The sequence below is a fragment of the Aricia agestis genome, chromosome 8, assembly GCF_905147365.1.
Source record: "Aricia agestis chromosome 8, ilAriAges1.1, whole genome shotgun sequence".
In the NCBI taxonomy this organism is placed as follows: domain Eukaryota; kingdom Metazoa; phylum Arthropoda; class Insecta; order Lepidoptera; family Lycaenidae; genus Aricia; species Aricia agestis.
In genome coordinates, this window is record NC_056413.1 from 7,101,634 (window position 1) to 7,208,936 (window position 107,303).

At 36.9% G+C, this 107,303-nt stretch overlaps 11 protein-coding genes and 1 long non-coding RNA gene across 23 annotated transcripts; 5 read left to right on the forward strand and 7 right to left on the reverse strand.

Annotated features, from left to right (window-relative positions):
- Positions 1 to 2,889: 2,889 nt before the first annotated feature.
- LOC121729888 lies at positions 2,890 to 17,267 on the forward strand. Of its 5 annotated transcripts, XR_006036034.1 has the most exons (18): positions 2,890 to 3,517; positions 9,214 to 9,345; positions 10,412 to 10,608; positions 11,168 to 11,309; positions 11,401 to 11,494; positions 11,696 to 11,875; positions 12,179 to 12,346; positions 12,465 to 12,630; positions 12,744 to 12,890; positions 13,142 to 13,357; positions 13,498 to 13,732; positions 13,966 to 14,103; positions 14,246 to 14,365; positions 14,907 to 15,093; positions 15,297 to 15,515; positions 16,029 to 16,217; positions 16,410 to 17,073; positions 17,118 to 17,267. XR_006036034.1 is itself a non-coding variant. In XM_042118571.1 (17 exons), the coding sequence occupies exons 2-17, from the start codon at positions 9,215 to 9,217 to the stop codon at positions 16,578 to 16,580; spliced, it is 2,700 nt and encodes an 899-aa protein (XP_041974505.1). In that variant the 5' UTR covers positions 2,890 to 3,517; position 9,214; the 3' UTR covers positions 16,581 to 17,267. The 5 variants fall into 5 exon arrangements, 4 of the variants coding, with proteins under 4 accessions (XP_041974505.1, XP_041974506.1, XP_041974507.1 ...); XM_042118571.1 differs by having other exon boundaries at positions 16,410 to 17,267; XM_042118572.1 differs by having other exon boundaries at positions 2,890 to 3,242; positions 16,410 to 17,267.
- LOC121729895 lies at positions 5,394 to 23,997 on the reverse strand. The gene is made up of 3 exons (XR_006036035.1): positions 23,984 to 23,997; positions 18,057 to 18,067; positions 5,394 to 5,637 (listed from the first exon to the last, which is right to left on the reverse strand). It is a non-coding gene; the product is annotated as an uncharacterized LOC121729895 (long non-coding RNA).
- LOC121729893 (GTP:AMP phosphotransferase AK3, mitochondrial) lies at positions 5,651 to 6,849 on the reverse strand. The gene has a single exon (XM_042118583.1). The coding sequence runs from the start codon at positions 6,472 to 6,474 to the stop codon at positions 5,818 to 5,820; it is 657 nt and encodes a 218-aa protein (XP_041974517.1). The 5' UTR covers positions 6,475 to 6,849; the 3' UTR covers positions 5,651 to 5,817.
- LOC121729890 (COP9 signalosome complex subunit 6) lies at positions 19,098 to 22,631 on the reverse strand. Its single transcript, XM_042118578.1, has 6 exons — positions 22,323 to 22,631; positions 21,874 to 22,005; positions 21,610 to 21,761; positions 20,188 to 20,353; positions 19,492 to 19,685; positions 19,098 to 19,323 (listed from the first exon to the last, which is right to left on the reverse strand). The coding sequence occupies exons 1-6, from the start codon at positions 22,564 to 22,566 to the stop codon at positions 19,183 to 19,185; spliced, it is 1,029 nt and encodes a 342-aa protein (XP_041974512.1). The 5' UTR covers positions 22,567 to 22,631; the 3' UTR covers positions 19,098 to 19,182.
- On the forward strand, positions 22,760 to 27,925 carry LOC121729889 (GPALPP motifs-containing protein 1). Of its 3 annotated transcripts, none has more exons than XM_042118575.1 (6): positions 22,760 to 22,885; positions 24,071 to 25,215; positions 25,490 to 25,802; positions 25,947 to 26,090; positions 26,707 to 26,782; positions 27,694 to 27,925. In XM_042118575.1, the coding sequence occupies exons 2-6, from the start codon at positions 24,081 to 24,083 to the stop codon at positions 27,850 to 27,852; spliced, it is 1,827 nt and encodes a 608-aa protein (XP_041974509.1). In that variant the 5' UTR covers positions 22,760 to 22,885; positions 24,071 to 24,080; the 3' UTR covers positions 27,853 to 27,925. The 3 variants fall into 3 exon arrangements, with proteins under 3 accessions (XP_041974509.1, XP_041974510.1, XP_041974511.1); XM_042118576.1 differs by having other exon boundaries at positions 27,700 to 27,925; XM_042118577.1 differs by having other exon boundaries at positions 27,703 to 27,925.
- On the forward strand, positions 22,881 to 23,942 carry LOC121729891 (phosphatidate cytidylyltransferase, mitochondrial). The gene has a single exon (XM_042118580.1). It carries the CDS (start codon positions 22,917 to 22,919, stop codon positions 23,925 to 23,927), a length of 1,011 nt encoding a protein of 336 aa, XP_041974514.1. The 5' UTR covers positions 22,881 to 22,916; the 3' UTR covers positions 23,928 to 23,942.
- A 2,959-nt stretch (positions 27,926 to 30,884) lies between the features above and the next one.
- On the reverse strand, positions 30,885 to 33,075 carry LOC121729425. The gene is made up of 3 exons (XM_042117942.1): positions 32,904 to 33,075; positions 32,322 to 32,550; positions 30,885 to 31,077 (listed from the first exon to the last, which is right to left on the reverse strand). The coding sequence occupies exons 1-3, from the start codon at positions 32,981 to 32,983 to the stop codon at positions 30,931 to 30,933; spliced, it is 456 nt and encodes a 151-aa protein (XP_041973876.1). The 5' UTR covers positions 32,984 to 33,075; the 3' UTR covers positions 30,885 to 30,930.
- Positions 33,076 to 35,078: 2,003 nt separating this feature from the next.
- Positions 35,079 to 36,671, reverse strand: LOC121729317 (cyclin-C). The gene is made up of 3 exons (XM_042117790.1): positions 35,923 to 36,671; positions 35,650 to 35,742; positions 35,079 to 35,247 (listed from the first exon to the last, which is right to left on the reverse strand). Exons 1-3 carry the CDS (start codon positions 36,553 to 36,555, stop codon positions 35,125 to 35,127), a joined length of 849 nt encoding a protein of 282 aa, XP_041973724.1. The 5' UTR covers positions 36,556 to 36,671; the 3' UTR covers positions 35,079 to 35,124.
- Positions 36,672 to 37,064: 393 nt separating this feature from the next.
- Positions 37,065 to 38,721, forward strand: LOC121729733 (lethal(2)neighbour of Tid protein). Its single transcript, XM_042118341.1, has one exon. The coding sequence runs from the start codon at positions 37,178 to 37,180 to the stop codon at positions 38,651 to 38,653; it is 1,476 nt and encodes a 491-aa protein (XP_041974275.1). The 5' UTR covers positions 37,065 to 37,177; the 3' UTR covers positions 38,654 to 38,721.
- A 112-nt stretch (positions 38,722 to 38,833) lies between these two features.
- Positions 38,834 to 74,841, reverse strand: LOC121729663 (E3 ubiquitin-protein ligase hyd). Of its 6 annotated transcripts, none has more exons than XM_042118248.1 (50): positions 74,579 to 74,841; positions 71,237 to 71,586; positions 68,443 to 68,600; positions 67,912 to 68,135; positions 67,030 to 67,196; positions 66,390 to 66,580; positions 66,063 to 66,207; positions 65,805 to 65,940; positions 65,424 to 65,584; positions 63,964 to 64,106; positions 63,674 to 63,836; positions 63,164 to 63,546; positions 62,019 to 62,192; positions 61,410 to 61,598; positions 60,787 to 60,898; positions 60,555 to 60,662; positions 60,297 to 60,444; positions 60,012 to 60,155; positions 59,477 to 59,702; positions 59,272 to 59,337; positions 59,022 to 59,194; positions 58,473 to 58,663; positions 57,989 to 58,125; positions 57,574 to 57,740; positions 57,240 to 57,485; positions 56,801 to 57,031; positions 56,146 to 56,324; positions 55,110 to 55,311; positions 54,675 to 54,856; positions 54,255 to 54,438; positions 53,953 to 54,110; positions 53,467 to 53,669; positions 52,964 to 53,129; positions 46,777 to 46,926; positions 45,829 to 45,947; positions 45,588 to 45,706; positions 45,224 to 45,363; positions 44,963 to 45,045; positions 44,544 to 44,671; positions 43,611 to 43,833; positions 43,133 to 43,321; positions 42,675 to 42,808; positions 42,426 to 42,555; positions 42,194 to 42,304; positions 41,746 to 41,908; positions 41,346 to 41,562; positions 40,867 to 41,073; positions 40,462 to 40,609; positions 40,065 to 40,295; positions 38,834 to 39,878 (listed from the first exon to the last, which is right to left on the reverse strand). In XM_042118248.1, exons 1-50 carry the CDS (start codon positions 74,638 to 74,640, stop codon positions 39,666 to 39,668), a joined length of 8,574 nt encoding a protein of 2,857 aa, XP_041974182.1. In that variant the 5' UTR covers positions 74,641 to 74,841; the 3' UTR covers positions 38,834 to 39,665. The 6 variants fall into 6 exon arrangements, with proteins under 6 accessions (XP_041974182.1, XP_041974178.1, XP_041974179.1 ...); XM_042118244.1 differs by having other exon boundaries at positions 60,297 to 60,441; positions 67,030 to 67,211; XM_042118245.1 differs by having other exon boundaries at positions 55,110 to 55,305; positions 67,030 to 67,211.
- A 3,095-nt stretch (positions 74,842 to 77,936) lies between these two features.
- On the forward strand, positions 77,937 to 81,847 carry LOC121729666 (E3 ubiquitin-protein ligase RNF169-like). The gene is made up of 7 exons (XM_042118250.1): positions 77,937 to 78,282; positions 78,363 to 78,492; positions 78,579 to 78,797; positions 79,458 to 79,623; positions 80,330 to 80,547; positions 80,869 to 81,064; positions 81,337 to 81,847. Exons 1-7 carry the CDS (start codon positions 77,940 to 77,942, stop codon positions 81,829 to 81,831), a joined length of 1,767 nt encoding a protein of 588 aa, XP_041974184.1. The 5' UTR covers positions 77,937 to 77,939; the 3' UTR covers positions 81,832 to 81,847.
- Positions 81,848 to 90,737: 8,890 nt separating this feature from the next.
- On the reverse strand, positions 90,738 to 92,429 carry LOC121729665 (TAR DNA-binding protein 43-like). Its single transcript, XM_042118249.1, has one exon. The coding sequence runs from the start codon at positions 92,298 to 92,300 to the stop codon at positions 90,975 to 90,977; it is 1,326 nt and encodes a 441-aa protein (XP_041974183.1). The 5' UTR covers positions 92,301 to 92,429; the 3' UTR covers positions 90,738 to 90,974.
- Positions 92,430 to 107,303: the final 14,874 nt, after the last annotated feature.

Consider the following 107,303-nt stretch of genomic DNA (forward strand, 5'->3'; position numbering starts at 1 on the left):
TTTAGGAGTGATCCTGGCCGTGAACAGGGAGAGCGGCCGCTCGGAGGTCGATTGTACTAGGATGTTATAAGCCCCAGGAGATTGAATTCGATATTTGCAAAATATAGGTAAAATAATATTATACACCTGTAACCTACTAGTGCCGAGTTTTGCACAAAGTATCTGAGAAGCCTTTTAAACTACCCTTAAAGTTTTACGGAACTGCCGATCACCCTAAAAGTGTTTTAACCTACTCACAGTTTTAACTTTTAATGCAAACTATAAAGTATTTAGTAGGTTTTCGTAATAACTTTTTGTATAACCAAAATATTATGTACGATAGTACGAAATGTTACCCACAGCCTACGAATAATAAAAACTAAGGAAAAGTAACTCCGTCAAAAAACATGCCCCACAATACTTGTCAAAAAAGTGTACCTTAGGGACACATTTCAATACATTTGCAATATTTAGGTGACCTTGAGCGGTACTACTTAGCGGTACGGCTGACGTTACATAACAGATCAAAAGGAACCAAATTTAAAACGGTAATAGTATGGGAGTTACGATTCCTTAGTTTCCACAGACCGAACTAAAAACGTTTTATTTTATTTTATTTTTTATTTTTCTATTATTCGTAGCCCACAGCCCACAACTTCATTCTTTATGTATCATGCGAGAGCCTTTTTTTTTCCACAAAAGTCTCCTATGTTCTTTAACGAAAATTAATCAGTATTTTTGGGTGATGAAGTAATTAGACAGACTTTCGTATACTGTATAACATTAGTATTTACTCGTATGTTTCACACTCATAAGGGAGATCGCACAAAAAGTCTGTCGTCTGCGAACTCCCTAAGTCATACTCGTAACATATAGTACGGGAGCCCTAGAACATTTTTATTTGATTACTTACTATCAAGCAAAGTTTTTATGAGTAGCTTCCTTTTGATAAGGCGAACAACATTTTTATCTGCGAAAAATCTTGAAAGTGGTAGCTAACAGAAATAGAAAGGATTTCATACTTTGACTTGATGGTCCTAAAATATGGATTGTTTGTAGGACAATGTTACTCTTAAATTATATAAGTTCCGTTCTAGGGTTCAGTAGTCAACCAAGTTGTGTTGATTACAAAACCCTATAACGGAACCCTAACGAGCAAACTTTTCGTATATTGATAGATTAATAATCATATAATTTAAGAGTACTTAATCAAAATAAAATGTTCTAGGGCTCCCGTACTAATAAGTATAGAAAGAGCAAAAAAAATCAATGAATTCAGGTTAGTCACCTTTTAACATTCTGATAAAGTTTGTCGCGACACAAAGTTCGTTCAGCACCCCGCAACGCCGCGCCGCCATTAATTTATTACATTTTTATTTATAAATAAGCTCTTATTTGAAACAATTGAGCTATTCCTCAATATAAGTTATTATTGTATTTAAAAAATCTGATGAAAAGTTTAAACTGCAAAGGCTAATCTGTGTCAAAGTGAAAGTTCGCGAAAATTTTTCATTATTGCTTCTCCTTAGATAATAATAATGATTATTATAATTATTATTATTTTAAGCCTAAACTGTCCCACTGCTGGGCAAAGACCTCCCCCAAAGACTTCCATCTGTCTCTCTCCTGCGCCACCGCTGGCCAGCCTGGCTGGTTATATGTCTCCAACTCATCACGCCAATAATGATTAGTGAAAATATAATATAAGATTCTTGGATTACACCAAGCAAAAATGTAGTAAAATGTTAAAAACTTTATAGATCATATTTTTTTCTTTCGGTTTTTACTTTTTAGCAATCGCCTTAGCAGCATCTACGCTAATCTCATAGGGAGTTGTCCGCTCCGCCCTAGCCCGCCCAAAAGCTCTCTGAAGGGCGGCAACAATTTTCCATGGGCGTCCGAACTCGTCGGAGAGCAGAAGTGGTAAGGAGTTAGCCGAAGCACGCAGTGATAACCGAAGCCTCGCGCATGCGCAGTCCACCTGCCGGCCTATCAATGGTGCGAAAACTTTGACTCGACCATGCCGATACGTAGGTATATGTCTACCAGAATCTGATGGCAAATTTTGATAACAGATTTTTAAAAAATATCCTTGATTATTGGATATTTTTTTATATTTGCATGTTTGACACACAGAATAAGCCGCTATAAAGAAAAAAAGAATCAAAATGTTTTATTCCAATTACCCCCGTATTGCTAGTCAATTTATTTTCTCACTTTTTGCCATCAGATTCTGGTAGACCTATAATAATATGTAACAGTATGAACTTTAAGGTAGTTCATGCTAGTGGAGATTATTTTAAATTCAATGCTGTATATTCACGTAGGGAAACGTTGTCTCACCGTTGTCTACATTCTCTATTCAAAATTGAAGGGTTAACTCTGCATACCTACATATAAACACGTATTTATTTATTGTAATTATTTTGATGTAATCTAATTCAACAAAACAGCTTGGTGATATTATTATTAGATATATTATGCAGTTATGTATTTGGAACAGGTCATATGATAGTATTTAGCTGAATACATGAAAGTTATACGCGAAAGCTGTTTCTGTTTTCAATTTAGTACAGTTCGAACATGAAACTTGGAGCGTTTCAGGGATTTCGTGAAACCTTTGTCTGCTAAACAATAAAGCCTCAAAGCCGACACGCGAGTAATGAGATTAAAGCCTCCGCACGCGAGAGCCGACTAATTAAAAAATACACACGAGGCGATGACGCCGCTGACGTAGATCCCACTTGCATACTTTATTTTACGAAATGTGTCAGGTGGGGGCGCGGGGATGGGGTATCGAGCGTCGGAGTACGTCGTAGGTCGTGACGCGACGCCGATGACGTCATGGGGGGAGCCGGCGAGGGTAGACACCCCCCGAGTCTCCGTCAGCGCCAGTTCGGCCAGCACCGACCGCCGGGCCGCACGTCGCGCGCCCTCGCCTCCATCTACGACACTATCTCCAAACTAAATGAAGCTCCTCTCCTGTAATCCAAAGAAACCCCCAAATTACGCTTTCTCTAAAGTCTATCCCGCGAAATCATTTCAAAACATAAACCGCACGCGAAACTTTGCATAGTAAGTTCAAGTATTCGTAATAGAAACTTGCTTATAATTTGTGCATTTACAGTTTCGGTCGGCGACTATCCCCCAAATTAAATCGAATTGTTTACGAGAAACTGCAATTTTTGTTACTCCGACATGCTGCGAGATGAATAATGACCTACTGGGCGAACAACGGGGACTACGACTCGTGTTAACCCAAGGTTTTTATTTACAATCTAATTCGAGCTGAAATGCACGAAAGCTGCTAAAAATAGGCTGGGTTCGCGCGCTCGCGTCGCCCACTGCCGGCTCCGCTGCTACTCACACTATTTCGGTCTATCGACGAGATAACCTATGGGAAACAAAACGATAGAGTGCCGTTTGGACAATGAGAAAAGTGCGAAAAAAATACGATAGTCGCTAGACGACACTGAGTTCGGTGTTCGAGTGCTAAACACATATTGTGCTTCCAAATACGTCGTGCACCCTCTCTGAAGTAAGTTGACGTTGAAGTCTAAACTCTTTTTTCTGTTCTAAACTTTATTAGGTCTTGTCAGCTTAAATACTTAGTAATTGCACACTCCTAATATAAGGATGACTTCAGCATCGTGCAGTTTCACGCACAATCACAACGTCATAATATCTATGTTCTGACTTCTGATTTAAATAGGCTCATAATCATACTCGTAGGTAATCAGCGAAGTAAACTATGCCATTAGCTGTTATCACGTATCTAATTATTGTCGTTTGTAAAAACTAATAAGCAATAACTGATAAATAAGAAAAGTGAACGCATTGAAATGTTCGGTTTCGGCTATAATACCCACTTTGGGTTTATTTTTTAACAATAAAAATTAAAAACTGTACCCAGCGACTATGAAAATTGCATACTCTAGACCGGGACCACTACTATGAATTGACACCGTATTATTCGAATCGGGTAATTCGCTTAGGCGTTACGAATCATCAAACACACATACACAGACCGTTAAGATTGCCTTTCCTTCACCACCGCCAAACCACTGGTAAACCGCTGATAAATGATATAGGAAGCCGAAAAAATTCATTAAGCAGTTTTGAGTTAATTGAATTAACATGGTTGTTATATTAAGATTTATTATTATTTAATTATTATTAGCTAAGTAGATGACGCCCGTAACTCCGTTGCGTTAAAACTCGTTTATCTGGGATTACACATTTTTCTGGGATGAAGAGTATCCTATCGGTTTTACGCAGAAAAGTAATCGGATGATAAACTTTATACATAATACTCAGATAGGCTGAAGTGTTATTACAAACAATCACCTAATGTTATACTATCACTACTGCCAATGGGTTAGCAAAATTTGACTAGAGTAAATTAGTGTGCCATTTGTATTTTTATTGAGATCGCTTCCAGCGTTATAGAGGCCTATACTGAGCGTTTCCATTCAGATAAAAATTATATAGAACAGAATATTTAAAACATGTAAAATGAATATTCCTAAAAACCGGCAACTCTCGAGGCATTTTGGCTACTGTCAGCTTTGTTGAGAGTTATATGAATAATAAATATTGTAAACTATAAAACTGTTCACGGAGCACACCATGTATTGTTTAGAAATTGCTAATTATACATATTATTATAGATCTCCATTATTGAATAAAATGTGGCCAGTGTAAGAAATACAACTATGTCACTACCAAACATTTATTTAAATAATTCAACCGGAAAATATAACATACACACATCAAAATCAATATCAATTATATAAAATAATAAATTATGCAACTATCCCATACTTTTGTGCATCTTAAGATGTATACTTTGTTAAAAAACTTTTTGGAAGTAAGTAAATGATAACTTTTTCAATTACAAGTAATATTTTTGCTTACTAGCTAGATACAAGCACCATTATAAATAAATAATAATTATTTCATCAAAAAAACTCAAAAAGAACAATATAAAATATAACTAAAGTTAAGAAATTATTAACAGTTATTTACTTTAACGCTGCGTCACCTTAAACCATGTAGTCCAACACACTAAGTTGTCAATATAATCCCTACAGCTATTCCTTAGAGTCTATAATATAGACTATTGATCTAAGAAATATGATACAAGTTAGATCAAAATGATTTGATTTTGTGTTGTAACACATACAGTAAGTATGCAATTTCTGCCTACAATCTAATTACTAATACAACAATAAATTGTATTCTACCTATTCTACTGCATTTAAGGCACTTTTTATAATGTTTTAACTGTACACAGAACACATTTTTTTGATTATTTGATAATTTTAAAGCATTTTTATAAGGTAACAATTTTGTTAAACTATAATATGAAAACATATTTTTACATTTGAAAACAAATATAATAAACATAGACTTATGAATATTAAAATGAATAAAAATTAACACTTGTATACCTAATGTCTTTTGTGTTTGATTAATTTTACATTGCTGGGTTTTAAAAAAATCTTAAAAATATTTAAAAAGTTTTCTTCATCTTTCTGTTAACATTCTATTATAGTATCTTTGGAAGACTTTATATTGGATGTAAATAATATTAGCTGCAATACATTTTTTGTGCTATTTTGTAATTTGCATGCTACCATAAGATACACTACATTTCTATTTATTTTTAGATTTAATCTTTAGAATAATAATTTTTAAACACAATATAACACCATTTCTACACTACTATCATGCTTGATGGCATATTCAAAGATAGCCTATATCTTTCTTAAAATAACAGCTTTTGTTATTTTCCTTGTCATAAATTCTTTGTGCATATTAAAAAAACAGATTTCCCTACTTCTTTTCAAAAATTGGGTCTAAATGTGCAATAACTTTAGGCCATATTTCATCTGAGGTGCGACCCTCAAAATGTGTAAGAATACCTTTCTCCTTGTAGAAATCTATCACCGGTCTGGTGATACTCTCGTAGATTTCCAATCTTTTCTGAACTACTTCAGGCTTATCGTCGGGTCTTTGAGTCAGATTTTCTCCAGTAACGTCATCCTTACCCATCACCTTAGGTGTGTTGAAACCGATGTTATAAACTCTTCCCGATGGTAAATGAACCCAACGATTCTTTACCCTATCAATGATTACTTCAAAAGGTACATTCAGATTCAGAACTATATTGACGGGCTCAACTTTCCAGATAGCTTGTGCTTGTGCAACAGTTCTCGGAAAACCATCTAGAAGCCATGACTTGTCTTGTACTTTTTTCAATTCTGACACCATAAATTTTATCATTACGTCATCGGGTACCAGTTTGCCTTGACTGAGGTAGCTTTTAACTTCTTTGCCTAGTTCAGTTTGTTTTTGAATATGGTCCCGCAATTTATCACCACTGGATACATGTTCAATGTTGTACCTTTTAACGATCCTCGATGAAATAGTGCCCTTTCCGGACGCCGGAGCACCCAAAATTAGTGCTTTCAGTATCTTTTGTACGGTCATTGTGAATTTTCTGTGAAGTTGACCTTTGTATCCGTGCCTCGCTAGTGCACGCAATGTCTGTCCTCAGTACAACACACGATCACACTGCTGATATATTTATTTGATATGACGTATAGGACGACAAACGAGGAAAAATTTTGGGTTTCTAGCACTTTTAGAGATAACGGAACACACCGGCTTCATTGCACTTAGTTTTTATACAGTAATACGGGTCAAGTTACATAACGCAACCGCATTCTTTTACGTTTTTAGGTTACCACTTCACTCGTAATTTTTTTAATGCCCTTTTCTTTTTAGTTTCTATTTATTAGACTATAATAAACACATTTCACATTTCAATGTTTACGATTTTTTGTGCGAATTTAATCATTTGACATATGCCATATTTAGGATCTTCTTCTTCTTTAAAAATGGCCCCGTAGTGAGTTATATTTACGACTAGCTGTTACCCGCGACTTCGTCCGCGTCGACAAAATGTGATAAGTTAGATACCAAAGACAGAAAATTTTCTACTCTATAACAAAGACAGTAGCAGCATGTCTGTATGTCCGTCTCAAGGCTGTATCTCAAGAACCGCGCTAGCTAGATAGTTGGCATTTTCTTAAACTACGTTTTCTATTGCCACTAAAACTTCATTATACAGAAAGTAACGTAAATATTTGAAGAAAGCTTCCATACAATCAATGCCTTTATTCACGGATTTTTATGCACTTTTCACAATTTCACTTTTAAACGTGGGAGAGTCATGCTTCGGCACGAATGGGTCGGCTCGACCGGAGAAATACCACGTTCTCACAGAAAACCGGCGTGAAACAGCGCTTGCGCTGTGTTTCGCCGAGTGAGTGAGTTTACCGGAGGCCCAATTCCCTTCCCTATCCTCCCCTATTCCCTTCCCTTCCCATCCCTACCCTCCCCTATTACCCTATTCCCTCTTAAAAGGCCGGCAACGCACCTGCAGCTCTTCTGATGCTGTGAGTGTCCATGGGCGACGGAAGTTGCTTTCCATCAGGTGACCCGTTTGCTCGTTTGCCCCCTTATTTCATAAAAAAAAGTCGACATGATGATTCCTAGGGAGGTTCAGGCATATAATTTGTCAAGTTTCTAATGTGCATTTTAGTAAAAAATATTAACATTTGTCAGAGGTGTTGGAAAAATTAAGCCATCTTTTGACGAAAACGCTGCCTAAGCCCTATGAGATGTGACATAACAAAATAATATAGGGAGGAAATATTCCCCTTTTCTAGATCTACAAAAAAAACATTCGTTATAGAATATTATTTCTTTCCTTGTAGATGAACTTGCTATGCTTATTATAGATTTCAGAAAATTGGTTATTGCATTAATGCAGTAAATTGCACATAGAACTTACGCTGCCGTTGAACTTAGCTGGTACCGACTAAAAAAATATGAAGATTGATAAGACATAGTTGAGGTATCTATGTGTGTATCCCAAAAAAGATCCTGGACTCAGGAGTTCCAATCAGATCACCACTTTCGTAAGCATGGTACCAAATTCAGGTTATACCCCATATTACAGCAACAATTTAACAAAAGAATTTTAAAAATCAGTCAACAAACGGAGGAATAATAATAAAAGCACGCGTTTTGAAGTAAAAGACTATGAGAAATACCGTTAATAAGGTCATAATGTGACGATGCATGTCATAATTATAGTGATGATGATGATGAACAGTATAATTGAAACATCATATTAGGTAATATGCTTTTAGTTGTTGAAACAACACCGAAATTATCGAACATATTATATCAGTCTATAAGTATTCAATAGTTTTAAACAGCACCTTTGGAACCAGGGTATACTTCAGTGCAAATTCCTATTTTTTGGTAGTGTATGCTTGAAGTCCTTCTGAAAAAATTCAAATCACGCTATGTTTCCATATAAATTTCAAGGAGTCCCCTCGATTTCTCATGGATTACATCATCAGATCACCACTTTTATGAACATGGTATCTAATTTGGACCATATCTTATGCAACAACAGAATAATTTTGAAAATCGGTCCACAAACGGCGGAGTAAAATACATAGGTAAAACATAAAAAAAGAAAAAATATCCTCCTCCTTTTTGGAAGTCGGTAAAAAGTAGCCTAAGTTACTCCTTGTTACATCAGCTATCTGCCAATAAAAGTCCCGTTTAAATCGGTCCAGCCATTTCGGAGATTAGCGGGAATAAACAGACAGACATACAGACAGACAAAAATTCTAAAAATTGTTATTTTGGTGTACCGTCTAAATATTCATATGCATGTAGTAAAAAACGGTTATTTCAATATTACAAACAGACACTCCAATTTTATTTATATGTGTATAGTAATATGACATTTCTACATTGACATCTGTCAAACAGGAAGACATATTTTTTTAAATCGCTCGAAGCAAACGTATAGTAATCACGATTCCAGAAATAAAATAATTTCTAATTTTAAAGATTATTAATGTAGATGATGATGATTTTACGTAATTTAATTCATCAAGCCCTATACGACACAATAGAAATTCTATTGTGTCTCGTTTTTCCACGATCGACATTCGACGTATTAAAAAACTTCTATTACAAATAAATTATTGGCATTGAAATCGCACAATACGTTTTATTGCCTGTGTTGTTACTGGCTACTAGAACTGTTAAAACTTTTTATTTTTAAACTTGTAATATATTTTTAACAAGAATTTAGACAAACATATCGTAACTGACGAGGTAACATTAATTCGTTTTCAGAATGGCGCTTGTAATGCTGCCATGCGACCTTCCCTGGTGGACTTCAGTTCAGCGCCACCTGAAGCATTTACTGGTAGCGTCTGCGCCCGGCAAACTGACTGGAAGCATGTTAAAAATTCATGACATGTGCAAGTAAGTGTACTTAAAATATAAATGAATCAAGATACAAGAGACTGTACTTAAGGAGGCTGAAAGAGAGCTGGTAGCTGTAGAGTTATTTTGGAAGGTTCTAGAACTTCCTAATCAGTCTAGACTCTAGAGCAGTAGTCACCAATTAGGTTCGCTCGGGGTCCATTTTAAGAAATTAAGAATTACAAAGGTAGATAATATTTATTTACATATTTATCAATGAGAAAAGTGACAATTTTCGTTGCTAATTATCTATTTGAAGTAGAGTGAAATTGGTACCTAAGTTATTTTTAACGAAGTTCATATTATTATTCGAAAATGCTAGGTCCGCACACAATGGGTCGGCGGTCCGGATGCGGACCGCGGTCCGCTATTTGGTGACACCGCTCCAGAGTTTTATTGAATAAAGAGGCCCTCAGATTCGGAAATTTACCGTGCGCGGTAATTGGTCGATACTCGACGTTGACTAACGAGTTAACGAATAACGACTTATTAAGCATTGAATACCTAATAATTAGCGGCCTGAAATATATTATTATAGGGGCCAACCAAGTTAGACTGACCGCTGCCATGGGGGTTTCTTCGTCCACATTATAAGCTTCTTAATGCCCGTGCATATTTTTTGTGTAGCAAGTAGCAACTAACGACAGCAACATGGAAGAAACAAAAAAGAGTGATATTTAGAAGCCTAACCAAATAAACGACCTATCAACCAAAATCCATGTGTTAAATGATTAAATAAAAACATTATTAAGACATTCGCTTATTTATTTACGAGCAGCGGCGCCGAAAAGTAATCAACGATTCAATCCACTGACAATCACTAGGATGCCTGTACAGTTTAACTTTACAAAAATTTATTATTAGGTACGGCTCCTACTACGGCTCACACAAAATAAACTCCGACATCGTATAAAACTAGACTATAGACAAAGATAATCTTAAGGGTTAAGTCACTAAAATTTAGTATGTATTTTAAAGAATATACAAAGTTATTCATGGGCGTACCGAGGGGGGGGGCAGCTGTGCCTGGATGGTATGGATTTGATGTATTCGAATATGTTTTCAGTATGGGAATAGATCCAGATGATGATATTAAGGATCCAGAACTTCTGAAGGGTCTAGAACAGTTTCTGCTGGAAGAAATGGCGGAGGAGGAGCGAAGAAACTTCATCGACAACACAATCCGGATTATGGTCAACAGAGCGTTGTCGTTGAAGAAGTGGCGACCGCCGAAAGGACTTATTTTTAGCTTACAGCAACAAAGTAAATATTACTTCTCCAGACTTCTTGAAAAAAAAATACCATTATAGATTTCCAGAAAATGCACGCTATTGGAAAAATGTGGATATACCTTCCTCTAAAACTAGGTTTAGTGTCATATACAGCATGACTGGTGAGACATGACCGATACTAAGGAGAGTATTCGGTACTCGATTCTCATTATGATTTTGTAATAAAATTAGGTACTTAATTTTTGACCAAATTTCCCTTTTAACAAATGAATCACGGGCACTTAGTAAATTACTACCCTTCCCGCGCGCGGCGTCCATGCGTTGGGTAAATAATTATTAAACTATAAGCTACATTTACTCAGTGATCAATAATTGATTTTTTAAACTAATATATTAATAGCCAAATATCACGTCCTCGAGTATTGAACAATATGTCTCACCAGTCATATTGTAGAGCGCATCCTATAATTCCTATAAAGCAGTTTATTCATTTCGTAGCTAAAGTATTAATACTTTTTGGAGACTTTTATGAACTTTTGAGTCTGGAAAACGAATGATATATTAATAATAATTTGTTTTGTATGTTTCAGGTGACGTGACCGAACTCAACTACAACTTTTTATCCTCCCTAATCGCCCACGCGTTTTTCTCTACTTTCCCAAAAAGAACTTTGAAAACTCACCCAACTTTGCAGGATTTCAATTTTTCGCATTTTTTTAAGAATTTACATAGGTTGGTTCAATACCGAAATTTACTGGAAATATGTTTGAGTTAATTTATCTCATTGTTTAAATTTCACTAACGCGAAAACATTTTCTTGCAGAAAGTCACAAAGAAATAAGTTAAAAAGTTTACTCCATTATTTCGAATGGCTAGATAAAAATAATATTGAAGGAAATGTTAAATTAAGTAGACAAGTAAGTTACATTTCGTTTTGTTTGTATTAACATACAACCAGAATAAATAAATACATTTATAATATTAAAGATATCAATTTATATGCATCTCCAATATTTCTTTAAGTCCAGTCCAGGCGTTAGGTACTGTTCTTTACTGCCGGGATGAGTGCGTAATGTGAAAGAAAACCAACTTAACATAAATGACCAATACGCTTACAGGTAATGACCTCCAAACAGTGGTTGACAATAGAGGACTGGCTAGAGTGCACACTTCCGTTATGTAAGCTGATGGTCCGACACGAGGGCCGGCCTGAGAGGTGCGAGAACGACGACGCCATTAGGATCTGCTTCGCATCGAGTCGGCTCGGCGGCGAGACACTCGTTGATGGAGATTCACAAGTAATTATCTCTACTGGAGTTGAGCATTTCACGTAGAATTTAGGAAATTGATATATCGTTGCACATCAGTTCTTTCGCATCTTTAAAGACTAAAGGCGCACCAGCAATAACGATTTAGGTAGGTATATAATATACGCCAATGAAAGAGATATGAAGCTATGCCTCAATGTACGAATTCTACGTGATTTGCGAAACAGTAATCTAACAATTTTAACTTAAACAACAATTTGTATAATTGTTAGCTAGCTTGTATAGCTGGACCAAAATGAGCGGGATTTATAATATTATTTAAAATTTCCTCAGGAATCGTTAACAATGTTCATGATGCCAGAACTGTTGCCAGTGATGCTCTCCGTAGAAGCTTTAGAAGACAACGAAGTATTAAAAGTGGAAGGTGTTAGAATGTTCAGTAGAATTAACGATAGAAAGCAGAAGACTAATACTATAGAATTACTCCAGGAGCCAAAAACGGTATGTAACAGTTACGTAACGTAAAAAAAGAATGTAGACAGAAAATAATCCCTACACCACCCCTAAACCAACATCGTCGGTCCAAAGTTAAGGAAAATAAGACGTTATATTTTTACAGGTCACAGTATGTCTTATGGATGCAGAAGACTATAGTCGACTACCACTAAGCCAATGGGAAGAGGACAATGTTCTGCGAGAATTGAACAAATGCCTCCTCGCTTTCCAACAGACGCCTATGAAAAGTCACGAAAACCAAAAGTTGGAGAGGCGGCTATCACCAATAGGTAAGAAAATCCAAGAAAGTAGAATATTCAAATTCCAATTCAAGCCCTGAAACACTTGAGGAGAAAAAATGTATGCTAAAAATTAAAAGAATCTTTGTAACTGTGGCTTACAGGTGAGTCCTTCAGTCAGAATTCGCCAGAAGTAGAAGCAACGGTGATGATAAAGCAAGCGTCCTCGTGCAGTACCATCAACAGCTACAACAGCCGAAGCCCTTCCCCTCATCACTACAGCGCCGCTGCGTTGAACTTAAATGACCCTAGTAAGCATCTCTTCACTTTAAAGCCTCCTAATTCGCACTGAAAAATTTGACTGGGATTCGACAACTTCTCTGCGCAACAGCCATAAGCCAATAAGCGCTCGCTGCGTCTAGCGTTAACCAATTACAATTCCTTAATTTCAGAATCCAATTCAAATGTAAATGTTAACCCCGCTGGATGCCTGGAAATATTAAGAGCTTTCCACCTACAAATTTCTATAGCCTATACATAATGTCGCATTTTCGAATTGTAGGTTTGGAATTACAAAAGAAGAAGTGTTGGTTGTCGCCCGGAGCGGGGATGCTCAACAATCGTCGGGGAAAGTTTATCGTATTGGGCTCGTCCGGGGAATGTCTTCCAGTAACGCGGGTCTCCGGACTCACAAACTTGGACCAGGAGGACAGCCTCTACTCCAGCTGCAACTCTAGCGACGACGAATACCACAGCGCCAACGACAGCTTTGACTATGGTAAGTTAAAAATTTTCTTTACTCTAAATAAACTTCGTTTCCCACAAAATTCGCTAAATTGTTGATAAAACCTATTCTATGTTCTTCCCACACTTTCGCGAAGACGGTAAATATATACAGAACAAATTTCCAAATTCCAGGTAGTGAAGATGAAGGCAGAGGGGAGAGTGGGCGACCGAATTCATTCCAATACTCAAAAGAGTTGTCAACAGAAGAGAGAAGACTAAGCTTTGCCGATAGACTAAAAGAGGCACTAAGAAGAGAAGCAGAAAACTCATGCTCGACAAGCACCACGGGGGACTGGTCCACTGACAGCTCCAGCTACGCCGTCGGCATCAGCATTTCTGGAGCCGGTGTTAACGATAACGATATAAGGTATTTGAGATCAATTTTTATCGATCCGCAAGAGAATCCCATCAAATTGAGGATTGCGCCATGCATGCATGAGGCCAAAGCAGCATGGCCCAAATGCGACAAAATATAACACGTCCTTTCTATAGTGGCCTATATGCTTATCAATAATATCATGTAGGAGCCCTGTCAGCGGCCGGCAATGACGATGAACCTCATGTTTTGGTGTAACACTGACTCTAACTTATCTCTTACAGGGTCAAGCGAGGTGGTTCCGTCGGGTTCGTGCTCACCGAAAAGGAAAACATGGAAAATGGGAACTTAAGTCCAAAACGAACTTTAGCCAGGAAGGAAACCGGAAATAGTTCCAAATACAGCTTCAGCACTGAATATACGTGAGTTGAGATTTTTTACACAAGTTTTGTAAAATTAATCAATTGCAATTCATGCAAAAATAAAGAAAACGTGTAACAAAGAAATCACCAAAATATGATATTCAGTAAGACATTAGCATCAAAAATTTTGGATTTTGTTTAGGTCGGAGCTAGAAGAAGTATACGAGCAATTCAACAACTGGTTAAACGAACCCATACAAGACAGCGACGCCAATGAGAACAAAACCAAGGAGTTGGATTCCCGCGACCTAGCTGTGATAAGGTAAGATTTTTAAGACAAAACATTAAAAACAGTAGTAATCCTACTTGTAACAAAACACAGAAAAAAAAAAGAAGATTTATAAGAAAAGATAGATATAGACATTATAATGCTAGCATTATAAACCTTATGTTATACCACATTCACATACATAGATAAAGATAGATACTGCATGTGTATGTACTTCGCGAATCGCGTGCCATATCGCGTTCCCAAACGACGAGCAATGCTCGTCTATCGAAAGTCTGTTCTTTAGGCTGCCTTCACTTCACTTCACTGCCATTAGTATAGCAGTCGCGACTTAATGTGAAGGCAGCCTTAGTCGGCGCTCCACCGTTATCGGAATCAGACGTCAATCGGATTGAAAAAATGCCTAATTGTGCCGTATTGAGCTGTAGAAATTCGAATAGAAACGTTGGCCTAGATAATGGTCACGTTTCTTATCATCGGTACGTCACAACTCTCAGTAGGTAGGACATGCCGCATGCGGTATCTATCTTGATCTATGTAAGTGTGCTATACGAACTTGTTCCTTCCTTAACAGGTTCGCAGGATCCCTCCTAAAACGAACCTTGAGCGAGTCCATGGCGAGCGGGACGCCGGGCGTGGAGGCCGCGGAGCTATACGGGCGAGACTCCAGGGAGCGGATCGCGCCGCGCCGGCTCGCGCTCGCCGCCCGCTCGCTGTCCCTCGAGCTCGCCCGCCACAGGCACCGCCTCGCCGCCCACCTGGTACGCACCGCATGACGTCACACGCACGACAGTCGTGTACTAACATTAACACTCTGTAGCTATTAGAGAAGCTGTAAAAAAGCTTACACCGACACACACACATGAGGGTATATTGAGGAATTTTAGTCTTAAATGCGTTATGGTCCACCTGTGGTAAAATTGAGACCCAGGAAAGGAAACTTATCGATTGACATTTTTGACAGAAACATAAAGTAAAAGAGTCGATTCCGGAGGAGGTGCTCAGAGGCGGCAGTGAAGGCACTGCCGAGTCGCTCGACTCCTCGACCGGGACTCGCTCCACTCAGCTAACGAACCCCGCCGTTAGAAAGAAAAAGCTCAATTGGGTTGTAAATATGATCGTAGAGACTATCGAGGAGACGATTGAGTGCGAGCCCGTCACGCTTAAAATAAAGAAACCGAAGGTCAGCCGGTATTGATAACTTCACTGTAACACGCCTAATACTCGGCCCGCTCTGTGTAGCATGCGTAACGATCATCCCGACATTGTAAGCTAAAGTATGCTAGAATGAAACTAATAACAGATTAAATTTTCTACTAAAATCTTGCAAATTGCTGTCCTTCTGTATAATGTGCTCTATGTCTACTCTTTGTTGACCTTTTATTGAAATGACACAGATTTTGATAAACATGAGGAAAGGGATATAAAATTTTGCATTCGCTAGTATATAATAAGATAGAGAGGTATAAATGAGTCGATATGAACTTACGATTCATAATTTGTTACGAAGATGCTACATTTTATGTTAAATACTAGGCAAAATCAATTTTTTTATCTCCTCTACATTTCGTCATACGCTTGCACGACGTAACAATCCATTTCAAGCGGTATTCCCTTGCTAATTTCAACTCGTGTCCTAAAATTAGATTACCAACAAAAAAGAATAAACAACAAATAATATTATCAAAACTTGCAGCTGAATCAACTGGCCCACAAGATAGTATCTGGCGGTTCGTGTCGGCCTGTCGCTACCGGCAACTGGGGTTGCGGCAGTCGGCTGAAGGGTCATCCCCAACTGAAGCTGCTGCTGCAGTGGCTGGCCGCCAGCGTCGCCGGCGTCCCCGCGCTCATATACTACACGTATGGTAACGAGAAACTGTTCAAGGTGAGAAAATGACATAGAGCTTTAATATCGACATTAGGGCCTTTTAGTCTCATGCGGATTTGCTTACGCACACATGGACTTTATCGCATGAAATTGTGAAAAAAAAATAAGTTACGTAGCGTAGTAGATATACAAGATTGGTTAGATCACAGATTAATAAATTCGCTGAATTAACCACCTTAATTTTATCAGCTGGACACACTGGTGCGAGTTTTAGTAGACAGAAAATGGACGGTGGGTCAGCTCGCGCGAGCCATGTTGAAGTTCGCGCGGCAGAAACTGCACGAGCCCCAAGTGTTACACGACAACCAGAGCCTTTTCGACGAACTCATCGGCATTGAGAAGATACCAGATGATGATTAGACGACTGAGACTATAGATGGGTAAACGCCTGGGCATTTTGGACGCTTATGGACTTTTATCCATCCATATATATGGGAAAATGCCCAGGCGCTGTGGGCATTAATGGACATTTCGCACGAGTCCAGTTGAGGCACAGTTGAGACGTTTTAAGTTTCTTTGAGAGCTATTTTCTCTGTGATTTTAAATCTGCAATCCGATGTTATTAAATGCAGTCGTCTCGTTCTATTTTAAAAAGCCGATAATATTATTGGTAATAATTGGCAAATATTTAAAAGCAAAATCATTTTAAAAATCTGTTAAGGACTATTTAATTGCAAGTTAAGACGATCATAACTATTTGTTTCGTTTTTTGAATGGACCTCATTGTCTTCTGTATTGAAGAAAATCAGTGCCTGGAATTGTTCAAAACAAGTGGATATAAAATATCAATACACTAGTCGCAACAAAGCTTTGTTTATACGCTTTAGTGCGGGTGCGACTTAATATTATGTATGTACTTTGTAGAATTTTATAAAATTACCCCCACTTAAGGAGTAGGGTACTTTATGATTTAGTCATTGGCTGTGTTTGGCAGAAAAATGCACCTTTGAATAAGCACTTATAAGCTCTCAGAATTCAGGAGTCAGTAGGCCTACAACGAAACCATTTTGAGACTCAAACAATCGAACGAGAATGCCGCGTCCTACTCTAACAAACGTGAAACAACGTTGTTAGAGTAGGACGCGGCGTTCTCGTTCGATTGTTTGGAGTCTCAAAGCGGTTTCGTGGTACGGCCCCAGGAGTTCTAAATTTTGAGTCGGGACTCAGGACGCGTTTACTGACTTCATTGGCGCCGGCGATCCGCCATTTTGAAAAGCATTAGAAAGTGCTTAGCGATCGCCATTTTGCTAAGCGCATCCGAGCACTTTTTTCCGTCAAGCACAGTCAAACCTAGTAAATAAGTTAAACGATATACCGATACTATATTGTAAGACATTTATAAACCATTTGATAAATACATTTAATTAATCCATATATATTTAAGTGTTTAGCTCAATAGCACGACATCTTTTGATGCATTTACTTAATACATACTGTAGTCTGTAAACGATTTTGTGATCGCGGCAGCTGTGGCTTATTTGATAAAGTTTGTGCAATTTTGATAGTTGTAAAAACTTAAAAGCAATATTACTCGACATAAGGATATTTTTGTACAAAATTAGTGATACCAACCGACAAGTAATTATACCGTTATCATTAAAGTTTACAGTTTTATGACTTTAATATTTAGTACAGTAATGTGAGTTACCGAGTTAGTATAGCCTCGACTTATTCAACATTGGCTCTATAATTAATAGTTACTATCAGTATAAACATTCATTTTGTAAGTAGTGTTAGGATTAATGTCATCTTTATTTTCTACTTTCATTACCTGATTTATTATTTGAATTATATTGTATGTTTTGCGAGTAAAATTATCACTTATTTACTATTTACCTATTTCTTTGCTTCTTGTACACCAAAATGTGTTACAAATAAAATATCAATAATCTTTTATGTGGATTAACTTATATACTTAACTCTTTTGTTAAGAAAACAATTGTAGTGTTGCCAAGAGAAATACTGACATTTTTATTTGGCATCCCTAATTATCGGTTATGTAATCGACACATGCGACCAGTCTTCCATAGCATGAATCTCAATGTGTCCAAAATTTGTTACTTTGTTAAATGATCACATCATCGTGACGATGCGAATAAAGAATACCATCACTATTGGTTTTTAATTTACCCTAAAGTACTAATACATATTACATTCTGCGATTCCTTTAAAATTTCATGGTAATATGTAAGGTATATAATAGTTGTTACTGTGGTATTTGAAAACAGTCAGGGAATAAGTGGTTTGAGAAGTGAATGTTTATCATTTATTACTCTTATTAGCAGCAGTGCCGAATTTATATTTTTTATGAGTGTAGGCCACTTTATTTCCGCCGCCACATGACCGAATTCTGTCGGCCTAGTACATTGGCACCTCTAGACCGCGGCCTATACGGCTAATATATAAAACCGAGGCTGGTTAGCAGCTGCGTTAGTTTTAAAAGAAAGTTATTTTGAATAGATAATCATTTTTATTTCTTTATATTCCTTACATTCTATTAATCCATAAAAATAATTACAAAAACGCCATTGCATAAACAATATGATTTTTGTTGGCTATCCAAATGTGTATTATTTCTACCATTATAATTTTGGTCTGTTTTACCGTAGACTAAGGAAAATATAGTATATTTTCCGTAGTCTATGGTTTTACTGACCTTAAGTGGCCCATTCACTATCCTGCATACCTGACCTTAAGTGGCTCATTCACTATCCTGCATTACAGTCCGCCCTGCAGTCCGCCGTCTTATACAGGATTGTGAATGGTGTCGCAGGCCGGCCGCCATGCAGGCCTGCGACACCATTCACAATCCTGTATAAGCCGGCGGACTGCCGTGAATGGGCCTTTTAACGTTTGGTTCTAAGGAAAAACGCCATCTAGTGTCAGGCCTGACAGCATATTTTAATAATGCAGATCAGCAATTGAGTGTAGAACGATACATAAAAATAAAAACTACTTAGGTTTAAAAGAACAGTCCTCTCATCCGTCGCCCCATTCCTTGTCTGTCGTACAGCACGTTGAATCTGTTCACTAGCTGGTTGATGGCATTGCAGCTCTTTGTGATTGTTCCCAAATACGTCATCAGGGCCACATCATTGCATTGCTGAAACAAGATATTTTTTTAATAAAAGTTGGTGAAAGACAGGCCTAGAACTTAGAAGTGACGAAAGACAGGCCATGTCTTATAAGACTAGCAAAAACGCAATGTGTTATATTTTTAATTCACGTTGTTTTTACCCATACAATTGTTTAATATTATGTTTAAACTTACATGATAAAACTGTGTCCTGAACTGTTGTGAAGTGATGAGAGGCAGCCTGTTGGCGAGGGATCTCGCTTCCCTGAGTGTCTCCGGTTGCGGCGGCAGCACTCCGTCCCGTATCGCCCGCACTGTAGCCAGCACTGCCCTAACTCGACACACTAGCATCTTTATAGCGGACCGCTGTGCTGTGAGGTTCTCGGCCACTGAAATTTTATAATATATTAATTCTAATATCCAAAAGCTCATTCATATTAAAACATTATATGTATATTACCTACGTAAAATGAAAACTAAGGAAACGTAACTCCCATTACCGTTTTAAATTTGGTTCCTTTCGAAATGTCATGTAACATAGAGCATATTTTTTGACGGAGTTACTTTTTATTATTCGTAGTTATTTGCCTTTATTGGAATACTAGATGACGCCCGCAACTCCGTTGCGGTAAAATTCGTTTATCGCGCGGGAACCGTACATTTTTCCGGGATCAAAACTATCCTTTGTCCTTTCCTGGGACTCAAAGTATCTCCATACCAAATTTCAGTCAAATCAGTTCAGCGGTTTGGCCGTGAATATTTAATAGACAGACAGACACACTTTCGCATTTATATTATTAGTATGCATTATTATTAATGATTTTTATTTTAAGTTTGAAAATATTAAACAGTTTATAGACTCTATGCTCAAAGTGGAATTATTTAAATTACCTAAACTATTAAGAGCTGCCTCTCCAGAGGAGACCCTTGCCACATGGTCCACTCCAATTCTTTCCGCTTCTTCTGCTGCCAATGTGTATGTCAACGGCGCCAGAAGCATCGTTGCACGACCATTCACTACATCTATTACTGATTCATAGAGGGTTACAGGCAATTGCTGAAACAATATAATAATTGAATGTCTACAAAATTATATGTATCCATTGTATAGTAAAAGTTTAGCAAGTAAAGCAATTTATATAAACTAGCTATTTGACCGAGCTTTGCTCGGTATTCGATAAAGCACGAATAAAATGACATTTTCTAAAAATGATTCCTAGCTAGATCGATTTATCACCCCTGAAACCCCCTATATACTAAATTTCATGAAAATCGTTGGAGCCGATTCCGAGATTCTAATTATATACATATATATATATATATATACAAGAATTGCTCGTTTAAAGATATAAGATATAGAAATTGTAAGTCATCTGCCACAATAAAACATTTTGCATAATATTCAATAATCTGCTCTTTGTCGAAATCAGGGGTTCCCAAACTTATTTTGTCTACTGCCCACTTTGAGAAAAGATTATTTTAACACCCTCCTTATTTTAATTTAAAATGCATCCAGATGAAATAAATCACCCCCCAAGCCTCTACACCAGTGGTTCCCAATTAGTTTTTGCTGCGTAAAACTTCAAAAAAGACCTCAAACCTGCGTACCCCTTATTGTAGCAATCACACTAATAATATTAAAAATGCGAAAGTTTGTGAGTGTGTGTATGTTCGTTATTTTTTCATTCTCAAACGCCTGGACCAATTTTGATGAAATTACCAATACAGGTAGTAAGTTGACACCCTGGATTAACATCCGGAAATTGTTCTTGTTTTTACTGATAGCCGCACGTACACCTTGATGCAATTTCATGTACCCCTGGGGGTACGCGTACCACTAATTGGGAAACACTGCTCTACACAATGCCCCCATTTTTTTCTGGGACCCCCCTTTAGACCTTCAGCGCCCACAAGGGGGCGTTATTGCTCACTTTGGGAAAGGCTGGTCTAAATCAATACAGTTGTTTTGGGACCATTTCATTGCTTCAAATCCTTTGACTTTTATAATATCAGTGTAGATACAACAATTTAAGTTATGAGTGGAAGAACAACATAGCACTACATAACACAGCAAAATTTTATAAATTAAGTACTCATTTTTTTCCTTATAATTTGAACAAACCTTGTAACTTTTCTACTTCATCTGGCTACACATAAAATCCAGTTTTTTCTTAATTTAAATCATTTTTCTGGCCCTAAAGCCCCCATTTATGCAAAAAAACAGCAATTTTTAAATTGTTACTTACATGGTTCTTCCACTCATGTCTTCAATTATGAATAGTAATAATTATTATATACCAGTTTTATACTTACGTCTCCTTTCCTTCCTGCTGGGTTCAGCATCAACATGACTGGACACTCATTGATGGCACATATCTGGCTGTGAGCCGCAATATCAAGCTCAGTGGGTGACTCCCCTGTTGTGTACCAACCTAAGAAGTCCATGTCGGAGAAAACTTGCTTGACTGAAAAACATTAAAAAAGTTTCATTGACATTGACATATACATAAATTTTTGAAAAATTTCAATTAATGTGTTATGCTGAATATTATAGCATACAAATTATTCAATACTTACATTGTTCCTCCTTTAAGTTATAATAATCTCTGTCTATAATAATATCATTTTCTATGATTGCAAACACTAGTTCAAATGAATTCATAACTTCAACATTCCGACCCTTTTGCTTGCCAATGAGAGCTCCAATAACTGTAAAATATTTGAAAGACTAAAATATAATTTAACTGACTTTCTTGTTAATAATTAAATATAAAAATATTTTCCTAGATACCTAGAATACCAAAATAGTGCTTAACCTATGAGATCTAAAGCCACTTCAGATGCATAAAACTATACAACTTCTCATTATTGTATATATTCATTGTATGGTCAACTGGCCATGCAGTAGCTTATGTTTAACTTACACATAAATGTAAAACTGGCCTCACTTTATAGTGCGTAGCTTTGTCTGTACTTTTAGTTCGTTTTAAGAGTGTTTTGTGAACATTGTGTTCCAAGCGACTTACCAGTTTGTGGTGCACCTTCCTGTGCTTTTACTCTCGTCCAGTGCTCGGAGACATTCATTATAACTAGCGGGTGAAGTGATACAGTAACTGAACCCGATGTAGCCGTCGTTACCACCACGCTCTTCGTATTGCCTGCAGCTGGAGGCGCGGGAGAAGTTGGGTTCGGAAGTTCCACCGGTGGTCCAGATGACGCACTTTCAACCTCAACTTCCATTTCGAAATCGATCCGGTCAGCGCTAGACATTATATTTTCTCAAAGACCTTCGTTTATTTAAAAGATATTAATACAATACAAAATAAATAATTTCGCCAGATGTCAGATGACAAATGACAATTATTGACAAAATCAGAAGGGAAGGGTGACAGCTGATTGTCTGTTCTCTTTGGAAAACGACCATCGCCAACAATTTGACATTTGTTCATGACGTCCTCTTCATTCGTTGTCTATGAAAATGTGTTTGTGTAATGTGGAGTGTGTAAATTACAAAGATTGGAATTAAATTATCTGAAATTGAATATAAAATAAGAAAGACACAAGTTTTTCTACCTATTAATATTCACAGGTTAGCATTATATATTATCATCTCCTCGAATATGGCATCTACTGTAACAAAGGTGGCTAACGTCGCTAAGGATATTTCCCCAATATACTACAGAATTTTATCAAAATTTCCCCAAAACTTTACCTTCTGTTTCGCATATGGCTCGGCTGTGAAACCGCAAATCGGTAATCAGAAGAAACAGAACATGATCGATCTCATATATTGCGTGGACAACTCTCATCGTTGGCATGGTTCTAATATCGAAATGAATCCAACACACTACTCCGCCCTCCGCTACCTCGGCAAAGGATTTGTTGCAAGATTCCAGGAGAAATGGGGCGCTAAGGTATACTTTAATACGTTGGTGGACATCAAAGAAGAGAATGTCACAATAAAGTATGGTGTGGTCTCACAGAAAGATTTGATTTCTGATCTTCTAGACTGGGAAAATTTGTATCTCGCGGGCCGTTTACATAAACCAGTCGAGATCATTAAGCAGACTAACAGTTCCCATCTCCAGAATGCTCTTCAATGCAATTTAAGGTCTGCTGTACACACTGCTCTGCTGATATTACCAGAAACCTTTTCTGAATATGATTTCTACTTTGCCATATCGAACCTAAGCTACGCGGGTGACTTTAGAATGACTTTTGGTGAGAATAAGAACAAAGTTAGAAACATTGTTCAACCGCAACTCTTAAACTTCAGAGAACTTTATAAGCCCATCTTGCAACAATTCCATGCCTACGTAGATTTTCCTACCGGTGAATCACAGTGTCACCAGGATTTACATCCGGAGACTAAGCTTCACCATTTGATGCAGCTACCAATGGTACCACAACAGAGGCTAGTAAAGTTTTGGAATCATGGTGGTATACAGCAGGACATGGAGGATGTCCTGAGAGCAGTTGCTTACGACATAGACTGTGCTGTGATATTAAGACAAATTCTTAAAGATTTAGTATGGCAATCTAGTGTAAGACAATCTTTAAAGGGAATTGCCACTGCTGGACTTTTAAAATCAGTAAGATACAGTGCTAAAAAGATAGCAAAAATGTTTTAAAAGTTATTTGTGGCTATATTTTTTTTGCTGTATGTTATATCATAGTGGTGCTGTACACATTGTAAAAAATAAATTTAATAGTTTGTAAGTAAGTAGTTTTTTTATTTCCATTTCTTTTAAAACCTTTTATTTTCTATTTTTAGGTCTTAAAATATGCTATCTGATGAGTCCAGTAGCGATTCTGAGACTGGAAGGTTTAAGAGTACAACAAAAAGCCGTAACGATTCAGCTAATACGAGCAGAAGAGAAGATAGCTCAAAGTTCAGTAGGAGACCGAGACCCTCTGACGATAGAAGCTATAGAGACCTAAGTAGGAGAAATGAAGACAGAGATAAATTCAGTAGACGCTCCAGAGAACGAGACAGATCAAGGTACTCTAGGTACTCACCTGTCCGTAGAAGATCACCGGACAGGCAAAGGCATAGACGATCTGCTGAGAGGCATAGATACTCTAGAACATCCAGAGAAAAGTCAAAACCCAGGGAGCACCGCAGCTCTAGCAAGGACAAAAGGTCTAGGTCACAAAAATCACCAGTAAAAAACAGGAACATCAAGGATGAAATAAAAGAAATAATAACTAGTAGAGAAAAAAGTGTAGAAAAAGTTGAACGCAAAAAATCATCCTCTCCTGATAATACTCCAAAGATGTCAGTTGTTCTTAAACCTAACAAGCCAGAGAAACAAAAGCAAAAGAGTGAGAGTCCCATTCTTGTGGAAGAACATGAAAGTGACAACCAAGAAGTCGTACAACCAGGTTCATATTATAGTATGATACCAGCTGTTGTCAAGGAGAAGTCTGAAGAGTCAAGTGAAATTGATTCTTCTGATGATGAAAAACTGAGAGCTAAACTGTTAAATTTAGAAAAACAACTACAGAAAACCAAAAAGAAAAAACACAAGAGAAAACATAAAAAGAAAAGCTCTAAAGAAAGAAGTGACAATTCAGTGGAAGTGAGCAGTACGACTGATATACATCAAGCCAAAATGGACAATACAGTCAGCTCGACAGGGACTCCGGAAGTTACGTCCACACAGAAAAGTAATCAAAAAGATAGCAGCGAGGAAGGTGAAATATCCAGTGATGATTCACAATCGAGGCTAGACATTGATCCAGACGATTTGAGACACAAGTTGAAGAGGTCTAAAGCCACAGAGGACAATGTGCAATCGAAGCTTGATGTTTGTGGGCCAGCATTGCCGCCACATTTAGAGAAGCGGTTCAAAAAAAGTCCATCGCCTTCATCTAAATCATCCCAAGCACACACTCCACCAGCTAGATCCAATATAGGTATTTTTTTTTTAACATTACTTACTTATTATGCATGTATGGAAGCATGCAATTGATTAAGAAATGTGACTTAAGAATTAAGATACTAGATGAGGAATCACATTAATAAAATAGATGTTTTCTATAATGTTTTCTGTTATATAGTGTGATATAGAACATAATATAACAGCAGAATTTAATAAGTTTCATACTGATATTATTTACAGTCCTACTATCAAAATTGGGTGTAATAATATCTTATTTTGTAAAATATTAAGAAAGTATGTTTTTACAGGTCCATCAATTCCCGACGACATACGTAAGGTTTTAGCCGAAAAAAGCAACGACGTAGTGTATGCCAGTTCTGAAGACGAGGGCATTGGACCTCTACCAGCCGGATTAGAAGAAAAATGGTCTGAGGCTCACCAACTTCTAGAGCAGAGAGCTGTCGAGTTAAAAATCAAGAAGCTCGACGGAAGTTCAGTGAACAGTTCGAATGTTAAGTCTCGTGAGCAGTGGATGCTGGAGTTGCCGGAGGGAAAAGCTAAATTCATTGGCCTTGAGGCCCGAACCTTCAGAGCTAAGGAAGGTCCTGACATGTCTGACAGGTGAGATTTTTTAAATAATGAGATGATGTATGTCACTTCTTTAAGAAATTATGGGAAATAAATGATTCTAATTCACAAAGAGAAGTTCTAAGTCCAGATTTGAGATGATTGATCCGCCCATTATTTTCGTGGAAATAATTGCAGGTCAGCATGGACGGACACTCCGGAAGAGAAGGCGCGCAAGGCGGCGGGCGTCGCGAAGGAGGAGGACTCGAGCACCGCGCTGCAGCGGGAAGCGCGCGAGAGACACATCGCCTCCAGAGACGAGGAACAAGAGAAGGCTGTGAGGTTAGCATTTAAATGCATACTTTAAACGAGCAGAGGTTTCGCGTATTAGAAACGCGCGTTTAAGGTTATCGCACATTTGTCCGCACCACAAGCACAAAGAACGCTATATTGACGCGTAAGTAAGCACTTTAACCAAGATTCGAAATGTTTAATTGAAACGTAACTATTTTAGCTACTGTTGTTTTATTTTTGGTTTTTAATATACATACTACCATTCAGACGCATGTGTGAAGGTGATAGCACATTTGTCCGTGCACCGCACCATACGCGCTGTATTTTGTCATTTCATTCAACGAATTCTAAAATGCGGGGCATACGGTGCGGACAAATGTGCGATCACCTTTACACGTGCGTCTTAATAATTGTAGTATTTTAAAAAACAAATATAAAATAACAGCAGCAAAAAAGTAAATAATCTCTCGAATCTTGGTTAAAGTACTAATATGTACCTACGCGTCAATATAGAGTTCCTTATGCTTTCTATAACGTAACGTATAACATACGATAAAGAGTAAATACTTATTAAAATATTGTAAATTCAATATTGTAAGTTTAAATTTTAACGATTTTGTTAGTAAATTGTATGTTAATTAAGTCCTTATGTTTTTGTTTACAGGAAACACAAAAAGAAACACAAGCGTGAAGAAAGTCTACTAGAGATTCATCAGAAAAAAATTAAAAAGAAGAAAAAGGTTAAATATATTTATCTAGATTTTTCTCGCATCTTCTTGTAGCAAATTGTTTACCGCATTGACATTTTCGGCGAAGGCGAAGAAAAGCATAAAATTTTCTTACGTTCCAATCCACCTTATAAATCAAAATTGGTTTATCTGTTTGACCGTAGAATGCTACCTAATATATGTCAAAGACTTTTAGAGCTCATAGTATTTTTAGATATAGATTTGTAAACACTGGATTTTACTATAAGAATTAAATTCATAGTTCATTAGTATTGCACGCAAATTCTTCATTTTCTTAATTGCTTAGGTTGGGTTGCACCAACTAACTTTAACTACAATGCAAAATGTCAAACCTTTGGTTAAAGTTAAAAATGGACGCCATCAAGACGCCATATTTAACCACAACCATAGATATATTTTCAAAAAGAAAAGTGATAATCATAATGTAAATACTAGAAATAAGAACAAGTTAGCAATACCAATGTTCAGACTAGCCAAAATAAGCAAATCCTTTAAAGGCCAATGTATACGCCTATACAATAAAATCCCAGAAAATGTTCAAAATCTACCTTTAAACAAATTTTAAAAAGCAGTTAAAGAACGTTTGTGTGCTAAAGCGTATTATAAAGTCAATGATTTCTTCGAGGACAGCACACCTTGGGAATAGGGTGGCTCCATGCAGGTTACTTTTCTTTTAATTTTGTTACATAGCTGTAAGCCATAACATTGTAATTTTCCATTTTTTTTCGTTCATTTATAACCTTCTTCGACCAGCTGTCATCTGTCAATTTCTCCGGTCAAAGTTAAGGTTAAAGTTAAAGTTAAAATTGCCTTAACTATAACCATAACTTTAACTTTAACCACGTCTCTGGTGCAACCCAACCTTAGTGAAACATGTAATCAACATGTAATTATTATTCTAGAAGGAGGAGAAAGACGACGATAAGAAGGAGCGTCGCCCGTTCAGCCGCGACATCGACCTTCAAGTCAACCGCTTTGATGAAGCACAGAAAAAGTCCATCATCAAGAAGGCACAGGGTCTCAATACCAGATTCTCTAGTGGTGAAGCGAAATACTTGTGAGGTGTTTTACATGTGTACAGATTCAGAACTTAATGAAATAATATTATGTAAGTACCTAAATATATGGGTACAATCATATTATGGTTATATCTCTTGGCCCGGGAGCTGTCAATCTCAAAAGTGCCCTCATAGCGTGCATGAATTTTTTGGATGAAAATAGATAGTTTAGAACTATAGCTACACGAAACGCTTGGTTTGCGTGGATTTGCAAAGCACGTAAAAAAAAATTGATTTTTTTTTTTGAAAAATGTTTTGCCCTCACCTTTTCTGAAAGGTAAAGAAATTTTCTATTGAATACACTTTAGGCAAACCAGTGCACATGGTGAGGGCAAAACATTTAAAAAAAAAAATTTTTACGTACTTCCGGTTTTGTAAATCCACGCAAACCGAGCGTTTCGTGTAGCTATAGTTCTAAACTATCTATTTTCATCAAACAATTTCATGCACACTATGAGGGCACTTTTGAGATTGACAGCTCTTGGGCCATCTACTTTTTTTTCCTATGGCAGTGTCTCTGACCATGTGTATAAAACTACCATTTGTGAAATCTTGTTGCATAAAGCAATCTGATTATTTAAGCAATGAGTTTCATACTAAATCGCAACACGAAATCTAAAGTATTCTTTTTGTTAAAATATATCGAGTATTATTTAGAGTGGCCTAAGAGGCTGTTGGGTAAAGGGGTGAGCACATTGAGTCGGGCTGTGCCGGGGCTCAGCGTGCCGGGGCGCATCGCAAAAATCCGCCTCCATTCAATTTGTATGGAAGCGGATGCGCGTATCGTTCACTGTGTCGGGGCGCGGCGGATTTGAGTCAATGCGACAAGGCCCGGCAAGTCCCGACAAACCCGCTGCGCCCCGGCAACAGTGTGACGACACTTCACATAGATTTCCACTTTTTGGTAGATTTAAGGTCAAATGAATTGACGATTGAGTATCCCAAAATTTTTTGTAAATTTTAATAGATCGATATTACATGAGAAATAATATAAAAATTTAAAATGGTTAATGAAGACAGGCCATTTAAACATTTTAGTTTTATTTTAGTTTCAACCACGTAGAATACATTGATTAATAAAGGTAGATTTTCGGTAGAATATAGCAACGTTATTGATATATCGAGTCACGAGTGATTTAAGAGTAGTCACACTGGAGCTATCCAAAGTACTCAAAATCCGTCAATGCGATGCGACCCGACCCGACAATATCCGCCCCAACACGCCCCGGCACGCGTCGACAAAGTGTGCGCGTACCTTAACTATGAAGATGCTGCAACTTAATTTTATTTGGAAGTAATATTATTTGATTAAATGTTCCACGAATTTGATAACGTCGCGCTTTTTTTACATTAATTTTAATCTTGTTTTAATTTTCTGATTTAAAAATGAAATTTTACAACCCAGTCTGTTACATATAAGTTTAAGTACCGTACCACCATATTATGACATAAGTTGCGCTGCCATGACGTGTTGTGTACAACATTATTTTATTTGAAGTAAAGATACACATGCTTATTTCAATCGAGCATATGCTGATTACGAGCATGTGTGTCCATGCATTGCTCAAAATAAGATTGCTTATTTCAAGCATGCTCAAAAATCGACATACGTGTTCGGGTGGCGTAATAGATCGATATTACATGAGAAATAATATAAAAATTTAAAATGGTTAATGAAGACAGGCCATTTAAACATTTTAGTTTTATTTTAGTTTCAACCACGTAGAATACATTGATTAATAAAGGTAGATTTTCGGTAGAATATAGCAACGTTATTGATATATCGAGTCACGAGTGATTTAAGAGTAGTCACACTGGAGCTATCCAAAGTACTCAAAATCCGTCAATGCGATGCGACCCGACCCGACAATATCCGCCCCAACACGCCCCGGCACGCGTCGACAAAGTGTGCGCGTACCTTAACTATGAAGATGCTGCAACTTAATTTTATTTGGAAGTAATATTATTTGATTAAATGTTCCACGAATTTGATAACGTCGCGCTTTTTTTACATTAATTTTAATCTTGTTTTAATTTTCTGATTTAAAAATGAAATTTTACAACCCAGTCTGTTACATATAAGTTTAAGTACCGTACCACCATATTATGACATAAGTTGCGCTGCCATGACGTGTTGTGTACAACATTATTTTATTTGAAGTAAAGATACACATGCTTATTTCAATCGAGCATATGCTGATTACGAGCATGTGTGTCCATGCATTGCTCAAAATAAGATTGCTTATTTCAAGCATGCTCAAAAATCGACATACGTGTTCGGGTGGCGGGGGGTGTGGTTTAAGTACGTGCAGGTTTGTGGTAGTATCGATCAGTTTTTCTCTTATAATAAGCATGCTTAATAGAAGCAAATGTATAGAGTTCGAATAGCATGCTTGTTTTAAGCATGCTAATAAGTAATAAGCATGCTAGTTTTGAGCATGTGTAACTGTACCTTTAGTTCTGAATCGTATACTTTTTTTTCTGGGGTCCCTTTTAACATGATTCATGTTATAAAAAAAAGGAATAAATAATAATCAATTACTGTTCCTTTTGTAAATATAGGTAGATATTCCTTACTTACTAGTTTTTTTTTGTTTTAACCACAGATCCTATATTTCTCTTCATACAAACAACATTTATATCGTTTTCGGCATGTGAACTGCCCTGGGGCAGGGTGGGCCGACAGGATACGAAAACACCCGAAATTTAAATTAAGAACATAACTATGATGATCCACGAAGCACGTGGACTTAGTACTATACATAGTTTATGTTCTTAATTTAAACTTCGCTTATATCCTTATCCGAACTGCCCCGGGGCAGTTCAGATGCCGACAACGACATTAGTCATTGAACTAGATTATTAATATCGATTTTGTTTTTATATTTTGTTATTCTATTTTTTGCAGCAATGTAATACTAACCAGGATTAAAGCTTAACTTGAAACAGCTCTTTGCTATACTTATATAAAATAATTTATTAACATATTGTTCGGGAAAGTCAATGAGAGGATACTAAAACACAATGTTAATAAAATACATTTATTACAGGTAATATATTCCTGTTTATATAAAAAATATATTAAACGGTAACATTGGTAACGTTTACGATATCTGTGGTGGGAGTGGGACAGCTAACGGCTTTGCTCTTCTCACAACACAGGGCTTCTTCCGAAGTCATGTTGGCATATACCCATGGCTTGACGCATACTTTGTAAAACGCTGACAACTGAAAACAGAATAATGATCTTTGCCAGTTGCTGTTTAAGTTATTTAAGTTTATATTTTGTAAGGGCTTTTTGTAGAATATAGCAGCTCCTGCTTCCTATCGCAGAGTAAATACAGATGTAATCCAAGGAAAGGAAAAACTTCGATACGCGTTTAAGTTAAACGCGACATGTTACAATGCTATTTCGAATATAACAAAATCGGCCAAGTGCGAGTCGGACTCGCGCATGAAGGGTTCCGTACCGTTATAGACCAAAAATTGTGCTTTTTGTATGGGAGCCCCCTTAATTTTTTATTTTATTTCAATATTATTAAGTATTAAAGTATATATTATAAGGGCTTTTCGATTATCGAGCAAAAAAGGCCAAAAAATCACGTTTGTTGTATGAGAGCCCCCTGAAATATTAATTTTATTTTGTTTTTAGTATTTGTTATTATAGCGGCAACAGATAATATACACACATTACACAATCTGTGAAAATTTCATAAGTCTAGCTATATCGGTTCTTGAGTTACAGACTGGAGACATACAGACAGACGGACAGACATCAACGTCTTAGTAATAGGGTCCCGTTTTTACCCTTTGGGTACGGAACCCTAAAAATAAATTATTGGCCAAGACCCACAGAATGAGCACACGAAACATCACAATCGGTTCCAGCCTTTTCAAAGGAGTTTGGCAACTAACACACGACACGAGAATTGTATACAGATTACAGGGTACCTACAAAACTAAGTGATAATACTTTAGTTTAAGGTGTGTATGTGTCCCCTACACAGAGTTCGATATGAAAGTAGCAGCGCTGAAAGAGCAACTTTTTTTTAACTTTTGTATGGGATATCCAGCTGCTACTTTCACAGTGAACTCTATACAAGGGACACATTACACATACATACCCTAAAGCAGCGGTCGGCAACCTTTTGGTAGGCAAGGGCCACAAGGTGGCAAAACAAACTAAAGGCGGGCCGCAGGCCTCATACTCGTATTACCCCTAGAAGCTCAGTATACCTATACATAATGAGGGTTTAGTGTTTGTTATAAAATGACACAAACAGCTACGTTCTTAAGAGGCAATTACTACTGGCAATATAAAGAAAACACTGTTTTTGATATTATGTCATATAACTTATTCATAACACATTCACGGGCCGCGTGTTGCCGACCGCTGCCCTAAAGTATTAAATTAAATCACTATGTTTTGTTACACCTCGTATACAAGATATGAAAATTCAAAAACATCCCACCTTCAGCTCCTTAGCGTCAACAATTTTAGCGCACAGGATCTCCGGTCCCTTAGCTCTGGTGGCGGTAGCTAGTGCCAGGCAGAACTCCTTGCAGGTGCCCTCTCCCGCTTCGTCGCAGGGCACCACCAGGCCAGGAGCGTGGGATATCAGCGGCGCGGAGCCTGCCTCAGGCGTGGGCGACGAGAAACCGCCACATGAGCAATCGCCTTTCGCCACAGGCGTTGATACACTGGAAATATGTTAAGTATATGAGTAGTTTTAAAGCCTGTACCTACTTGTGTATGTAGGTACACTAGAGTGCCTGCAAAAAGCCAAAAATCAGCCACACCTGCGCTCCATAATTAGAGATAAATTACTATTATTACAAATGAAGTTAACGTATTTTTTGTGCGTAATCAATGTAGAATGAACTTTAGTCAGGGGTATTTTCGGACCACTAGAACAGAGCGTCCTGCATCCTCTTGGCAAAACACTTGCAATACCCCAGATGTTACGTATGTCCAACCTTTGACACTTATCGCTTGCCATCAGGTAATCCGTTAATATCGTTTGTCCACAACTACAAAAAAAACAAGTACATACCTCTCAGAAACTTCGCAAAGGCTTAGTGTAACTGTTGTGAGTACAACAAAGCAATAAATGATTTCTTTTACGGCGGACATAATTTTATTATTCTGGTTGTTCTGCCGATCGTATAGGTTGATACTTATCAAGGTGATTGACTGTCTCACACTGGCCGATGAAACAATTAAGGAAATCAGGTATTTAATCAGTGTTTAAATACTCTGATCCTAGCCGTCATTGTAGGAATAGCATAATTTATAAATATCTGGGACAATACTATACAACGACGAACGAACGCGGGACTACTTTTACTCACTAATAAAATATTTGGACAGCGAATAATTACAAAGGTATTTCTCTGTCACATTGAGAAGGTTCTAAACAAAGATAGCGGATATAATATTATAATTCCTCAAATATCAGTCGCGAAGAATGAGTACTTCACTATTTCAAGCTGTTAAATACTTTTTAGGCAAGAATAATAACATTTGAGTAACGTATCAGTCTCTGGCAAAATATTATTAATTACGATGAGTTATAGTAGTATACCTACTCTCTCTAATTATTGCCTATCAATTGTAAAAGCATGAAGGAATAGAGTCGCTTTGCGCGACACTCTTTTTGATCTTATGCTTCTGAGTAAAAGTTTAAAAAATCAATCATAGCCAAGCAGCACTTTGAATCCTGCTAATAATCCTAAGAATAGCCACCCTAGTGAAATTATGAAATCAAAGTCGATGTTTTGGCAAATCTAACTGTACTACAGTTTGGTTCTATACAAGCGAATTGTTATGAACTTTTCACTGTTCTTTTATACAATGGACCATTCGTTTAATGATTCAAAGAAAGAAATAACATTGAGGAAGCTACATAATATGGCTTCGTGAATATTTGCACTGAAACAAGTATAAGTACAATATTACTTTGCTTAGAAAATATGTAAAAAAAATCTTAAATTATCCAATCTATGGCTTTTTTTATTAATAAGATTTATTCTAAAATTGTAGCATACGTTATATGGAAGTTTCAAGGAGAGTTTATTAATTATACCAATTTTTTTTATAGTGTGGCAAAGCGCGTTATCCCGGCATGTGCGCCATATAGCTATATTTCTATACAGCTAATTGGACTTTTGTCATACTCACAATACATATACGTGCAATAATGATGTACTAACTTTATACAAGTTAAAAAAGCAATACTAATACTATTAATGTTTTAGGAAAACTGTAATTATTATTTTTTGGGCTGATTAAAATAAAAATAAAAAAAGATATTATGGTTAAAATCTTTTAATATTTTGGTTTATAAAACTTATTACATTCTATACTAAAATTAATAGTTCATATCTTATTAGGAAACATGAAACTAATGTCAAACTCCCTAGTTTTTCAATAAATATTCCAAATACATTATGAGACAAAATAATTTACTAGTAAATTAATTTAAAAAATTTGAATAAGTGCAAGGAAAGTGTATAATTATTTGATTAAAGATGAATTTCCACCAAGACTCACCGAGGCGGCCATTTTTAAAAGAAGAAGAAGAAGAAGAAGTGACAGTACATTCAATATCATAATTTTAAAAAATCTGAATTTAAATGTTGGGTGAATGTTGCGAAAAAAGGAACTAACGCCGCCATCATACAAAAACGCCATTTTTGACAGGTCTCCTTTACCTGCAGCGCCCCTGCCCAATGTAGCTTTGAATTTGTAATAATGTATTAAAAATCAAATAGGAAATATTATGCAAAGGGTCGAAGCAGGAGGCGCTAAAAGCATATTATATAGTAAACGATCCGACATGTTGCACCCGTTGTATCAGAATAATGACAGAAATGTTGTCAAACATGGAACCAAACATTTTGTTTACTGTATGTGCTGTTTAGTGTAAAAATATTGCAGTATATATTACTGCTATGTTTTACATTTTCTGTAAGGGTTGTCACTAAAAAATGCATTATAATAAAGGTGCCGATTGGCAGTGGACAACCTGAAGCAACCGCAGAGGTTTGTATGTATTTCTATGAAATATCCTGCGCAGCTAACGATACGAAGCTAGCAACACATTCATAGAAATACAAAGAAATTATGTGTCGCAACGACAGGTCGTCTCCTGCAACTTCATGTAGTCGGCTTCCAACTTATACCTTAAAACATAATGACGTTACAATGTTACTAACACATAGACATATATAATACTTAATTTTTAAATTATTCTTCCAAGTGCTGGTTGTGTATTATCTTTGGGGTGCTGGACTTGGTTTGGGCATTTTCCCTAAAAGGGCTTGTATTTCTTTTTTCTCATCATAGCTCTTCCACATCTCATAGAGGTTAATGATAGCTCTTACTATCTCCTGAATCTGAAAAGACAGTTTTTACGGTTAGTGATAATACAGGTACAATCTAAATTCAAAAAGTAATAAAAAATATATCTACAGCTATAACAGAACATCCTCCTTTTCAGATGTTGGTTACCATATTTTATTGTTTATTAAATAATAACAATTTGTTGCCACCTTTCTCTAAAAAGATTAATCATCATTGCACGATATATTATGGGATGGTGCGTGTGGCCACAAAGGAAAATCTTCCGACCGAACAAGGTATTATGCTCGGTCAGGCCGAAGCCCACGTGATACATTTCAGTTATCGTATATATACGCCATCGGTATACCGACGCGCTTAGAAATCTTTGATAGTGCGATGCAGGAATGTTAGGCTAATGATTATGGGTACCGTGAGTACTGCTACATTATACTTACTTTATCCATATCAACATTTAGTTCTGCAAACCAAGGTTTCAAATTTTCTTTGCCCAGCATAACGCAAGCAATGTTCAGAGCTGCTATTGCAATCTGAAAATAACAAAAAAATATTTTCAAAAGATCTTCTAGTAACAAAATGCAGGGGACGAAAATAGATAAGATTTCATACGATTTTGTTGTTTAAATTGTAAATACATATTAACAAAAAATCTGGTAAAATGTTCAAAAACAAACTATTCACAATGTAACAAGATTCATAACAATACATACCTGATAAGGTGGATACAACAGACTGACATCAGTTCTGAGCGAATCGTTTACAACTCTCCAAGCACATGTGAGAAGCTGATCATCCTGCCCAATGTCTTGCACAAACAGCAGTAGAGGTCTGTACGGTTGGAACACAATAAGGCAACAATCCAAATTTTCTAATAAGTAAAACTCGCATTCCAATATGTGGTTAGTTCTATATGGAAACTCCTGCTGTCCATAAGCATAACTGAATTTATTTTTTATTACAGTCTGACAGGTGGTGATGAGTCTCGAATTTGAGATAACACCAAACTCTTCTACTTTAGATGCTAGAAAGACACACGTAGGCGCCAACAGTAAAGGATCTATGCACTTTAAAGAATTTCTTGCATAAAATCTCTTGAAATAAACTGTTGCTGTAGCGATAACTTGCTGACGTAATTTCAATTGCTCGCCAAGAATTTGTATGATGCTAGCAAAGAAATTAAATATTTTTTGGTATTCTTCTTCTGATAGTTTGGCCAAATCGTGTTGTCTGTCTCTAACGAGATCTTGTTTGTCTAGAATCCACTGCTGATGATGTGAGCTTTGCCAAAAGTTCCCAGCCATGTTATTGTTTTTTAACACAAAGTGAAAATAAAGCAATTTCATAAATTATTCATGATAATATAGAAGATAGATTATATAGAGTTCTACAAAATAGTGATTTAAGTTTACAAAAATATAATTATTATTTATTATTTTTTCAATCTGCTATTTTTGCCACAATTTTTGGAAAACTAGTGGCATCAATTGTCAAGTGTCAACCGTCAATGACGCTGTCATTTGTCAAACGGCAAACCATAGAGCATAAACTTGACAAGTATTTTTTCTGATTTTTATTGTTTCTCTGCCATGATTTTTGCAAATAAAGTTTGATATAATCAATGCATCCTTGATTCTGATGCCTGGCAACTGGCAAGTGGCAGCTGGCGGCCCGCGGCTGGTGAGTGATGACTGGTGACTGGCACCTGCAATCTGCATGTCTGCATAGTGTATACTGTATAGCGCTGAGTGGCGAGAGCATCCATTTTCAAAATTCAATAGCAAGCTGGCAAAATTAGGAAGTTCAGAAATTCAATGGAGATGGCGAAGGATATTTTTGACACAAATGTCAAATACCCGGATGGCCCGGAAAGAAAGGGCTTGTTGTAAATATAGCTAATAAAATGTATTGAAAAGCCTGGGAAATAGGTCAGGATTTATAAAACACTACAAAACAGAGACCTCTAAAATGAGAGGCGAATATCTTCGACAATCCACTATGGCAAATATTTTTAAGAAAATACTTAATTGGAACTTTATAAAAGGTTTGGTTGTGAATCCAAAACAGCTAACATTTGTAGCATTTCTGATCGTGGTAGCGGAATTGGTGCTCAATATATTTATAGTCGAAAAGGTCCCCTACACAGAAATCGACTGGAAAGCGTATATGCAGGAATGTGAAGGATTTCTAAATGGAACTCTGGATTACAGTAAGTTGCGAGGAGACACCGGGCCACTAGTGTACCCAGCTGGTTTTGTTTACATTTATTCATTGTTCTATTTTATAACAAGTCGCGGAGAAAACATTAGATTGGCGCAATACATATTTATATTCATATATTTACTTCTACTAGTCTTGGTGTTACGAATCTATGTTAAAACTAAAAAGGTCCCACCTTATGTACTTGTTATTACCATTCTGACTTCTTATAGGATTCATTCAATTCACGTTTTGAGGTTGTTCAATGATCCCATTGCTGTTCTATTTCTATATGCTTCCTTAAATTTCTTCCTAGACTCTAAATGGTATTTGGGAAGTATTTTCTACAGTTTAGCAGTGTCAATAAAAATGAACATTTTATTGTTTGCACCTGCTCTTTTCTTCTTTTATCTTGTAAATTTAGGATTAAAAGAGACTGTCAAACATTTATCTTTATGTGGGATTATACAAGTTCTTCTAGGTTTACCGTTTTTACTTAATTCTCCAAAAGCATATTTAAAGGGAAGCTTTGATGTAGGAAGAGTATTTAATCATACTTGGACTGTTAACTACAGATTTCTAAACATCACAACATTTGAGAGTGCATATTTTCACATTGCTTTGTTGTGTGTACATGTTATGCTATTATTAATTTGTCTGCCGATGTGTATAAAATACTTCCAAAGTTATTGTCGTCTAAAATATGTCCAGAGCCAATTCCAGCCTCAAATTGATGCAAAAAATTCGGAACTTGCTAGGAAATCTAAAATTAAAAAGCAAGCTAAAAACAAGTCTTCGGAACCAGATGAAAAACTTTCAAAAGATCAAAAAGATTTTTTAAACTCTTTTGAAAATCTATTGAAAAAAAATTCAAGTAGCTCAGGTCAAAAGACACAAAAAAAAGCTAATGATCAAGATACACAATTCAGCATTGACTTTGATATTCTAGCGCAACTCTTTATTCTTCCAATGTTTCTTATAAATTTTATTGGAATTGTTTGTGCACGAAGCCTACATTATCAATTTTATTCTTGGTATTTCCACTCTCTACCATATTTGCTTTGGTCAACGAGCTACTCTGTTATATTTAGGTTTTTGATCTTAGCTCTAATAGAATTTTGCTGGAATACATATCCGAGTACCGACTTAACTAGTGCCTTGTTACATGTCTGTCATCTATTTGTTTTATATGGAGTTTGTAGGAAAATGTCGATTGAGCTGAGTGTAGCGGCTAAAGTGCAATGAACATTTAGTGATAATTTAAATAATAAATTTTGTTGTCTTTTTGTAATAAATGAACCTTTTGCAAGAAATTATTTGTTTCATTACTATCCTATGAAATAAAAAATATTATGTACATATTATTGTTATTTGCTGCTCTACATCTTCTAAAAGCAAAAAAATTGTGTCAATGAAACAAATATGAAGCGTTTTGGGAAATATTTATTATGAACCTTAATAAATACAACTAATTAGAGGATATCTAGTATAATCCTTATTTAGAGATGAGAGGTGCATAATACTTCCTCTTTTATCACAATGACCACCGTAAACTGAAATTGTTATCTCTGGCAATCAAGTCAAAGAAATCAGTGTAGCCCCAAACCGACATAATATACATGAGTATATGCTTTTAAAATGACATTGTTACAACAGAATTACTGAAACCCAAATAATAAGTGTGAAAAAAATGCATTAAAACAGAACAATATTGCAAAGTAAAATGTTTATTTATATAACTATGTAAAGAATTTACAAAAATGAAAGCTCTATATCTAAGTCTCAGCATTTATAGTTAAACATAGGTATGATTTTTTCTAAATGTGCATTGATACACCTTTACAAGACCACTTGACTAAGCTTTAAATACCATTACAAGACTTGCATGCTACGGTCAGTTTTCCTGTTGACTGTCATCTAACTGAAACATCTCAATTTTCTTACCTAACGCGATTATAAGAACCAGAGGTAAAGGAGTGTCAAGTATTTCAATTATACGTCGATATATACGGAAATATTGTTTAAATATATTAACTATTCAGTCAGATATAATTTTCAGTCATATTCGTCAAAAACACATCATACTGTATAAGTATGTAATAGAATCTAAATTTAAAATGTAGTAGTATCGCTTTATAGTGTTTATCGATAAAAGTTCTATAGTCTCGTAGTACTAACAATGATAGCTTGTAACGGCAGTCTCAAAATGACCGGTCTTACAACTAAATACACATAGTCAATAGTGGCAGAAAGGCGACTAAACGAAGCCGAAATTTTTTGTTTTAATTGCTAATAATAATTTATGCTTTAGTACATGTCTCGAAGAATATAACGGTATGTAGAGCCGCGATATACAAGTGTTGGCCGTGGGCAAGTGAGCGTCGTCGGCGGGCCGTATCGTCACCGACGGCATCGGCTGGAAGCCCTCCTCCGACGCCGGTAAAGCGGGTGACCCAGTCCAGAAATAAACCTGAAAGAAGAGACAAAGTTTAAGTATTTACAAAAATTGGAAATAAATTGAGTTAATGAGGACATTTAAAATTCATAACATTTATATGGGCACAAAAATAATTATTTTTTAAAGTAATCTAGCTATTACATTTGTATACACATTGTGGTGCATCTTGTAAGGTGATAAAAATAGAGAAATACTTACTAAGTCTTGTCTCTCTAAATGAGTCATCTTGTCTACAATAGCCCAGAGCCACCGTTTAAACCTCGCAAGCCGCTCCGGAGGCTCGCCACTTTCGTCATTGAAACTTGTATAAGATACTAGAGCGGCCACATTAATGTCACCGACGCCATTCAACAGCAACCTCAGGTCTTCCGCTGTTAGACCTTCTAGTGCAGATTCGGGTAGAACATCTAATACACCTACTCTCATCGCCTGTAGGGAAAATAAATAATATATTTTGTAATCTTATAAAAAGTTTGAGTATCTTAAATAAAGACAGGAATGGTTTGAAAACATTATTATTTCAGTTAAAAATTGTTTTTTAATTTTATACATTTTATGTAATATAAATTGATAGTTGAAAATGAAATCCATTTACCTCTAACGCTTTCTCTTGAGCAATAAGCATTCGATGCTGTGCGTATTTCCGTACATAGTCATACACATTGAGCGCCGTGACTTCTATTTCCCGACCACCGGGCACGAGCTCCACACAACCGCCACCTTCTTCCTCGCACATTTCCAAACTAAAAAGAACAAAATATAAAGATGTAGGCTGGTCAGTCAAAATTTTAAAAGCTCTATATATTGCTGCAAGTTTACTGCCTAACATATTTTATCGTTTGAGGCAATAGACGTGTTACGTAGCGGCTCTTACAATGAAACAACCTAAAAGCAAGTTCAGACACATTAGAAATGTAACACAATGCTTTTGTAACAAGTTGTGTACCACAACTTGTTACACTTCTGTTGTCTATACTACATAGTTCTTGATGATAATTACCTAAAGTTGAGATCTAGGGCAACGAAAAGGGAATGGGAATCTCCCGTCTCCGCGTCGACGACGAGCTGTCGCAGGCTCTCGTACACGACGGGATCGAAGAACGCCAGGTCGTGGAACCTCACAGGCCGGCCCAGAATGTATTTCAGCACGTGCCGGTTTAGGAACATAGGACATAGCTCGTTTTGTAGGAGACACAAGCCGACGATCCTGTAATGTCAGTAATTTTGTCAATTTATATATGTAATATTTTAAATCATTTACAATGTAGCGGAACTTTTGTACTCAAGGCAGTTTTAAGTTAATAATGAACCTTTGCAGTTGTGTAGTTTTTACAATCTATAGCTGTGAGCTATGTACGAGTTTCTTGCTAAAAATTGCGGTCAATTTATAATTTTATGACCTATTGTATATATATAATACAAATTATTTTATTTGTATATTAATACGTCTCACAAGCTATAAAAACTTGGAAGCCGTACCTGCCGACATTTCTAAAGGCGTTGATCCTCTCCGGCGTGGGGCGTCCCTGCCTGGGCGAGTAGTAGCCGCGCTTGCCGGGCGAGTAGAACAGCGGTGCGACGTCGTCGGGCGCGGGAGCGGCGCTGCCGGGCGCCGCGCCGCCCGCCCCGCCCGCGCCGCTGCCGCTGCCTGCGCCGCTCGTGCCGCCGCGCTCCGACAGCGAGAACACATCTAAATCTATATAACTCTCATGTAAGCCATGTATTGTCACCTTAAACTAACAACCAACTTTATAATTTAAGTAATAAACAAAGCTTTGAGATAAGCTACTTTATATAATATACTTATTGGCAGGCTATAAAATACGCGTGTAACTAATTGACATTTAAAATTTATTTGATACTCTAGTATTCTATTTACCTAATATTGCTTCTGAAGGGTGCATAACAATCAAATCCATCGCTTCTCGAACTTTCTGCCTTAACGCATCTTCATTTGCTAGTAGCACTAGGAGCTGGGCAGGAGTTAGTTCTAGAAGCATTCCCGTAATCTTTCCAGCGAACGTGGGGTGAAGAGAATGAACCTGAAACATATTAATAAATCATCAACATTTTGTTAACTTTTGTAACAGCGCCCGCACCGCTACTTAGTTTTGGAGTTTAGGCTAATCAAAACGCTTTCGACATTTAATCAGAATTCCATTTTGTAGTTTCATTATATTGAGATTGTATCTAAACCATATCAAAAATTAGATGTTTCGATTTTATAATAGTTTTTTTTTTTTATTTTTAGTAGAATCGACCTACTGTTGTAAATCGCTTTTTTCAACAGTAAGTCGATTGTGGAAAGATGAAACAATATAGCATACCTTTGGGTATAATCTTTCTCCTAGTTGCGCCTGGTGTAGGGTGAGATGTTCATTGTGGCCTCCCGGCCGGTCCCCGCCGAGCCAGCCAGCGCCCTCCGTTCCCGGTGCAGCCTATACGACAGCATAACATTACATTTAATTACATTTATTCTGCCTGCTTTTATTTCAACAAAACCGAAAAACAGTTTGGCAGCTATCTATTATATTATAAGCTAATAGCTCTAGCAAGTACCTGAGGTGAGTATGGTCGCGCGTCGACGCTCAGCACGCGACGGGGCTCACGCGCGGCCGGCGGACGCGGCGCGGGGCGACCTGGACCGCGCCGCGCGCTGTCTTTCGCCCGCGCTCGACCCGCTCCACCCCTGAAATAAATGTTTACCTCTTTATTTGCTTACTGATGCTATCTTTTTTTAAAATCTATCAATCAAGGCAAACTACTATATAATAAAAAATAAAAGAGCAAATATAAGTAGCTACATACCGCGTGCCGCTGTTACTGCTAGCTCCATTCGCAGCGGTCCCAGCCGACCCCGACGTACCGTTGGTGCTGCTACTGTTATTGCTACTGCCCGTGGTTGACTCTAGTGGTGGAAGTTTCTCGTTTGCGAGTAACGCCTGGAATAATTTATAACAATATTTTTTAAGACTCAAGATTTAAAAAATACCATAGACGGTATTTCTAAAAAAAGACAGGTATTTTAATATGAAACATAAACAATAATACATTGTCATGCCCGATGTAACGTCAATGTATTAATGTTTGTGACCATAATTTTGTATCAATCCATCATTGAAATAAAATATAAGAAACGCCCGTTTCCAACATTTAGAAATCTCCTAAAACTAACATGTTAGGAGCGTCATCGACGATCTTAACATTATCGTATGGGTCTATTGACTGAAATAAACGAAAAAAAAATGTCGTGTCTTGATCCTCACCTCGGCGACACTGGTGTAGAAGGAGCGGGCGACGCCACTGCCCTCTCCCGGCTCGTCTCGGAACGTGACCTTGACGCGGTTTACGGCCAGCGGCGGTTGCGCACTATGCGCGCGCCGGTTCTGCCCCGCGAATGCGCTGTTCAGCTCAGAGAACGTCTGCTGCAGTAACTTCGCACGGTCCCGCTCCATCTACCAAAGAAACACGAAATAAGTGTCAGTGTTCTTACTTTCATACAGCGTAAAAAGCACGAGGCTTCTAGCTAAATTTCATAGAAATTACATGTTATTTTATGTTTTGTGACTCATCTCGTGATTTATGAATTTGGCCTTTGCTCAGAAGTATGTTACGTGTTTTACGAAAATAAAATTGTGAAATGTGTAACCCAACGGCTGCAATACAAGTATCGGATTAGTTTGAAGAAGTATTTAACAAACTGAAATATAACAGCTGTACAATGCGTGTATCGTGAAAACATACCTTATGCAAGGTGAGGTCGCGCTGCTGCGAGTTTCTCAACTTTTCCATGTCTCGCCGGAACTTGACCTCCTTGACGGGGAAGCCGCCGAGCTCGGCGACGACGGAGCCCGGCTCCAGTCCTACGTCTTCCGTGAACACGCGCCCGAACAGATCCAGCGACAACCGCCAGCGACCGAGCAGCAGATCGTGCGATACCGACGCGCCCAGCGATGGACACGCGCGACTAATGACACAAAAACATTTCATGTAAAAAGTTATAAACTTTACAACATAAACTTTACAAACAATAAAGTATCTTAACATTTTAAACTTTCGCGTTGCATTATAATTAAAACTTTTTAATTGGGACTTAACGCTTAAGTATGTACTCGTAGTAGCATTACTACTTGAATAAGTCGCGTTAAGTCCCGATTAAAAAGTTTTAAATAAAATATCTTTATTTGCATAAAGCATTTTACAAAAGACGTTGTTTAGAATTGGTCTTTAGAACTATGTTTCGCCGTTTTATTGTTATGCAATTATTACAAACAAATATTATGGTGCTCCGTCACCGCGAGCATTCACGTGTCACGTGTTCGACTTTGAGCATTATATAGCAAGTTGACTTCACTGTCACGTAGCATTGATGTTACAAGTTGTATCAAGATATTACACATTGCTTCATTACAAGGTGCGAATTGTAATGCTCGGTTCTCCTCCCTCATTGATGTAATGCTCGACTCTGTAACGTTACATTACAAGAGAATGCTCCCAGTTAGGGAGCATTCTCTTGTAATGTAGCAAAAGAAGTAAAAATACATAATATTATAAATTATTCTTGTCATGTGAAATCCAAATTTTTCTGTACATATAAATACGAGCTAGCTAATGAGAGATATTATACAAAAGTAGAGAAACATAGACTATACTTCATCTGGATATATTAACACTTACGGTGGCGCGGGTGCGGTGAGTACTTGCGGTGGCAGCAGCGGCGGTGGCGGGAGGCCAGTGGTCTCCACAGTCACGTGCGCCGAGATCTCCTGAGATTCCAATGGATCTGCCGCACTTAGCAGCTCACCCTGTCGTTGTAATTTTTATGAACAACGTATATTTGTATGATATAAGAGATCGAAGTACTTATTGTACTTGTATTAACTTACATATTTTAGTTTTCATAAATTACAATATACTTATTTGAATGAAAGTATAAAATATGTTATTTTTTACAAAAAAAAAATCGTACAAAAAATAACACGATAAATTTTACTTTCCGAATGCAATTATAAAGATATCAAAAATTTAATGCCAATTGCGTGTGTAGGGAATAATTTTGATAAGAAAAAGTCCCCCAAATAAGTGGAGTGACTTACAGCACGTACAATAACGGTCTTGCCCGGGCTGCGAGACGACGACGCGCGGGGCTCTTGGGTCGCCGCGCTGGAAGTGCTGGGGCCTAAAAATTACATGGCATTAGTAAAAATACACTAGTTGTGGCTCTTGAGCGTATACTCTCAATAACTTTTATGCCTAGTTTCATAAATTGGCACAGTAGTTTTGGACCTAAGTTCTATAAGAATAGAATCATCAAATATAGGACAAACAAAAAATATTCTACTGCTCACTAAACTCACCAGAACTAGGCAATACAGTGATGGTCTGTTGTTGAGGTGCCTCCATGATGGAGCAAGCTGTGTCTACCAGCGTGTGGAACTCGGACGATGACGCATTGGGCTCCTGGTGGCTGCTGCTTGTTGATGCTAAGTGAGGATGCCTGAAATTACATTTTATTAAATAGATAATGATTTATTGTTATATAAACCGGCCAAATGTAAGTCATTCTCTTCATATGGGAGAGCCCTACTTAATTATGCATATATATTTATTTAATTCATAGATTATTAATTTGTAAACATTGCTACTTTATGACTATTATAGAGTTAAAGTTTAGCCTGTTTACCTAATTAACTAAAATATTACATGCGTTAATCTTCTTACCTATGATGTTTCTTTCTGGGTATTTGTTGTCTCGCTTCATTAGAATCTGAGTCTGACAAATATTCTCCATCAGTGTCAATATCCATTTTCGTAACATTATCCTTTGCACATGACAGATCCTAAAAATATAAAATTGAAATTTAAAAAATGGTTTACGCAGTGTTTGTAATGTATAAGCAATGTTACAAAATGTCATTAATATAGGAATGTATTTTAAAGCATTCTAAAAAACAAAACATACCTGTGGCTCGTCTCTAGGTACCGTGTGCGAATGTGCGGGTGGAGCGGAGGCGGGGCGCGCGGGCGGCGACCAGCCTCGCTCGGTGCCTCTGCACGATAGACCAAGCCGGCGAGGTACCACTGAGCAACATATTGATATAGTTAATGAAAATAGTAAGACGTATCATTCTTATTTTAATTTCGGATAAGACAGCTTAAACTTATGCCGCGTTGACTAATAACCGAGCGGCAACATTTCTAACTCTAGACGAATAAGAATTGTGAATCAATCGGCATAATTATCTAACTAGAAAACACGTATAGGTCATATTCCCGCAAGTTTTAAGGTGGCTCGCCGATTCAGGCGGTACACAACCGTGACTGGCAAAAATTCAAACAAAATACCACCATGAACTAGGCTACATGTTTCATTTTCTACCGAAATTGGTCTAGCCACAAGACCACCGCGCACAAGAGTTTTCCGCGCGTCGAGATTCAATAATGTCGAATCTATTATACTGTTACGCGCTAGGGTATTTGGGGAGGAAGACCTGCTGACTCTCTTGAAGACTTTATTCACAAGCACAAAGTCCAACACTAAGCACTACATCCAATTCACTGAGCACATTCACTGTCCTAGATCGTAGCCAAGTTGTAGGTTCCGCTAGAATCACTTTTTGATTACTTGTTTCTCACTTCGAAGTCGCTTTGATGATAGCTCGTATCGAACTGAATTACCGGCCCGTCTGCCTGCGACTATTTATAAGGCCGAGACGAATTCTAGAAAGTTCCATTCTAGATCGTACTCATTTCGCGTAAACAAGTGTGGAATGTTTCTATATAATATGCGAATATTGTGATCGTACACTATTACAATATGCGCGTATTTTATTGTCTGTGTTCCCTCGATAACTTTCGCTGGTTTGACACTAGATGGCACTACGTGTCCGTATCAGTAACAATACTATACCTTCTAGCGGATTATTGACGCCGGGTGGAGCGTCGCCGGTAGCGGGCACGGTGACAGGCTGCCGCGGCATACCAAACAGCTCCTCGCGGCGAGCGTTAGGCTGCAGCAGCTGGGGCTGGTCAGCCAACGGCAGAGCGTCTTGCATCGTCACTAAATCATACAAAGTTATAGTTCACCTAACTGTGAATTATTATAATATTAGATAGATCAAGTAACATTAAATGAGATCGAAGGTAAGTTACATAAAAAATATGTATATTGCATAGTCCACACGATATATTAGCATCTTAAAGATTGAGTGTAGAGTATGTAAGCCAGCGGTAGGCAACAGGCGGACCGCGGTCCGTTTGCGAAACGCGAAAAGTCTAATCTCGGACCGCGAAATATTGTTATAATTAAGTTAAAATATTGTTATGTATTTTATACCAAGTATTAATTAAAACATAGGGTATATGTGTATTTTATTAATTAAAATAATATTTTTAAGCTACCTTATTTTTTTTTTTTTTTTTTTTTAATCTTTTTATTTTACAGAGGCTTTTAACACTCAGTGTTAATGTCAGCCTCATAGGTGAATACAGTGTTTCCTACATAAGGGACAGATCCAAAAAACTATATAATTTTATTGCCTCTGGGGACAACGGCTCCGAAAGTTAAATTACACGAAATAAACCAAGGCTCCCATACTGGTTTATTCTGGATGGTTCCGTACCAAACTCCAACACCTCTTTGTAATTCCTCGCCGAAATGGTATTCCCATTTCTCGAGCGCCTTTTCCTTAATGTGATGACGAAGCTCATTTACAAAAGGTTTAGAACAGACCACGGGACCATCCATAACTGCACTCTTGGCAAGCGCATCCGCAGTTTCGTTTCCAATCAAACCGACATGGGCAGGAACCCATTGCAGCTTAATTGAAACTTTTCCAGAAACATGCCGGAGTAAATCCAAAGCTTCGAAGGCTATCGGAGAGCCACGTTGCTTCGTGGCGCACCGACGAAGGTGTTGGAGAGCACTTCTCGAGTCTGATAAAATAACTATACTGTTATTGTTGTTCAAGTTATTAACATAAGTTAGTGATTCCTTAATAGCAAGAAGTTCAGCAGTCATTATATTATTATCTCTATGTAATTTAAACTTCTGTGAAACGTCTAATTGGGGATCGAAGAAGGCAGCTCCGACACCTTGAGTACATTTAGAGCCATCCGTATATAACTTATAACAATCAGAATAATTATCAGATTGATGAATTGCAAAAAATAATTTTTAAGTTCACAATCAGATAAGCTCCGTTTTGGAGCCATGTCGCCAACTTTATGTACAATGAGTTCTTCGACATCTATTGAAGACACCCATGTGTTTAACGAATACGCCTCTAACTTTTCACTTACATATACATTAATATTACTCCATTCAGAGTTAATTTGTGCTAGAATTGGGAGATTAGTATTCCTAAAATAATTTCGTACTAAATTTAACTGATCTAAAGAATATAACAAATCGTTGCCTAGTCTAGACTTAAATTTAAGCAAGAACCTACTCGCCAACACGTACCTACGTATATGTAAGGGAGGAATGGAGAGTTCACTCTGCATAACAAACACTGGAGTGCTACGTATAAAAGAGCCACATATTCTCAACGCTCTGTTTTGTAGAATATCGAGCTTTTTAAGATGTGTTTTAGCACAACTACCATATATAAAACTAGCATAGTCAAGTCGGCTCCTTACAAGAGAAATATAAAGACGGCGAATATATTGAGGGTGAACTCCCCACGACCTACCCGATAGAACTTTTAAGACGTTCAAACATTTATAGTTTTTAGCACACAATTCATTTACATGAAGACTCCATCTTAAGGACGAGTCCAGCCATAAACCTAAGTATTTAACTTTATCCACCACGTTAAGAGATGAACCGTTAATCTCAATATCAATATTAAAACTTCTTCTAGTTCTATTAAATACACAAATATTAGATTTAGATACGGATAATTGGAGACCAATACTATCTAAATAGTTAATCACGGCCTTTATAGCTAACTTAAGAGAGCAAACTGCTTCTAGAGTATTACCATTTACAACTGTTTTGTATAACACGAAATCATCAGCGTATTGGGAGTTATAAACATTATTATTTACAATAATTCTAGAAATACCTCTAGTTGCAATATTAAATAAACTAGGAGAAAGGGGGTCCCCTTGAGCTAGTCCCTGGTTTGTACATCTAATTAATAATGCTACTACTTTACTTAGATCATCTAAAACAATTGTACAACGACGATTAGACAAAAAATTAAATAAATATTTACAAATAAAATTACCGATTCCAATTTCCTGCAAGATATGAATTAATGCAGTTATATTTAAATTGTTGTAGGCATTCTCAATGTCTATGAAGCAAGCGATTGTTGGCTCTCTTCTGGCAAAACCTAATTGTATATGAGATGTAAGTAAAGCTAGGTTATCAACACAAGATTGTCCACGTCTAAAACCAGTCGACGTGCCGGGAAGGAGGCCCTGGCTTTCAATAAACCACTCCAATCTTCTTAATAGAATCAAATGGAATATCTTACACGGACAAGACATTAATGAGATAGGACGTAATGAGGAGGCAAGAGTGGGATCCCTTCCCGGTTTAAGAATAGGGACTATTTGTATGTCTCTCCACTGATCAGGTATATTACTTGACATTAAAATTAAATTGAAAATTTTTAAAAGCATACACTTAGCATTATTTGGAAGATAATAGATCATAGTATATGATATATTATCCATTCCTGGAGATGTATCTTTCTTTTTTAAACAGTTACGAAGCTCCGCGAGAGTAATGGGTGATTCTATAATGGAAGGTTGTCTTTCTGGCAAAGTTGGCTCCTGCTCGGCAACATAATCAGGGGTCAAGGAATGCAATAGCTTTTCAGCATTAAGAGGATCTACAGTATCTCTGCGTCCAGTGTTGCCTTTGATCCATCGCATCTTTCTCCACATAACGGATGCTGATGTTTCGTGGTTGATACTGGAACAAAATTCTCTCCACGACTTAGATTTTTCTTTTCTTATAAGTAATTTGGCTTGGGATACTTTGTTTTTCCATAGAAGCAAATTAGAAGGTGTAGGATTACGCCGTAACTGCGCCAATGCAAGACGCCGTTCAGCAACTGCCTTTGAAAGATCCTTATTCCAATAAATTTTGGGTTTGAAGTTTGATGTGGGGTCTTGACAAATTTTAATCCAAGGGATGTGCTTATCAGCCAAATATTTAATTTGATTTGTAAAACTATCATAGCTCGTTTGGACATCATTCACCTCTTCATGAATAAACATTGTCGTTCCTTCTTTAGTATATTCTACCCAGTTAGCTGCTTTATAATTTCTTTTTTTAATGTATCTGTTCGTTTTATAAAAACCACAACTTAACTTTAACACTAGATGATCACTGCCTAAGGATTCATTTGTAACCTGCCAACTCATATTGATAGCAATGTCTGTGGAAGCAAATGATATATCAGGCGAGGTTTTTTGAAGGCTACCGTTAACCCACTTCACTCTAGTAGGCGCACCGTCATTAAGACATATAAAAACATTTTCAAACATAGCTTTATAAACAGCTTCACCTCTTCTATCGGACTTGCAAGACCATAGAGTGTGATGCGCATTAAAATCTCCGATTATAAGACAACCTGTTTTGAATGTATTGAAAATCGCATCCCAATCCTGTTGACTTGTAGAAATTGAAGGCGGACAATACACAGCAATCACGTGCTTTAATGTAGGTACGTTAAAAATTTCAATATTGATTATCTGGATATCAGAGTTAGAAATATTAGAAACTCGTTCAGAATAGTTTATTGATGTATGTATTATGGCGCACAAACCACCATATGAATCGTCTCTGTCTGCTCTCACTATATTATAACCAGAAAATTTCAGGCTTACACTAGATGAAAGCCACGTTTCACTCACAAAAGCCATATGTATTTTGTCTTGTGACATCAAAAGTTCAAAGTCACTGGCCTTACGTTTTAAACTGTTAGCATTCCATTGAAAAATGTTGATACCGCTGTGTAAAGAATTGATATTACTGGCCATTATTGTTTCTTCCCATAAACTTAAGCACCGTCTCAAAATTCAAATATTCTTGTAAAACATCTACTACTTCGGACCAGAAAAATTCAATCAGCATTTTAAACTTATCTTTTAAACTTCCTTCTGCTACAAAAACTTCTCTTATTTTATCTAAAATCCTTTCTAGCAAACGTTTCCTTTCCTTACGATTAGTACTAGAGCTAGACTTTTCAACTTGCTTATTTTCAGTATGAATTTCAGCACTAGTTATCTGAAATGTATGAAAAACATCCTCGTCATCGCGTCTGACGTCTAGACTTTTTTTCCTTGATTTATTTTTGTTCTTTTTCTTGAACTCAGTTGTGGTAGACGACTCTTGATTAGGCATCGAAGAAACACACTCATCTAATTCCATAATGTCATCATCACTATCGTGTAAAGTTTCAACGGCTGCATAGTCGCCAACAGTAACATCTCTATAAGTGGGAGCCGAAGCCCCGTCGGTCCTGGCGTGGGAAATAATAGGTTTAACAAAAAGCATCTCGGGTTCCAATCTGGTCGTAGTCTTATTCAGTGTCTCTTCCTTCAACTTATTTAATGCAAACTTATAAGAGCACATATGATTTCCCATATACATCCGAATATTTCTTTCTTTCTTAAATACAGGACAAGCAGATTTCATAAAAGATAAGTGATTCCCTTTGCAGTTAACACATCTATAACTTTTCGTTTCGCAGTTTTCATGTTTCCCGCTACACTTAGGACAAATTGGGGTCTTAGATGGACAAATCTGATTGACGTGACCGTATCGCCAACATTTAGAGCATTGAGTCACAGGATACATGTAAGAATCTACGGCCATTCGACACCCATAAGCTTTTATAAATTCTGGAAGATTTGAACCTTCGAACCCTATTCGAACGGTTTCAGACTTTATCCATTTACCATCCGAATCTTTCCGTAACAACCTCTTAATGGATAAAATCTTCGTGTCACATTCGAAAATCTCTTTCAATTCCTTATCTTCTATATCAATGTCAATATCCCGGACCACGCCATAACAGTAATGCAACTCATTAGTATTTCTACAAACCCACTCATAATCCTGTGTAATCTTATTATTCAGAAAATTGTTTGCGTCTAGCTCGGATTTAAATTTAATTAAAAGTTTGAAAGGACTTTTATATTTGATAGTTTCTATGCCCTGAATATTGTATTTAGCCAATAGTTTTGCAAACGCTAACTGCTTCGGTAGAAAATCGGTCTTGGCGGTTATAGAAACTTCAAAATTATTATGTAAATTAGCTGGCGGATTAGGTGATGCAGATGGAGGGGTTCTCTGCAGGTTCCTGCGCTTATATCTCGTGACCAGTGTAAAGCCATCATCAGCTAGCGGCTCTGGAGAACTACCTGCTAGTCGCCTTTTGTTGCCTGGCTGCAACATCGCTTCACTTCCAACATCGTCGAGATTATTATGACCTACTGACATACCTGCATCATCCCACTCTAAGTCTACCTCTCCTTCATATTCTCCAGATTCCAGCACTATTATGTTAACAGCCTCCGCAGCCATCTCATTGAGTGCAGGCTCCATCGTACCTTCTTCCTCAGGTTCGCTCATAATTACAACACAATGCGGGTAGATCGAAAAAAATAATAATACGAAAGTTTGTTAAAGAAAGAAAACTATTCACATAAGTTCACTTTTAATTTGATAATTATTAATAATTATAAACGAAATAATCATACTTCAGAATATTTAAACTCGGAAACAAAAAAAAACTCGCAAATATGAAATGAAAATTGACGTCACAGAGATCGTAACACGGAGCGCGTCCGAACGTGACGGGCGCAAACCCAGACTCAAGCTACCTTATTAGACTTCGTTAAAATTTTCCCATAGTATCCGGACCCCACCTAAAATTACTTGCCGACCCCTGATGTAAGCTATAATTGATTTGTACGGAAACATGCCCTTTGAACATGAGAGCCAAGTTAATTGTAATCGCTATAGTGTAGGCAACATAATATGGGCTGGCCACGGGTTAAAAGCATTAAAATTTGAAAGAGTGAGATTGTCGCGGTGATTGCTATTTGCGTTACAATATAATCGGACTTACTGTTGAAGGGGTCAGGCGGCGGGCACCCTAGACACAGCGTGGACTCTGACCGCTGGAAGAACGCATGAGCTCGGCCGCGCACGCCGTCACTCTCCCCGTCAGACTCGGCGGCCGCACCACCGCCCACCACCATTTCCTCCTCGCCCTCCTCGTTCTCGTTCTCATCCTATACATTACAAAGCAATTAGCAACAAATATTTAGGAGTCAGGCCTTACTCCTGAAATTACTACGATTGCGGTATCAATTTTAATTCAGCTTAAACTTGAATTAACAACCGCTGCACGACTGTGCGCTAATGTAAATATTGGGAGTAGCAAAAACTACTGAGATGGAGTTTATTCGATTCTCGATTGTATCGTGAATAAGGGTGTTTTCACACATAAACGTACAGCGCCTATGTTTAAATTAGCCAATCAAAATTGATCTTTATTAATACATACAACAACCCTACAAAATTCAACTTTAAAATAAAATAAAAACATTAAAGCTGCACCAAACTCACCGAAGTCCAAAGATGATGGTGATGGTGCGGCTGGGGCTGCGCGGCCCGCATGTAGTACACTAGCGCGTCGAGCACGTACGCGACGTGTTTGAGCGCCGCCACGTCGAGCACGGGCAGTTGCTCCGCGTGCTCGGCGCTGTGCGCGCGCAGCAGCGACAGGCAGTACGCCAGGAACTCGCGACGCGCGCTGCCCGCTTCCACGCCTGAGGATCAGGACACGTTATTTGTGAAGACGAATTTCTGCGCTTGTTATAGTTCAATGTGTAGCAGTATAAAATACAGGTAATATAATATTGTGACCAATAGGTAATTACAGGATTCCTGGGACACAATCGAAAGTTTAGTAATATGCACGCGCAAGCAAAGAGCCATGTATAAATTTACATTTACTAACATTTCTTTGAAACTGTCATTGGTAACCATGATACATAATATGCCTATTATAATATTACAAGATCAATATTACATACAGATGCTATAAATTACCTTGTTCTCTGTCTCTAGCACGTGGTCCTTCAGTAAATCCGATAATTCGAGTAGTGGGCGAGGTCAGTGATATAGTGCGTCGCGCCGCCGGCACTGCGGAGCGTCCGGCGTCAGAGCTAGATGATCCGGCGTTGTTTGAAGTCAATGACGCACCGAATCTTCAAAAAAATTGCAATTATTGTAACATTTATTGCGATGTTGGACTAGACAAATACAAATAAAAAGTTTGAAATGCAGTTCTGCAAGTCCTGTCATGAAATGTTGGAATTAAAGAAAGATGTATGTTTATTTCAGTATGTTACCTTAGTTGGGCTTCCGTGGCATCCATGACAGTGACGAGCCAGTCCCATGTCTGTTTCAGTTGTCTTTCCAAGTAGCACTGCAGCCGAAGTGCTTCGCGAATAGCCAGCGGTAACATCCGCGGCAGTGGAAGGGTTACGCGCTCGTAATCCCATAGAAGATCGGCAATTTGGCGTATAACGATACCTAAAGGAATAAAAATAAAAATCTGTCATTATATTCAGTCAGTCAGTCCTACATTCAGCTTTCTTCTGGTTCAATAGTTTCATACTTTTAATGTCCTTAAATTTGACCTTTTTTGTTATTATATTTGTTTAAAATTTTTATAATCGGTTCAGTTTGGCAGTATAATTTTGTTTTTCGGAAAAAACAAAATTATATCATTATAATATTAGTATAGATGTTAAGCATGTCTAGCTCACCAAACGCTCTCGCCAGGAAGGACGCAGTAGTGGAAGTAGAGTGGGGGTCGTGCGCGCCCGCAGCGGCGGCGGTGGAGCGGCGCAGCGAGCTCGGGTCTATGAACACGAGCGACGACGCGCCCGTCAGCCGCACGCCGCCTGTTGTCCCCGCCGTGCTAATGCGCGCGGTCTCGCGCGAACTCCTGCAATGTTGCAGGACAACGTGATATTTCGTTAAGTGCTGTCTTTTGACTACTAACAGTTTGTCACGGTTTTTAAAACATTAAAAACCGTCAGGAAAAAGGTGAGAATGGTTTTCGTTAAATAAGTGAGCCATTAGTTGTCATAATCTTTTAAGTCAACAATAATTTACAAGAGCTTTGTAGCTTTTTAAGTTTTAAACAAATAATATTTTTCTATTCACTCAATACATAAAAGTTAGGCAAAATAACCTACCGTATCGCCCACTGCATGGAATGTGGCGCCAGATTGGGTCGGGAGGGCGGGGCAGAGCGTCGCTCGAGCGTCTCGCCGTCGTGTAGCGGCGGTTCAGCCTCCGCGTCCTGCTCGTCCGTCTCGCCCGCCTCAGAGTCCTCGTCCTCGGGCTGCGTCGAGTCGCCGCTCTCGTCCTCGGGGTACAACAACAGCGACGCTATGCCTGCCGCGGTGAACCAGGTAATTTCAATAATATAAGGCTCTATTGTCTAACGATAAGACTAAAATAGTATTTAGCAGCTACACATTGTCAGAAAAAGGCACCGATAAACGCTTAAAAGCGAATTGCAATTGCTAAGCTGCAAACGCTACGAATTAATACGGATATCGATGCTATATGCATGTCCTGTTCGATCCTGTGTTTTAGCAGCCGCTAAAGGGCGCCTGTTTCTGCTAAGCCCTGGCACGCGCTGTTAAGAGGATACAACAGCGGCTAGAGAAATGAAAAAAAATTACGTGTAATATCTATAGCTGTCTCCCTTACCTCAAGCCTATACCGCAGAACGCGATAGAGACAACTGCAGAAAATCCAGAAAATCAACGATTCGTTGTCCCCTGATTCCTTCTCCAAAACTTAACCGATTTAAGTACTTTTTTCATTAAAGATTAAAAAAAGGCTTGAGCTGTGTTCCTATGTTTTGCTTTTTTTTGTATAGTCTAGCCAAATCTGTTTTCTGGACGTTTGAACACAGTGGAAAATCTGGCCATTTTTTTGGGTTTTTGAACGTTCATATCTTATTTAATAATTAAATTATGAAAAAAAACAAAACATAGGGACATTGTATTAGTGGCCGTAGATATTCAGGAAAAAAATTATAACTCTACTAGCATTATCCAGGGAGGAAACAGGGGACAACGTTTGTATGGAAAAAAGGGCGGTGTGGAATCCTCTTAAACCTACAGCAGCCACAATGCTAACATTATTTATATTTTTGTTAAAATGGAGTATAATATCAAAATTATCTGGGATTTCTAGTTAAATAGTGTGTTGACTCACCAGCGTCGGAGCCCTGCGTGGCGCCGGTCTGCACGCTGCGCTGCGCGGACTCGGCGTTATCCTGGTCGTCGGAGTCGCTCTCCGTCTCCACTTCGGCGAGCAGGTCGAGCTCGCTCTCGCTCTCGCCGCCCTCCGCGCGCTCCGTGCCGTTCTCGACTACCACGTGCTGCTCTTGGCCCCTACATGATACGTTTTTAATGATCATTCCGATGAAACAATGCTGTATATTCTATTGGTATAGCAACAAATACTCAATTGCTTAGTCTTTTTAAGTAAGGTTATCCTAGATACGGAGTAAAATTTTGAGGTAGCACACGACAACAGTTCTAGAGTACTGAGTTAAATTCCATTAGATAGTTTCAAAGCGATGTTATATATAAAAATGTATGAAATTTATCGTTAGGCATTGCAAGCGCCATGCCTAAGCGTTATGTCAAAAGCTATAATTTCGATATCTTACTTCAATGTTCAAAATTAATAAGAAAATTAAAATTAATAAGAAAATTAAAAGTACCCAAGAATGCAGCCTCACGATTTTGAATTTTAAATATAGACCGAAATCCCTTATTGTAAAATAATCAAGATGGTATTTTATTGCATTTGATATTGCAGCTGTAATTTAAAGTTAAATGTACGATTTATTTACTCTACATACCTATCACCCATAGGATCATCAGTGTGCTGCGCATCCGGCTGCGGCACGGGCGCGGGTATATTGGGCTCGTCGGTTTCAGACGCATCGTCGTCCGCGCCCATCGGCTCCCCGGCCACGTCATCCGGGTACTCAGTGGCCACGGGCGTGGACGTGCGGTCGGGCACTAGGGTGGAACTACCCATGGACGTACCACCCGCCGCCGCGCCCCGACTGCCGCCCGCATTCGACTCCCTATAAGTTGCAATTAAAATGTAAATAGGGGAGAGACGCATATAAATTATAAATACAGTCAGTTTGTATGGAGTAATAAAAAAAAATCATTTTTTTTATTACAGTGATCTTTTCTAATATGAAATTAATATAATTCAAGCCGTAATAAAAATACTGCATCTTCTTCATTTCCGCACTACCTAAAATAAATAAACTTTTGTAGTAGTACCTTCGCGCGTGAGTATGACGCGAGTGCCCCGTGGACAAGGGCTCAACGCCGAACAGATCTTCGCTGTCGTTCACAAGATCCACGTAAGTAGTAGCGAGAGGGAAGGGCGCAGTGGGCCGCACTACTCCGAGACGCACGGGAGCCAGCAGCGCATCTGCGGCTTCTACTAGTTCCTCCACTGCTAAAGCCACGAGCGCCGCGAATACTCTTCGACAGCGCACCAGCGACGAAGTTATTGATAATGGTCTAAAATAAAGATAACGACTCAATATTTTCAGTTAATTTGACATATAAAAATAACACTGAAAGGTTCACATTATAAAAATGAACATACCCTTTTTTCTTAGCTGCACCGGGCACCATTTCGACGCTAAATATGACAAATATTCTCGCCACAGAGCGTACAAATCTACGCGTAACTTCTCTGGCACGCTCGGCGCGATTCGGTATCGTGTCGTTTTGTTGTTCTCTTATGAGCGTATGTAAAAGGGTGTCCAACATCTATAAAAATATGTTGCTGTTATAGGAAGAACAAAATGTGTACTATAAAATACATTTATTTATAAAATAAAACATTAGTAACTTATTCAACGTGACGAATACTTCAAAAATACTCGGCGCTCGAGGTCTGAGAAATTATAAGAAATGTTTTACAGAGGAAGTGCTGGGTATTATTTGAACATGAACACGTCCCAGCAACTCTTCGGAGCTCGGAGTATATTAAGTATATTTTAAGTAATGCAACTTACCTCATTAGTACACTTGACAATAAGCGCATGAGTGAACTTGTCGAGGAGTGTCGTGCCGGACTGCTGTGACGCCGACGCCGGCTCGTCGCCGCTGCTGGCGCCGCACATCACGGCCGCCTCCACCGCCGCCCAGTCACCTAATATGACAGATTGTTATCGCGTAACTGATTATGGAGCTATGCATTTAACAGAGAAGAGAGCGTTCAAGCATTACGTAACATGTTTGGAGGCTATTGAAACGTTACTATATTTTCGGAAGGGGTAATCTAGAATATTTTTAAGAAACCATGAAGAAACGCAATGGTATGACAATAATAGCGTTACAGAAGAGGGTGAGAGGATCTAACATCTTGAAAAACATTTCTTGAGAAAATATATTATGAAAGCAAATGAAAATTGACTTTAATCAAAGTAATAATATACTGGACCAAAAAAAGAAACGGAACGACAAAAACTCGCTTATATCTCAATAAAAAAAGCTCACCTAGCAAATGCACTAGGGCTCGTCTCGCGAACCTCGGCGGCTCGAGATCATGGTCGGGCACGTCGAGCTCGGCGTCGGAGCCGGGCTGCTTCCGAGGCGCCCGCCCGCGCCCGCCGCCCGCGCGGAACTGACGCTGCTCCACCGCCTGACGGCCCACCGTCTGCACCAGGAACAGCAGGATCGACTCGCCTCTGTACATTGCGTTAAGGTATAAATGTGATGTTTATTTAATACCTCGATCGTGGGAATCGTAGACACAATAGATTTTAAATTGTTATGCGACAGTCAGGTGCCGCTTGGGGATTGATGGGTTATACTAGTAAAACAAATATCTTCATTATAAACTGCTATGTATGTTATTATGATTAAGAACCTGGGGCTGTATAACAAAACCGTTTTGACTCAAACGAACGAATCGGAATGCCACATCCTACTCTAACAAACGTGATAATATGACGTTGTATTAGAGCAGGACGCGGCATTCTCGTTCGATTGGTTGTGTCTCAAAACGGTTTCGTAGTAAGTCCTGTTACATAAGACGATGATTACCTGGAGTTGAAGTGAGTAGCGAGTTGCGTGTCTCTGGCGAGTCTTGCGAGTAAATCGCAGCGCGCGGCCCAGTTGCCGCCGACCAGCGCCTTGCAACGGCACTTCTCCCAGCAGTCGCAGTAAGCGGTCGGGGACGTTCGTTTTAATTTGCAGTCGTGTCCTTTGTGGCATACCTATGTAAAATATTGACTTAGTTATACCATTTTGTCATAAATCGCATTGTATTATTATTTCTTTAAAAAATGCCTACCTTGGCACACTCAGTGCAACAGCATAACGATCCAGTTAGACCGCATGTTTTACATTCAAATATATCCTGAAACAAATGTTATGCCATTAATTAAATTTAAAAATTCGTTTAAATTCTTACTAACATAAAATATTAATATTGCTGGATGCTTTTGACATAATATACAATATTTAACTTTTAATATAATTTATATTTGACATATTACCTGATTAATATGATCTTGGCCAGTCCATGTGAAACTGCAGGTGTCGTTACAGCACAGCACAAGCAGCGGGGAGTGGTCGGGGTGGGCGTTGGGCGGAAATATGGCGGCGGATCGTTGCACCTCGTCCGCGTCGGGACACGCGCGAATCGCGTCCAGAATCACGAGCGCTGCACGGTACGCGCGCTCAGCTACTGCTGCCATCAACGGCGTCTGTCCCATGCCATCCCTGCGAGAGATGAATTGATATTATAAACGTCAGAGCGAGGCCGAACTATCTGATTGAGTCTTAGCTTCTCCGCTGCGGTGATGTGCCACAACGCATGGGTTTGCTCTGGTATTATAGCTTTAGACATTTTTTATTCAAATTCGAAGATATTTTTTTTTAATTAAAACTTGACACTATATATTTTAGTTTCAATATTAAGGTTACATAGCTACATTACATAATATAAATATAATGATAGTCGAATAACGACGATTTAACTTGACAAGATTTTCTGCTTGTATATTATAGGTCATTGTGGAAGTAACTTACTTGGCGGTAAGTAGCTGCATTAGGTAGGGTTGCAGAGCAGTGCTCTCGCACAGTGCACGCAGAGCGGACAATGCGTTACCCCTCCTCTCAGCGGGGTCAGCGCTCACCGCGCCCGTCCCACTGTTCGTGCCACTCGGGATTTTACTACAAAGAGAAACAATACAATAATTGTAATTAGATAATTTAAAAATATATTTTGTATAAAAGAACACGTAAAATAAAGCAAAGATTAAAAACTTTCGTAACTCGCTTGGGCAAAAGCCCTAACAATAAAACGTAATGTACCCATTATTTGTTAGTCCCATCAAACTGTCTTCATCGCCGGACGCCTCGAAAGTTTCCGGTGGCCATGATAGCGCTGGAACCGCCTCCTCCGCGCTGGCACCATTCCCGCTTGTACCGGTCGGTATATTAGGCATGGACTGGCTTTCTACTGAAAACAGGCAAATATTAACAACTTGCGTCAAATCTCTTCATCTTTTGTTTTGATATAATTTTACTAATGACATGAATTGCCATAAAAACAAATTATAATGTGGTTACCAATATCAGGTTCTTTGTTGGATGTCGGTGCACACATATGCACACAGGCGTGCAAAATGTTGCGATTTCCGTCACAACGCTCTTGCAGAATCGAAAGTATTTGTTGCTCTGTGAAAAATCAAATTAAAAAAAAAAACATGTTAATAATAATGTTATTCCTTTTGTAAATATTTATGGAATTTTAGACCATTAAAGTAATGTAAATAATTATGTGATTTATACAATTACTCACTGTTGGGATCAGTTTCCAATTGATGGAGCAACTGTCGCACGCCGTCGAGATCGCAGCGTAGAACACGTGGCATCATTAGTTGCGGCTCCGGTACAATTATTATAAGAGCCACCTACAAAATAAAACACAATATGTATTAGCTTGATAGATCTTATAAAGATATAAAAATCTTATTTAGATAATTATCTTATCTTATAAAGATCTTATTATTAAGCTCGACAAAGTTTTCCGTTTAACAATTAGCTAGTTTTAGTCTACGGTCACTAATCACGTCGAAATTAACAAGTCTCCTTTTAGTACAAGATATAAGGTAAAACATAAATATTTTGGCACTTTAAGCCGGCCCCGAGACGATCAATTATTGTATTTTGCAATATCACTCTTCAGTTTTATTGATCAGTTTATTTGACAATTAAATTGAGGGCGCGTGATGTGAAATATCAACCCTAGACGGTCGGTATAATATTACGCAATACGTGATATTGCGCAATAAAATTGCTCATCTAGGGGCCCGCTAAGGATTCATACTATAGAAAAGTCTATCATAAGCAATCATGATATTTTCTAACAAAAGTTTAAGGACCAATAATAATGACTGCCAACGATGGGGTAGTTTTCCTTACCTGTGATTTGAGCGCTGCATGGTGTGGATGGGAGGCGCCGTGCGGCTGCAGCGGCAGTGCGTGCGCAGAGAGCGCGCGCGCCGGCGGCAGGTTGAGCGGCGGCGGCTCGCGGACGGTGCCCACGCAGTCGCGAGCCACAGGGTACAGGGCGCCGTTACCGTCCACTAGCACCACGACCGGCTCGCTGCCCTGTACACGAATAGTATCGGTTAAGTTTTGTGTTTATATATTTTAGCAATATGCTATCTTCCTCGATAGGAATATAGTTTAAGTAGAAGTTGCCCGCATCTTAGCTGAGCAGAAATTTTATGCTAAAAAACTGTTTAAAAATGTATTTATTGTCCTTTCTCATGTCAGTACTCAAAGTATCTCTTTACAAATTTCATAAAAATATGTCCAGCGGTTTGAGCCTCAAGATGTAAGGGGCAAAAAGACATAATATAGATTCACTTTTTAAAATTATATTAATCGCCATTATAATATTATTATGTATTGTTTAACCCTGCCTATGCATATCTATTGTATACTTTGTAATTAAAATGAAATCCGTAAAAATTTTATTGCGTAAACATTTCCAATGTGAGGCACTACAATTCGAACCATATTTACCTCTGCTGCCGTGGCCAAATGGATGGCCTGGCCGTTGGAGTGTCCCAGCAGGGCGCTGTTGTCAGTGGGGAAGGTGCTGTCGGTGAGCGCGCGTGTGGTGCCAACAGCGTACACTGCGTACGCGAGCGCGCCGCCCGGACGACGCACCACGGCGTGTACGCCGCGATTGTCCACCTGAAATGTTTTTAGTCGGTAAAAAAATGTTAAATGTTTAGGACATTTAACATTTTTTTAACGACCCAGTTTCATCGAGCAACGTTAAATAAATAATGGCATGTTAAATCAGTTAACGGCTTGTTAGAGCTATCAAGTGTTCCACCATACATAATTAATGTCATGTCAAATCGCCTAACACGGTGTTAAATTTTAATTCCTGCTGGGGAGGTCCGTTAAATATATAACAGGCCGTTATAATAGTCAAAACAACAACTGTCAAAGACAATATCCAATATCAATAAAAGAATCTGTTTTGACTTTTGAGTGTTTCCGCCATATTTCGACACATCCTTACATATTATTTTTTATTTTTCATGTTATGCATAATTATTTTCATTTTGTCAAAAATTCAGCCCTCGGATTTTCCTTGACATTGCAAATACACTGACTTGTATCAAAATTACCAAACCGAAATAAGTAAATAAAAGTTTGTATCATGATTCATGTTTTCAGCTTTGACAGATCATAATTATATACCTGGTAAATTAAAAAGAACTATTGTAGTGTAACAAATGTATGCGATTAGTGATATTTTGATTTGGTAGCATTATGTACCCGATTACGTATTATACGAATAATGACACATTGCAGCCAACATGTCGTATTAAACTTGTACATTGCAAATTCGTCGCCTTATAACAAGAACGAACGAATTGAATGTTATTCACTCATTGTTCACTTAACATTGCATTTACTAATCCGCTGTTAAATTTTTACTGTGGGACATAAGTATTTTAACAGTCTGTTTAATTTTCCAAGGCCCGTTTAAGTAATGCCTTGTTAGAATTTAACAAACAGAGGTTGGTGAAATTGGGTCTTATACTAATAAAAATTTATATTCTACGAATATTATACCCAGTTTTTTTACTTGTCAAATAAATACATAAATATATCGGATAACGTATTAATTTTGGCTATATCTTACTTACAGCAATAGTTATAACTTGTAGATCAGGAGGCAAGGATATTTTCCTCGGCGACCGTTGCAAGCAATCCGGTCCGCGAGGGCCAGCCGAGCCGCCGGCGCCCCATTTGACCGCTACCAAGTCATCCTTCCGTACAAGACGACAGTCCTGAAGCAGGGCAGTCCAATCGTCGGGTGTCGATGGCACAATCTCCTTCCCGTCTTTACCGACTGACGGAAATCGGACGGCGGCATACGAGCCGTCGACCTTTAAGACGCGTCCTAGCGGTACACTCTTGACGTCTTCGAGGAAAACCACTTCCTTCAATGGCCACTCCTCCTCGTCTCGCTTAGAGCCATCGTTCGACGAACCTTCTTCACCGCGCACGGTTACGCGCTTCGCTCGTTCTGTAAAATAAATTAATAACTTTATTATAGGGCTTATAAACTGCGATTGAAAATTATAAATCTTTTTTTTTTATATTACTTTATTATAATTGTTGTATGTACAAAAAGGTGAAAAAAGCCATATTACTGTGTGAAGTGCTTGTATCACTGCAGGTGGAAGAAGCAGGGCTGGGAGGTGGGGGCATGTCCAGCCGATCTGCCATGTCCTTGTTACTGTCCTTATTGTTATCTTTGCTGGTACCACTGGAAGACGACGCCTTTACAGACGACACTGTCAGAGGCGATTGGTTCTAAAACAAATAATTTTCCGTTAAATAATTGCTTTTACTAAGATATATTTTCAAAATGTTGCTTCTTCTTGTTACTTCTATTATTACTCAATGCTTCTATCGTGAAAACAAACAATATTATATTTACCTGCAAGTCTCGTTTGTCTTTATCGGATACAGATCTGTCTGGCTGAGGGGGAGGCAACAACTTGAAGCGACAAGCATCTGACAAATTCCAGGCCGCATTCTGTAGTATGCCCACTTTAGGAACCCCAGTAGACATATTGAAACCTGAAATGATAACACAATCATAAACTTAAGTTAACATCTAGAACTATATTAATACCTCAAACGTGGGAATCGCAGACACTCGACATTTTCAATTGTTCCGGGTGTTGCATGGGATTTGATGGGTTAATTTAAAATTTAAATTAGGATAACTCATTGATGCTTGCTACAGCTGCGTTGCACAGAAATTGCGTTGGAATCGTGAGTTAATCATTTTGTTACATTAAAAACTATCCTACGTCATTTTAGAGCCTTAAAGTATCTTCATAACGTATTTCATCTAAATTGGTTCGGCGACTTAGACGTAAAGAGGTGACGGAAAGTCACCCTTTGCGTTTATAAATTTTACTATTTACTAGGTATTTTAAAATCCAAATTGTGTAACACCAGATATTTATCGGAATCTTGTAAAGCACGCAGGACATGACTTTTGCCAAATTAGTAGGGATCAGTGGCGAAGAGTCCATATAACCCGATTCCCGTCGGCTTCCCTTTTGGAAAATCGAATCTATGGGCCAAATACATTTTTATTTAATAAATATTTTACATAGGTACTTAAAAAACTTTGAATTCACTAAACGCCTACAAAATTTTATATGCAATAATTTTTTCTCTCACTTGAAATAAGTTTGAATTAATAATTAATCGCCTACAAATTTATATAGGCAATGCAACGTGCAGGCCATCTCCGACAGAAGCCGATAAATTAGCGGGTTATTTCTTCATACAACGATATTTCATATTAAGCATCTGTCCTTTTCATTCCTGTGAACTGATCGTCATGTTCTATCTCGTTCTACCACGCGCCAATATACTCGGAAATAAGCCGATACTCGGCGAGTTATTACGGAGAAAGGTTAATTAGCAACGCACAAGTGCGAACGAGAAAGATGAACTTCATGAGGTAAAATTGTTATGAGTCAAATGGCGGATGAGTGTTTGTAAACAACTTGTTTATTCTGTGTTTAAATGTCGAATGTTATTTGTTTTAGCGTTAAGAAGAGTGCAGTGTCGCGAATTTAAATTAATTTGTATTGTGATTTGTTAATTGTGACTCGTACAGCTGAGACTGTTGTCTGACAGATTTTTTGCTGTCGAAGGACACTTCGTTTTCCAAACTTAGTTTTGAATGACCGTATGTGCCGTCACGCATACAACTTAACTCAGAAGGCATTTTACAAAGGCATCATTATCAAACTTGAAACTCGAACATTGTTGAATATCAGTGCTGAGCGTTTTGGTAAGTAGATTTTTTACTCCGGCTTTCCTTCCGAAAATATTCACCCTTCGCCACTGGTAGGGATGTTAACATGATATTACCTATAGCGCCGGGTTGGTACATGGGCGCATTCTTCATGGTGACACTCTGTCCGGCCTGCAGGTCCTGCGGCGCGGACGACGAGTGTCCTCGCTGTTGCTTACGCGAGCGCGCGCGGTGCTTCTCCCACAGGCGAGCGCGCTGCCCCAATGGTAGCACACCCCTGCACATTGTGATAAGGATTTGTAAAATATGGTAGTTTTCAATTGCCAATAATTATTATCGATTCGTTTGAAAATATTACAAATTATATGATGTGCACAGAGACACTATTATTTTAGAAATGTGAAAAAACATCTACTGTATAGCCTAGAACGGAAGTATTTAATACTAGTAACATTATAATATAATTTGATCAACATGTTAAAAAATGTGCAACTCACCACCAATACAAATTTCCAGATTCTAGTCTCGCGACAGTGTAAAGAGAGCAAACGTGAAGAGACACCGGTTTGTCCGTTCCAAACTCAGAAAACGCTTGTAGTGGGTGCTCTAAACGAGCAGCGCCTGGAGCGTGTGCTAAAAAAAGGAAAAGAATAAAAATAAAGCAACTTAAATATTTTGGAACTAATGTCTTATTTATTAAAAGTAGCTTATGTTTATTTATATTATTATATTTAGCATATTATAGCTGTTCTTACCAATAGACTCGTCCAAAAAGGTTGCAATTCTTCCAGAATCTGTTAGCACAGAAACTCTGATACCAGCTGCACTGATTTTCACAATCTTTTCTCCAGAAGTCAATCCCAGCCAGTTTGCTCGCGGGTGGTATGTTCCACCTAGCGCCTGTTGAAAATTTTCAAAAATGTTTTACAAACATTTTACATAAATTACAAAATATACAAGATTTTTACAGTGAAAAAGATATCATTGCATCAAATAAAACAGAGACAACATTAATTATAAGGACATTTTTACAGTGAAATATAAATATTTGCATCAAATGATGTAACATAGACCATACTAACATCATTTCGTTGGTAGGGGTGAGAGTCAGACCAACGCCATTGGTGCAGCTGACCCTGGGTTGAGATTGCTATGAGTTCGCTGTAGGTAGCAGCGATGTGCGTAAAGCGGATGTTACTGTCCCAATACTCCAGCTCCTCGGACACCCATAGAGGAGATGCTGCCATTGCAGAATCCTTCTTTTTGTTTTCAACTGAAAAGAAAAAATATTGTTAAAGATTGCATGCACTAAAGAAAGACTTATCTAAATTGACAGTTAATTCTTACTGGTCATGACTCATGAGTCATAACACATTTATTAAATAATATTATTTTCTCAGAATTTGTTTCACAATCTTCTGCAATCTGCAAGTGTGTGACAGCTCGCTTGTTTATATTATAATTCATGTAAGTTTTTTCAGTTGATATAAAATAAGAAAATGATAAAATCTCTGAACAAACGATAAAAATGATAAAATCTAACAATAACAAGACGATTGTAAAAATAATTTTACAATCTGTAATTATTTACTGACTCAGAGACATTTAATGATAACTTTAATTTTATGAAGTTATGACAGATTATGATTATGACAGAAAATGTAAAGTGTTAATGTCTTCATACTGAAGTTAAGTACGGTAATCGTTACGATTCTGAGTTACCTCCTTCCTTGTCCCACGACAGGGCGGACTCGAGCCAACGCCGCGGGCCGCTGTAGTACTGTCGGTCGCGCCACCGGCTGAACTCGCCTGACGACCGCTCCTGGGCCGAGCTGCCGCCCTCGCGACTGGCGCCGGCTCGCCCGCCGCTGCTCCCACCCCCGCTACGACTGTTCATAAACACACTAATAAATATATAAATTATACGTCTCATAAATCACATCATCATTGGACATATTAGACAAAGAATTTGAGGTATGGTTAGTTGTATTTTTTTTTTTTTTGGATTTAATATTTATTAAGTAAGAATTGAAGTGAGACTTTACACAGCATAATAGCTTAATTCTCTCCGATATCTTATGCGCATCATGTCCAATCACAATGTTCAGGCTGAAGTCTGGGAACCAGCGGGCAGCGGGGCGGGAACGGCGCGGCGCGTGACAATGTATAGATTTATATGGATAAGGCTGTGTTTCCACCAGAGATGTGTTGCGAGGAATGTGTTTTTAAGATCCAATAGAATCGCTGCGCTGAGCGAGGTCACGTTAATGAAGCGATTCTATTGGTTCTCAAAAACACATTCCTCGCAACACATATCTCGTGGAAACGCAGCCTAAAAGCTGTATAGTTTGCCGCGTGCCACTCGGTTTTCGGGGCCTAGTCATAAAAATCTATACATTGTCACGCGGCCGTCACCACCGCGCCGCTTTCGCCCCGCTGCGCGCTAGTTTCGAGTCCTCAGCCTAACAACTAACACATCTACCACAAAACTAAAAAACGCCCAATCACTGACAAAAAATAAAACTGCATAAGCATGGTGCGTGCGAGATCGGGTCGACATTTTCTGGGAGAGTAGAGGCGGAGGAGCATAGCATGACAAGATACCTTCTGATAGCCGCGTACCCGAAGATGTCCTCGGAGAACATGGTGTCGGCGTCGATGACCACGGACTGGTCCTGCTGGGTGGCGTGGAACCCGCCGTCAAGGAGGGAGATGAGGTCCTCGGGCACGTAGCCGTCGCCTCCCTCGCCCCCCTCCGGCTCTTCGCCTTCCTCGTCGTCGCGCGACAGTAGGTTGTTGACCGCCTGGTTCACGTCTAGGTTTGTGCGCTGTTTGGACAGATACGGATACAAATATTTTCTTTTAAAATATTTGAAATGTTAAATATTGTTCATATTAAACCCTATTCTAACTTCCTGATCAAAAAAGCAGAATAATTGGGGTATTATTATATGTATAAATTGGCAACACATTGTACACAAAATATTCCAAAGATACAATAAAAAATTTCTTCTCAAAGCTTACCTTTAAAAATTATTCTGTGTACCATTTGTACTTTTTAGTTTAACTTTTATTTTGTTTAAGTATATACATATACATAATTTCATAACGCAACTATGTTATTGTTTTAAATACCTGCAGCTCCCTTATAATGAGGCTCCGACTTTTGCCTTGCAGCACCACTTGTGCCTGTGTGACCAGGTCTTCCGGCACAAACGGTGCTTGAACTGTAGACACAACCCTTCCTGATCCAGACGCTCCAATTATCACACCAGTTGCGCGACTTGTAGAGCCTTTAAAATAAAAAAATACTAAATAACATTGCAAGTAGTGTAAGCAAGTCTATTGACACTTCATTATTTAAAATTTGAATAAAACAGCCTTCTGTGTAAAGAATGAAGAGCATGTCCTTATATAATTCATATTTAAAAAGATGACAATAATTATCAAAATGTATTTGGGAACAAATATAATGATCACCAAAAAATGCACTGATACCCTAAACTTGTTTACCAATAATTAACACCAAAAAAATAAAGAATGACAACACTTCAAATTTTAATCGAACACCAAATATAGTAAATGATCACCAAATAAAGTAAATGATCACCAAATATAGTAAACTAGCTGTTGCCCGCGACTTCGTCCGCGTGGACTTCAGTTTATAGCGCGCGATGTCAACAAATTTGGTGTCAAAAGCTTTTATAAAAAAACCCTGGTACCCCTTAAATCAAAACAGCTGTGCAGTGTGCACATAATATTTCATTTTTTAAAATTAAACTTTATATGTATATTATGCCAAATTTTAAAGCTTATTTAGCCCCCCAATTACACAACTTTACCCATAAACTATTTATCATTGATAGGTTTAAGTTTTAGTTTAATAATATAAAGTACTGAATTATTAAATAATGTAAGAAAGAAATAAGAATCGAAAAAAATCGAAACTCAAAGGTATGATGATACCACCTCTTATAGAAAGATGTTGGGCAAGCGTTAGCGCGATGTAAGAGACGCACGGCGCCATCTAGTATGAATTTTTGGAACTAACTTAATTTGAACAAATTTTCGTATTTCACCCCCTTACAACCCTTTTTTCCAGTAAAAAAAAGTAGCCTATGTCCTTTCTCAGGCTTTAAACTATCTGTATACAAAATTTCATTACAATCGGTTCGGTAGTTTTGGCGTGAAAGCGAGACAGACAGACAGAGATACTTTCGCATTTATAATATTAGTATAGATTAGTATAGATGACCACCAAATATAGTAAATGATCACTAAATATAGTAAATGATCACCAAATATAGTAAATGATCACCAAATCCTTTTATATTGATTTCAATACGATATTTCTGTCCAAATAAATCACTACGATTGACAAAACATGTAAGCATATTATTAACAAAATAGTCGGCCAAGTGTGAGTCGGACATAGAGGGTTCCGTACCGTTATAGAACAAAATTAGACCTAAAATTGTGTTTTTGTATGGGAGCCCCTTTAAAATTATTTTTTTATTATTGTTATTACCTAATTATTGAAGTTAACATAATATTATAATCAATGCCTTTGCGAAAATATCGACGTGCCTACCTGTTGCCATTATTGATATCGAGCAAAAAAGGCCAAAAAAATAACGTTTGCTGTATGGGAGCAAATATTTTAACAACAACAATTATTTTATTCTGTTTTAGTACTGGTTGTTATAGCGGCAACAGATACTTACACAATCTGTGAAGTCTAGCTGGTCGAGCGGTTCATAAGATACAGCCTAGGCCCTAGAGAAAGACAGGCGGACGGACAGACAGACAGACATCGAAGTCTCAGTAATAGAGTCCCGTTTTTAGGGTTCCGTTCCCTTCCGTTTCCGTACAAACGGGACTCTTTTACTAAGACTTCGATGTCTGTCTGTCCGTCTATCTGTCTTCTTGTCTTTAATGGGATATTTGCTAAATAAAAATATATTTGGTTAAAATTTTACATTAAATGCTAATGTATAATGTTGGTGAACGTTTACTACTTTTGGTTTAAGTAAAAATGATTTATTTGGAGTCATTTTGCAAAAAAAGGATAGTGAGATAATAAATCTTTGGTGATCATTTTACATTAAAATGCTAGTATAATGTTGGTGATCATTTACTAATTTTGGTCATCATTTTACTTTAAAATGCGTGTATAATGTTGGTGATCATTTACTATTTTTGGCTTTAAGATGTTAAATCCTTGGTTATCATTTTACATTAAAATGGTGGGCTGTATTTTGGTGATCGTTTACTATTTTTGTCTGTGAAATGTTACTATTTCTGGTGATCAGTTAATTATAAGCCAATGTATTTTAGATATTAAGGTTGGGTTGCACCAGAGGCGTGGTTAAAGTTAAAGTTTTGGTCAAAGTCATGGTTATAGTTAAGGCTAATTTAACTTTAACCTTAACTTTGACCACAGAATTTGACAGAAGACATTGCTGGTCCGACAAGGCTTTATAGGAACGTGGGCGGGGGCGCAGCTGCTGGTAAAGGAGAACTGTCAAAAATGGCGTTTTTGTATTATGACAGCGTTAGTTCCTTTTTTCGCCACGTGCCTTGTCGAGCTTATTGTTAAATATGGCGTCTTGATGGCGTCCATTTTTTACTTCAACCAAAGATTTGACATTTTACATTGTAGTTATAGTTAAAGTTAATGTTACAGTTATAGTTAAAGTTAGTTGGTGCAACCCATCCTTAAAGTAGATAGAAAATTCATTCATTAATAAAAAATATCAACGAACCACTAATTTTAAAAACAATATCATTAATTTATGTAAATGTTAAGCTGGTAGGTACAAAATACAAATACATACTTGCAATTTAATTTACAATTTCATCATAAAATAGACCATATTAGCTTTAGTAGCTTGAATTATTCAATTACCGAAAAATACGACGTAAGTACCTTGAGAACTAGGTGCGGCACGTATCGAGTTCCGCATGATTCTAGCTCTAGTGCGTGGCTGCTGTCTGGAACCGCAGCCACTTCCACTTCCTCCCTGCTTCCCCCCACTGGGGCCGCCTCCCCCGCTTCCGCCTCCACCGTTGCCGCCATTCTTACTCGCGTCAGCTTTACTCAGATCTAGTCGGTCAGGTATAATGGAGAATGCAGCACGGCATATACTCCCATCTTCCAAAAGGCAAGCTATGTAAGCAGGACCGGCTGTAACGGCTCGTACACCTCTCAAAGAGGCGAGGGCTGATGGACCAGCCCCAGTCCCATATCTATTCCAGCGCTCAGCTACTTCTCGTAGTCTGTAACAAACAAATTGGCAGTTTAAATAAACAGCAACTACTAATCTCAGGAACTACTAGTCCGATTAGAAAAATTCTTTCAGTGTTAGATAGCCCATTTATCGAGGAAGGCTATATATATTATTGATCCTATTTTACGTCATATGTGCTTTCAATAGCCAATGGAGAGCGCTAACGCTGACAGGTATTGACGTCAGAAAAATAATTGCATTACATTATTTGAAACATATTAACGAACAAGAAATTAAAAACTCTTTTTTATATTAAATAACTGGCAACACCAATTTCTATGACCGTATTGGATCCAATCGCAAATGTCAAAAACCTATGATCAAGGAAGAAATGAATCATGTCTATATTACATTATCCAATATCATTGACTCAATGATCTCGGATCCAATATATATGATAATCTAATATCCCCCTTAGAAACTAATTTTGTTCTAAAATACAGGCTATAAAATGAAATGTTAATTTTTTAAATCGTAGTTGACCAAAACCCATACTTGGTACTACTAATATAATATATTCTGTGCCCATACTAATATTATAAATCCAAAAGTGTGTTTGTTACTTTTCATTCTTAAAAACAGCTGATTCAGCAGATTTTCTTCTTGCCGAACTCCCTTTTAAATCGGGAATGGTTCGCCAAGGTTTTCTAGTTTGACCTGTGCTGTGCTGTTTGTGTAGATGTTTCTTATGATCCTTATATATTTATTTGGGATGCCTTGGTTTTTTAGTGCCTGCCATATTTGAGAGTGATCCAATGAGTCAAAAGCTTTGTTGTAATCCACAAAACCTAGGTAGAGGGGTACCCATATTCTTGTGCTTTTTCGATGACCTGTTTGATAGCATGCATGTGGTCCGTTGTGGAGTAGGATGATCGAAAACCTGCTTGTTCGATGGGTTGCTCGTCGTCTAGTCTCTTTGTGATCCTGTGTAAAATCATCTTTGAGAATATTTTATAGAGATTTGACATCAAGCTTATTGGGAGATTGTTGTTTATGTCGCTTATGTCTCCCTTTTTGTGAATTAGGATAATGATGCTATTTGTCCATTGCGTAGGTATTATTCCTGTGGCAAGTATTGTATTATACAGGGATGTCAGAGTGTCAACTGTTTGTGATATAGTTGCTTTTATCTGCTCATTTGTGATATTGTCTGGTCCTGGGGCTTTGTCGTTTTTCTGAGTTTTAACAGCGTTCATGACTTCGCTTTTTAGGAAGGGAGGAATATTTTCCTCATCTTGGTCCTGTGCTATGTTCAGTGGGAGTGTTGGTAGGTCATCTCTGGAGTATAACTTCTGGTAGAAGTTTGTTGCTATTTGCAGTATGGATTTTCTGTTTGTTTCATGGAGTCTGTTGTTTTTTAATTTTGGTATCCATTCTTTTGTTTCTTTGAGTTCCTTTAGTGCTTTTCGAATCCCACTAGTTTTTGAGATGTGATGATTTAGTTTTTCGGGTCTTTCAATGTTTCTCTCTTTCTTTATCTGTTTACTTATATTATAATATTAGTCATATATTATATTAGTCACTTCAATAAAATAATATGGGCAAAACAATGTTTGCCGGGACAGCTAGTCTTACATAAAAATGTCATTTTCTCGTCACAGGTGAATGAAAGTCTTAAGGTGCCCATACACGGGACAGTTTGTCGTTTCGATCCATCGTCAAGAAAATCGTCCAATCGATCTTTTGAACGTAAAATCATTTGCGATATTGCTATACACGTACAATTTTAACATCAAGGAGATAAATCGTTACGATAATTGTCCCGTGTATGGCCACCTTTAAAAGTGACCTTTTTGCTTAAAATGCTTTATATTACAATATAATTTAGTATTTTTGGATATTTAACCTATACATTTTCTAAATCAATTGTGTGTTAAAGCATTTAAGCAAAAATAATACAAAAAAAAATTACAATTACCTAAAAAAACAGATGAAAATACGGGTGGTCTGTCAGACCCTACGTCCAGTATGTAACAATTTTAAGATGTCCATAGTTAAAGATTAAATGTCTTATTGTTACATTACTCCTTCGATCGCGGACTCTTGGAAATAGTTGAAGCGTTAAGTCAGTAAAGAAATACTGCAGATATTTTTTTTAGGTTATAAAGTAAAACTTGACTTGACATTGACACAAATATCATTAAACAACAATAATAACATTACAGTTATTTTAATGACCGATTTAATAACATTGGTGGCGGTGCAGTGATTTTCAAATGATATGACGGAAAGTCACAATATCAGAATTTGAGGTAACGGAACCTGTTCTTTTACAACTCAACTTCATTGCAAGTTTTATTATGCCACTAGCTAACAATCCATAACATACATATTGGGATAATTAATTGAAATTACCAATTTGATAATTATTTGAGTTTACAAACAAATATTTAATTTTATAAACTATAAAATGAAGAAAATGCTTGCTACTGAATTCATAGTTAATTTTAAATTCTTCTCATAAATAGGCATGATCTGACAAAAACATTGAAACAAAATGCTAACAGCTAATCACTGAAAGAGGATTGTAAAAATACAAAGTAATAGTAGTATAAGTTTCATTGAACAAAACCTAACTTCTTCAAAGGAATAGTGCATTATCACTCGATGTTTGGTACACCTAATCATTTTTGCATGTCTTCGTACAACAGGGGTTCGCAAATAATAAAAGGTTAACGCAACATCGTGTCAACCAGCTAACCAGCCATTTCAGATTACGCCATTACATACATATTTTTGGAACCAGGAAAGTTATAGTAACATGACGAAATCTGTGTAGTCTTCTAAAAATTATACGAGAAATTATACAAATATAAAATCAAGAAAAAAATACTTTGTGACAAGCCTTAGCCAATAATTTTAGACTACCTTTATTCCTCAAAAAGTTATCGCATCGAAATTTACTTCGATAATTTTGCAAAAATATATTTAACAAAGAAATACGTAATGGGGTCAGATAGAAAGAATAATGGGCTGCTCACCTATCTATGAGTTGATCCTCTGTCCCAGGTAAAGGATGAACAACGAAATGCATTGAAGACATTTCTGGTTGTCTTATCCTACTCCAATTTAGTATTTATATCACTGCACATTTGTAATCACCACAAATCTTTAAAACAAAGAACAGCTCAACGTTAAATCCCTAATTATCCACCATATTTCTCATGTTTCCTTTCATAGCGTTTTCGTTCTCAAATACATGTGAGTCGGTATATGACAAAAAAAGAAAGAAAATATCAACATGGCTTCCACTTCCTATATGTTGGTAGCATTGAAAAATGATTCAAGCGAAGAAAAAAAAATATCTTAAAATGTTGCCATAACTTCAACATTCCAAAAATATCCGGTTAGCCGGTTATCCATCCAGGGTTATCCAGATTCTGTACCCGGAAGATAAGGTGGTTGAAGATTCGGCAAAAGGCTTTGATCGGCATCTCTCAGAAAGAAGACTAAACTAAGTAACTAACTTGCTAAACACTTAATATAAATATACAATGTGTCCCGACACCGGTGTCCGATCCTTTAATATCATGATCCATGGCATATTATATCGACAAATTGGCTCTAAAATTTTTTCTCTCTCTCACGGTTGTAAAATGGCAGCAATTTTAATTTTTCTCGGGCTTTCACACTAATCTGACCAGTACTTCACATGGAAATATCCTATGAAGATAAAAAAGGTCTCATTTGATAGCTGAATTTGTGGACTACGCTTACATAGGCAATATGTTATAAATTTTGTGGAATTAAACATAGAAAAACCCAAGTTTAACAAAAAAATGTGTATTTTTTATTAATGGCTTTTTGTGGAAAATCTAGCACATTAATCTGGTTCTTTTTTTATTTTAAATAGATAGAGAAAGTTTTGATCTTCTAAAATTCTTTTACTTCAATGCTCTAAGTCAGATAGTTTAGAAGTTAAAACGATTTTCTTATGATGAGGTGGTCAGATTAGTATGAAGCCAGAGGAAAAATTTTTTTTAAAAGTTGGAGAAAAAAAATTTTGAACTCATGATGTATGGCTTATATTAGTGATAAATTGGCTTTCAAATTATTTTTTTCTCCAACTTTTGAAAAAAAAAAATTTCTCTGGCTTCATACTAATCTGATCACCTGATCATAAGAAAATCGTTATAACTTCTAAACTATCTGACTTAAAACATTGAAGTAAAAGAATTTTAGAAGATGAAAACTTTCTCTATCTTTTAAAAATAAAAAAGAACCAGTTTAATGTGCTAGATTTTTTACAAAAAACCATTAAAAAAAATACACAATTTTTTTTTTCTTAAACTTGGATTTTTCTATGTTTAATTCCTCGAAATTTATAACATATTGCCTGTTTAAGCGTAGTCCACAAATTTAGCTATCAAATGAGACCATTTTTATCTTCATAGGATATTTACAAGAGCAGTTCTGGTCAGATTAGTGTGAAAGACCGAGAAAAACTAAAATGGCTGCCATTTTACAACCATGAGAGAGAAAAAAAAATTGAGGGCCAATTTGTCGATAAAATATGCCATAGATCACGACATTAAAGGATCGGACACCGGTGGCGGGACACATTGTATAGTAAACTAGAAAACGCCCACAACTCCGTTGCGCCAAAACTCATTGATCGCGCAAGAACCGTACATTTTTCTGGGACAAAAAGTATCCTATGTCCTGTCCCGGGACTCAAAGTGATGATGATGATGATAGCTTTCATTCTGCCTTCAAGCTATAGGATGTCTCGAAGGTCAGTGTGCCTCTCGGCATAGGCCTCCTCCAGCCTTTTCCACTCAGTTCTGTCTATTACACCATCAATATTATCATGGAATGAGGAATCGTGATAATATTGATGCGTGTAATACCTGCCTTTTATGTACAGCCACCCGTGCGATAACGAAGACGCAGGCCGCAGCACGAATATTCGCGACGATAGCTGATAACGGCTGATCACATGATCTGCGTGTATCGTCTTATTTCACGAAGCTTCGTGACGATAGACGCATGTGCGGCCGTGGTATAAGAAATATCGGACGATAAAATCGCAATATCGCTAGCGATATTATCAACCGATAATATCGCGCCTGTCTGCGGGAGGCTTAAAGGTCTTTGGTCAGAACCACCAGAACCTGGACCAGAACCAAGTCAGAACAACACTGACACAGACAGTTTGTCAAGAAAGAGAAACGCAGTATCAAAAGCATAAAGTTTATATACCTAGCGGAATAGAGAAACAAAGGCCTGCGCAAGAGAGATGTCACTATCAGTAACACTGCGTGGTAAAAAGAGACGTGTGATACATGACAGCAGCACTCTTTTTTGACGTTCAGTCGGCACGTGCCGCACGTTGACAATTTAATCTCATACAATTTATGTTCAATCATGCTTTTGTAAGTGTACACATATTATTCACACAGATGAAAACCAATTTCGGTTTCGTTTGACAGCTCGAGATTGTTGCTCTATTCCGCTAGGTATATTAACTTTATGATCAAAAGGTGTTTTTTTTCTCTTTGTAGGGTAAATTACCAGTAGATTGGACAGTACCATTGGACAAAGCACAAAAACACCATAATATATTAATAATGTTGCTTTAAAAACTGCCTGTTTTTTAAAGTAAAAGAACGCCTGATTTTAAAAAGAAAAAACAGATAGATTCTAGTCGTAACTTCCCACACGCCAAGGCCTGCGAAGGGGCCCCGGGTGGGAAACCATGTCCAGGGGCTATACCCCTCTGCATGGGAAAATACCATTTTTTATAGTCTGTCAAGAAAGTCAAGAAATTAAAAAGTGGCAACATCGTAGTGTCATCCCTCTTTTCTTAGATTGATTCGAAAGGAATGACACTACGATGTTGCCACTTTTTAATTTCTTTACTTTCTTGACAGACTGTATATACTGTTTTACGGAAAAACTCCCGCGACAGAACGCGGGGGAAACCAAGAGCAACAGACCGTACCACGCCTAACCAGGCCACAATCGAACATCAGACGCAGCAGGTTAACCAAATGGCACGTGCGGGCCCCAAGGGAACGTACAGTCTGTCAAAAAAGTCATGAAATTAAAAAGTGGCAACATCGTAGTGTCATCCCTTTCAAATCAATCTAAGAAAAAAGGGATGACACTACGATTTTGCCACTTTTTAATTTCATGACTTTTTTGATAGACTGTAATAGATTCTAATTTATAAGCATCCCAAATATATAGTGTTTTTGTGCTCTGTCCAATGACTAGTACTGTCCAATCACTAGTCATGTTCACCCTATTTCTGTTTTTAACTAATGCCTAATGTTCTGATGAAAAAATTAGAAATCTATCATTTGTCAAAGTCATCTGTCATACTTGATACTATCAAAAATGGCGGCCAAGTCAAAGAAGCGGCTGTCCAAAATTGAAAATAAATTAACAAAATTAGATAATTTAGAACTTAAAGATATTATTTGCAGCATTTGTCAGTCAATTCTAATAGAGCCAGTTACGTTGCCATGTTACCATGATTTCTGTTTTCGTTGCTTTCATGGAAGTATCCAAAATAACGCTTTGTGTTGTCCTCTATGTCGCCTAAGAATAGGTTCTTGGCTGAGGACAGCAACAAAACAAAACAATTTAGTGAATAAACAACTATGGAATTTCATTAAAACTAAATTTTCAAATGATATAGATAAAAAGGTTAGAGGAGAGGAGTTAGACTTGCCTAATGGTAAAATATTTTTAAATGTTTGTTGTGTTGATTAATAAGTGGTTATTATAATTTATAATAATTTCTCTGTAATTTTGTAGAAACACCATTGCCTCGTATAAGTGAGCCTGGGGAAATTCGCCTAGAATACGAAGCCGAACTTAAAAGATTGAGAGAAGAAAGATTACGTCTTGAAGAAAAGCAAATTTTAGAAACACAACAACTTATAAGGTGGGATACATGTCCAATTCCTCATTAAAGTGGTTACTTTTTAGTCTTTGAGCTATTTTACATGAGAATATTTATTTTGATTGTAGAAAACTACACCAAGAAGAGGAGGAGGCTCATAAAAGATATTTGGAAAGATTAAAGCAAGATGAGTTACTGGCAAAACAGATACAAAAAGAGAATGACATAGATCCTATGGAATCAAGCTCAGATCCCAAAAGATTAAAAGATTCTAAAAAATGTAAGCTGAAGCCTATGAAAATTGACAGTTACTTGACTAAGTTAGGAGCTTCATGTTCTGTTTCAATGTGAGTATATTTGTTTCATCTATTATTACCATATTATACTCTCAGACGTCATTCTGTTCTTCTGTGTAATGTTTAAAATATTATATGATAGGAAAGAAAGAGTCCCCCATTGTATTCACTGTAGGGTTGCAGAAGACGTAATTCACTTATTGGTGGATTGTGGACAAAATCGTGATCTCAGAAGCCAGTTGTTCCCAGGAAATTTGTTTAGGGCAAATTAATATTATTTTGGCGTCGCCTCTTTCGCAAGAGGCCCGTACTTTAATCAGGTTACATATTTTATTGTTAATGAAGGGTTGTGTTGTTTAATTTTAAAACTAAATTAGTTTAAGCTATTCTGTAATTTTCCATCTTTTTGGTAAAAGGTAGCCCCGTGCGAGTTTATTACGCTAATTCTTCTCGCCAGGCTAGTTCCCAAACCGGTGGTAGGCCTCATGTAGACATTCTAAAAGTGTTAACTTTGTTAACCTTTTAGAAACAAATATTTTTGATTTTGAATAATACTATGAGGCTGGCATAGATGCCCAGTGCATTTATAAGCTCCATAAAAAAATTGAATAAAAAAAAATGTTTAAAATTAAATGCTGAACTACAGTTCATAGGATAAATAAATCAAGGTATGTGTGAGAATATAATAGGCATTTCTAAAATGTTTTACAGATCACAGTCAGCAGATGAAGAGAGTGCTAAGACAACTACAGAAATAAAAGATAACAATGTTTCTCCTGAGATGGTGCCAAATTACAGTAAACTCTTGAAAAACTATGTGGGAAAAAGCATAAGAACAGAAATGAATGTGTGGAATAAAGAAAATGGTAATAAAAAGGTGAGTTGAATAAATTCCGCAGAATTTATTAGTCAATAATAGACATGATGACTATTTATTTTCTAATCGGTAATTGAAAGACACTTAAAAAATAGAAACATCGTTGAAAGAATGACTCTGATAGCTTAAAAATTCACCAAGATATGACAATTCAAATATCTCATAAAAAAGACCTGCCTGAAATGCTCCATACAAAGTGCTACGAAAGTATGACGTCAGTCTTTCGTAGTTTGTACGCATCGGGAGACAACTTTGTTCGCCAGGTACATAAAATATTGCGTTTATGAAAGTGCTTTCATAACAAAAGTTGCTTTTAATTGCATAAGTTATCGAATTATATACAACTATTAAGAAATTTAATTGAAAAAAAATTCGACTTGAATATCCAACTTTGAAGGCGCATAACAAAAAAAAAATACAAATGCTATCAAGCTGAAATTTTGGGAACACTTATTTTTTACCGTGATTTCTTTATTTTATTAACAAAATTCGCTAATCTTAGACCTTGTCATCATTCCTATTATTGTATATTATATCTTATAGAAGATAAAAAGTCAATATTGTATATTTTTTCGAATATATAAACTATCAGGGACTCTTGAAAAGTATTTTATTGCATTTCTTTCAAAAACTTACAAAATTTTACTTTAAATTGCTTATACTTATGTAATTAAAAATATGCTCTATAGTCTATTATAACTTTCAGGGTGAACAAGTAACAGATAAGAAAGAAAAGTCAAATGAATTAAGCACTTCAAGAAATAAGAATGGTCTGCTTTCCCTACTTGTTTCCCTACCTCTCCCTCAAACAAGAATAGCAGAAGCCCACAAAATAAAGAAGAAAAACATTGAAACTGACAGTGTAGATTCAATGCAACAAGAGTTATGTTATTTTAAACCAATAGAAGGAAGCACTCCTATAAGGTAAAACGTTTATTAAATTATTAATATTGAACATATTAGGATACTATTTTACACCTGCAACTCCATTGTCCAGAGACCAGAAGTTAGTTTATTGAGTGGAAACCGTATTTACTATATCCGACTGTCACTGTCTGTTTCTCATAGTATCTCCATACCAAATTTTATCTGAATGTGTTCAGCCATATAAGTATGAAGAGGTAACAACAGTCAGACAGACACACTTTCGCATTTATAATAAGTGAGTAAATGAGTAATACAACATTTTCAGACTGTTGCTTGTATGCTGTGTGTTCAAAATTCATTTTATTATTATATTTTTAGCTTTGCCAGTAATAAGGATTTACCATTACGAATACCAAGCGTAAGACCGGAGCCCGATGAGAGCATTTCACCTAAAGTCATAACACCAACTCGAGATCAGTACTTGGAAGAGCTCTACAATTTAAGGAAATTGTCATTAGAGCTCAAACTTCCATCCGCATTTGTTATAGCTCCTAACATCTTGAAACCCAAGGAGGTAAGACATTATTACAGTACTACATATTCATATTTATTAAATAATAGCTGTCAGGGTGAACTTCATGTCACTTTAAAACCTTCCCTGGACTTCTATGAATATTTCAAGAATAAAATCAGCCCAATCCGTTCAGCCGTTCTCGAGTTTTGCGCTTAGCAACACATTCAGCGACTCATTTTTATATTATAGATAACTACTTTACACCATGAAGATGGATTTTTATATGACAATTGAACAATACTTTGTAACTAATATTAAAATGTTTTTTTCAGCAAAACATTAAATTAAGTCCAAAATCAAAATCTAAGAAAGGAGGTGTTATACCTAATTTAAAAGATAACAAATCTCAATACTCCTTAAGACGTACTAGATCTATGGGAAGCATAACAAAAGATAATGAGGTTACACCTAAAAAGAAAGGGAAGGAGAGAAAGGCATGTTCAGACAGGAAGCCATATCTAAGAAGTGATACGAGAAAGCCAAACAAAGCTTGTAGTCCTTTGGTGGTGGAGGAGTTTATGAACAATAATAAAATTAAATCGGCTGTGAAAAATTTGTCTAGTCCTTTGGAAAATTGTGATGTAAAATGTATAGTGCAAGAGCAACTGCGTATCGAAATGATGATTGAGCAGGAGCAAAAAGACCTAGAGCTTGCAAAAAAGATGGACGCCGAATGGAATGGACGGAGGCAGCCTCGACGAGCTGCAAACAAACGACAAATGACAATTAATTACGCACTTAGACCTGCAAAGAAATTAAAAGTATAGGGCTGCTTCTACCTCAGTTTGTGTAAGATTATTTATACCTGTTATCATTTGTAATGTAAAGCTGTTTTCTTAATACTGAATATATATGAAAATATTATTTTAATTTGAAAATTGTTCGCAAGATATTGAATCTTCGATAGCTAAACTCAGTTTGCAAAAGATTTACAGAGCATAAACATTTTGACATATACTTAGGTATTTTTGGTTATAAAATTGCAAATTATAGTCAGTCAAGAAAGTGAAGAAATTAAAAAGTGGCAACATTGTAGTGTCATCCCTTTTTTCTTAGATTGATTTGAAAGGGATGACACTACGATGTTGCCACTTTTTAATTTCTTCACTTTCTTGACGGACTGTACAATAATTATTATTTGACGTCATTTTCGTGATTCAAAGTGTTTGTCTCTATTGCTTAAACATAACATTTTGTTAGTTATTTGAAAAAAATTCAAATAAAATATTTATTTTTGAAAAAATACGCACATAGGGTTCTGTACCATTATGGAGCAAAATTAGGCCAAAAATTGTTTTTTGTATGGGAGCCCCCCTTAATTTTTTATTTTATTTTAATATTATTATTAAATATTAAAGTACACATATAATTAACGACTTTGAGAAAAATTCAAGCAACATGGCAACAGGTAGGCATTATTGATATAGAGCAAAAAAGGCCAAAAATCTCACGTTTGTTGTATGGGAGCCCTCCTTAAATATTAATTTTATTTGGTTTTTAGTATTTGTTGTTATAGCGGCAACAGATCACAATCTGAGAAAATTTAAGAATTCTATACAGACAGACGCGGACGGACAGACATCGAAGTCTCAGTAATAGGGTCTCGTTTTTACCCTTTAGGTACGGAACCCTCAAAAAAAGAATAAGAAATGATTACTGATTTTTTTTGCTGCTTTAAGGCTCTGTAAGTGCTTTTGACATTGTATAAAATATAAAGCTGCTGTTAAAATGCTACATAATCTCTTATAATTATTCAGTAGGAAATGGATGTTATATTAAGATATATCTCACCGATAATTCATAAGATGTTCTTAGGTGGTTTTAATAAACTAAATCTTAAATAACCATTGTCGTAACCAAGTTATAAAAAATGTAATCCTAAGATCCGACCGTAAAATTCTGCATGAATCGTTTTTTTCGATCAAATATATTTTAAAATAATCTTTAGAACGTATAGAATGGATTAATGTTGGGTTGCCTTGTTAAAAGTAGCCGCAAGTACCTCTAATGAAAAAAATGAGCAAAATGAAAGCCCGTAATACAAACTTGCGTGTATTCAATAGAAAAAAATAAGAGAATTAAGAAGGAATGACAGCATGGGCGTACCCAGGTTCTGGGCCTTGCCCCCCTCTCGGTACGCCCATGAATGACAGGACAATACACATAAAAATAAAAACGCCTGTTAAATAAAAATAGCAATCTTGCGAGTTCTCGACGTCCTCAGCCAGGCATAATAATTGTAGGCCTGAACATTTGTCATAAACAAAAGTGATGGCAACCCCAGTTTGCGGCTATCGTGCAACTGGCAACCATGGATATTCATGTATAAAATGCATAAAACTTTAATTTGGTATCAAAATTATTAAAAAAATCGATGCTTCAATTTTGATGAAGAACTATGTCTGTTTACGGGCTGGCAACCCTAGGTTGCGGCCGACTTAGAGCTGGCAACCATTCATACCTTATTTTCTCACGTCATTTTCTTTCAAATGACATAAAATTTACTGAAAAAAAATATACATGCAAATTATGCATTTATCTCATGAACATTCAACGTAATTAGAGGTACTTGCGGCTACTTTTGACTGTTTGACAAGGCAACCCAACATGAATACATTCTATACGTTCTAAAGATTATTTTAAAATATATTTGATCGAAAAAAACGATTCCTGCAGGAATTTACGGTCGGATCCAATACTATGTCATCTGTACCTTACTTTTCTGATTTTATTGATTATATTTTGTTACTTGTATTGGACCCCAAATAAGGAATTAAACTGAATAAAATATTAAATACCATTGTTCAATACAGTAAAGACACAGAATACTAAATAGTGAAATTTGTACAGCTAAAGACAGATCCGGTGTAAAACCTTATTGGCAAGGAATAAGGTGGAAAATTGGTTAGCAAGATCTGTCTTTGACTGTACAGATCAGCCTATACCATAAAGTTAATATACCTAGCGGGATTCCGCTAGGTATATGAACTTTACGGCCTATACTAAAGTCTAAGGGGGATATTAGATTATCATATATATTGGATCCGAGATCATTGAGACAATTATATTAGATAATGTAATATAGATGTCGCAGGCGGATTGTATATTTAGCCGTATTACATTACGGCTAGCCGTTTTAAAAAACGGCGCGGTTTTGTAATGCGGCGTGTCGACGTTTAGCCGGATTGAATGCGGCTGAATAAAAAACAGCCGGAATGCATTCGGCGCTATACGTTATTCAATACGGCTAGCCGTAATGTAATAAGGCTACAGACAATGACATAAGAAGTGTTTCTTATGTCATTGGTTAGATACTAGTCGCCTTTTTGACAGTTTTAGTTTCGTAATTCGTTTCTTAACACTCGTGGCGCTGCCCGTGTCACAGATTAATATATGAGAAGTAATTAATTACTTATGCCATTTAAAAATTTGGTTTGCAAGAAATAACAGCTAATAAATCATTTTGTCAGCATACAAAGATTTTGTTAGCAATAATTAAAATCAGGCTGCAATTCGTGTTCTGTAAATAATCATGACAATGGTCAGCAATTTAAACACATAACTGGCAGCGAGTTTTATTATGTACGGTATCTGCAAAATAAACAGTCACTCGGCAGAATAATTACTTAGTCGGCAAGATTATACATTCGGTCAGCAGAGAAAACATTTCAGTATTTTATTTCATTTCATTATTAATTTATTTATTTTATTAATTAATAAAGACTTAACAGAAGGCCTACTTACCACGGATACCGAAGCGGGGGGACGGGGGGGTGCAGCCCCCCTGAAACAAAAACAAACACATTCCAGAAAGTCCAAAAGTAGGTTAGGTTAGGTTAGAACTTAGACCACAACACAGAGGGAGCCGAGCGAGCGAAGCGAGCGTGCTGCGGCAGCAGCCGGCGACCGTCATAAAACAAAAGATAACTCCAGAATTTTTTGCTTATTCTCTGAGTGCTTACAAAAATTTAATGAAGGCCATTCATTGCAGCATTGTTTTATTTTGCAATCATGGTCACCCTATAACTTACATAGGACTACGATGCGGCTAAACGTGGGCCGCCTTATTGAAGAACGTATCGCAATTACAATCCGGCTAAACGTCAACACGCCGCATTACAAAACGGCGCCGTTTTTTAAAACGGCTAGCTGTAATGTAATGCGGCTAAATATACAATGTGCCTGCGACATAGACATATGATTCATTTCTTCCTTGATCATAGATTTTTGACATTTGCTGAGAGATTGGATCCAATACGGTCATAGAAATAGGTGTTGCCAGTTATTTAATATAAAAAAGAGTTTTTAATTTCTTGTTCGTTAATATGTTTCAAATAATGTAATGTAATTATTTTTTTAATTATATACTTGGATAATCTTGCTGAAATAAAAAAAAACAAGCCATATTAAAAATGACGATGTCTTTTGACAAATCGAATTCTCTGAGATCTAGTAACCCTGACGTCAATACCTGTCAGTGTTAGCGCTTTCCATTGGCTATTGAAACCACATATGACGTAAAATAGGATCAATGAAATATGATAATGTAATAAGCAGATATGATCAAATGATCATATATATTGGATCCTATATAATATGATCATAGAAATGATCCAATATAAATGATAATGTAATACCCCCCTAAGAATAATAACTATGTATTAGGGGGGTATTAGATTATCATATATATTGGATCCGAGATCATTGAGTCAATGATATTGGATAATGTAATATAGACATATGATTAATTTCTTTCTTGATCATAGATTTTTGACATTTGCTGAGAGATTGGATCCAATACGGTCATAGAAATAGGTGTTGCCAGTTATTTAATATAAAAAAGTTTTTAATTTCTTGTTCGTTAATATGTTTTAAATAATGTAATGTAATTATTTTTCTAATTATATAATTGGATAATCTTGCTGAAATAACAAAAAACAAGCCATATTTAAAATGACGATGTTTTTTGACAAATCGAATTCTCTGAGATCTAATAACCCTGACGTCAATACCTGTCAGCGTTAGCGCTCTCCATTGGCTATTGAAACCACATAATACATATGACGTAAAATAGGATCAATGAAAAATGATAATGTAATATGCAGATATGATCAAATGATCATATATATTGGATCCTATATATGATCATATATAAATGATAATGTAATACCCCCCTTAAACAAGTTTTATGACAACTTAATTGTTTTTAGTTTTACTGTTTTTATTGGTCGAAGGCCGCCTCCCCATGTAGACGAACGCGTTGGCCGACGCGTCGGCAGACGCGTTGGCAGTGCGCTTGCAACGGCGTTTGTGAGTAATCCACACATAGGAAGGTCGTTCAGTATGCTTTGGATCGCGCCAATGTGCGGACGGATTCAAAATGGATGTTGAGTCGCTAACAGCTGCAGCTGTATATTTATTCACAGCTTATAATTACTTTGTAAATGTGGACAAGAAAAAGTTTTTAAAGGGTATTCTCGAAATAAATAAATAAAAGGCGAGAAAACGTAACAAACAAAGAAATAAACTCACTTTTACATATTTTATAATATTAAAATAATTAATTTTTTTTATTACTAATTATTTACCTATTATATATAAATATTATTACTTATTACTTATTATAATTATCATGATTAATAATTAATAATATATATTTATTATTTATTAAATATTTAATTTATTTCGTTTTTAGTATAATATTTTGTTGTTATAGCGACAACAGATATAGGTACATAATCTGTGAAAATTTCAGAAATCTAGCTAAGTATAGCGGTTCTTGAGATACAACCTGGAGACAGACAGACGGACAGATAGATGGACAGACAGACAGACAGACAGACAGAAATGCAGACAGACGTTGAAGTCTTAGTAATAGGGTCCCGGTTTTTATGCGTTTACCCAACGGAAGGAACCCTAAAAACATCGTGAAAGTAGCATATCCAATAACCTTATTTTTTTTGCAACTTTTGATATGATTTTTGGTTCCAGGCAGTTTTTACTCTGATAGGGTCTATACAGACGGACCGCATGTCAACTGCAAGCCAACCGCAAATTGCAGTTCAAGTGCAGTTTGAATGCAGTTGACATGACTGCAATAGAACTGCAAACCAAATGCGCAGTCGGATTGCAGTTCTGTTGCAGTTGGCGTGCAGTCGTGTGAACCGCATACCGACTGCATCCAAACTGCACTGCTACTGATTCCATGCGCGGGAGAGCGGAGCGTGCGGGTGGGTGGGATAGTGCAGTTTGGATGCAGTCGGTATGCAGTTCACACGACTGCAGTCAACTGCAATCCGACTGCGCGTTTGGTTTGCAGTTCTATTGCAGTCGTGTCAACTGCATTCAAACTGCTCTTGAACTGCAATTTGCGGTTAGATTGCAGTTGAAATGTGGTCCGTCTGTATAGACCCATAGGGCCCAATAAATTTAAATGTTTTCTCGATACTCATATTGTTCGCCATTTCGTCAAGTTAGATGTTAATTCGCCACAAGAAGGAAACGTGCACTCTTCATCGCCGCTCCGGGCGAACTGATCGCGCGGCCTATGTGTGGATGGAGCGCGAAGCTTGCGACAAAATGTCCTTTGATCTTTTGCCGACATTTCCGACCCGCGCGGCAAGCTCGCAGACGCGTCGGCCAACGTCTAAATACCTACGGCCAACGCGCGAACGCCTGTTCTACACATTGGTCACACACGTCTGCAGACGCGTTGGCCAACGCGTTCGCCTATATCAAGTGCCGGCATTATAAGACTGGGTTGCACCAGAGGCGTGGGTAAAGTTAAAGTTAAATATGGCGTCCAAACACCCCATATTCTCATACGACATCTGTCAATTTTTCCGGTTATAGTTAAGGTTAAAGTTAAAGTTAGTTGGTGCAACCCAGTAAAGCATAAATTCTCTCGACGAGGTGTGTTGTAGTTAGGAAATCACTATTGATGTGCATAAATTGTTTGATAAAAGTACCCCTTTACTCATAAATATTTCTTAGCATAATTATTTTATTCAGCAACGAATGGTTCATTGTTGAGATTATTGGGTTAATAAATTGTGTACTTTTCCTAATATGTACTAGATTGTTGGTTTTCAACTTTATACTAGCTACTATTATTTTCAGCCAGGCAAATGTTAAATAATCGCCAAGTGCGAGACGGACTCGCGCACGAAGGGTTCCGTACCGGAGCGAAAGTGGGCAAAAAATTGTCTCTTGTATGGGAGCCCCCCTTAAAATTGTATTTTATTTCAATATTATTATTAAAGTACCTACACATATAATTAATTAAGGTCTTTGTGAAAATTCCAAGTGCCTACCTGTTGCCATTATTGATAACGACCAAAAAAATCACGTTTGTTGAATGGGAGCCCTCCCTTAGATATTAATTTTATATTGTTTTTAGTATTTGTTATAGCGGCAACAGATATACACAATAATATGTGAGCATTTCAGAAGTCTAGCTATAGTGGTTCTTGAGATACAGCCCGGAGACACGCAGACGGACGTACAAAGTCTTAGTAATAGGGTCCTGTTTTTACGCTTTGGGTGCGGAACCCTAAAAACAATATTAAAATAAATGAAAACCCCTTGTGTGTATAAAAAATAATATGATCTCTTAGATATTATAATCCTAGTTTTCTCAGTCATTGATTGTGATTGTGTACAATAGTGTTCATTATTTTGAACATACCATAATATGTTTTGTGCATAGCACATAACAAGTCCTATTAAATTTAAGTGATAGAATAATTTTCTGCCCCACAAAGCAAATTTTTATTAATATACTTAATAATTAATTAATTGGTGCGTACTACGCAAATTTATTTTTATAATAGGTATCTAACATTCTTGTATACATTAGGCGGTCATATTTTATATTTTTAATTACTTCTTACATCTGTATTTAATTATAATATTTCTAAAGTGTAAAAATGATAATATCCGAATTTGGGTAATAAAATATCAACTATTGTCAAATAATTTATTTTTTCCCAGAAGTTAGGCATCTTTTGTCCACTCTTCATCATGATTTAGAGTACCTGAAATAATGTTAAAACAAATGTAATGTCACTGACTATAGTGAGCAGTTATAGTATTCAGGCAAAGTAGGACCTCCTTTTTAGTATCCATTATATAGTTAGTTAATTTGTTTAAACATTAAGGTTTTGTATAATTTGCAAAAAAATTGTGTTAATACAGCAAATTATGCAAGATGGACTATGGTCTTTGTCTAGTACATTGAAAATTTACAATAACAAATAAACATCAAAGAGTCCCTACGATCTATATTAGTAAGAGGCACAGAGTAAGAAACACCCTGCTTTATTTAACCCAACGCAATATGGTTCATAATATACAAATAAAATATTTTCAGTTTCATTTTTTAAATGCAATCTAAAAGGAAGCTAAATATTGTCTATTTATTTATAATTACTGGCATTATTAAGTACTAGGAACAGCGTTGCCAGACGTCCCGATTTTTTACGTTGTCCCGCTTTTAGTTTTGACTGAAAAAGCTTTTTCACTCAAAAAGTTCCAAAGTCCCGGCTTGGCACAAAAAAAATCTGGCAACGCTGACTAGGAAGCACCGTCACTAGAAAGGCATAACGAAAATTTAAACTTTACCTGTTAGACATAGCAGAAAATATCTGTTCTCCTGTCTAGGCACTGCAAGTTTCATCATTGCTCATCTCAGGTCATTTCAACCAAGTGATAAATTAAATCTGAAAAAGTAGCAAGTAAAGATTAGTATACAAAATAATAAGATTTTTGATTAATAGTTTAAAAATTAATAAAAAAACATAGTTAAAATAATCTATAATTTAGAATAGATGTCTATGAAACAGCTTTATTGTATAGAGAAAGTTTGTATGGCTTCTGCAATTGTCTCAATTTCATGTGACTTGAAGCATGTAGTAATAAGTTGGTTACCATCAGACATTCTGTCTCCTGTCCCCCTAGCATACGCCAACGAGATATCTCGTGGATATCACACTCTCAAGTGTAGTGATATTGTCGATATATATCTCTTTTTTGCTAACATGCATACGTCGAGACTCGGGAGATAAATTTGTCGTTCGTATATAGTTCGTTAGTATATAGACAAAAATAGCACATATAAAAAACAAAATTATCTCTAATTTTGACGACAGACGTACGAGAAAAAAATTATGTCATGTTAGGGTCAATAGAAATGAAGAGATAAACCAGTTAACATCGAGAAAACGTGTAGAGTGAGATATCTCCTTGGCGTATGCTAGCATGGCTGGTGTGTCTGTGCAAGGGAAATACACAAGAACAAATGATACATATTCAAATTGATAACTGTGCCATTAGCAAAATCAAGTTCAATCAATAATTCAAATGATTGTATAAAATCATTTCACACTATTACCTTATAAACAAATCACTGCATACCGTTACAACAAGAAACTCACCAATGTATTTTTCAAATTTCAGGGACTCCACAGGATTCTTCTCAGTTCTCACACACACAGACTCCCAAGGCATCTGTTATACTCACTTAGAAAACATGTCTCAGTCAAATGTACACATTCATTACCATGGAGTACTTCCATCATATCAGAAACCATTTATATTATAAAATGACAATGATTCACTTACTCCATACATAGAAACAAGTAACAAAAATCCCCACCATAAATGAAAACATCCATCACAAATTACATACTTTTATTGATTCACAAAAGTCACTCATACAAATTCACAGATTTGCACACACTTGTCACTTTTATGCTTAATTACATACCTACCTAATTTACATTCTCAAATATCTTTCAAATATTTGCTACTATCAATTTAATATTACTTCTTTATTTAAAACTCTAATGTTTTGTTACAATGGATTTAATTCCTAGTTTTTATGGAAATGCATTAAAACACAAAGCTCACCTTATGTTTGTGGCTTATTAGAATTCCAACCATTATTAGAGTTGGAGTTGGGTGCACCACTAGTACCACCGCTCCAGCCTGGACCGTTGTTCCAATTTCCTTGATTCCAATTGCCACTTTTATTGGCATTCCAGCCGGGATTACTTTGGTTCCAAGCTGGGGGACAATTTTGGCCCCAGTTTTGACCGTTATTCCAATTCTTACCGGATCCTCCTTGGGGAGGACCTTGCCAGTTGTTTGGGGTGGAGTTATTGGGTCCCAAAAATCCACCCCATCCAGCTTGATTCAGTGCAGCAGCAACTATACTAATGGGCAAATTAAAGTTGGGTGGTGGGCCACTGTTGGGGTTAATACCCAGATTCTGCATGTTTAAAGTGTCAATATTATTACTACTGCCACCATTTCCATTTCCTGATGGCGAGGGACCCGATCTATTACCATCCCAAGCATTGGACCCATAATTTTCCTCCTTCCAATTAGGATTTTGTTTGTTTTTTACTTTTGGTGATGCACTGGATACTGATACAGAGGCACCTTTAATGACATGGTCTTCTCCACAAAGACTCTGTGCCACTTCTGGATCCAAGAATGTTACAAATCCAAAGGCTCTAAATGGGCGGGGCACAAATACATCTGTCACTTCACCAAACTTGGAAAAATATTCACGAAGATCATCTGCTGTGATATCTTCAGTACATCTGCCAACAAAAACTTTGCAAGGCATTTGTGGGACAACACCTTCCTTTGAATTTGGAATTCGGACGTCGACCCATCTACCTTCTATGTTATGTCTTTGAGCAAGAGCCCTCATTTGAGATGCATATGTTGCGAACCTTATAAATCCGAAGCCCTTAAAGGCACCATGTTTATCTCTTTTTAGCTGGACCATAACAACCTCACCAAATTGCTCGAAATACTGTTTCAGTGAGTCTTCGGTTGTTTTCCAAGGGAGACCTAGACATATCAAATCTGAGCAAGTCAATTTCTTTTCCAAGCGTTTTGTTTTAGCAGACGAATTCTCAGGGGATTCGTCTTCCATCTTGCGTTTGTTTTCTTTGGGGAAAACACAAATGTATAAATGCTTACCCCAGCCGGTATCACCGGGTGGGTGAAGTTTGCCATCACTGAGACGGATTCCACGAATACTTTTAGTTTCAGGGTGGCGATATTTAAGTCCACACGAACCAGGGAATTGGGCCACAAGTGTGGATAACAACAGTGTGCCGTCGTGTTCGCATGGAATTTCTATTGCATTCGAGTCATCTTCATCGTCACTCACCCTTATATATTCAAAAAGGTCTTCGCTGTAAGTGCTTTTTCTTTCCATTTTGTATATGCTAATTTAAAGTCTTTGTAAAAATTCCTACAAATTATTCACAGTTTTTCTAATTCACATTTAGTTATCAAACTCAAAATTCACAAAATCTGCAAATTTATATTTTCTTGAGAATACAAAATGGCTTCCGAGCAAAGATTTTTTTTTCATATAATGGCACTTCGGCTATGACCATGGCCAGTGTCGAGTATAATATTATGGCGGGAAAACAATATTCTTTATTACAATTTTTTATAAATTATCGTCAGGTCAGTCAGGTCCAAAGTCTAAGTATAAAGTCAATACAGTCAAGAAGTCAAGTCGGTCGATTCAGTAAAGTGGTAGGACGCTTTACTGAAACGTTTGATGGAGTTTTGGAGGGAACACAAAAGAGCACGTTTCTGGTTACTACATCACTTGCTATGTTCCTTGCCTAATGTTGTTTTTTGTTATTTTATATTGTTTATAATGCAAATAAAGAATTTATAAATAAATAAATCACTTTCCCACACTTGTGCACGATAACGAATATTTAATGGTTAATATCCTACCAAAATTACACATTAAAAACCCAGATAACACAATTTTAGGAAAATAATATAAAAACACAACATCACTCTTTCACATTCTCCCAAAAACTCCCCGAGCAAAGAAAATTTTTCAGTGTTGCCAGATGGTCTCGGCGCCGTACCCCTGAACTAATTTGATTTCCCCCTAGAAATCCCCTAGATTACTTTTTCTTTTAAAATATTCAATAAAAATATATTAGTAAACTTTATTACAGCTCGACAAGGCTTTATATGAACGTGGCGAGAAAAGGAACTAACGCTCTATCAAGGCTTCTAGAGCCTGGCTAGCGAAAGATGAGACTGGCTTTTTATTCCAAAACTGATTATGGTAACACTGTCATTAACGTCAGTGTCACCTATAGCATCTGTTGTTTATGTGTCAAAGTTCTACAAATATATACTAGTAATCTGTGGTCAAAGTGAAAAAAAATATTTTTGTGGTTTAAAGTGATTTTCTAATTTAAACGTGACGAAAACTTTGAAAAGGGATTTGCGAAAACTGCTTTTAGCTATGAAAACTGCTTTTAGCTATAAAAACTGCTTTTAGCTATGATTAGTAAATACCAGCGACCACATAGCCTCTAGACGTCTAATGCAAGGCGAATACTTTCAGACAATATGTAAGACTTATAGGTCTTACTTTAGATAATGATAGCGAAATCTGTCTTATGCCGGCTCTTGATATAGGCGAACGCGTTGGCCAACGCGTCTGCAGACGCGTTGGCCCAATGTGTAGAACGGGCGTTCGCGCGTTGGCCGTAGGTATTTAGACGTTGGCCGACGCATCTGCGAGCTTGCCGCGCGGGTCGGAAATGTCGGCAAAAGATCAAAGGACATTTGTCGCAAGCTTCGTGCTCCATCCACACATAGGCCGCGCGATCAGTTTGCCCGGAGTTATAATTATGATAATTATTATCATATGTAATAATTTTTGTATGTAATAATTTAATAAATAATAAGTAGGTAATAAAATAATTACTTATATTATTTTAATATTATAAAATATTATGTAAAAGTGAGTTTATTTCTTTGTTTGTTACGTTTTCTCGCCTTTTATTTATTTATTTCCAGAATACTCTTTAAAAACTTTTTCTTGTCCACATTTACAAAGTAATTATAAGCTGTGAATAAATAAACAGCTGCAGCTGTTAGCGACTAAACATCCATTTTGAATCCGTCCGCACATTGGCGCGATCCAAAGCATACTGAACGACCTTCCTATGTGTGGATTACTCACAAACGCCGTTGCAAGCGCACTGCCAACGCGTCTGCAGACGCGTTGGCCAACGCGTTCGCCTATATCAAGAGCCGGCATTAGTATCGACCACATCCGTGACCCATGTACATCTCGTGCGTTTCATATAAAATATTATTTTTACCGTTAGTAACATAGAATATCATTGTTTTTTACTGTCAAGAATCAATTTATTCAGAGCTCAAATTACACTGGTCTGAATCCATGACGAAAGCATTTGACATAAGTCATATCCCTTTCAATCAAATACAAATTAGTAATGCTTATCCTTTCTTCCGTTATCGTCACGCGTCACTAGTGATGTGATACCAACTATCATTCAGAGGTATATTTTTTTTTATCGAAAATCGAAACAAAGCGTGATATGCTCAAGTCATTTTGAGTAGAACTATTGTTAAGCAACTGATTAATAATTATAATTTATAGCGTATAGCTATACGTGGGAGAGCCATGCTTCGGCACGAATGGGCCGGCTCGACCGGAGAAATACCACGTTCTCACAGAAAACCGGCGTGAAACAACGCTTGCGCTGTGTTTCGCCGAGTGAGTGAGTTTACCGGAGGCCCAATCCCCTACCCTATTTCCTTCCCTACCCTCCCCTATTCCCTTCTCTTCCCATCCCTATCCTCCTCTATTATCCTATTACCTCTTAAAAGGCCGGCAACGCACGCGCAGCTCTTTTGATGCTGCGAGTGTCCATAGGCGATGGAAGTTGCTTTCCATCAGGTGACCCGTTTGCTCGTTTGCCCCCTTATTTCATAAAAAAAAATTACAGAATTTTTGCCCTTTAAAAGTTTAAAAAAAGTATTTACCTAAGTATATAATTTTAAAAAAAGTATATTTTTAAATATACTTAGGTTAGTGATCGTAGTACTTAGGTAAGTATAAGGTACTTTTTTAATATAATCCGAAGACGTTTTTGTATATTTTTAGAAGCTTGCCACAAATATTAAAAGTCTTTTCTTCATTCTATACTTTAAAATAAATATGTACTGGTTTTTTTATTTATTTTGACAAGCACTTCTCGTACTTCCCATCACTAGTTCTGATTCATGACATGCCGTGAATTTGAATTGGGCAATCGAGTACCCCGTACACGGTAATTCAGCATGACCATTCATTTTACGTGAATTACATGCTGCATGATGAACGCTCATTTTTCATCATGCAGCATGATAATTCAGGAGGATAATTCAAGAAGATAATAATAATATTATTTACTAAACTAAAAAAATACGTGGGAGAGTCATGCTTTGGCACGAATGGGCCGGCTCGACCGGAGAAATACCACGTTCTCACAGAAAACCGGCGTGAAACAGCGCTTGCGCTGTGTTTTACAGAGTGAGTGAGTTTACCGGTGGCCCAATCCCCTAGCCTATCCTTCCCTATCCTTCCCTACCCTCCCCTATTCCCTTCCCTTCCCATCCTTTCCCTCCCCTATTTAAACCCTATTCGCTCTTAAAAGGCCGGCAACGCACCTGCAGCTCTTCTGATGCTGCGAGTGTCCATGGGCGACGGAAGTTTCTTTCTATCAGGTGACCCGTTTGCTCGTTTGCCCCCTTATGTCATTAAAAAAATACTAAATTTTAATTATTCTCAATAGTTTATAATTTATAAACTATTAAAAACCAATTATTATAATTTATATTATAAACTATTAAAAATAATAATTAAAATTTAGTGCTGGTATCTATACACGGGTGGCGGGGCTTTTGTCATAATAAACACACTCGCGTTAGTAACAAGTTAATTAAAACTAGCGACCCACCCCGGCGTCGCACGGGTATAAAATGTATAGCCACTGAAAAAATTATTAAAATCGATAGCCTATGATCCTTCACGTGGTCTACTTCTTATCTGTGCCAAATAACATAAAAATTGCGCCAGTAGTTCGCGAGATAAGCCCTTTCAAATAATTTCCCCCGTTTTTTCCCACATTCTCCTATTAGTCTTAGCGTGATAAAATATAGCCTATAGCCTTCCTCAATAAATGGACTATCTAACACTGAAAGAATTTTTCAAATCGGACTAGTAGTTCCTGAGATTAGCGCGTTCAAGTTAGCCCTTTCAAATTATTTTTCAACTTTTTCCTCTATTTCTTCGCTCCTATTAGTCTAGCGTGATAAAATATAGCCTATAGCCTTCCTCGATAAATGGGCTATCTAACACTGAAAGAATCATCAAAATCCGTTGCGTAGCTTTAAAGGTTAAAGGGAACAAAGGGACTTTGTTTTATAATATATATAGATTAGGGACACATACATACCCTAAAATTTATCACTTTATTTTGTTATATCTTGTAGGCTGTATATATTTTTCTCTTTTCCCCTTTTTTACACTATTGCTTACTACACTACGCACCTAGTGCATCAGGAACTGCCTCTACTATATTAGGTACCTTCTGGTTTTAAATATTATATAAAAAAATTAAAAGATCACAAGAGTATAAAATAATAATTACATATATGACCAAGTATCAAGATCATGAAATCGTGCAACCGCAAACCATCGACTGGCAGAATAGTGTTGCCAATCAAAATAAATGCTTGGTTCAGCTTTCGTTGGCCAGACTCTAGCATTCAATAACAAGGTTGCTTTCAGGTATATTTTTTTTTTGTAACGTTAGGGCCTTACCGGTCTAAAGCGCTCGCTAAACGATAATTCTGCATTACATGCATTACGTGCTGTAATGCATGAATTATCGTGTATTGTAGTGAATGATGCGAATTACATGCAAACTACGTGCTGTACATTGAATTACAACTTCTTTAATTTTTCAGCACGACATGCGTAACGTGCTGTAATGCACGCATGATCGTTTATTGTAGTGAATGACGCGAATGACATACAAACTACGTGCTGTACATTGATTGACAAGTTGTTTAATTTTTCGTCATGCAATATGTGCATCAATGCCCGCTGCATCGCGCGATCGACATGTCATAGGACAATTCAGTTCCAGGGTGGTGCTTCCGAACACTTAAAACATTATGCGTTTCTTTGAACGGGGCATACAAACTGTTAATGTGCGCAAAATTAATAAATCAAATAATATATTTTGCCATCTATACTATACTATATATACTATATACTAATATACTATACTATACTATAATATTATAAATGCGAAAGTATCTCTGTCTGTCTGTCTCGCTTTCACGCCAAAACTACCGAACCGATCGTAATGAAATTTTGTATACTTTTTACTTTTTTACGGAAAAAATGGTTGTAAGGGGGTGAAAATGCGTAAAGTTCAAATTAAGTCAGTTCCAAAATTTCATAATAGATGGCGCCGTACGTCTTCTACATCGCGCTGACGCCTGCTCAGACTTCTTTCTATAAGAGGTGGTATCATCTGGTATTCAAGTTTAGAATTTTTTTCGATTGTTATTTCTATTTAACGTTATATTTAACCTTAAACCTATCAATGAATGAGTTTATGGGTAAAGTTATGTAATTGGGGGCTAAGCTTTATTTGGCATAAAATATAAAGTTTAATTAAAAAAAATATATATATTATGTGCACACTGCACAGCTTTTTTGATTTAAAAGGCCCATTCACGGCAGGACTGCACGGCAGTCCTGCAGTGAATGGGCCTCACTGATTGATTCATACTCGGTGTTTCCAGCCGGCAACACCGAGTGTGGGTACCAGGGTTTTTTTTATAAAAGCTTTTGACACCAATTTTGTTGACAAAAATTTTTCTTCAAAATTTGTGTAATATAAGGGAGCATAGCCATACTACGTGACCTACTTTTTAAGATTTTTTGATCCCCCCATCTCCCCCTGGTAACCACGCGTAGTATATGCCAAGACCCCCCCCCCCCCCCCCCCCTTCAATTGTTCACGTGGTATTGACAAGAATAATTTTTGGCTACAAATAACCATAATAAACTGACTACGTGACAAAAGTCTAGACCCCCTCCCCCCCTCTTGTGACCGGGCGAAGTATTTTGAAGCCCCCCCCCCCCTTAATGTGTCAAGTGGTATGGGTATGTTCCCTAAGAACAATAGTACCTTTAGTTACGCAAAATATGAAAGTAAAAGGGAGGATTCACAATATTTTATTTGAAATAGAGAAGTAAAGACAGAATATAGCAAAAATAAACACATCGTAGCAATTAGGACATGAAGATTAATTACCTTTGAAATGTATATTTTTCAGGATTATTCTTATGATTTACACTGCAAACACTTAGGGGGGGTATTACATTATAATTTATCATATCTGCATTTTTTTATTTATAAAATTGGGGCCGCCTATGGACTGTTCGTCCATATCCTTTTTTTGTTATTTTATTATTTTTAATTAATTGTAGTCCATCACGCCATGGACATTTATATATATATATATATATATATATATATATATATATATATATATATATATATATATATATATATATATATATATATATATATATATATATATATAATATAATATATAATGCATATACTTATTACTTAATAATTTATAGACTATAATTTATACATATAATAAATAAATATTTATTGTTTTATAAATTACTAATATTTAATGTTTTGGACGGTGTGGCGGCCAGTAGATCCGACATTTTCCGATTTCCTTACATTTTATGCTGTTCCACCCTTTGCCTTTAGATGTTGTGACATTGGCTTGGTGGAGAGGGGTCACTTAAACTGGGTGGAGTTTCTAGGGTGTTAAAAAGATATCGTTCTGTGTCGAATGTACCCGCTATGTGGCTTAGGACTTTATCGTTCCTGTCTTTTATAGCCATTTTTATGTTGCAGTCTTTTATGCGTTCGGTTGACACCTCCGTGGCTCTTTTTATGAAGCTTGCTACAGCGTCTCCATCAGTGTCAGTGTAATAGACTCGCGCTCGCGCTAATAATATTACAGTTCGACAAGGCTTTAATTGAATTGTCAATGTCAGTCAATGTGCGCTGCTGGTAAAGGAGAACTGTCAAAAATGACGTTTTTGTATGATAGATTATAGAAGCGTCAGTTCCTTTTCTCGCCACGTTCATAAACAGCCTTTCTACTTAATTAATGTAAAATATTAATAGATTGTTATTTTTTGAGTCCTCTGCCGTCCTGTCTAATTTTGTGTAACATTTTAGATTACACACAGTGCTGCTCGCCAGATAGATGCTCTATTCTTTGGGAATATCTAACGGTTCAGTCACTAATTTCGTCCGACTCAGAATGACATGACTTATAGTATTGTTATTATGTACTATCAGAGAAGTTGACTCCTATGCAAATCGGGGACCTATGTAGTTTGGTTGCGTTACGTCAAACCCAGCTGACAGATCACAATTAATATTGAATTGACATATTCGACCAAATAACGTTGGTCTGTCAATTGCATAGGAATCAATTTCCTCGATGGTACATAAAGCTTGCAAATCTGATGATTGAACTTCGGCAACTAAGGTAGCAACTATGCTCCAGTCTACGCTCCAGCCCAGGGCGGGCTATATGGAGCTAGCCTATTCGTGCAGAAGCATTGCTCCTTCGTAGAGAAAAATCTACCACCTAAGTAACCGCATTGTAAAATCTATAAAATCAAAAATGTATAGGTATACTTGTATGCACAAGTTTATTAATGCTGAATATATGTTAATTTGATATGGGATATGGGCGTCGAAATGTCGCAAGATGAACTTTCAATCTCAATACAGAATACTCGTCTGGGTACCGGTTTGGGTGCCTGTCAAACGACTAGCAAATTACCTCATACATCGTTTACTCAATCACTAATTTAGTTTTGAGATGTAATACGATTACGAATACAATTATTTCTGAAGGTAATTTATAAATATCTTCTGATGCTCTGAGCTGCAGTAGAGGTTAACTGAAGCACAGAATATATATTAGTAGTACCAAACTGAAGTAAATATTAGCCTATAAGTTATGACCTTTAAAGTTTAAACCAACATTTGTGGATGTCCTTGGGCGACGTTAACAGCTCTCTTTTAGGAGATCCGTTAGTTCCTTTGCTGCTAAAATAGACTTTTGCAGGGCTTTGCTTTGCCTAGTATCCAATATCAGTAATAAGACGTAAGTATCACATTTTTCAAATTTAACTTTTAATTTAAAATAATATGTTTTTGTAAACACAAATCTTAAAAAAAATACTTAGTTACATATGTGAATCAGAACGAGACGCGACGTTTGGATAGAAACTGCGATATCCTAATTCCTAAGGGGTTGTGATGCGCAGTTTGAGAAGCCTAGGGTCATTGCTTGTAATAAAAATATTTATGAAGAATCTTCTATTTCGCGACTCCTCGAAAGATTCGCCTATAGTTTACAAAATAATTCTGAACCCTCTGTAGACGCGACCACTTCAAATTATTTTTTGTACTTAATGATGCGGTGAAGAATGGCTTGAGGCTTGCGGTTCTGAAGGAAAGCACGTTGCAGCGAGATTGCCTTGGGTAGGCTTCCTGTTACTGCTAAACATAAAGCACCAGTGAAGGGGATTGCAACTAGCCTTTGTTTCGACTGCAAGAGAAATGTTGCGAGACTGGTACGCGACCTTCGGCGGCGAAACCTTCACGGTGCTAGTGTATTTCTGATATATTCGTAATATTTTAGGATTCAAATTTGTTGATTTAAAAGTTTAACAGTCGAAGGCTGCTAAATTCTACTTAAGTACTTATATGAAAATTGAAAAAATCATGATTGATCCAAAATGCTGCGTCGACATATTCTATGAAATAGCATAGTTTACTATGGAAATAGTACTGTTTAACATCAACGTGTTGACTGTAGACTTCGAATCGCTTCGAATCATATTATATTTTATGTCGACAAAAAATCTTGGAAAACGCCGGGTAGGACAGTACCTACCTCAAATCGACACAAAACTGTCGCTTTATTTACACATTTTCACACAGCCAGGATGTGTGTTACATGGTCTATGACTATTACTGTCTGCTATTGGATTTGGAAGAAATTAGTGTAGGTCAAAGAAAAAATAAGGATATTATTATTCTGTGTGCGTACTGCGTAGTGGTAATGAACCGTGGAATTTCGCCGCCATGAGTCGACGGCGCTTATTCACATACGCAAGATACGATGTTGCAACTTAAAAAATGTTAAAAACGACCACGACATCGCAATTCGCAACCTAACATGACCGGGCAGCTCCGGTGCCAATCTCAAATCAATACAAATGTCTTTATTGCCAGAATGTTGTACATAAACATTAAACAGGTCTTATATTAACTACTTATAGTTCTAACATTCTGCCATAATAATGGCGTGCAAAGGCAAGCAAGCCGTGCATATTAAATTTTTTATTGTTTTCGGCTTCGATGGTGGAATAGAAATCATTCAGCGAGCTTAATTTTCAGGGGGAAACTGACGAAAACATAATAGCCTCTTATGTATCGCGTCGCGTCGCGTACCGACTAAAGAGGTCTACAGAAATCGTATCCACGTCGTATAACTTGTAGGCTGTAGCACGATATCGTTTTGTGTATGTGTGTATGAGCTCTAAGGCCACTGACATCCAAACACCTAACTGCATACTGCAACGGGTTTTTGTTTCTTTATTTTTGAATTACACACTCTTGCGATGGCGCTTGCGATGGTAAATTATTGAAGAATACAGGACTTTGGTAAAACCATTCTGCCGTGCAGACACTAAAGCGCAGTAAGTGCAAAATCATGATTCGGAGAAAAACGCATTTAAAGTTTAAAAATGAAAAAAAATAATATTAAAATGTATTTCTTTTGTTCTTTTTCAACTTTAACTCAAAGGGAATAACGTAATCTTAATCCTAGACGTAAAGAATGCCCTGAAAACCCCATGAATAATTTATTACAGGCATTAATATTTAGGGGCCCCTTTACTGCACAGAAAAAAACCTAGAATTACATATTAAAACGCAGTAAAAAAGGTGTATTACTGCACTTTAGTTAGTTTTGTGTTCTGGAACATAAAAGAAGTAGTGTATACAAATGAAACAGCATAATAATTTAATTATGAAAATTTTATTTTTAATAATCAAATAGGATGCGTTTTTCATTTGAACTTCGTTTATAAGCTTAAAATTTATTAAAAAATCTGCATTTTTGTATAAAAAAACTAACAATTATTATCTTCTCTTAGTACGTTAACATCGTTATTTTGAAATAATGCTTAAAACTGTAAATACCTAGTACTATATTTTAAAAAGTATTATTTTATGTGCATTAGGAATACTAAGCACTTCAATAAACAATTAATCAGTCCGTAATTGGCACTGAAAGGAACACAAAAATCTATAAAATGGTGGAACTGAGAAATAAGTGGTATATTAATGAGTAACAAATTTTTTAACCTATCAATTGTCATTAATAAAAATTAAAACCGGCCAAAATTAAGCGATTACACTTATCTATACTAATATTATAAAGCGGAAGAGTTTGTTTGTTTGTTTCTTTGAACGCGCTAATCTCAGAAACTACTGGTCCGATTTGAAAAATTCTTTCAGTGTTAGATAGCCTATTTATCGAGGAAGGCTATAGGCTATATTTTATCACGCTAAGACTAATAGGAGCGAAGAAATAGAGGAAAATGTGGAAAATCTATACTAATATTATAAAGCGGAAGAGTTTGTTTATTTGAACGCGCTAATCTCAGTAACTACTGGTAAGATTTTTTCAGTGTTAGATAGCCCATTTATCGAGGAAGGCTATAGGCTATATTTTATCACGCTAAGTCTAATAGGGGCGAATAAATAGAGGAAAATGTGGATAAAACGGGTGGAAATTATTTGAAAGGGCTTATTTGAAAGGGCTAATCTCAAGAACTACTGGTCCGATTTGAAAAATTATTTCAGTGCTAGATAGCCCATTTATTGAGAAAGGCTATAGGCTATATTTTATCATGCCAATATTAATTAGTGCTAAGAAATAGAGAAAAGTGTGAAAAAAAACGATGGAAATTATTTGAAAGGGCTTATTTGAACGCGCTAATCTTAGGAACTACTACCGATTTGAAACATTTTTTCAGTGTTAGATAGCTTATTTATCAGAAAAGGCTATAGGCTATATTTTATCACGCTAAAACTAAGAGAAGCGAAGAAATAGAGGAAAATTGGAAAAAACGGGGAGAAATTATTTGAAAGGGCTTATTTGAACGCGCTAATCTCAGGAACTACTGGTCTGATTTGAAAAATTCTTTCAGTGTTAGATAGCCCATTTATCGAAAAAGGCTATAGGCTATATTTTATCACGCTAAAACTAATAGGAGCGAAGAAATAGAGGAAAATGTAAAAAAAAAAACGGGGGAAATTATATGAAATTGCTTATTATCTTAAGAACTACTGGAGCAATTTTTATGTTATTTGGCCAACATGAAGAATAGACCACGTGAAGGGACATAGGCTATTTTTTTTTGCGGAAAAATGTACGGTTGCGTGAAATTCCAAACTTAACGCGGGCGGGCGAAGCCGCGGCGGAACATCTATATATAATAAAATCGTAGGAAGGTCAATTCTGTACATTGAATATTTTTGTACAATAATACTTGGGACGTGGTCTACTATGCTAACGCGGACGAAGTCGCGGGCAACAGCTAGTCGTTAATAAATATGGCGTCATTTTAACCATTGTTGATATAGTAAAATCTAATATTGACCTCACTATGCAATAATAATCATTATAATTGAATATCAAAATACGATTTACAATTATAGCCTGCAAGTACTCATATCTTTTTGTAAAAGATAGTTGTACGAATTGCATACATACAACTCTTTCAAAGAATACTTTAAGTACAAATACTGCATTTTAGTAAGTAGTACTTATAGATTATATCAATATAGCAATTAACTTTTTAAAATGCAGTATTATACCTGAATTTACTGCATTTTAATTAGTAATCACTAGTACTGATTAAATGCAGTAAAAAATGTTTGTATGGAGTTAACATATACTGCGTAACATATACAAAAAAATCCTTGCAGCAAGTGATTTTACTGCGATTTATATAGCAATAATGTCTTTTTAGCGGTAAAGTGGGGTCGTTACTGCATTTTAAAAAAATTTAGGGTTAAAAATAAAATACTTCCATTTAACGTAGGATAATGTGAGTAAGCCAGAAATAAAGAGAAAAAAATGTAGATTTAGAATACTTATATCAAAAACGGAAAATCACCAAAATGCGCCTTACTGCGCTTAATTGTCTGCACGGTAGCGTTGTCCGTGTGTTAGTAATGTATGTACTTGCATTGCTTATGCCAATTTTAGATTATGCAGACATCTGTCTCATCGATATTACGGAAGAACTTTTAGACAAACTTGAGAGACTGCAGAATGTTTGCATCAGATTTGTCTATGGCTTGCGGAAATATGATCATGTCTCAGAATTTCGGAGGAATCTTCGCTGGCTTCCTATCCGCTTGCGTCGAGATTGTCACGTCCTATCCCTTTTGTACAGCATCCTGTTTGTTCCATCCTCTCCCTCTTACCTTTAAAAACGTTTTAAATTTTTGCATGAAACTCACCAACTAACATTACGCTCTTCAAGCAATCTTACCCTCGAGATCCCTCTACACTCTACTTCCTTATATTCCAAATCTTTTGCTGTGCGTGCTGCTAGTCTCTGGAACTCTCTGCCTCTAAATATTCGTCAAGCCGGTTCAATTAATATTTTTAAACGTAAACTTAAATTTTATTTCCTTAATATGCCCTAGTTCATTAATTTTATATCGTTGTTTTGTGACCATCAACATAGTTAATTGCCGATTATTATTAATACTATATATATATTGTCCTAGCTCTAGTTATAGTTAAGTGTAGTTATAGTGTATTAAGATTGGTTTAGTTTGTGCACCTACACTATTTTCTTTTATCTTTATTTTAAATCTTGTCTACAAAAGGTTGACTGGTAGAGATTGCTTAGTAGCAATAAGTTCGCCTTTTGTACATCAATATGTAATATTTATTAATTTATAATTCATATTGTGTATGTATTTTGGTGTGCAATAAAGAGTTTTATTATTATTACTTGGAATTATGGATCAAGTTATTTGATGTAAGTATCGTGTGTTTAAATTATGTATAAGTTAAGAGGATACCATTAACCGCGTTAATATCGTGCACTATCAAAATTTTATATTTCCGCAATGGTTTGTGAGTTGTGACGTTTGTGACTTAAGCGAATAAAATTGCAACATTTAGCAACAATGCACTTTCAATGCAACTCGAAGTTATAAAGGTCTAACCCATAGACTTAATATATACTGTCGTAGCATTATAGGTTTATGGTCTAACCGGTTATAATTTAAACAATTGATGTTAAAATTTTAAATAAGTAATATAATACTAGCTATTTGACCGAGCTTTGCTCGGTATTCGATAAAAAACTATTATAGGTACTACTGCGTAGCAACTAGCAGACCGTACTTACCGTTTATTATAATTATGTAGTTATCATGTATCAGTATTATACTTACGTATCTAAATTCTAAATACACCGAGTTACAAGTTACAACATTAGTTTAGTATTATTTATAGGATAGGTACAGGATATTTTTTTTAATCCGGGGGAATTCAATGAATAGTTGGAAAACACTGAATAAGGGAATAATATCCACAATATAATTTTATTACTTAATTAAAATTTTAAATTAAGTACTTACATTTAAAAAAATATCAACCAAGAGTGCAGCCAAGTGTGAGTCTGACTCGCGCGCCGAAGGGTTCCGTACCGTTATAATATAATAGCCCCCCTTAAAATAATATTATAGACTTAATTTCTTCTATTTTAATTTTATTAGTATATAAACTAGAGTACAAATAAAATTAAGGTTTTTGTGAATATTTCAAGAGACTACGTTCTAAAAGGCCAAAAAATCACGCCACGCCATATTTTGTTCTTTATGATTAAAATATATTAATTTTAATATTTTGTTGTAAGAGAAGCAACAGAAATATAATATAAACTGTAAACATTTCAGAAGTCTAGTAATTTATGAATGATAATTTATATACTTAAGTAGAATGTCCAAAATGTAAGTTTTGATGGGTTATTAATTACTTAATTAGCCATACTTAATAAAATTTAATTTTAAAGAAAAAAGACGAAAGAATATTCTAAATCTAATTATTGATAAGTATATCAATACAACGGACTCACATACTATTTAATATTTAGGATTCAATTAAATAATTTTACGAGATAAAGTGTAAAATTGGTGTAAAATGATTAAGTAGGTAAGTACACAAAGATTAGAGTGTAAAATTACAGATAAGGATTTGAGTACACTCAAGAAGGCAGATTTTTGGTAGGTAAACAGTTTTCTGATTGGTCGCGCGTATTGTTATTTGTTTGAATATATGTAATTTGAACAGACACCCGTCGCTGTTTCATAAGCTGACCCACTTTTATAGAGCACCCCCGCCACAGCGAGATCGGCCTAGCATCATACGGCATACCACAAACGGCAGGTCCCACACAGCAGTGTTGAGCAACAAGCAATATTTCAGTGTGATAGACAATGACGAAATATAAGTAACTTTCAAAAAAATATTGCAAAACAGTGCTGGGGACTGGGGTAGACTGAAGTTAAAAGTTTTGATTCGTTTAAAAGATACTTATCTAATAAAGTGTAGCAAGACATCATTAAATAAAAAAACCGGCCAAGTGCGAATTGGACTCACCCATGAAATGTTCCGCAGCAGCAATAAGGTTTATTTTTATGAAATTAAAAAAAAATCACGAAACCACATGTTTCCCTATAAATTTTGAGGAGTTCCCTCGATTACTTATGGATCCTTCATCAGATCACCACTTTTGTGAATATAATACCAAACTTCAAAGTGGGATAATGCCATATATACCAAAAGAAAAATTTTGACAATCGGTTAACAAACGGCGGAGTAATCGTTGAACATAAGAAAACGAACACAACACCTCCCCCATTTTGAAAGTCGGTTGAAATTGTAGCCTATGTCATATGTGTTATTCTGATGTTTTTTTTTTTCATTGAAATAAGTGGGCAAACGAGCAAACGGGACACCTGATGGAAAGCAACTTCCGTCGCCCATGGACACTCGCAGCATCAGAAGAGCTGCAGGTGCGTTGCCGGGCTTTTAAGAGGGAATAGGGTAATAGGGGAGGGTAGGGATATGAAGGGGAGGGATTAGGGGAGGGTAGGAAAGGTAATAGGGTAGGGGATCTGGCCTCCGGTAAACTCACTCACTCGGC

What these genes read in the sequence shown, in the direction of transcription:
- LOC121729666 (XM_042118250.1), top strand. Translation starts at nt 77,940, where the DNA reads ATGGCGGCCAAGTCAAAGAAGCGGCTGTCCAAAATTGAAAATAAATTA. An exon ending in AAGAAAATGGTAATAAAAAG is followed by an intron (nt 79,624 to 80,329) that starts GTGAGTTGAATA and finishes TATAACTTTCAG; the next exon opens with GGTGAACAAGTAACAGATAA. An exon ending in GAAGGAAGCACTCCTATAAG is followed by an intron (nt 80,548 to 80,868) that starts GTAAAACGTTTA and finishes TTATATTTTTAG; the next exon opens with CTTTGCCAGTAATAAGGATT.
- LOC121729891 (XM_042118580.1), top strand. Translation starts at nt 22,917, where the DNA reads ATGGCATCTACTGTAACAAAGGTGGCTAACGTCGCTAAGGATATTTCC.
- LOC121729665 (XM_042118249.1), bottom strand. Translation starts at nt 92,300, where the DNA reads ATGGAAAGAAAAAGCACTTACAGCGAAGACCTTTTTGAATATATAAGG.
- LOC121729317 (XM_042117790.1), bottom strand. Translation starts at nt 36,555, where the DNA reads ATGAAATTGCTTTATTTTCACTTTGTGTTAAAAAACAATAACATGGCT. An exon ending in TGTTGTATCCACCTTATCAG is followed by an intron (nt 35,743 to 35,922) that starts GTATGTATTGTT and finishes TGTTATTTTCAG; the next exon opens with ATTGCAATAGCAGCTCTGAA. An exon ending in TAAATGTTGATATGGATAAA is followed by an intron (nt 35,248 to 35,649) that starts GTAAGTATAATG and finishes CTGTCTTTTCAG; the next exon opens with ATTCAGGAGATAGTAAGAGC.
- LOC121729889 (XM_042118575.1), top strand. Translation starts at nt 24,081, where the DNA reads ATGCTATCTGATGAGTCCAGTAGCGATTCTGAGACTGGAAGGTTTAAG. An exon ending in GGTCCTGACATGTCTGACAG is followed by an intron (nt 25,803 to 25,946) that starts GTGAGATTTTTT and finishes AAATAATTGCAG; the next exon opens with GTCAGCATGGACGGACACTC. An exon ending in AAATTAAAAAGAAGAAAAAG is followed by an intron (nt 26,783 to 27,693) that starts GTTAAATATATT and finishes TTATTATTCTAG; the next exon opens with AAGGAGGAGAAAGACGACGA.
- LOC121729890 (XM_042118578.1), bottom strand. Translation starts at nt 22,566, where the DNA reads ATGTCTAGCGCTGACCGGATCGATTTCGAAATGGAAGTTGAGGTTGAA. An exon ending in TAACTTAAAGGAGGAACAAT is followed by an intron (nt 21,762 to 21,873) that starts GTAAGTATTGAA and finishes AATGTTTTTCAG; the next exon opens with TCAAGCAAGTTTTCTCCGAC. An exon ending in TCAGGACACAGTTTTATCAT is followed by an intron (nt 19,324 to 19,491) that starts GTAAGTTTAAAC and finishes ATCTTGTTTCAG; the next exon opens with CAATGCAATGATGTGGCCCT.
- LOC121729425 (XM_042117942.1), bottom strand. Translation starts at nt 32,983, where the DNA reads ATGTCCGCCGTAAAAGAAATCATTTATTGCTTTGTTGTACTCACAACA. An exon ending in CTTTGCGAAGTTTCTGAGAG is followed by an intron (nt 32,551 to 32,903) that starts GTATGTACTTGT and finishes ACATATTTCCAG; the next exon opens with TGTATCAACGCCTGTGGCGA. An exon ending in TTGACGCTAAGGAGCTGAAG is followed by an intron (nt 31,078 to 32,321) that starts GTGGGATGTTTT and finishes TTCTGTTTTCAG; the next exon opens with TTGTCAGCGTTTTACAAAGT.
- LOC121729893 (XM_042118583.1), bottom strand. Translation starts at nt 6,474, where the DNA reads ATGACCGTACAAAAGATACTGAAAGCACTAATTTTGGGTGCTCCGGCG.
- LOC121729888 (XM_042118571.1), top strand. Translation starts at nt 9,215, where the DNA reads ATGGCGCTTGTAATGCTGCCATGCGACCTTCCCTGGTGGACTTCAGTT. An exon ending in TACTCCAGGAGCCAAAAACG is followed by an intron (nt 12,347 to 12,464) that starts GTATGTAACAGT and finishes ATATTTTTACAG; the next exon opens with GTCACAGTATGTCTTATGGA. An exon ending in GAGGCGGCTATCACCAATAG is followed by an intron (nt 12,631 to 12,743) that starts GTAAGAAAATCC and finishes TGTGGCTTACAG; the next exon opens with GTGAGTCCTTCAGTCAGAAT.
- LOC121729733 (XM_042118341.1), top strand. Translation starts at nt 37,178, where the DNA reads ATGAGAGGCGAATATCTTCGACAATCCACTATGGCAAATATTTTTAAG.
- LOC121729663 (XM_042118243.1), bottom strand. Translation starts at nt 74,640, where the DNA reads ATGTCTTCAATGCATTTCGTTGTTCATCCTTTACCTGGGACAGAGGAT. An exon ending in GTACCAACCCGGCGCTATAG is followed by an intron (nt 64,107 to 65,423) that starts GTAATATCATGT and finishes TTATCATTTCAG; the next exon opens with GTTTCAATATGTCTACTGGG. An exon ending in TGCTAGAGACAGAGAACAAG is followed by an intron (nt 53,670 to 53,952) that starts GTAATTTATAGC and finishes CCTGATCCTCAG; the next exon opens with GCGTGGAAGCGGGCAGCGCG.